We start from the raw sequence: 121,070 nt of genomic DNA, 5'->3' as shown, positions 1-121,070 counted from the left end.
CAATAAAGGTCTTTCAAGCAAATACGCGTTTACTTATCTCCCAAAACGCTTGAAAGACGTTTCAGCTATTCTTGGATTTTTACCACCTCCGTCCACGTGCTCAGATCAGAATTCCTAGGATTCACAGCCAGCGCTAGAAAGGCTACTGAAAAAAATGCTTAAGGAATTGCAATGCGAATATTTAAAATACAGCCCTGTGCATATTTAATAGAACATTCTAAGAATGCACTTAACGTTTCTTCAGGAAATGGGGAAAGAGAACACGTTTTTCAACTAAATATTATGTAAAAGGAGAATACATCATCTCCGCCCTCATCCCCATAGCGACGCATCTTCCAGCTATATCACAGACGGTGTCCCGAAAGGCCTAGTTTGCTCAGAACGCGTTGCGATGAAGGTGGGACTATTACGGTGGCCGAAATAGGCCCCACTCTTCCTGATTGGCGGCGGGAGAATAGTTATTATTTGCTAACAGCATCGAAGTGGCGGGTGATTTCAGCATGGCGGCCTCCATAGATGCTTGTGTTTCTGCTCCACGGGAGGGATGCTGGCCCGAAGGCTGGGGTGCCGAAAACGGCTTTATTCGCGCCGTCTTGGCGTTGCCTGCCAAACCGAAAACTACTGTGAGGTTCTTTGAGCGCGGCGACTACTATACGGTGCATGGCGAAGATGCAAAACTGGCGGCGATGGAAGTCTTCAAAACACGAGTGATCATTCGGATCCTGGGATCAGGTTGAACTAAGGCGCTTTCGCGACTTCTCCTTGGCGGGCTTATAATAACAGGGTTGGGTTGCTCAGTTGCAACTGAGCTCCCGGAGTTCGCTATTTATTTCACCTGAATGCTGCAGTAGACGCCATGCTTTGTGCTCCTCCCCGCGAACCGCTCAGTCTCTGATAATTTTTTAGAAAAGCCTTCTGAAAAAGTCGTTGTAGTCCGTGTAGGCTGACCTTCCCAATTACAATGCCCATCTGTCTTACCAGCAAGCCGGAGGTGGAATTTTTAGTTCCACACAGGTCTGGATTGGTATCAGACTGACGAAAATTAATCTCAAAAGATTAACAGAGTTGGAAAGTACTTTATAGGTCATTAGTCGAATCCCCCCGCCCAAATCCAGTTGCTGGAGAGGAAGAGTAACCAGGTGCCTTGTGTTCCAGAGTGAGTGGATCCACTCTGGAAGTGATCCAGTGACCCAGCACTGATTTTAAGCTTGCTGACTTCGGGGTGTTCCAGAAGAGTTTTTGCCTGCCTTGTTTATGACTGATGTTAATGACCCATAATATTTTAGAGTTTAAACCTTACTTTTCATACATAGTATAACCTCCCTATATTTTTCCATGATTGCTCCATCTTTTTCTTTTTTAGATTATCAATTAAAAACTGAAATATAAAGTAACTACACAGAGTAATATTTTGACTAGAGTAGGCCAGAAGTCCTTGGTACCTTCAATCACAGGGGCTTTAAATTCTAAAAGTTTCTAGTCAGATTTCATTATTTATAAAAAAATATATTGGTTGCCCATACATTGGATGCAATATAAACATAGAATAAAATAAGGCTGTATGAAAAGGAATAAAACCAAATTTCTGTATCAGTCTGTTGAACTATTTCAAATCAAATTTATTAGGTTATCTCACCTTTGTTTTGTAAAATTTAGCATGGCAAGTCAATGGCTTCCTCTTTTTCCCACAACAGCCATCCTAGACTTATAGAGAGTGTGTCTGGCTCAAAGTCATCCAGCTGGCTTCTGTGCCTAAAGGAGGATTTGAACACCTGGTCTCATGGTTTCTAATCCAGCACTTTAAGCCAAGGGCCTTCAAACTTGGCAAGTTTAAGACTTGTAGACTTCAACTCCCAGAATTCCTGAGCTAACATGACTGAAGGAGGAATTCTGGAAGTTGAAGTCCATAAGTCTTAAAGCTGCTTTAAGCAGTACATTGGTACTAAAAATACAGCTACAAATTTTAGCTGTAATAGCATCCAGATGTAATAGCCTTTTTACAATCAATGTACTGGTCTATGTCTGATTAAGTCTACCTTCTATATCAGAAGAAACTTTTGTTGACTTTTGCATATCAAACTTTTATCAAAGACAGTAAAGCAGAATGCATGTGTTCTTTCTAGATATTTGGCATTCCTTCAGATAAAAGTTTTTAGTGCTTTGGGAAGACTTCAAATAACACTAAAACTGCAAAATCATTATAGAAAAGCCTGCAAAACATGTTAAAAATAATAAAGTATAAGAACAGTTAACTTGTATTGACTGAATAGAAAATCAAAGCATTATGATTAGCGAGAAGAAACTTATTCAGGTTTATCCCTAATTAAATAGGTATCTGTTGCTAATGAGTATATGTATAGAATAAATGAATAGTTAAATTACAGAATAATACATGGCTTAGATCCTAGTTAATTTGAGAGACTGCTTGTCTTCCATGTCTCTCATAATGTCATACTGTCCAATGCATTCCAAAAGATGGCTTGCTCCAGGTCCTATGAATTAAGCAATACCATCTAATAGTGAAACCAAGGAAATAGACCTTTTCTGTTTTAGTTTCTGCCCTTTGGAATAGCATTCCTCCAAATGGCTTCCAACTGAGCTACAATCTGACATCCTGTAGTTTAAGTATGTTTAACAGAGATTGTGTTTTTACCGTACTTCCCAATCAAAAACGATAGCATTTAATAATGCTTATTTTAACCAAATTGTAACTTCTAATCGTAGTGTCTCAATGATATTCCGTCAATTTTTTTTCTTATTTTTTAGGAGCTCAGAAACTTGAGAGTGTTGCACTCAGCAAGATGAATTTTGAATATTTTTTGCGAAATCTTCTTTTGATTCGTCAGTACAGGGCTGAGGTATACAAGAACAAGGCAGGAAATAAATCCACCAAAGAGACTGAGTGGTATTTGGCCTACAAGGTATGTGATCATTGTGTTCAGAAATGTATATTGCTTTGATTATAGTTCTGTGAGTACTTTTCACTTTTTCATTGGCAATTAAATTCAAAACTTGGGCAGTTGCAGATGTTTCTGTTGGGGCAGCCCACTTAATGTTACAGTATATAGATCTGGTGAAATAAAATTTGTGGATTATATCTAGAGATTGCCAGGTTGTGAAAAATTGCACAAAGTTCAGTTCTTTAATTGCTAGAGGTACGTTTTTATATGTTAGCAATGTTATTTCAGAATATTATTCCAAATAAAACAAGCTTTATTCATGCATTCTATTTAACATCTGGCAAAGAAGTCAGGTTTCAAAATTTGGATTGCATAGCTCTTTTTGTTGTGTAGAAAATTATTTGTATTTGGCAGTCATGGGAGTCCCCTTAAGCAACTTTAACAGGTTGAGTCCAAATACAGGTTTATGAGAAGCCAAGCTTGGAATCTTGCTATACTTATCTCTTTAATAGCACACTAGTCTGCTGTTAATATTGCAGTGGAATAAAATAATGACAAAATCAAAATATTTTAAAGCAATACAGAGTAATCTCTATATATAAAAGCGAAATACCACTCACACATCATCACAAAATCTCCAGAACTGTAAAGTCTACAAACTTGAAATTTGACATGTATGCACTTGGCTTCTAGGTGCTCACTAAGAAAGGATTTTTCGAGATGACCATCAGAGCATTAGTATTTTGTATATTATTATTAACATGCTCTGATCCTAAGGCGTTCTATTCCCCCTCCCCACCTGAAAAGAAATCTGTTCCAAATACAAAACACACGCAGAGGAGAGGAATTTCAGTTTCAGTTTTAGTTTCATAGCAGCAAGCAGCTTTAGTACAGAATAGTTGAGCTAAGCCATGCCCAGGCTCCTTGCTGTCTCCTTGCTCACACAGCAAATACTGTTTCAGTTTCCAAACAGCCCTCAACTCTCTCACACACTGACAGGATGCTAGCCAGATGAATATTGATGGATGCTGGTAGGCAGAGGCAGAATTTTCTTTTCCTCCCCCAAAACTAAGTCCGACCACATAGTTTCGTAGCGAAGCATAGGTATCGAGCTAGTATCTGTATAAAACTGAGTGGAACCATATTTACTTTTTTGATTCCCTTCTTAAGTCACAAAGTTATATACAAACATTACAGCAAGATGTCATGTATGGAAATTGATGAGAAATAACAGGCTGAATAGATAGGTAAAAGAGATTATCTTTCAGGAATCATGAAGTAGGAACATTTAGGTAATTGTCTCATATCTCTGAATAGGATACAGTTTAGCTTATTTTCCCAAACTACTTTATTTGTGGGTCTAAAGACAGGGACATTCTGTGGGGTAAAGAGAAATGAGTGAGTGAAGAGGACATTTAAGCTGTGTGATCATGAACAAAATACACTAATTAAAGTTATTGACTTGAAATATATTTTGTCTAGTCTAGTCTAGTTTCTAGTATAGAAAAATCCAAATCTTTTGCAGGGTGGATTTGATTTAAACCAAGTCCATTTAAATCAAGTTCATTTAAATCAAGCACATTTAAATAAAGTCAATTTAAATCATGATTAAAATCATTAATAAAAAGGCTTGATTTGAATCAACTCATTTAAATCATAATTTTAAAGAGCAACTGTCATCTCTGTTCCGCAGTGGCTTCTCCTCTAACCCACTGTTGACTTACCAACAGTCTCATTCACTTTAATGGGACAGCTGGTGATGCGGCAGTAGTAATACAAGGTGAGGGATGTGGCAGGCAGCAGGTGAGTGGATGCCTGTTAACAGGTGCTGTCATGATGGATCTGAAATGATAGGTGCTCTTTAATATTATATTTATAAGCTGCTTAGAAGGTTTCACTTTCATTTTTATTGCTTGTCCTTCCTTCTCACACTTAGAGCCTGACGGTACAAATGCATTTCTCTTTAAACAATCATACAGTTTGTAGTGTACATAGATTTGCAAAACAATGGGATAAGGGAATATTCCTGAACTTTGTTTTATGATTTATCTCATGGTTACTGTGAAATTGTGTGAATGCGTCAATGCAGCACATGTTATCTCAGCTTGCAGAGCTTGGATTCATTGAATGTTTACCAAAAATGTAAATATTGCAGAATGTACAGCATCATGCTATATAACTAAGCTTCATTTCATGCTGAATAAACTAAATTATTAATGCATCTTAAATAGAAAACAATCTTTAGATAGATTTTTACTCCAAAAGCATTTTATTAAAATAAATTTGATAAAAATCAAAAGAATCCAATTTAAATTAAAAAAGCCAGTTTTTAATATTTTTTTAAAATGATTTTTATCCACCCTGATTGTTTGATAGTTTAATTGCTATATTTGTATGGAAATTAATATTCCTTTGTTATTCTTTCCTCAAATAGGGTTCTCCAGGTAACCTTGCTCAATTTGAGGATGCTCTTTTTAGTAACCATGATATGTGCTCTTCAGCTGGTGTTGTAGCCATCAAGCTGTCCTCAGTTGATGGACAGAAAGTTGTTGGAGTAGGATATGTGGATTCACTGTCAAGAAAACTAGAAGTATCTGAATTTGCAGATAATGATCAGTTTTCCAACCTTGAAGCACTGTTGATACAAATGGGGCCAAAGGAATGTTTGCTGCCAGTTGGGGAGACTGCTGGAGATATGGAGAAACTGAGGCAGGTAAGCCAAGGAAATTCTGAAACTACAGACATTGTTTACATGAACTTAAAACTGAAAAACCCTCTAGGATTAGGGTTAGGGTTAGGAAATGAACTTAAAATGGGCATAAAACAGAGCAGCTCATTCAGTTGTGGAGTCCTTGGTGCTCCCTTAATAAACATCAGTAATTATTTTGTGTAAGCTTGCATCTGCACACTCGAGAGGTTAACTAATGGGTATATTAAAGCTTCAATTGGTGACTAATCATTTATAATGTTAAGCTATGGCTTAGTTACCTGTGCTTTATGGAATAAAGTGCACTTTTCAGAGTTTACACAACGTGAAGTCAAAAAAGGAATCTGTAGTGTAGCACAGTATAATGGAGCCATTGGCTACTCTTCTGCTTATTGGGTGTGTTATTTACATGCCTAAGGCTGGGGGAAAAACACACAACAGAAGCTGTTAAGACTTAACCACTTTGAAGGCCTTCCAAACAGACAGGAGTATTTCAGCACCAGGAGTCAAAAATGCAAAATGAATCCTAGTCATAAAACTCAAAAAGACAACATAAGCACATTTTTAGATATCAAAGAAGAATTGAAGGCATCTGGTTCAATGAATATATAAAAGCTGAACAACGGAACTAAGGTAATAACAGTTAATTGAAAAGGCAAATATTTAAATTAATACTGACTCTTAAGGCTATCTCCAAATTGTACAACTGTTGATAATATATTAGTTTACAGAAGTGACCCTGGATCTGCCAATCATCTAAGTAGGCATATGTTTCTGGGCTTTTTTCCTCCAGAGCTATTTTGTGAAGATTCAATTAGGAAGATAAACATATTCTGTTCATTAAGATTAGATTTGTATTCACTGTAGTATCTTATCATGGTTTGGCATCTTTTTCCAGTGGGAATACTAAATATATAGACACCTCTTGAATCTGATCCTTTTACTAGTGCTCCTTTTCCTTGGAAGAAAAATCCTCCAGGAAAAAGTATTTGGCATGATAGCTTGAACAAATAGGCCTTATTTAGCAATTACCCTGTTTAGCAATTGTTCAAATTTATGACCTGTCCTTCCACTTAATGACTATCACAGCATCCGCACAATAATGTGATTGAAATTCAGGCCCTTTGCAACTGGTGGGCATTTACAAACATTGCAATGTCCCATGGCCACACGTTTGCCATGTATGCATATCACAGCCCTCTTCTAGTCAGCAGAATTTGAGAGTTGTTTGCTCTCCAAAGACTGGTCACAACACAGTGTGGTAAATTTATACACAATGCTTTATTACAGTACACACTTTCCCCAACAACAGGCTATTGCTCTCGGTGAACTCCATCCAGACTTTGCAGGGTGATGTTCCTACATAACTTTGTTTTTAATGCTTAGTCCTTTATACTCTTTTAAGACACCATTCAAACAAAAGTCTCAAAGTCCCTAAAGAAATATACAACCTTTGTCTTTTCCAAACATTCCTACACTACTTGTAGCATTTCAGGGAGGTTGCTCTTTTTTCAAGTTGCTGCTGAGTTCCAGACGAAGCTTCAAGCTCCAGGCAGGACTCTCACTTGGATATGCCACTCATTGTGATTTGTAGTCCTGGCAGTTGAGTCATAATTGCCTTGTCTGATTATAATAGCTACTTACCTTAGACATTATCTATGCTTTCCCGTAGAGGCTTTTGCTTATCACCTTTCCTGTCCCTTCTCTACTCTGTCATAGCATTTGCTTTTGTAAGCTCAAAAGAGTGGGTGAGGTGAAGCTGCCTCTGGATGTTAGCATGTTCTTGAAAATACTGAGTGTGGCTCAGTTAATCAGGCAGCAGGGCCACCAGCTTGAATGCCCGTAAGTACAGTTCTAGGGAAAGAATGAATGCCTGAGGGAAGGAGTCATGTTTGCATGACTACAGACACTTTTGAAAAGAGTCTTTAACTTCCCACCCTCACAGAATCAATGGAAAAACCAGCACTGCCTTGTTTAGTGACCACAGATGTTTTGCTTAATGACTGGCAGAAGTGACATAAATCCACTTCAGCCACATGATTTTTTTGATTAGTGATGGAATTACCTATTCCAATTGTGGTATAGGTAAGTCCTCAATTTAGGACCATAATTTGGTCCAAAATCTTTGGTCATTGAATGAAATGGTTGTTGAGACATCATATGACTGCTTAATTGAATAACTGCAATCCCAGCTCTCTCAGTTGCGGTCATTAAATGATCACATACGTCATTAAGGAGAGCATGCTCCATGGAAGAATATGGTGAAGTTGCAGGATTGAAAATAAAGAAAGAAAAAACTAAAATACTTGTTAAAAATCTTACAGACATATAGAAAAAAGAGTTAATGAAAAGAACTGAAGTCCAGGTAGCTAGGAAAATAAAGTATTTTGAATCCAATTAGCAGCAAGATGTGCAACTGTTAAAGAGGATAACTACTGTAAGCTGATGCAACAAATTAAATCAGATTTGGAGAAATGGAAAAACTTGCAACTGTCGTTGATAGGAAGAATAGTAACTATAAAAACAAATATTTTACCGAGAATAATATTTCAAGCAATTCCAATAAAACTGGAAAAATATTTTGAAGAATTATATAAAATAATATTAAGATACATCTGGCAAGGCAAAAAAACAAGAATAAGCTTGAAATTGTTGCAAGATTCCAAAAAGGGGGGGGGGGTTACTGGGGTGAAAAAATGGATTAATTTAAGGTATAAAAGGCTATTAACTTTAGAGGGACATGATCTCCAGTTGGGCTAGCGTGCCTTTCTTTGTTATAGGAAAAAAATATACAGTCATTTCCAAAGACACTATATTAGAACAAAAAGGGGGAACTTAAGAACTGAGTAATCCAGAGATTGATGTAAGATGGCCACAAGTGCAGATGCAATCTCGATATGAGAAAGATGCCAAAATGTAGGGTTTTTATAAAGAACCAAAAGAATTAGACCAGATATTAATAGGGACAGATGAAAAACTAATAAACTGTACAACTATTTATTAAGTATTAAAATGGAAAGTGAGCAAGTAAAAGAAACAATGATAGCATGGGCTAAGAACTTTGGATATATAATAGAATTGGATAAATGGCAAAAACTCTGGGATAGGAATGTTTAAATTAACTATGTCAACTGCATATAAAGAAAATTCGTATAAAATGTTTTATAGATAGAACTTTTCACCAACAAGATTGGCAAAGATGTTTAAGGACATGTCCACTAAGTGTTGGAAATGTAATCAGACACCTGGTTCGTATTATATGTGGTGGACATGCCCAAAGGCAAAAAAAATTGGACAAAAATACATGGTTGGAAAAAATGAGAAAGCAATTCATAGATCTGAAACCTGAAATATTTTTTCTGGGTATCTTACTGGAACAATATGATAGAGGGAAAATATGTTTGATCTTACACATATTAACTACAGCTAGAATTGTGTTTGCACAGCAGTGGAAAAGTGAAGAAATTCCGACAGATGTAAATGTAATTTAAAAAATACGAGAATGTGCAGAGGTGAATAGATTAACATTAACAATTAAGGAAAAGGATGAAACTGAATATTTTTTGACATGGGACTTATTTTATCAACGGTTGGCTAATAGAAACAGAAGTTGAAAACATGGAAATGTAAGAAAAGAAACAATGTTATAAGAGAGATATGTTGAAATGGATAAACAAACATTATTATCACTATAGAATTAATATCAATGTAATGACTATTGCTGTAAATATTTTGATTATTTTCTCAAATAACATGTACCCAGGAAAGGTTCAATTGAAATTGAAATTTTGATAGGTTATAATATAATATAAAAAAAATGGGAAAAAAGAAATTGCTCCCCTTGCTCCCCTATTTGTCTGCAGCAACTGACACCCATGCCCAATGCATGCAAGGCATGGGCTGCCCACAGAGGCCTGCAAACGGGTGTCATTTTCACCATTCTGCAAGCAGGTATCATCTTCAGAGTCACTAGGAAGGCTTCTGGACTAAAAAGGCTAGAAAACTGACAAATATGATTTCTAGAAGGAATCAAGGAAGGCTAGAAAAAGCCTCCTGGGACATTCTCGCTATCTTTCAGAAGGCTCCATCTTCAAATTGTGTCATTTGGAAAAGGAACCTTCCATGAGAATGGGGCCTGTTTGCAGAATGTGTGAGGAGGTCTCTAGGAGGCTGTACCTCACATAGGTTGGGTGACAGACAGATCCATTTGTCAGCAGCTGCAAAAAAAAAAAACCCACAAAGGGAAGTAGAGCAATTTACGCATACTGATGGGTCCTGTACTAGTTGAGGCCTCCCAGGTGTGGTGGGGAGAAGCCCAGAGCCACAGTACTTTGCCCGTACTGGTGGGCCAGGTGAGTAGTTGAGATGAGGAGGGAGATAGGTGGCTGGAGACAGCTGCAGTGCTGCTGTATTCAGCTGTAATGGTGGGCAGACTGCTAACTGCCTGATTTTTCATTCCATGTCTGCAGGAGCTTTACAATGTCCATACCTTTTGAGTACAAATTGTATATTCATTTGCTCAGTACCATTTGAATTTTGAACAGTTGCTGCATGAAAACTTACTAAGTGAGGACTACTTGTAGTTACGCAAGGACTCTTTGTATGTGGTGCATTGCCATGGCTTTTTATTGGTGTGAAAATGATGTAATGCTTTAATGCCACTCATGAAATTTATTGAGTGATCAAAGAGCTCTAGTCCTTACCAATGCTGTTTGCATCTCTCTTCGTACCTTAGAAGTTCTTCTTTCCCATTGTGGATCAGCTAGGTGTGAAAGTAATTCTTGGCACACTTTGAAAATGGGCTTCTAGTGTGATTTACTATTTTCTGCATTCTGCGCATCAGCCTTTCCAATCTGATGCTCTTCTGATAAATACAGTATAGTGTGTCAAACACAATTTATTAATGGAGACATCATCAATTCACTGAAATAATATCAATTATTCTTTCAGCATGTAGTGTAGCTTCACTGTTAAACTTGGATCTTCAGTTATATTGCTAATAATATTTCAACATACAATCTTATTCAGCTTGAACTAATGTATAGATGGACAAGTATGTAGCTTCTCATTAGGTCTCACCATACAACTTTGATCTGCACCAAATTTTGAGTGTATCATATTGAAATAGTAATTGATTATATGTGTGGGACTGAAATGTGAGCTGTTCCTTTTTTATTCCTTCAGTGTTAAAATGTGATTTGTAGTTCTTTGGTAGTCTCATTAGGTGACTGCATGATTATATATGATAGTGATTGATTGATTATGTGTCATGAAATTGGTGTTGACTCTTAGCCATAAACTCGATTTTGTCCAGAACACTTTGAATAAATGACAGTGAAAATTCTTAAAATAAAAGTAATAAAACTTCATTTAAGAAAATACTGAATTTTATAGTATAGATGGGGAAGGAGCTGGATCAATCTATGTCAACAAAATAGTCTGGTAGCACCTTCAGGACAAGCAATTTTATTGGTGCATATGTTTGTAAGCTGGAACTTACCTAGATTTGCTATTATAGGACTTTAAATGGGTTTAAAGAGACTTTAAAGAGTAAAAAGGAAAAAATGGAGAGTAGGAAAAACAACTCATTGTTTCTGTGATAGCAGAAACTGAAAAAAGAGAAGGTTGTTACATTATCAGTTGTAAATGAGACATTTACATTCTTTCAATCCATCACCAGTCACACAGATCTCAGCAATGGTGATAACAAGTGAAATTTTGTCAATACAATAGAATTAAAGTATATGAGAAAAGTCTAATCTATTACAGAAATCTTGAATAAGGGCAGTGACTACATTTGCTAACTACATTTGCTAATCAATAAGAATAGGCCTCCATCTTCCTCTTTGAGAGCTTTTTTCACTCTCTGTTTTTATAAACCCATTTTCTTCTCACCTTATTTTTCTCCCTTCCCTCCATTATAAGTCTAGTTTTAAGGTTTTATAATACCGAACCCATTCTTTGTATCTGATGAAGTGAGCTCCTTCTCACAAAAGCCTGTGCCTCAATAAAGTTGGCAAGTTTGTAAGGTGCTATCATATTCTCTGCTTATTTTGTTGAATACAATTAAAAGTGTTTTAAACCTATAATCTGAAATAAAATTATTCCTAATTTTATTTGTAAAGGTGGTTCAAAGGGGAGGAATCCTGATCACAGACAGGAAAAAGACTGAATTTTCAACAAAGGATGCTGTTCAAGATCTCAACCGTTTGCTGCAATCAGGAAAGAAAGACTGTGTGTCTAGTGCAGCGTTACCTGAAATGGATAAGCAGGTGAGTGAGTTGGTATGGACGTATGCCATAAATCAAAGAAGTGTGTGTCAGTTTTAAACAGATAACAGCTGGCTTCAGTAACACTGTAACTTTTTCATCCTTCAGAAATTCCCACAATCTCATCAATCATAAACCATACAATTAATCACACTTTTAGATTCATATTCATATTTTTGCCATGTGTAAATCATGTTTTCAAAACAAACGTTTTTCTAAGCATAACTCTACGAGTCATTCCTATTTGGGTCTCTCAGTGACTTAGTCTCTCTTTCTCCTCATTTGTCCAAATGAATTCCTAACTTGAGTACAAGTAGTCCTCATTTAGCAACAGCAGTTGGTTCTGGTGAAACAGACAACACTGTATGTTGTAGATGAGTCCAGAGAAAAAAACAGGAGTCATCTACAACATACATCATAATGATTGCAACAGCCACTATGAAGGACAAGCAGGCAGAAGACTGGCAAAACACATCCATGAACACCAACTAGCAGTCAGGAGACATGATGAAAACTTTAATTTCAAAACATACAGACAAGTTTAACTATGGTTTCAATTGGGATTTTGTGATCTTTCCAGACCAAGCCACGTCCAAAAATGCTAGGGAATTTCTAGAAGCTTGGCACACTGGAAAATTAGCCTTCAATAGACACATAGACATAAACACTATCTACCTACCCACTGTGCAAAAAAGATAAGTCAAAAAGGGAACAAAAAGACCAAAGCACCTCCCTCCCCTGTACTAGTAATCAGCACCCAGATGAGCATAGATTAATTCCAAGATTTACATCAGATCAACAATTGTTGATCGTAAACAATATCGTAATCAAGGAACTGCCAGTAAACCTTGCAATGGAAGAAGCTCCAAAACCACCCTCACCAACTCTGACAGGACAAGCCACTGGAGTATAACCTAAGAGCAAACCTGACTTCCTTTTATCACTGATGATGTTACCTAGTTTGGATGATGAAACGTCTGCAAGAAAACAAGCTAAGCACAAAGGACACCTGACTACATGTATTTCTTTTTCTCTTGGATTGCATTGATAATATATGCATGTTACATTTCAATGAATGGAATGAATAATGGAAACTCTTGTAAATTGAACAGTGTGCCGTTGGTTGAATTTCTATAAGGTTATGATTCATAAACAAGCAGTGCACTTCATAGATAAACGTGCATGCTTATTTTGGAATTGTAGTTTACAAGTGAAGGGAAGAATGCCTCTTTTGGGTGAATTAATAAATGCTCAAATATGCCTGTCTTTCTCTCTAGGCACAAACATTATGAAGTTTGCTCCTTAAACAGCATTCATAACCATCAATCCAAAGGAAAAGTTCTGAACTAATAAAATATTGTAGGCTTTTCCCAAAACCTTTCCAAAATTTTACAGCTTGCTATTTGAATGATTGTAGGAGCTCTTTTTGGCTGATGTTAATAGCTAACTGCACTAGGAGCCATTTTAACATAAGGGCTTGAGAAGGAACTGGCATAACCTGATGATGCTGAAGAAATCATTTTCTTGGAGAGGGAGTATATAAAGTTGAATTCTGTGTAGGCATGTCAGAGAAATACCTTCAGGCAAGTTCTTATTGTTTTAAAATGACACACCTCTAATATTTATTGCTATAAGATTTATTAGAAGTTTCTAAATAGAGGTAGTAATGGCAAAGCAGCCACACAGTTTCACATAGAATGATATTCATGTGGTTTTTAACATCAACCTTCCCCAATGAGATATGCTTCAGTTGTGCTGGTGCATGGCTCCCAACATTTTGAGCTAGTAGAAACTGTCCATACTGTCTGGCAATGAGGGCGATTATACCACAGCAAATTAGGGATTATGGAAAGCTGCCCTAGAAAAAATTCATCTATATTTTATAGGTAAAATAGAAAAGCAATTATTGTTGAATGCCATGGAAACTTCTTTCCTCTTTATAGAAAGTACTTCTCTCTTCATAGAATAATATTTGATAATGGTTGTATGATATTTATCTGATTCTCCTTCTGTTATTTCCCCTAACCTTTTCAAAAACCTCTAGTGAAACATTTGCAACTACTTATGTCTTTGAGCAATAATTTAATTTTGAAAAACTGCTGTTCAAGAACAAACTCTATATTGTCCACATTGCTTCCAATTTAGTCCCACCAATGCCCCTGTAACCAATTGTCAGGCTGAATACATATGTGATTACACTTCTTTTGAACTTTTATTCTCCAGGTTGCCATCTCTTCTCTATCTGCAGTGATTAAATACTTAGAGCTGTTAAATGATGAGTCTAACTTTGGACAGTTTGAACTTACTACTTTTGACCTTAATCAATATATGACCCTGGATCACGCTGCTGTCAGAGCCCTTAACCTTTTTCAGGTAAGATGTATAACTTGCCCTTATATCTGATTTCTATCACTACATTGAGAAATCTATGAGGTATCTATTGACACAGTCATTAAAAGAACATTAAAAGAGCATAGTAATTTGCTTAGAGTTCTTAGGTAGTTTTCCATTCAAGATTTATAAAAATTAGCTTGATTTTTATATGTAGCTTGTTCTCTGAGCCAAATGGCTTTATGCTCCTCTTTACTTTAGAAAGAACCACTTATAGCATTGATCTTCTTTCCAACATTAATGATATGGAGAGCAACGGCAACCCTGCTGTGTGTTTTTCTCATATTATTTACTACATGGGAGAAGTTGTCATCATTTGTTAAATTTTTCCCATTGTGCTGTTTGGAAGAAATATCCTTTCACTTCCTTGGAATCGAAATTTGGTTAACAAAGTCTTATTTCTGATTATAGATGAGGCTTACTTTAGCTTCAGCCATCCAGCGATTTCTAGATTATACAGAAAAACACAATAAGCTTATATTGAGAGCCTCTATCTGTATCAAGTCAGACACCTGAGTTGACATTGTACTCTGATAGTCAGAATTCTGAAAATTCTCCAAGGCTTAAGGGGATCAGCAAGGTGAGATGTGATGGGGGGAGATAGAAAGGCGGCTACTGCAGTGTCCCTGAAGTTGATTGTAAGGCTTGGTGAATTACCAAGTTCCTGAATTTTGTTTACATCACTATAGGGGTGCTGTGCCAACTGTAACTTTGAGACAAGTTATAGTTTTTTGAAGGTCTGTTGTAACTTCAAATGGTCACAAAGTGGCCGTTCATAAGTTGAGAACTATCTGAACTTACCTTTGTTAGGCAGAGGCTAATTATAGAAGTCAATCATGAAATTATCAAATATATTTTAGAGCAGGAGTGTCAAACTCTATTTCATTGAGGGCTGCATCAGAGTTGTGTTTGACCTCATAGGGACATGACCGGGATGGGCATGGGCAGGGCGGGCAATCATTGAGGCTCCATTCTTGGCTGTGACAGCGTCCTGTAGCCCTCTGCTAGCAAAAATTGAGCTCAGGGAATGTGCAATCTGCCTGGGCTCCGTTTTCAGCCACAACGGCCTCCCCAGGCTCCCTTTTCACTGGCAGAGGGCTGCAGGAGGCTATTATGGCCGAAAAGGGAGCCTGGGAGGGCCATGTGCAGTCCTCCCAAGCTCTGTTTTCGTTGGCAGAGGCACTATGGGCCAGTCCCTCACTGTTTCCAGAGTGGTCCCGCAGGCTAGATCTAAGCCCTCTGTGGGCCGGATGTGGCCCTTCAGTCTGACTCCCCTGTTTTAGAGTCATATTGACATTAGCATATGCACCCCTGGGAAGCCTTTGAATGTTTATTTGAAAGCTTTACGTGATTTTATTTATTTTAAAAATAGATTATTTTTTTACTTCCATTAAGGTGGCTTTTGATTTTTTTTTAAAAAAAAATAGATATATATATATATATATTTTCAAATAAGCATGGAAAGGAAAGTTTTACCCTTTGTCTTTTTTTCTCCTGGAATGCTATATTTAATCTCTGTTCTGTTTATCTATTCTTGTGATGTCTTTAATGGGTTGGCTACAATTTATGAAATTGTTGACAAATTTAATTTGTCTACGGTACTTAAAAGAAAAAATATTGAAATACAAAATATGTAACATTATCTTCTGTTGCCATTCTTCCTGTTATTTTCTAAAGGTTTTAAACAAGGTCAGCATTTTTTTTTCTGAGCTTAGAAAATCCACTTTAGAATAGTCTATTAGACATTTTGTTTGTAGTTTTGTCTTGAAATAAGTTCAAACACTTGAGGTTTTCAGACATACAAGATAGTAGAATGTTAAAACTAATTTCTTATTCTCTCCTTTTTTATGAAATGTCCAGAAATGCAGTTGTTTTTAATACTCCCTAATCTGAATAATAAACCACTTAAAACAGGAGAGAGCAAAATTCAGCTAAGGCAGAACTATGGAAAATGGATTGCTTTGCTTTAAGATCAGAATGTGAATTTTGTACATTTTGTAGAGACCAGTGGTCAGGGTTTTTTAAAGGAAGCTTCTTTTTATTAATTGATGAACAATTCCTAGAATGAACCATTGTCCCTTGATTTTTTACAAGCAGGTTCGTGAATTCCTTGAACTGAAGAAAACAATGATAGAAGTAGAAGAAGAAAAAGAAGAAAAGGGCAAAATGATGCCCAGTGTTATGATTAAAGATTAGAGTTAAAATAGCAGACTGCACAGAGATTGCAAAGAGAATTATTTGGTAGCCAGTACGTATTAAAGAATCAGATTTCACATGTACCATCTTGGAACAAAGAAGGAATGCTTTGATCACCATTTCTGAAAACATGAAGACTAGCAATCTCAGCTTCCTCTCTTCCTTTAATTTGAAGTAAAGACTTTTTGTTTTTTTTATGACACAAAAGTGCCTTCTTTCACAACATACATCTTTATCTCTTTTTCTCCTCAGGATTCTTCAGAATTTGCCCAAGGAACACATTCACTGGCTGGATTGTTAAATAAATGCAGAACACCTCAAGGACAAAGGCTAGTCAACCAGTGGATCAAACAACCATTGATGGATAAGAACAAAATTGAAGAAAGGTAGTAAATAAATAATGCATTCCTTCTCAGTGCTCAATTGCTTGTGCTGGCTAGAAATACTGGGAACTGTAGTATTAAAATATCAATGGGAACCACGTTGGGGAAAGTTGTTCTGGAAAGTGCATTGCCTTATTGCCACCATTTTGGAGTTATAAACTTTAGCCATTTAACATTTGTGCTTCAAATCACAATAATAAAATATACATTGTATACTACTAGGAGGAGATATATACTTAAATTCTGCAGTATTTGCATTCTGAATAATTTGGTGATCAGGCTGAGGTGTTAATTAGGGCTTTTGTCAAGGTCCAGGAACCAAGAAAGGCATGGGAGAGTTACTAAAAAGCAGTTTCCTTTATTGTTCCTCATCTGTAGACAGAACCCTTGCCAAATTAAAGCAACTGTTTGTATCATTATAGGTACACTCTGGGAATAGCTGTGGAGGATCCTTCTTAACTCTCTTCCTCTTGACCAAACTTTCTATGTTTCATTGCCTCTTTGCCCTTCTGGGAATTCATATTACATTCCACCACATCTTTTTATGGAGAAGTGGCTTTTACTTAGGTCCAGCAAAACAAAGTTTCTCCCATGAGCTGTTCAGAGCATCCAGTGATGGGAGGTGCTTCAGTCCCTTCTAGGAAGGCTGGGCTTAAACTTGAGGACACTCCTCCTCCACGAGACTCCTCCTTAGCGTCCCCAGTTTTAGCTCAGCCTTTCTTCAGACAGGTTGTGTTTTCCTGGTCGGAACAGAACACTGGCGATTTAGCTTATTTAGCTGATTTATTTCTCAGGTCAGGTAATACCATAGTTTCTGTCACCAACCCCCCAGGAACCTCCAAAAGTCATTTCGCTCGTTATTTTGTTTTGTTTTGTTTTGTTTTTACGTTCCAGCCTCCCAAGGCTAAAGCCTCATACATAGGGAAGCTTGTCTTTCCAATCTGCCCTGAGGCTAAAAGCCTCTCCTTTCAGATACATGCTGCCTTAAACTTCTAAACAAGGAGGCTTATCTCTCCGAAAAGTGCAGCCTTTTTTCCTTTTTATTACTGAGGCTTTCCCCGCAGAACACCTCAGGGCAGGGAATTAGCCCCTGCGCCTTCCCACTGAGCGGTTTTGCTTTCAGCAGGCCAGGTGGTGATAGCTGCTTTTGTTTTCATTCTGCCATGAGGCAGCCAGCATTTTAAAGGCTGCGTGGTTAAATTTGCTGAGTATCTGTTACTGTCTGTGAGGAAAGTTTCCAACAAGGTTTCTTTTCTTGAGGACCTGAGGAGTCCCTGCCTCCAGTCCACTGGATGATAGAGGAACTGCTGGATTCCGCAGGCAATGAGTGCAGCTAAACTGATCTAATTATCAGTTACAGACCTCTGTGCCCTCATATAGGTGCCAGGTCTGGAGTGGGATGTTCTGGTCTCCACATTTAATATTACAAGTACTTGATTCAAAAATTGATTTGATTGACTTAAATTCTACAAAATTTTAAGTTATTAAAATATAGATAAATAGATAACAAAGCAAAACAGAACAAGGAGACACATTTGCTAAAGGCATTGGGGAACTATTTATTCCAGGATCCCCTGCCCCTTAAAGGAAACGGCCTCTAGGTGTTCCAGCCACCTAATTTCATAGCCTCTTTCCATTGCTCTCAAAGGCATTACCATGGTCAGCAGCTACAACTCCAGATCTAGACTTGGGCCAACCGGTAGTCGACCTGTTTGCCTCCCCACTCAATGCACAGCTTCCCCGATTCATTTCTCGTTACCCATTGCAGGGGGCGGAAGACGTGAACGTACTCAGATTCACTGGCCCACCAGACTGCTATACGCCTTTCCTCCCCTCCCCATGATTCCCAAATTGATTCAGAAGTTGCTGGAAGAAAAAGCGGACCTGCTCTTAGTGGCTCCTTATTGGCCAAGGCAAGCATGGTTCGCGGACCTGAAGGACCGCTTGACGGTACCACCGTGGAGGATCCCATCATCGGTCATATCTCTGTCTCAAGGCCCAGTGCTACACCCGGACCCCCAATGGCTAAACTTAGCCATATGGAAGTTTAACGGCGACATCTGAGAGATGAACACCTTTCTACTCAAGTTATTCACACTATTCAGTCGGCTCGACGTCCTTCGACGAACTGAATCTATGAGGCCACCTGGTCTAGCTTCTGCCGTTGGTGTCAGAAGGTTCAGATCGACCCCACTTCCACATCAGTAGCGCAGTTATTAGAATTTTTACAGGAGGGCCTAAACAAAGGGTTATCACCCAATACTCTGCGGAGACAGGTGGTGGGATGATTTTATCTCCATATCTCATCACCCTCGCATTTGCAGTTTTCTGACAGTGCCAAGAACTTGAGGCCCAATACTCAACTTGGGACTTAAATAAGGTACTATTGGCCCTTACTACAGGTCCCTTCGAGCCACTAAGGACCACGACGCTTCGATTTCTAACCTACAAAGTAGTTTTCCTGATAGCAATTACATCTGCCCGAAGAATCTCCAAACTAGCTGCATTATCGGTGCTCAAAGATCTCTGCATTTTCCATTTGGATAGAGTAGTTCTCAGACCAGATCCCTCCTTCATTCCAAAAGTTAATTCGGCATTCCATAGAGCTCAAGAGCTGGTGCTCGCAAATTTTTGCTCATGTCCATCACACAGGCTCGAACAGCAGTGGCACTGCTTAGACGTAAGAAGAGCCTTACGCATATACATAGAGCGCACGGCGCCCTCCAGAAAGACAGAAGCCCTCTTCGTGGTTTCACCCTCTACCATAGGAAGATGGCTAAGAGCCACCATCGCTAAGTTGTATGACTCTCACTTGATTCCAGTGCCCCAAGGCATTACCACTCACTCCACTAGGAGTGCAGCCACCACAGCAGCATGGGCGACCCAAGCTACAATAGAGGAGATTTGCTGAGCTGCAACCTGGGCTTCTCCATCTCCATTTATTATAAATTTTAAAATTGACGTCTTTGCTTTTGCTGAGGCTTCATTTGGTAGGCGAGTTTTGCAGCAAGTTATTTCAGAGACAGTTAGGTCTCTGCAACCCAGATGGAGTCCCTCCCTTTGGACTGTGCCAAGCTTTGGTATGTCCCATCACTGGATGCTCTGAACAGCTCATGGGAGAAAGGGCGTTGGTACTTACTTGATACGCCCATTCTCTGTGAGCTGTGAAGAGCATCCAGCCCCTCCCTTTTATTCCGTCTGGTAGGGGGTCTGTTCTGATATGGAACTGCTTTTATTATTGCTTTGATAGCATTTTATTATGTTTTGTGCTCATTTGTTAATTTTGTATTGCATTTTTTAATGAAGTGTGTTGCTTTGAGGTGCCAGTCCAGGTCTGTGAAAGAGAATAATCTAATTAAGCAAGTCTGAAAGAATTGATGTTATGCAGTTTGCTTGCTCCTAGCTAATTTCATTAAGAATATAGCTCAGCCTATGATTCTTTGAGCAAGGATGTGGGAATCCTTATGGAAGTGCTGTTTTGTTTCATAGGAAATTTAATCTTACTTTCTGGTTTCAAAAACTCTTGAATTATATTGAAACTAAAATATTATTTAAAAGTGACAGTAGGTAAACAATGTTCTAGGTTCTATAAGGAAATGAAAGGGTCATGTCTTCTGTCTACACTATATATATATATATGTTTTCTGAGGTTCTCGCGGGTATTTGTATGTGGATCTTTGGTTATTCGGGTTTTCTCCCGCGTAAGATTCGAAGTATATAGGCAACGTTTCGATGAAGTCTCATTCATCATCTTCAGGCTTTTGTCTCCGGCTCTGTGCTTCTCAGAGTAATGGAGATTGCAGCTGCTTCCTCCTTTTAACTGCCAGTGGGGTGGGACTTGATTGGGTGGGGGCTTGGCTGTGTTCTGATTGGGTGGGGTGTGTTCTCATTGGTAGGGGTTTGGCTGTGTTCTGATTGGTTGGGGGTTAGCCGTGTTCTGATTGGTTGGAGGCGTGTTCTGTTCAGGTGGGGGCTTGGTTGTGCTCAGGTTAGTCTTAGTTGCTGGGGATTTGAGCTGGAGAGTTGTGATCTTGCTGTTTGGCTTCTAGTTCGTGGTCCTGCTGCATCTTCATAGTGGGTGTCGGTTTGCTTCATGTATGGCTCAGAGGGGTTTGAAGTGGGTAGTGATGCAGCTGCAGTGCAGCTTCTGGTCCATGGTCGGTTCTCATTTTCTGAATGGGTGGGAGTCTGTTTTCTACATGGAAGTGTGGTGGTGGCATCTTGTGTGGCTCTCATGGGTGTGGGTCCGGTGTCCTTTTTCATGTTAGGTACTCGTCTGTTCATGAGGGCGGGTTTCCAAATGGCTGGAAGGCGGGAGGTGTCATCTCGTTTGTTCATGCTGTGTGGGCGTTTTTCTATCTCTATGGCTTCTCTGATTATTCTGCTGTTGAAGTGTTCGGTTTTGGCGATAGTTCTGGTATTTTTAAAATCAATTTCATGTCCTGTGGCTTTGAGGTGTTGGACCAGGGAAGAGGTCGTTTCTTCTTTTTGATTGAGTTCTTATGTTCTTCAATGCGTGCACTTATTCTTCTGTTAGTTTGTCCAATGTATGTGGTAGGGCAGGCAGTGCAGGGGATTTCGTATACTCCTTGGTTTTCTAATTCGATTTTGTCTTTGGGGTTTCTTAGGATGGTGGATATTTTTCTGTTTGTGCAGAATGCTGTTTTGATGTTGTGTTTTTGGAGGATCTTGCTAATTTTGTCTGTAGTGCCTTTTATATATGGGAGGAGGGCTTTGCCGTTTTCTTGTTCTCTGTCTTGGATTTTGGTTGGGGTTTCTTTTTGGATTAGGTGGGTAATCTTCTTTCTTTGGAATCCATTGGCTGTAAGTACGTTGGTGAGAGTGTGTAGTTCGGTTTTTGGTGTTGTTCATCGGCTAAGCATTTTGTTCTGGAGATGAGTGTCTTGGCTACGGAATTGATCTGTGCTGGGTGGTGGTGTGAGAGTGCATGTAGATAGCGGTTAGTATGTGTTTTCTTCTGGTAGATGGTGTGTCCTAGGGAGCCATTGGATCTTTTGTATACCAAGACATCTAGGAAGGGAAGTTGATTGTTGGCTTCTGTTTCCATGGTGAATTGTATTTTGGGGTGTAGGCTGTTGAGGTATGTGAGGAAGTTGTTCAGTTTTTCTTTCCCGTGTGGCCAGATTATGAAGGTGTCATCTACGTATCTGAGCCAGAGTTTGGGTTTGTGGTCGTATTTTTCTAGAGCTTGTGTTTCAAAGTGTTCCATGTAGAGGTTTGCGATGACAGGTGAGAGGGGTGATCCCATGGGTGCTCCTTCTATTTGCTTGTATTTTTGTCCATTGTAGGTGAAGTAAGTATTGGATAGGCAGTGGTTGGTTAGATCTAAGATGTGCTTGGGGGGGTTGTATTTGTTTTGGATGGCTATCAAGGCTTCTTTTATTGGCACTTGGGTGAAGAGGGATATGACATCGAAGCTTACTAGTAGGTCGCTAGGTTGTAAGTTTTGTTTCTTTGTGATCTCAATGAACTGGAATGAGTTTCTTATGTGTGAGTTGATGGATTCTGCATAGGGTTGTAGTTGTTTGGCAAGAAATTTGGCCAGGTTTTGTAGAGGTGAGCCTATGGAGCTGACTATTGGTCTGAGTGGGGTTCCTTCTTTGTGTATTTTGGGGAGACCATAAAGCTTGGGGCATCTGGATGATTTTTCTCTGGGTATGATTCCTTGCTGGATTTCTTCACTGATGGGGGAGGCTTTTATTTTGGATTTGGTAGTTTTTTCTAGGTAGGTGGTGGGGTCTGTCTTTAGGGGTTTGTATGTGGGGTCTTGGAGTAGGTTGGTTAACTTGGTTTGGTAGTCAGATGTGTTCATTATCACTGTCGCGTTGCCCTTGTCTGCTGGTAGGATTATTATGCTGGTGTCTTCTTTCAGGTTAAGTAGTGCAGTTTGTTCTTCTTTGGATAAGTTGCTTTTGGGTGGTTTGGTAGTGCAGAGGATGTTGGTGATTTCGAGTCTGATTTTGTTAGCATCATCAGGGTTGGTTTTGGTCAGGCTGGTTTCAACTCCGCATATGATGGTTTCTGTGGGGATGTGTTTGGGAGCGACAGCAAAGTTGAATCCTTTTGAAAGGATCTTGGTTTCAGCTTCAGTGAGGATCTTGTCTGAGATGTTGTGCACTGTTTGTTTCATGTGTGGCTGTGGGGGGGGAGGAGTTGGTTTCTGGCATTGTTGTAGTTTCCTGAGTTTGTTGGTGTGTGTGTCTGTCTTGAGGATGGTCTGTGTTTCGGCTCTCCAGACAGCGAGTTGTTTGGATTTGTCCCAAAGTAGAGGGTGAATCTTGTTGCTGAGTCTGAGGTGGAGTGTGAGGAGATCTTTGTTGATTTGGTCTAGGAGAAACCTTTTTGTGTGAAGTTCATTTCTAATTAGGGCCAGTTCTGTTCTTTTAAGGATGCGTTTGGTGGCTGCTGTGTTGGTGTGGAATTTCAATTGGAAGCTTGTGGGAATTAAATTTTGATCTCGGCAGTTGCATAGGAATGCAAGGTCACATAAAATGGAGGCTCTTTGGACTTCAAGTTTTTCATAAGTCCTGGTCAGATGGTGGGTTTCCTCCCGTAGAGGTGCAATATTTGTTTTCTGAGGTTCTCGCGGTATTTGTATGTGGATCTTTGGTTGTTCGGGTTTTCTCCGCGTAAGATTCGAAGTATATAGGCAACGTTTCGATGAAGTCTCATTCATCATCTTCAGGCTTTTGTCTCCGGCTCTGTGCTTCTCAGAGTAATGGAGATTGCAGCTGCTTCCTCCTTTTAACTGCCAGTGGGGGTGGGACTTGATTGGGTGGGGGCTTGGCTGTGTTCTGATTGGGTGGGGTGTGTTCTCATTGGTAGGGGTTTGGCTGTGTTCTGATTGGTTGGGGGTTAGCCGTGTTCTGATTGGTTGGAGGCGTGTTCTGTTCAGGTGGGGGCTTGGTTGTGCTCAGGTTAGTCTTAGTTGCTGGGGATTTGAGCTGGAGAGTTGTGATCTTGCTATATATATATATATATATATATATATATATATATATATATATATATATATATTAATTAATTAATTTTTGGCTGCCCATCTTACCACAGGATAACTCTGGGCAGCTTACAACTTTCACATATACATATACATACATATATACACACATAAATGTTAAAACCAACCATTAAAATACAATTACAGGTGGGGAGGACGGGGGCAGGGTAGGGAAGGTGGGACCTGCTGTTCCTTAATCAGCCACTCCACTGAGCTACTCTTCCTCCATTGGTACCCAAGCTAACTGGCAGAGCCAGGTCTTGAGGCACGAAAGGATAGGATTGGGGTCAGAGGTGGGATTCAAATTTATTAACCACCAGTTCTGAGGGTGTGGCCTAATCTGTGGATGTGACTTGGTGGTCATGTGACTGGCTGGGCATGTTTTATATGTAAATATTATAAATATTTATGTAAATATTGAATTTTTTATTTAAAAAAGAGCAACTTTTACCTCAAATCAGGCAGGTAGATTGAGTTGCTCACAGATTCACTTAGAGATCTGTGTTTCTGCCATCTGCTACCTGAGTCTGCACTGAATAATAGAAGCTTCTGGCTCAGCTCTACATTTAGATTAGCTAGAAAGCAAGAAATCCAATGATTTCCTGCTTTCTAGCTAATCTAAATCTCCTGGCACAGCAGAACAGCTGATGATCGGGGAAAAAAAGGAAAAATAGCAATTTAACAGGCAAGTTTGATGGCACATGCCAGATAGGGAGTGAATGGGTGGGGCGGGGCCAGCCAGTGGCACAATTTGCCAGTTCTCTGACAGGTAGAATCCCACCCCTGGTGAGTGTGCGTTTTGCGCGTATGTAGACCATTTCCTAAAAACCTCAGCTGTGCCGCCCAAACAGATGACAAGCGCTGTGTGAAAGTGCGCAGCGTTTGAAAATCCTCTTTCCTGCTTTTTCAACCTCAGCTGTGCCACGCAAAGCAGTTGAGGTTGAAAAAGCAGGAAATAAAGGACAACCAATTGCCCGGGCGGGCGGGTAGGCCAAGCAGAGGAGCAGACACCAACCGGTTTGGTGTCTGCTGCTCTTCAGAGCTACTGCTTCCATAGAACCAGACCGAACCGCTAGCATCCCACCCCTGATTGGGGTCAACATCACATCGGGCCCAAGATGTTCCAGAGGGAAGATGCCAAAGCAGAGAAGGCCCTTCTCTGGGACCCCACCAGCTGGGATAAACAACTTTTTCTCTTGAACTGGAGGCGGGGGAAAAATCATCTCCAAAAGTTAATTGACTAGAGACTTTGAGGACTCTGGGTCTTTGCAGGCTTTAGCTGTTTATCTGATTGCAGTCTGCAGTTTAGTTAAGTTCTAACTGAACTTCCTTATGTCTTTTATCAGTACATCTTTGCCTTCATTTTCTTCTATTATACCCATCCTTTGCATATTTCTTGATTTCTGTAATCTCTGTTTGATATCTGAATATTCATCTATAGCTCCTTGTCTTTCCTTGGTGCTCTGGAACTCAAGATATAGCTGGACATATTTTCCTCTGTTTCTTTTTGTCTTTCCTTCTGTCATTTTCATTTTATTAGTAGATATGTCATTTTTGATTTTTGCATTTTAGGATATTTTTGCTTGATGATTGATATTGAGCCATATTTTTTTGCAAGAGTTCATCATCTGAGTCAGACTTAGCACCAAGTCTTATATTTGATTTGTGAATAGAGCTTCTCCATTTATGTTTAAAGAAAATATAGTCAAATTTTTCTATTGTCCATCTATTTGAGGTCCATGTGTAGAATTTATTTTTTATTGTTGAAAGAAAGTTGTTGTAAATTTTTGTTTTCTTAGCAGAATTATACTACTGCTTTAAAAATAAAAAACTGGATTTTTCTTGGAAATGAACGATTGTGGCTGTTATGAGAGAATAATTTGGAGTAATATGTTATATATATTTTAATAGATATAAGCAGGCATGATATTTAAGGAAAAATCCAGTACTGATTTTTAATATAGCAAGTTCGGCCTATTCTTTATGTTTAACTATGCTACACTACCTATGGAGATTTTCAATCATCTGGGTCATAGTTGACCCAAAGATACTTTTTCCCCTGAAAGGCAATTAAATACAGTACTTAATAGGGTAGGAAAGCCATTTGATTCCTTCCTCTCGTAAAGACATATTGCAAAACTGATGGAAGGAAGATGGAAAGTTGTAGTAGTATGCTGCTAAAAACTAACAGGTTCATAGTCTACAGATACTTTCCTTTAAAAATAACTATATGGCTTAAAGCCCTACATAGATAGCATGTGGACTTAAAAGAAGACCTTATGTGGGAAGTTTATGAATATCATTTAAATCCTAAAAAAAAAAATTGCATCAAGATTTGTTAAAAGTATATATTTGCTTGTGTTTAACGAGGTTGCTTTACTCCAGAATCTGATAAGAAAAAGTTTGTAATGTTTAGAATAGATTAGTCCAGGAACTTAATGCCATCTGTGCATTGACAACATTTTAGGAAGCTGTTATAACTTGATGCTGCTTCCTTTAAAAACTACAATCTTTCCCAACATCAGGGTTCTTCCCCCCCATGACTCTTCTCCTTTGGTGGCCAGAATTTCAGTTTCAGTAATTCTGTGTGATGTTCTATGGAAACTAAAGTTGGACTTTAAAGAAGCAGGATAACAAAAGTGTTGGTGCCCTTGTTATATATATTAAGAAAGGGCAGGATAAAAATCTAATAATAATCTAATAATGTTTAAATAGTAAGAATTTTTAAAATAAATAATTAATAATAATAATTTAAGTCCATGGCAGATAACATTAGGAAGGGGCTCAGATATTTCCTAATTAATAATTAGTAGGTATACTGTAATCAGATATGCAAGATTTTGTTATTATAGCAAATCTGAATAAAGTAACCTCTTGTGGAGTTGATTTCTTCATCTGTTTCTATGGTCTAGGGCTGACATTTGTGGGTCATACTTGTTAAGAAATTTGGTAGTTTTTAGATGCCAAGCTAAAGCCTGAGAATTCAAGAGGGCTTTAATTCTCACATTATATCTAGGAAAATAGATTGCTGTTGACTGAAATTTTAAGTAAACATTTTGTTAATTTGGCCTGCTTGATATGTTTTTGTTTTATTTAGTACTTTTCATCAGCTACTATGGAAAATATGAACTAAAGATGGTTGTTAAATATATAAATGAATAAATAAATATCACTTTAGTCTTTTTAGAGTGCACCGCTTCTGAATACTGGGAGCGCTCCTTTATCAAGTGGACTGTGCAGACTAGAAAACTAAGTGCTTATTCTAGTTAATTGAAAAAGCTTCCCCGATATATTTTGTAAAACTGCTCCTGCTTCTCATTTTTATCACAGTGAATGCTAAAAAACAGTTCATTAGGTGTTTGAATTCTGGTGCCCGTATCTCAAGTTTGATTATTGTAATTCATTAAAGTAAGATTATGGATAACAAGTAACGTTTTGATATTTCTTGCAGCAACAAGAATTTTTTATATAAAATATAAAATTTTATATAAAATTTATATAACATTTATATAAAAGTCTAACTAGTATTAAACTGCCAATGCCAGCCCACTAAAACCTGCTCCTTAAAATGAATGTAAAATTGAATGATTCTGCCTAAAGTATCTTTTAATAGATAAACAACAGGCCAGTTGTGTGATTTCTATCTTTGTGTTTTCCTAAACAGCAGAACAATGTAAAAGCTTAGAAACAGAATAGAGGTTAGAGACCCTCTTCAATGTTTTCTTCCCTGTCAAATTAGAGCAACATATAATCAGCTTTTCTATAGCATGTGGCATTCCTTTGCCTTTAAGTAGTAACTGCCCACTAAAGTCCTTCAGTATTGCTTACACCAGGAGTGTCAAACTTGCATCGTCATGTTGGTGTCATGTCGGAACTTTTCCCCCCTTTGCTAAACTGAGCGTGGGTGTGGCCAGCCCGTGACACATCCGGCCCATGGCCCGGAAGTTTGACAGCCCTGGCATCAGCATCTGGCAAATGTTGTCCTTGGCCTTGAATGGTATGTGAAAAGTCCCTCTCCAGAAGGAAAGTGGGGGCCTGGATGAAAATATTTCATTTCCTATTCATTTAGTGAGGTGGAGTATAATTATTGCAATTATCTACCCCAGTCATATTTTACTTGTTATTTTGATGGCTTTGTTGGTCAGGTGCAATTTATGAATTAGGGGTGACATGATAGCAGTATTCCAGTATTTGAGGGGCTGCCACAAAGGCAAGAGGGTCAAATTATTCTCGAAAGTACCAGAGGGCAGGACAAGAAACAATGGTTGGAAACCAATCAAAGAGAGAAGCAACCTGGAATTAAGGAGAAACTTTCTAACAGTGAGGACAATTGACCAGTGGAACAGTTTGCCTTCAGATATCATGGTTGCTTCATCACTGGAGGTTGTTAAGGAGAGACTAGATAGTCACTTATATGAAATGGTATAGGTTCTCCTGCTTGAGCAGGGGGGCTGACTAATAGATTTAACAGATAATCAGAGTTGGAAGGGACTTTGTAGGTCATCTAGTCCAACCCCCCTCCCAAGCGGGAGATCCTACACCATTTCTGACAAATGGCAGTCCAATCTCTTCTTGAAAGTCTCAAGTGATGGCACTCCCACAACTTCCGAGGGCAAGCTGTTCCATTGGTTGATTGTTCTCACTGTCTGAAAGTTTCCCCTTATTTCCAAGTTGAATCTCTCCTTGTTCAGTTTCCATCCATTATTCCTTGTCTGGCCTACAGGCACTTTAGAAAATAGCTTGACCTCTTCCTCTCTGTGGCAGCCCCTCAAATATTGGAACTGCTATCATGTCTCCCCTGGTCCTTCTCTTTACTAGACTAGCCAAGCCCAGTTCCTGCAATCGTCCGTTGTATGTTTTAGCCTCCAGTCCCCTAATCCCCTAACTAGAAGACTCCCAACGTTCCTTCCAGTTCTGTTATTCCATTCCATTCCATCTCACCAGTCTCTGGCAAATTCAGGGACAAGATATGGTATGACTACAACTTCAGGTGAAATGTTGAAGCCATTCTGTGTTTTCTGAAATGTAGTGTTAAGTAGAGACTAAGCACTTGCTCATAAACAAGGGGCAGTCAGATGATGAATTTAAAGTTGCCATGTAGATCAATTTTCTGTGTACAGCTCAGCCGAATATAAAATTGCAAAGTGCTATTTCTAAAGATTGCCATAACTTCTAGTATATTCTGGTACAGTTATAAAGTGCAGATACACAACCCTTTTCAGGCTGAAGCTGCACTAGGTATTTTAATGGCTTGCCCACAGCCATATATAAAAAAGCAGGGGAGAGGGACAGGACATAAAGGTAATAAAATATATGTTACTTAGAGTAAATATGATTATATTTAATATTTGCTTTTTTACACTCTATTTATTTACATGATATAGGGATGATCTGATTCTAAATGACTAGACACTTTTATAGTTTAAAAGCAAGAAACAATAAAAACAGGTGATATGTATGCAAAAGGGAAAAAGGCATACAAACAACTCAAAATCTGAAAGGAACTCAACAGCTTCTTTACCCCAAGACCTGGGGAAAAAACCCATTTTCTGAATATCATCAAGATGGGAGCCATATGGATTTTGGGGAATGCTGTTCCATGCCAAAGATGGGATGCTTCCAAAGTCCCACTGTGTAATTTTATTTGATTAAAGAGACTTGCAGTATACCCACTCTGCTGGATCTTATCGGAAGGGCAATTTTATAAGGGTGAAATATCATTCAATTTCATAAAAAGAACTTTGCTGCAATTACTACTCCAAAGGAATTTCATTAATTTTTAAATGAATTGCATATTCCTAATTAGATAACAATTATATTTCTTATTATGCAATTAGATATTACAACATAGTGACAGTCTTCGGAGGAGCTCAAAAAACTAGACTAAGAGCTTTAGTGATATAACAAATTATGTACCTTCTTAAAGGGAAATGTGAGAGCTGAAATTGGACTCCTGTAATCATCAGAATCGTCAGGTGTGTAAAGAACTAAATGATACTCAAAGGCCTTAATATTAAAAAAAATAGGCAACTGTTAGATCACAAGTGTCAAACTTGTCACATTACGTTGCCATCACGTAATGTATCGGGATATTTTTCCCTTCACAGAGCTGGGGTGGGTGTGGCTTGTGCATGATGCATCTGACCCATGGGCCGCCAGTTTGACAACCCTGTGTTGGATACGCCAGTTCATGGAAGTTTCTTTCTTACCCAAATTTGAAGATATCTACGGGGGTTGATACAATTTCCTTATTATAACAGTTGTAACTGTTATTTTGCACTGGAACTAACAGGAAAGGATAGCTAAAGCCCTTTTTATGAATTTGATGGCACTTTACCTTTTTGCAACTAATTAGATCTACCTATATGTTATGAGATAATTTATTTTTATAATTATAGTGCTAACTAGCCACTGCAGGCAAGTTGGCAAGACGGTTTTCTCACCTTAGTTGCAGATATGTTAGAGCGCTACAAAGTAGATTATATTTTAGGGCATGTAGACATATTTAGATTTCTGAGGTTGCTGAAAGGAATGATTGTTCAAAAACTATAGACTTATTGTATATCTAAGTTGAAAAAAACATGCTGCCAGTAGATGGCAGCAAAGAATCACAGTTGTCTGCATCTTTTTGCTCCTGTCTAATAGTTGTCTGTACATTGCAGCCCAAATATGTTAGATCTAACAAAATACTTCCTTATTAAAGCAGCAGAAGGAAAGTTATGAAATGGTAGCTAGTCAGTAAAACATAAATAAAACATTACTCATTAGTAATGTCCATGCTTTGTATTCAAAAGGCACTATGTGTCATCTTCAGGTAAAAGTCCCAGGTATAAACCCCGTGTTGCTGTTGCCATCCACAAAACATTGGCTGAGATCAGTGCAATGGTCTGATTTAATGCTCTGCAGCCTTCGTATGGCATTGAACTTTCAGTTCAAGTGAGTTCAGTCCTGTCTAGTTATATCAACAGATACCGCTATTGAGTAGTGCGGTGGCTTCATATTGAAGAAGTGAATCAGAGCTGGAGCACTGATTCCTTTATCTTTATATTTTTTTCCTATTGCTGCTCTTTTCCTCTCGCATCTCTATTTTTAGATACAATGTAGGTCAAAATAATAGAAACTTGATTAGTTGTGCATTTGTTTCGAACAGTGTATGTAATCAGTGTATTCTGAAAATGTTATTTGAGTTATGTTGAGTTGCCCAACTTATGAGTAATGTGAAACCCTAAATAGGATAATTTGGCAACAAAAATCCCTGCATTGTACTAAGAACATTGTTGATGTAAATGGAGTGTACCACTATCCTTTCTTAACAGAATGAATCCAGATTTTGAATTTGAATTTTAAATTGTCTTGGTGTTGGAAATGTCTTAAATTTTGGTTGCTTCAGAGAAAAAAACTAATTGCAGCTTTTCAGTTTTTAATAATTTTGGTGCTCAGATCTTTTAACTAGAAAGAACAGTTGTAAAAAATCAAAGCTATGTTCCTTAGCAGATTCAGGAAATTCTATAGGGCAGATTTTGATTGTTCTGATTAATTGAGCTATATATGTGCATTCTTAAAATCAGCTTTTTAATGAAGGCCTGCTGGTTAGGAAATGTTCTGTACTCCTCCTGTTACAAAAGTAATACAGATGAATGTTTCAGTTAATTGGAGGAATGTGTTAAAAATGAATACTAAACCAATCTATTTTCTTTGTTGTAATAGGAAAGTGAATATGATATTCCCCATGGCTATTGCTTCAGTGTTTAATAATTTGCAGTATTGGATTTGCATCTTTATTTGGACTTAAAAAGGGCATTCAGAAAACTATGGGACAACTTTCTGTTTTCCTCAGTCAGTGTTGATAACTGTTGCTATGTTTCTGCAAAAGGCGTTTACATACCATTACATACCAAAAGGCTTCAGCATACCATTGCTAAATGGACTTGTAATCAGAACTCTGATTCGTTCTATCCTTATGTATATGGAATTTCATTGCCAAAAAATATGGTGGCATCAGATATTGAGGAATTTGAACTATATTAGATTGATTTGGATAAATTATGGAGATGTTCAAATTGAATCATCATTACCATCATCAATTCAGTTTATAAATCCACCTAATAATTGTTATACAGTACAAAACTTATAAAACAAAAGAACCAAATACAGTAACAGGAACATGTTGGGGAAATGCAGAGAAAGGAAAAATTCCAGGAACCATTCAGGTAGAAAAACAATGCTTTTTTGAAGGACGGAAGACTGGAGCCCATTGGACTCTGGGTATGTGTGAATTTTTATCTAGATGGCATATATGGGTGATAAAAGAGAAGGCACCCAGCCTTTAGTTCCCAGATAGATAGCATTGATTCCCAAGAATGCCCCCCATGGTCAGAGTTATAGTATGGACAAAGGCAATTACTTCCAGGCTGCCTATCATCTTGGTTCTTACCTTTTAATCTTTTTATTCTAATTTTATTTTTTTAGCCCATTTAAACTTTTTATTATATTGTAAGCCACCTAGAGTTACTATATTAGTGAGATGGGCAGTATGGTAATTTAATAAATAAAGGTAAAGAAGAAATTAGGGAACAGTCCTGCAAATAATAGACCTCTGGGCATGAAGGGCTTTATATATAGCCTCTACCTTGAGTTGAGAAATTAAAGCCAGCTGGTAACCAGTGCAGCTTGGGAAATTCTGGTAGCACATAGGCATTTGGAGGTATTCCCATATTTTCTTACACAGATGCATTCTGAACCAGCTATAATATCTGAATTATCTTCAAGGGCATTCAGTAGTCCATTCAAGAGACCCCGAGAGTCTGTCAATCCAGGAAAGAGTGCAACTGTTGCATATGAGGGATCCATAAAATCTTTCCTGGCCACATCAACTACTTGCTTTCAACTTATTTTGTCTAAGGAAGTATAGCCCCATCAAGAACCAAGGGTGGAAACTACCCATTCACAACCAACCCATGACTCCAAGGCCACTTGGTCTTGTTATGGTTGATCTTGAGCCTGTTATTCACCATGCAGACCTCAACAGACTTCAGGAACTTGTACAATATTTTAACAACTTCAATTGGCAAGGGTTGAGATATAGAGCTAGATATTATTATCATACTGCTGTCATATGTTTTCTTCCAGAGGTCTCATACAGAAATAGAATAAGTTTCCCTAAGAAACCCTGTTGAGCAAGCGCCTAGAATTCAATTCTCTTCCCCACCAACATTGCCTGGAACCAGCTTGAGAAAAGAAGACAAAATAGCAGCCTCCATTCTCAAACCATAAAGATAGTCTGGAATGATTAATGGTCCTGAAAGCCATTGTGAACTCAAAAAAGATCAAAAGAGTTGCCACACGTGCAATCAATGCTGTCTCAAAGCAATTTGAAATCTAACTGAAAAGAATCCAGATAATTCATTTCTCCTAAAACTCTTTGGAATTGCATCCTAAGCACTAAAAAAGGAAGTTGGAGACCAGATTAAAATTATCAGGTCCAGCAATTGTTCCTTGAGGAAGGGATGCATCATCTACAAGGTTGCTGAGCTAACAGTTCTGAGAACTTCGCATACTTCCTTGAGACTTATAGTCTCAATGCATAGAGGAAGAGAACTAATCTGATAGATTTCTCTGTAGCTTCTAAGTTTTAATACGCTTCTCAAATATTCACATTCTTGGGTTTAAAATCAGTAATTGATTAAGACTTCCAGAAAAAGTACCAATGTATGAAAGCAGGCTTTTTCTAAAAGGAAGTATTTTTATTTACTTCACAAATTTATATAGCCACCCAACTCATGCATAGATGACTCTGAGAGGCTTTAAACATTTTAAAAAGTTTAAAAAATCCACCATATAATAAAAACATGAAAAACCTCCATCCCACCCACAAAGTATCAGCTAGAAGCTACATACAGAGTCAAGACAAGAACATGTTTCGTTCAGTTTTTCAGTTTCTAAAAAATCAATGTAATTTCTAAAGAGGAAGAATGGATATTTCAGTAGATCATCTTGCTAATAAAGATCAATAAAATCCTTAGGTTTTGGAGGGAGGGCTAATACCCCCTGAGCCTTCTTTTTGTGGCTCTTTTTAACATAGTTTCCTGACATTTTGAAATGGGTAAGTAAACAAAGTATTTAGTTTTAATATTTAATGTGAATCCCATTGTGAATCCCATAGCCTTGAAAAACAGCTGGGAAATACAGTACAGTACACTGTAAAGGACAGAGCGGGGAGATGTTGCTTGTGGTAGAAAAACATGAAGAAAATGGACAGTTACAATTGTGTGACCTTTAGCAGTTCTGGGTCATCACATAACTTACCATGTGATATTTGTGTATATGTTTCCATATAGTTATTCAAAGTGTTGAATATATTTTGGTTTATTGTTTATGATGTTCTATATAATAAATAATAACTGAGGCTGAGCAAGAGATTATTGAGATCAGATTTCCCTCCCAGTATTAGTCCTGTGGCAGTCAGTAATGGATATTTTGGCAACTAATTAAAAATTCTGGATTTGAGAGTTGGAATGATATAAGTTCAGATGTTTATGTTCTGTCTTTGAAAGGAGAAATTAGCTTGTAATAATGTAAGTTCAATGACAGAGGAGTTTTTACATCTAGCAAGGGTAATTTTTGAATGAGGTTACAACTAGGTCAACTGAGCATTGCATGGAGGAGAGGGGGATTGTTTTAATATGGTTATATGAAATCTGTTTGATTTTAAAGAAGTTTCCTAGAGGATATTCAGTATTCACACATGTACAGTATGCATGTCTGTATCTACATGGGTGCTTATGCAATCTATATAAATATGTATGTATGTGTGCATAACACATAAAGCAAGAGAGCAGTAAAGTAGTAAATAATCTGTGATAAGACTTTGGCAAAATAAATGTTGCTAACTATAAAACACTAAATGTTAATACATGTGTAATATACCATCTCCCTTTTTTTCTTTTTGTTTGATGTGAAATTTTCATAGAATATGGAAATATTCTTTTTAGAGTATTAGTGTAATATTTAAATAGTGCAATACAATATTTCAGAGAATGAGGTGTGCTCATAAAATCAAGAGTCTCAATTCACTTATATTATAAGAGGCAGATGCTAGATCCCATTACTAATGCCACCAATTGTTTTATGGAAGGATCAGGCAAGAAATAGGGATAAATATATCATTTTATATATTTATTATTTATATTATTTACTAAATTAATAAATGTGTCTGAGAATTAAGTAAATATGTGGAAAAACTCTGTAATACAGGTAATCCTCAAGTTACGATAGTTCACTTAGTGACCATTTGAAGTTATGCAATAACCTCCCAAGTATTTATGACACAACCCCAAAATTATGAATGTTGCAGCACTATGGCAATTGTTCACCCTTACGAACAACCACAGAGGCACTGCAACATTCACCCTGCCTATCCACCCCCTCCCCCAGCCAGGTATCTGCAATTGCTTCCCCCCTCCCAGTAGTGGGATTCAAATATTTTTACTACCAGTTCTGTGGGCGTGGCTTGGTGGGCGTGGCAGGGGAAGGATACTGTAAAATCTCCAGTCAGAGGTGGTATTCCTGGTTTTCCGAACTACTCAAAATTTCCACTACTGGTTCTCTAGAACTGGTCAGAACCTGCTGAATACCACCTCTGCCCCCTCCCATCTTACCGTGGCGGATTCGCATTGTGAAGTTCTGTCTCCTCTCTGCTGTAGTTTCTTTGAGAGCAGGACAATTTTGCTTCAAGCATCTCATTGGCCTGCAATGTTTTACACAGAGACTGGAAGCATCTGGATCACCATGATTTCGTGCACAACATTTTCAAGCCAACAGGACACTTTGAGGGAGTGAAATCACACTGCCTCAAAGTATCCCACTGACTTGCAGACGTTTTGCGCGGAGACTGGAAGCTTCTGGGGGCCGTGATCTTGTATAGCAGAGAGTCTGGAGAGGAGACAGCTTGCTGGATCTTTGCGTGGTAAGTGACCTGGTGTGGCAGGATGCGGGGAAGCAATTGTGGGGAGCATGAGGTATCTCAGTAGGTTGGGAGAGGTCTTGGGTGGTCTTAAACAGGTGGCCTATTGCATCACTAGACTCCTCATAGCCTTTCCCACCCCGCGATATCTCATATACACTTAATGACCTGTGCATTCAATTAGTGAATGCATGGGCGAAAGATGGGGGTTTTCATGTTCATTTTATGTGATTCACTCCAACAAATTCTCCAGTTATGAATATAATTTCAGGATCCATTACATTCGTAACTTGAGGACTATCTGTACTACATTTTGGCTTCAGTACAATTTTTCCAATGATAATTTACATCTGCATTGAATATTGTAACAAAGTTGTTAATTGTCTCTGCTTTTCATTGAATTTAAAAACCAAAAATCCTTACTGAGATACTCTTGTGATTCTATAAATAACAATAATTTTAATGCTTATTTTTAGGACTTCTAAGAGGAGATTCCTGAAATAAAGCCTGTCAAATGTTTTAGCACCTCGAATATGGTTTATAAATATCAATAATTTTCAAAACAAACTCCTTATATAGCATTTTCTTGTTTTCCTTAAGTTCTGATTACTTCTGTTTCCTTTTATATCTTGTTGGGTTTCTCTCTGAAGTAAAGAATCCATAGTTGCTAAGACCTGACTGTTGCCTAACAACTGTTGGGCAAATCTTAGAATAAGATGATTTTCTGAGGCAACCAAAATAACTTTTTTTCTTTTTTTAGCAATTAGTGTTGCATTTAATTGTGATTCATGAATGCCTCTTGGATCTTGTCCAGCATTCTTAGGAATATTGATGTATGATTTTATTTTCTTATCCCACTTTTCCCCTCCTTATTCATTGTGATGTTCCACTAGTTAATACAGCTTTGTGATTACATATCATGAGACTGCTGACATGGAAAGAAGAGGGGATCTTCTTTACACTTCTAAGTTTTCAGGAAGTGTAGAGAGGAAAGAGCATAGTAAGCAAGCCAAAAAAAGAGCAAGGATAATTTTTGAGATCAGATTTGTTTGGCCTCACAATTGTAGATCTTCATGTTTCAAAAGCCTAGACTGAATCTATGACAAAGACAGTTATAGCATTTGCTATGGTCCATTGGCTCTAAACAAACGTAATAATTTGTCCTCATACTGCAAACATTTATCAGTCGGCCAGCCTTAGAAACTGCTTACAAGCAAGCACATTTTATCAAGACAGCTGCACTGAACTAAAGCAATAAAAGCACAGAGGGCTGAGATGTGCCATCAAAGCATACATTAATTTGCTTTCCTTATTAAAAACAAAACAAATGTTGGACTGTAACAAAGTTAGGTATAGACATAATTCTTTTTATTGTAGGAGAAGCAATAAAAGGCAAACGTGTTCTACTTTTTTGCCAGAGCAGGAAGAAATAAAATTTTAATGTTTGCAGCAATGGAAGACAAATTTTCTAAAGGAAGCTGCAGAAAAGACTGTTCTGCTTTAGAGGAAATGTAATCCACTATTTGTAAGACTGGCTTGTCATCCAGCAGCAAAAAGTCTTTGCTTTGTGGTGGTCTTTTAAGATGTTTTTTTAAATGTAAGTTGCTTCATGAAGATAAAAATGAGAAGAGAATTACAAAGGATTTCTAGAATTCATCCTCTCATTCAAGTCATTGAGGTATTGGAGAAGATTGCATGTGATATGTGTTCTTTTCATATTTTCCTCAGTGTTAAAAACCTTTTTTTATTTGATGGTTTATCTTTGATTTCATAGTATATTCTCACATTATTATATGTCATTTTGAGTTGCTTTGCATTTTGAGTTGTTTACAAATCCTGTAAATAAATAAAGAAGAATAGCAAGCTTTACCTCCAGCATCTCTGCAGGCAGTTGGTCTGAAAACCAGAAACATTCTCAACCTCCTTGCAGTCGCCCCCCTCCCTGTCTCTCTCTTCGTCTCATTTCTCACTTTGGCTATGTTCCTTTCAAAGAGCCACTTACAAAATGGCAAAAAAGCAGCAATAAAAATAATGATTGCAGCAGGTATTAATGAAGAAGGATGGGATAGAAATACAAATCAAGGTAAAAGGACAATTAAAAAGTCAGCTTCAGATGAAATGTAGTTCTTCTCTAGACTTACAACTGCTCAGTTTATTCTGTCTTCCTCAATTTTTTCATTGCAAATTCAAACCTGGATTGAGGAATGCCCTGTTAAGGCATTACAAAGAAGGTTATAACTTACATGCAGTAGATAGGAGTGAACCCTTTCCCCATGAAGACATGTGATGTCTAATTTAAAAAAGCATCCATGCATTCATTCCCTGATTTGAACTTTCACGTTTGCATTTTGGTGTGCATGTATATATAGGAAGATTTCCTTGGCACAGATATCCTCGCTGAACACATGAATGCTTTTACAAAAGAGATGTAATCCACATGGCCTTGACTAGGGTGTTTTTAATTCCTTTTTAGAATGCCTGAATATAACTATTGGAGGCTGAAATTTATACATTTCTGTTGTTTAGACAGAGGGGGATGAGTTATTATGGCCTATATAAAGCTTTGTGAAGGTTATCCAGGATGGTTATTGAATGCTTCACTTTGTGTATTTTTATACAGATCTGTTGCCACTTATTGAATCCCCACTTCTGCCAAAATGCCTTTGTCCTCTCCTGCATTATAGGCTCCCAACAGATATTAGCACACACCCCGCCCCCCAAATTTGAGTTGCTTCTTAAATACAGGTAGTCCTTGTTTAATGACTATTTATTTACAGTTACAAATAAGCTGAATGAAGATACTTAAGACAGAAGCTTGAGCTGTGGTGGTGCAGTGGTGAGAATCCAGTACTGCAGGCTACTGCTGCTGACTGCCTCCTTTCGGCAGTTCGATTGTCATCGGCTCAAGGTTGACCTAGGTTTTTATCCTTCCTAAATGAGGATCCAGATTGTTGTTGGGGGCAATATGCTGACTCCATAAACCACTTAAAGAGGGCTATAAAGCACTTTGAAGTCTAAGCGCTATTGATATTGCTATTGAAGTTCCAGCCATCCTAGTACTCCTGGCCCTGTTATAGTGATCTGAGCACTTGGCAACTGTCTTCAATTATGATTGTTGTAATATGCAGTTACATGATCGCCATTTAGAACCTTCCCTGCCAGAATCCGACAAGCAAAGTCAATGGAAAAGCTGAGAGGGAAGGTCTCAAAGTCATTCCAGTAAGTTGTTTGCACCCTTCCTGCTCAGCAGCAACCCGCCCCCCCCCCCCTTTCCCATATGTCAGCTACCGACATATCCTCTCTGCCTGGCAGCAGCCACTAAGATACCCATGCCATGCCTCACAGGTCACCTGTGCATCTCCCTCATCACAACAGCCACTCCCAGCTGCAGTGCTTTTCTTGAGCCCTCTGCGCATCTTTCCCTGCTTAGCAACAGCTATCCCACTACGTTGATGCCACACCTTAACTTGCCTCCTGGTCTGCTGGGACTTGCTTAATGGCCCATGATCTTTGCTTAATGACAGCAGGGACTGCTGATAGGGTGATCAGCAGTCCCTGCTGATCACATGATTAACACTTTACAACTGTGTTATTTAACAATGAAAATTTAGCAATGAAAATTCCTGTCCCAATTACCATAGTTAACCAAAGACTACCTATAAAGTCATAAACTGGATTTTTCTCGTGATTAATACAGGTCCTATTAATCTTTATTCTCTGGATGCCTGAGTCTTTCTCCCAAACAAAACTTGCTTTAAGCCTCTACTGGTTATTGTTGACCCATATTGATGACCAAATGTTCTGTCTCTTTAATGACTTGAATGAATCAGGAATACACAGTAACATGTTCTGCTGTGGAGAGCTTGATGAGCATTAACACTCCCCCCCCCCTTTTGGGGGGGGCTAGAAATAGAATACTACTAGTGAGGATGAGAGTCATTGCTGTTGAACATATATTAATCAAATGTCATTTGTCCCATTATGTACTTCCATTTGGCAAATAGAAAACAATTATAGTGTATCTGTTCAAATCAAAATGAAAGCAGCAGCATCATTCCAATGTAGTAGTATTGTATCATTGCATTAAATTAGTTAGCTAAATATTGCTAATGCATTGCCCACAAAATCTTGCTTTAGAAGTTAATCCAGTGCTTTGCACGTGAAAAGCTTTGGCTTCAATCCCTGACATTTTGAGTAATAAACTTTGAAATTTATGGCCAGTAAAAATAAGCAACCCTGGCTAAAAGTCCTACTATCTGTGTAAAATAGTTTGATATGTTCATAAATTTACACTTCCCAGTCTAATATTCGTTTGAGATGTTCCTGGTTTTGGATTATTTTTATAGTCAAAAGAATACCGTATTTATCGGCGTATAACACGCACTTTTCCCCCCTGAAAATAGGGGGCAAATGATGTATGCGTGTTATACGCCGATATCCAAGGAGCGGAATCCTCTTTAAGGGATCCCGTTCCCAATAGTGCCTAGCGGCGGCGCAGCGTCGTGACGTGATGTCAGCGCTGCGCCCGCCGCATATTTTTTCCTGAAATTTCCCTCTTAAAGGGAATGCGTGTTATACGCCTGTGCGTGTTATACGCCGATAAATACGGTAATTCTAAGTAAGTCTATCAAAAGACAAAAAACTGTCTACAGCTGCAGATGGTTAACAGTGGCAAACAGTTTGCCTTGGAATTATCTTTGCTGTAAATGTTAACTGATTTTTATCAGTTTGCTATCAGCCCTTTTCTCCTCAGTCATATGAATTAAATTCACCTGAAAAGCAATCCCAAAATTATATATTACTAAAACTCTGATTATCATTACCTTTAAGTGGATAAAACAGTGCATCATAGGGAAACAAGGACAAAATAACAGAGTTGGAAGGGTCCTTGGAGGTCTTCTGCTCCAACCCCCCAATTCAAGCAAGAGATTCTATGCCAGGGGTCCCCAACCCCCTGTCTGTGGACTGGTATGGGCTGCAGCATGCCATAAACCGAATCGCACAAACAAGTGAAGCCCATCTGCTGGATGCAGAACTTGAAATTACACCCTCTCCGGGCCACAGAAAAACCTCTCCATGGAACCAGTCCCTGGTGCCCCAAAGGTTGGGAGCTGCTGCTCTATACCATTTTAGACAATTGGTTGTCCAATCTCTTCTTAGAAACTTCCAGTAATGCAGCAACCACAAGTTCTGAAGGCAAGCCATTCCACTGATTGTTCTAACTGTCAATACATTTCTCCTTAGTTCTAGGTTGCTTCTCTGCTTGATTAGTTTCCATTCATTGCTTCTTGCCCTGCCTTCAGGTGCTTTGGCATATAGGTTGACCCCCGTCTTATTCGTGGGAGGCCTTTAGATATTGAAATACTGCTATCATGTCATCCCTAATCCTTCTTTTTATTAAAATGGACATATTCAATTCCTGCAAAAGTTCTTCCTATGTTTCTGTATTTCCCCAGTAATCTCTGTTGCTCTTCTCTGCATTCTTTTTAGAGTCTCAACATCTTTTTTATATCATGCTGACCAAAACTGCATTCCAAGTGTGGTCTTACCAAGGGATTATAAAGTGGCATCAACACTGCATGGGATCTTGATTCTATACCTCTTTTAATTCAGACTAAAACTATGTAGGATATTTTGGCTAGTAGAGTTTTTGAATACCTCAAATGGGCTAATTTACAGTATGTGTCCAAAATCAGCAACCCATGACTCCCAAGGGAATGAAATTTGGGAAGGTTGTGGTGTTTCAGTGCTACTGACTGCTACTGCAATCACATGACTTCCTTCTTCAAAGTTCTGTGACAGTTTCCCAGCCAGTCTTGCAATCCCTCACTTCCTCTACCCACCTAGTAGCAGCCACTTATCTGCCTACTGGGAAGAGAAGTGAAAGGGTGGGAGGGAAATTTCCAGTGCTCCCTGACAAATTCTCACAATGAAACTCAATAGGGAAGTTGGTAGGAAGTTAGAAGTTGCTTCTGCTCCACTGCTTTTTTGTCCACTCGTTATGTTTCTCTGTTTAGGTAAGGAAATGTATCTGAAAAGCTGGCCCAAAGGGGCACGGTTTGTCTAATAACAACTAAAAATAACCATAAATAATATACATATCTGAAACTGTCAGCATATACAGAAGAACTGTATGGTTTCGAAGCAATTTATAAAACACAAGCACTTTCCTTGGGTACTTGTAACAACTCTTATGCAGTCCTTTCTAGGGTGGCACTTTTGGATCACCTGAACATGGAATCAACAAAAAAACATTTTATTATAGCAAGGGGGGTCAGGATGATTTATAGCTGTATGATCATTTGTTAGGATGGTGGACCTAAAGACCTATTCTTTAATGCTTAATGTATGTGGATGACTGATCATATTGTATTTTTGCAAATTTCTGTCACGGTAATCCTGCTTACGGGTCTAATGTGGTGGTAGTTCCACTGAGCAAGTGGGCTGTGATACCTTGAGGTAACTGTTGCTAGCCAAATAGACCATATTTGGCAACCAGAACAGAATTGCTTTGAAAAATGACACTAACTCCATCACTCTTTTTTCCCAAGCAGGCATTTTACAGTTAACATCATTTCTTGCAGAATTAGCGTTTTGTTTCATAGATGCTGAGATTTCTATTTTGCTGTGAATTATTTTTGCATTTTTAATTATTGATTTAACATTTTAATTCTAGTTTGGCTCATTTTAGTGCTTGTTTTTGGTTGCAAAATGAAGTAATTAAACAAAGACAAATATTCTTTGAGCCTCATAAAACATACTGAAAATGATACTTGATTGAAGATATATAATTTCATTATAACTGGAGAATTATTGAGAATTATGTAAGTTGATAACTTTTATAATTTCAGGTTACTGGGGATTGTGCAGCATTATGATTATGATTATTGTTAGTGGAGTATGGTTTTGGGAATTCTGTAGCTGAATCTTTGGCAGACAGAACATTTTGGATACAAATGTACTAATTCTGAAACCAAACAATTTATTTTTGGGGAATGATGGATAAACAGCTGGGAAAAAAAGTTATGGAATTTTGCTTTTATATATAACTGCAGCAAGTGGAAAGATTTGAAACTGTCAACAGTGGAGGAATGGTGAAGAATTTCCTGAGGTGGCTAAATTGGCTTCTTTGATTAGAGAAAAGCCAACATCTATATTTGTTGCTTACTGGAAACCCCTTATACACTTTTTTGCATGAAATAGAAAAAAATGAACTTTTGATTTGTAGTTTTGATGATGAGAAAACATTAGATAATAGAAAAAGAGCCTGTTTTATAACTATAGAACAAGATAATTTTCTAATCATACTTGTATTTGCTGCAAAGGAAATTGGAAGCCTCTTTCTTTTTATCTTTTTATACTTTTGTTTTTTGCTTCTTTTCCCTTTCTTATCTTTCTTTACTTTGTATTTATCTTTGTTAGTTTTTATCTTCTTTTTAAACTCTTAGCTCTAAACTCTTAATAAAATTTATACCAAAAAAGGTTTTTCTGATGGTGAAATGCTTTATGGTTATGGTCATTGACATCTTAGAACAGTTATCCCCAGCCTAGTGCTCTGATTAATTTTAAGTTCCCATTTTAAAAGTTAATTTAAAAATGTGTCATGATTTTCAAAATCAGTTCCACATGCTAAACTTTTTTTTCTGTCTATTTTAAACTTATCTTACACTTAGGCTAGATATGGTGGAGGCCTTCATGCAAGATGGAGAACTAAGACAAATTCTTCAAGAAGATCTCCTCCGCCGCTTCCCAGATTTCAATCGGATAGGAAAAAAATTCCAGAAGAAAGCTACTCTGCAGGACTGTTACAAAATGTATCAGGCAATTAATCAGATACCTAATGTGACACAGGCACTGGAAAAAAATAATGGTAATTTTTTTTCTTATTTTCTAAATATCTTTAGAAAATTTCTAAATTTTAGAAAAATTTAGAGATTTTACTTCTAAAATTTTTAGAAATGTTTAGAAATACAAATTTAGAGATTTAGAAAATAGATATTTTCTAAATATTGTGTGTGTAGTTCATAAGCTCAAGAGGCAATCTCCATTCAGCCACCAAGAGGATTTTTATAACCATCCAGGAGAACTGTTTTACTGCCAGTGTTCGTGATACACACGTGCATAAAAAGCTGAGCATTCTGGTTTGGAATGAATGCCTTATCATCTGACATTTGTATTTCTTTATTCATTTTTCATATAAGAAAAAGGCAATTAATGTGGGCAATAAGCAAAAAAATTCTAGCTGGGATATTTTTTACTCAGAGCACAATTCAAGATTGCTCACTTAACTTCTGAAGTAAGAAATGCTTAGATATAACCAAGTTTGTTTACAACAAAGCAAGATTAGCTATGCTTTTGTGTCAGTCATGACTCTTATTACATGAACTTATTTACATATACACATGAAGTTACCTGTATGTCCAGTGAACCTATAATTACATCTTTCTTGTGTTAAGTATGCCTTTTTCCAAATTAAGAAAGAGTTGTTTTTTTAAAGAGCCAGTCAAGTTTTCCATATGCAAAATAAAAACACACACAAAGAACCAGCAATATTTGTGTAATAATTCTTACTATGTAGTTTGGCATGCTGTTCCAAATTGTGGTAATACAAAGAGAGGAAGAAGGAGAAATTTAATTTGCTAAATAAAAAACAGAATTTTAGAATAATAACAAAGCAGGTTTGGGAGGCTAATCTTTAGAAATATTTGTAACTCAGGATTGATCAAGTGTGAACAAGGAAAGATGAATAGAAATAGGAGGGGGAAAAAGAGTAAGATATAAATTGGTATGTTGGCTTTAGAATAAGGTGAAGCCAAAATATAGCATTCTTTGGTTGATCATAACAACCATTAGTTATCTTTTATTCAAAATGTAGTCCTAATACTGTTTGTCTAGAAACCTCTATAGCACATTGTCCACAAAGAACTAGCAATATTTGTTATACTAAAATGGTTTTGAGCAATCTGGAAGGGGTTGATATAGATAGACTCCTGTTCATAGAGAAATAGAGCTGGGGTGGTTAGAATGCAGTACTGCAGGCTATTTCTTCTGATCACCGGCTGCCAGCAGTTTGCCAGTTCAGGTCTCAATGGCTCAAGGTTACCTCAGCCTTCCATCCTTCAGAGGTGGGTAAAATGAGGACTCAAATTGTTGGGGGCAATATGCTGACTCTGTAAACCACTTAGAGAGGGCTGTAAAGCACTGTGAAGTGGTATATAAGTCTAAATGCTATTGCTAGTAGCCAATGAAGCCCTGACTGATTAATTTATACATGGGGAGCAGATCTAATTTAGTTGTGAAAGTTAAAACATTTGTTTTTGACTAAGAGAGTATGAGACTAAAAATCTTGGCAGAACATCCGAAATTTCCAGCTTGGCCATCAAATAAACGAATAAGTCAGAAGCTGTCAGCATCTATTAGGAAGTGTCATAGTCACTTGCAAATTAACAAACACACCCGTCAGAAGCACTGGAACCTACTGTGTTGTAGAGTTAGACATATAAGAATGCTATCTAGTCACCTGATGACTTCTTACTGTACTCAGAGATCCAAGGGATCAGATGTATACCAACAAAGTGATTTTTGACTGAAGGTAACTGACATTCTGGGTCTGGAAAAATCTTTCCCAAATTTAACGCTATCTAGGTGCATTGATTTCAACTCATAGAATTCCCCAGACATCATGGCCATGACAACTCTTGGAGTTGAAGTCTACATGTAGACACAGTCCAAATATTTATAATAAGAAAGGGAAACTTTCATGATGAATATTCTATTATACAAGGCAACCTTAAGTAATTTTGGAATTGATTGTTGTGAGATATTGAAAAGAAAACAAATTATTCAAACTTGTTGATACGGTTCAAACAAAGGCTTAATGACATTCTATGTCTGTAGGATGTGGCAAAATACATTAACTTTGTCCAAGAATGAACCAGAATCTGATGGAAATTCCTGGCTATTAAGTTGAATGAAAACAAATTGGTTTTTTAAAAGGCCATGTACAAGAACTGTTGCTTTATTATATGAATTGTCCAAGTGCACTACAGTCTCTAATCTTTTGGACATTTCTCTTGCAGCTTGAACTGAATGACCAAGCTGTTCCCTTTCAATATAATAAATGTCTATTTGAATCTACATCAAATGGCAAATATAAAGACCTGACTGTTCATTAAGTGAACAAAAGGTGAACCTTCTAACTTCTGCAAAAATAACCCATCTGATTTAAATATGCCAGTACTGTAGCTGAGAAAATTAAATGGCATTTTAGTAAAGATCTTTAATTTGGCAGCATGAAAAATGTCAGATTTGTTATCTGTTAAAATCTTTATAACATGCATTTGGAATCATAAAATTCAGAAATGTATTGGCTTTTAAAAATAGGATCCTGAGCAGAAATTTATAGTGTGAAAGTAAATTGACGATGTCAGCCAATCAGTCATACTTTCTTCAAGGGGCTCTGTTATATTTATCTTTTTGCTCAAGTCAAAACGCTGTAGCCACTGAATATACTTTGTTTATTACTTATTTACAGAATAGTTTTAAAAGTCTCTCTGGATTTTATTCTCTTAATTTTCTTTGTTCCTCTGAAAATGTTATGGTAGTATTCATTGCTAGCCTGTTATTGCCCCCATCATTTATATGGTTGATTTTAGGGGGTTATATTAGTAATTGGCAAAGTGCATTTAATCCAGGCAAACAGTACAGGTAGTCCTTGACTTACAACAGTTCATTTAGTGACTGTTCAAAGTTACAACAGCACTGAAAAAAATGATTTATGTCTGTTTTTCACACTTAAAACCGTTGCAGCATCCTTATGGTCACGTGATCAAAAATCAGATGTCTGGCAACTGATTCATATTTATGATGGTTGAATGTCCCAGGATCATGCGATCATCTTTTGTGACCTTTTTGCAAGCAGAGTCATTGGGGAAGCCAGATTCGCTTAAACAATGGTGTCACTAATTTAACAATGGCAGTGATTCACTTCAGGTCATAAAATGGGGCAAAATTCACTTAACAAATGTTTCACTTAGCAACAAAAATGTTGGGCTCAATTGTGGTCGTAAGTCGAGGACTACCTGTATTTATTTTACAGCATTAGAGAAACTCCTAAGGTTGAATAGAAACAGAAATTGCTTTATAAAATTGATCAGCCCTACCAGATAGACCAGATCAGAGAATCAGAGAAGCATTTGCTTGAGCTGTGTTTCCCAGGATTTAAAGAATGTTTCAGCCCCTTTATCTAGATGATGGTTATTGCATATTTCTACAAAGGTTACCTCCCTTTCTTACACAGCTTATGTTGTTTGTATTGAGAGTCTGGCCACACATGGAAGGGTCAAGCTATTTTCTAAAGCACCCGAAGGGCAGACAAGGAATAATGGATGGAAACTGAACAAGGAGAGATTCAACCTGGAAATAAGGAGAAACCTTCTGACAGTGGGGACAATCAACCAATGGAACAGAAGTTGCCTTCAGAAGTTGTAGGAGTGCCATCACTTGAGACTTTCAAGAAGAGATTGGACTGCCATTTGTCAGAAATGGTGTAGGGTCTTCTGCTTGGGCAGGGGGTTGGACTAGATGACCTACAAGGTCTCTTCCAACTCTGATTATCTGTTTTCTGACCCCAAATTTTTGTCTGTACATTCCTATTAGGAAGCCTGATTTGGTGCAGGTAAAATAGACAGCTTCTTTAGGAGCTGACCTTGAAGACAGGAAAATGCCAGGGAGCATATGTATTCCAGGAGCGTCAAACTTTCACGTGACATATCACAACTTTCCCCCTCTTCGCTAAAATGGGGTGGGTCTGGCCAGCGCGTGACGCATCCATCCTGTGGGCCATGAGTTTGACATCTCTGATGTACTCGGTATCCAAATAAATGGTCCAAAGGAGCCTTTTGCATCTCTTTGGAGCAGAAGGATTCCTGCCTCCCCATCCTATAGCTATATAATGTTACACATACGTGTGCAGGATACCACTAGGAGCCAAATTGAACTCACTTGGGCTCACCGTTCCGTATTTTTCTGACATCGTAAGATTGATAGATTGGCTTCCTGAATCCAATCATTGGTCTTGCAGGGAGTACTATAAACCTAAGAAATATTGCTATACTAACTCTCTTTCTGTGGTCTCTGTTACTGCTGTGATAAATAATTGTAAAAGAGAGTTTCGTTCTAAGGGCAGAGAAAGAAAAATTCTTTCTGACTCAGCTTCTCACCTGAATAGTTTTATCCCTTCTCTGTTGGACTGTTATCTGTGACACAGAACAATGTTTTACAGTAAATCAGGATTTGCACCTGTTCCATTAATGGCATGCAAGTAATTTACAGTATTGTGCTACATTGTGGGAACAAATTATGAACAAATTAGGTTTTTTTCAGAATTGTGAAATAGACTCCTTAAGCAATACTAATTTAAAAAATAATTTGCACTTTTCTGTCCTTCCTATTCAAGATATAATGAAAGCAGTCCAAAATATATACATGGTACTTATATATATACATGACTTTCCATATTGAGTAGGGTTACATTCCAAATGCCTGGATTACAAAGTCTCTGAGTTTTCATGTTAGATTTGGATTGATATGATTCAGGATTCCTTATGAAAAGGGGAAAAATGCTAAGCTGATCAAGACTTTGGGAATCCACAAAAGTGTTAAAATTCTTGCTATTAACAACCATATAGTTAAATGTATAATTCTGTAAATTATTATTTTTCCCCTTTCAAATTATTGTTGATTCTTGAAGACTGCCTGGGTTTTCCCTGTAGTTCTTCTGGCAAGACTTAAAAGTAGTTTACCCTTGTCTTCTTCCCTGGGCTGAGAGAGAGAGGTTGGCTGAAAGTTACTCAACTGACTTCAAGCCTGAGGCAAGACTAAAATTCATGGCCTCCTAGTTCTAGCCTGGAGCTTTAACCACTGCGCCAAACTGGTTCTCAAAACTATTTAGTAAGTTGCTATAACAGCTGCTAAACTATTTAAACATATCTGATAAATTCAAGTAGGATTGTCAGTCAGTTTACTTATTGGCGATTCTTTTCTATGTGTTTTATCTTTTGACAGGAAACCGCAATATGCTACTAGATGCGGTATTCACAAAACCTCTTAAAGAGCTAAATTGTGATTTCTCCAATTTCCAAAAGATGATTGATGAAACTTTGGACATGAATACGGTAATCTATGAAAGTAGAATGATTTATGGTCCTATCATATATTTTCTATGCCAGTTTATAGCACAGAGCACATTTAGTCAGGAAGGAAATTTCAGAGACATGTTGCCATACCAGGAATGGGCAAGCTCAGATGCAGTTGGGACATGTTCAGAATACTCACTAATTATCCATATAGCAACTAGAAGCACTGTGTGTCCAACCCAAAGTCCCTTTGAGTGGACACATTTCCAGTGCTTCTAGTTGTTATATTGATAATTCAGGATGCTTTGGTTATTTGCATTAATCATAATATTGAATAAAAATAATACAATTTTCAATAGTATATTTTCCTATCCATGGGTACATGCATAACTAACTACATCCTAATTTTGCTGTTATCTTTCAAGTAAGCCAAGTTATGCTTACCCTCTCCATCGTTAGGGATAATGATGACTGCTCTTACATTCATTTTTTTCAACCAGTGCTACTTACATTTCCCTAAGCTCCTTCATACTCCAGTGATACTTAGTGATATAATTGTTTCCCATCATTTCCAGGAAGCTTTTATATAAGCACTAGTGATAGTACTTAGATTTATACACCTCTCCATAGTGTTTTACAGCATGCTCTGAGCAATAAGAGACATTTACAAATGTCAGCATATTGCTCTCAACAATCTTGAGTCCTCATTTTACTGACCTCAGAAGGATGGAAGGCTGAGTCAACCTTGAGCCGGTCAGGATCAAACTCCTGGCAGTGGGCAGAGTTTACCTGCAATGCTGCGTCCTAACCACTATGCCACAACGGTTTTCCTTTCTTTTAATATTCACTTTCTATTTATTCAGTTGGGAAGATAACCTATTTTCTAATACATTTTCATAATTGCTTTCTCTTTCTGAAGTAACCTTATTTCCACACTTATTTCTTACATTTCTTCAATGTCTATATTTCCCAAGATTCACTCTTAGCTGGCAAAAATAGCTTGTTTCATATTCAGAACCTCTTATCTTCCTAAGCATTCAAGTTAAATAAATTCAGTTCTTTTTTATCCATGTGTATGCATGAATAGATTTATGCATAAATCATTTTTGAACAGAGCTTTTTCTAAGGAAATACTCACAAAGGAATTGTTATTGCCATTCATTTTTGCGACTCTAAATGGCCCAATAGTATTTTCCATAGTCTCTTGTTTCTACTCATCTATTAATATCATATAGTAAAACCTTTTTTTCCTGGATTGCATGTTACAGTCTTGCATATTTTATGGTTTATCACCTGGTGGGCCCATAGAATAACGTCTGCTGCCCATCATGGTTTTGATCAATCACAGTTTTCACATAATGCTTTGTAATATAATAAAAGCACTAGGCTTAGTCATACCAATGCCACATGCAGCATTGCCTTTTAATAATAAGAACAGTACTCTCAGTACTGGCACATTTTGGTCAATATGCTACAAGAATATTTTTCCCAAACACGATCACACACTTCTCTGGAAGTTAGGATTTGTAATTTAGAAATTATGTTACAACTCAGTATCGTATCACTATCAGTAAAAAGATTCAGGCAGAATAGTGATAGACACTCAGAAAAATTGATCAAATTGGTAACTCGGAAATATGTACATCAAATGTATTGCAATTTTTATTGTTCAGATTAATAGTTGCATGTTATGGAAAGAGCTTATGTATTTGTGAGTGTGTATGTGTTAGCAATGAACATTTTTGCAGAACTCTTTGAATAAGCAATCATTTTTTTCTTGGAAGACCCACTCAAAAAAATGGTAAAGACAAAGTCAGAGGTGAGCAGAAAAATTGAATGTTCTTTGCCTCCATTCTCATCAAATACTTACATTAGCTTTCTCCAATTTCATGCCTCAAGTATTTTATTTCAACTCCTATCCATAATACAATAAAACAGTATCTTATTCCAGAAATATAAAGGCTGATATTCAATCAATTAGAGGATTAAAAATTCCAAATATGATCTAAAGGACACTTGTTGCCCTTTTAAAAAATGATTAAGATTTTACTGTGTAATGCCAGTAAAATTATAAATAAATTATTATAAATTAGTTCTCCCATGAGCTGTTCAGAGCATCCAGTGATGGGAAGGTGCTTCAGTCCCTTCTAGGAAGGCTGGGCTTAAACTTGAGGACACTCCTCCTCCTCCACGAGACTCCTCCTTAGCGTCCCCAGTTTTAGCTCAGCCTTTTTTCAGACAGGTTGTGTTATTGTTTTCGTGGTCGGAACAGAACACTGGCGATTTAGCTGATTTATTTCTCAGGTCAGGTAATACCATAGTTTCTGTCACCAACCCCCCAGGAACCTCCAAAAGTCATTTCGCTCGTTTTTTTGTTTTGTTTTTACGTTCCAGCCTCCCGAGGCTAAAGCCTCATAAACAGGGAGGCTTATCTGTCCAATCTGCCCTGAGGCTAAAAGCCTCTCCTTTCAGAGGCTTGCTGCCTTAAACTTCTAAACAAGGAGGCTTATCTCTCTGATCTCCCAGCCGGCTGAGTAAACGCTCTGTCCCTTTGAGGCTTGAAGCTTCCATTTAAAAGTGCAGCCTTTTTTCCTTTTTATTACGAGACTTTCCCCACAGAACATCTCAGGGCAGGAAATTAGCCCCTGCGCCTTCCCACTGAGCGGTTTTGCTTTCAGCAGGTCAGGCGGTGATAGCTGCTTTCATTTTCATTCTGCCATGAGGCAGCCAGCATTTTAAAGACCGCGTGGTTAAATTTGCTGAGTAATTGTTACTGTCAGTGAGGAATGTTACCGAACAAGGTTTCCCTTTTTGGGGACCTGGGAAGGAGGAGTCCCTGCCACTAGTCCACTGGATGATAGAGGACTTGAACTGCTGGATTCCACAGGCAATAAGTGCAGCTAAACTGATCTAATTATCAGTTACAGACCTCTGTGCCCTCATATAGGTGCCAGGTCTGGAGGGGGGTGTTCTGGTCTCCATATTTGATATTACAAGTACTTTATTCAAAAATTGACTTGATTGACTTAAATTCTACAAATTTTTAAGTTATTAAAATATAGATAAATAGATAACAAAGCAAAACAGAACAAGGAGACAACATTTGTTAAAGGCACCGGGGAACTATTTATTCCAGGATCCCCTGCCCCTTAAGGGAGCAGGCCCCTAGGTGTTCCAGCTACCTAATTTCATAGCCTCTTTCCATTGCTATCAAAGGCATTACCATGGCCAGCAGCTACAACTCCAGATCTAGACTAACTGCTAAAAATAGAGATAAGTCCACGGAGCCCCAAAAGACTTCTAAGGCAGCAGAGAAAGATGCATGCAGATGCCATCAGGCATTCAAAAGGCAGGTGGAAAAATGTACACGAGCAGCCCACCTCTTCACCACTCATCATACCCTCTACCTCACAGGCCCAGAACCCTCCAACCGCCCTTCTGGATTTATCCAGAAGGAGCAGCAAATTGATACAACCTCCCCAGGAGGCTCTTTCTAACATTCTCTCCCCAAGGAGGGCCCCAGAGGCAACATTTACACCAACTGCAGCTGGCCTCAGACAAGAGGAGGAACCTCCGGAGGAAATCCCTGCCAACATGAGGGCGTGGATGGAGCTAGCTATTCAGAAGGGCATAGCAGCAGGTGTCCAACAGGCTAGTCAGGCAGGACGAACACCCTCAGCTTCGGTTTGCAGATCTCTTTCTGAACGATCTCTGGGCATCACGGATCCACATCTTCATCAGGTACCCCCCCTCAGAACTATCGTTGCCCACTGTCAGAGACCCTCAGTACACAAAGGATATGGCAGATCAAGGGGATCCAATGGATCAAATGGAGGAGGGGTCGGTACACAACGTTGACCAGGTATTGTCAGAGGTGGATCCACTAGAAAGGGAGATGTCTGACGATGAAGGCCTCTCACCTGACCTCCCCGTATTTACAGGATTATTCCGCCCACAATTATTTAAATCCCTGCTGTTTAAGGCCAAGAACACCGCACGGCTGGATAATATGGGTACCCCTCCCTAACCCTATCCCACCAAATACTCCAGGGGAAGCAGAGGATCTCATATTCTCTCAACCAGTCACTGAGGCAGAGGTTATCCCTGTGCCACACGTTTTCCAATTTAATACAAAAACAATGGGCTGCATATAATTTGAATAAATCCTCATATCCCGCTCCCACAGGACATGATAAAAAATACTATAATTTGGCACCCGAGTTCTCTAAATTTCTAAACACTCTGGAAGTGGATGAGCCTATCATTGCACTTGCATCTTCCTCAGCCGTCCCAAGTGAAGCTGAAGAAGCTCTCAAGCCGGAGGAAAAGAGGGCGGAACTAGTCTTCTGCAGGGCACACATCTTGGATGCATGGGCCATCAGAGCAGCCACAGCTGCCTCCTTTTTCACCAGATCATCTCTCAGATGGCTCCGCCACCTGAGGGATACCATTCCAGGCTCAAACATTAGGGCACATCAAGATATGGCTAAATTAATCGCTGCTGCAGAGTTTTCAGCAGATGCTACCTTCAATGTAGTTAAATTTTCCTCTAGGGCAGGGGTGGGCAAACTACGGCCCGCGGGCCGCATCCGGCCCGTTGGTCTGTCCAATCCGGCCCACCCCTGAAAAAAAATCACTGGGCGTGGCATATTGCCCTGCGCCGTGTGGCCCCCAAAGCTGCAGAACAGTGTGGAGTGCTCTCGGGGTAGGAAAGAAAAGAACTTTGCAAAGGCCTCGGCTGGGAGTTTGAAATCACCTTTGAGTGCGACCTCTCCGAAGGTGAGTCCCCGCCGATCCCCCCTTTTTTTCCCAGGGCTTCCAGGCTTAAACTTTGCAAAGGCAAAGTTTGCAGGCGGGAGCGTCTTCCTGCCGAGGAGCGGGAAGGGTTCCGCTCGGCGGGCGGGTGGGCTGCTTGGAGCGGGCTGCTTGGAGCCACCTAAAGCTAGGCCACTGCTGGTGGAGCCTTGCCCTGCCTTGGTGCCCCGTTTCCCGGCTTGGCGGTCTTGCTCGGGCGGCACTTTAAAAGCCCTCCTCCTCGCGTATGTGCCCGATGAGCTGCTCACCACGACGGCGGCTCCCAACACCTGACCAACTTCCCAGCAACTCGCGCCTGGCCCAGTGCTTCACCCGGATCCCCAATGGCTAAACTTAGATGTATGGAAGTTGAAGGGCGACGTCTGAGAAATGAACGCCTTTCTACTCAAGTTATTCACACTATTCAGTTGACTCGACGTCCTTTGACGAACTGAATCTATGAGGCCACCTGGTCTAGCTTCTGCCGTTGGTGTCAGAAGGTTCAGATCAACCCCACTTCCCCATCAGTAGCGCAGTTATTAGAATTTTTACAGGAGGGCCTAAACAAAGGGTTATCACCCAATACTCTGTGGAGACAGGTGGCGGCCCTGGCTTTGGTCATATCTTGGGATGATCTTACCTCCATATCTCATCACCCTCGCATTTGCAGTTTTCTGTGCGGTGCCAAAAACTTGAGGCCCCCAGTAGTGCACCGATATCCAACTTGGGACTTAAATAAGGTACTATTGGCCCTTACTACAGGTCCCTTCGAGCCACTAAGGACCACGACGCTTCGATTTCTAACCTACAAAGTAGTTTTCCTGATAACAATTACATCTGCCTGAAGAATCTCCGAACTAGTTGCATTATCGGTGCTCAAAGATCTCTGTAATTTCCATTCGGATAGAGTAGTTCTCAGACCAGATCCCTCCTTCATTCCAAAAGTTAATTCGGCATTCCATAGAGCTCCAGTGCTGGTGCTCCCAAATTTTTGCTTGTGTCCATCACACAGGCTCGAACACCAATGGCACTGCTTAGACGTAAGAAGAGCCTTACGCATATACATAGAGCGCACGGCGCCCTCCAGAAAGACAGAAGCCCTCTTCGTGTCCTTTCAGCCTAACACCCTGGGGTGCAAGGTTTCACCCTCTACCATAGGTAGATGGCTAAGGGCCACCATCGCTAAGTCGTATGACTCTCACTCGATTCCAGTGTCCCAAGGCATTACCACTCACTCCACTAAGAGTGCAGCCACCACAGCAGCATGGGCTACCCAAGCTACAATAGAGGAGATTTGCCGAGCTGCAACCTGGGCTTCTCCATCTTCATTTATTAGAAATTATAAAATTGACATATTTGCTTCTGCTGAGGCTTCATTTGGTAGGTGAGTTTTGCAGCAAGTTATTTCAGAGACAGTTAGGTCTGCAACCCAGACGGAGTCCCTCCCTTAGGACTGTGCCAAGCTTTGGTATGTCCCATCACTGGATGCTGTGAACAGCTCATGGGAGAAAGGGCGTTGGTACTTACCTGATACGCCCGTTCTCTGTGAGCTGTGAAGAGCATCCAGCCCTTCCCTTTTATTCCATCTGGTAGGGGGTCTGTTCTGGCCAGGGTTATTACATAGGCTTAAGCATATAGGGAATCAATACCTTGGCTTTGCAAAACTGGGGACGCTAAGGAGGAGTCTCATGGAGGAGGAGGAGTGTCCTCAAGTTTAAGCCCAGCCTTCCTAGAAGGGACTGAAGCACCTTCCCATCACTGGATGCTCTTCACAGCTCACAGAGAACGGGCGTATCAGGTAAGTACCAACGCCCTAACTCAACTCTTGAATTACTTAGTACTCTCTGTTCTTGCTCTTGCAGTTAATGTTCCCTTTTGTCCTTCTACTCCTTCCAGCTAAACTGTGTTTTCTTTAAAATCAAACAACAAAATTGCAATTTGTAAAATGAAACTCCTACACACAATGATGTGAAATGGTTGAGCAGGGCATACATCTAAATAAATAAATAGAACATTCTGTGCCAAGCTTTGTTAGTATTTTTACATTCATGAGCCATTCACCTGTGGTTCTTGGGATAGTAAACTTTCTGGAGTGTCAAAAGCTTGACTCTTGTGACTGGAGATTTTATGGGCTTCAGTTTGAAATGAAAACCTTTATGAATCGTTTAATTCTCCTCTTTGCACAGTGCATGGTGAAGTTACAAGTGATCGTAGCAATCAAATTATTAACCTTTGCTGAATAAACTTTTTATGTAGTTTAGAATCCACCAACATATTACCTTGTGAAAGGTACATTATCTTTGTTATATAGAGTCTTCCCCTCTTTTTGATCCTTTCAAGACTTTTCCTTCTCCTGCCCTCTTTTAAATTCCTGGCAACTGCCTTGATTAGTTCTTATAGTTTTCTTGACAAGGTTATTCAGAAGTGGTTTGCTTTTGTCTCCTTTCTAGAGCCGAGAGGGAGCTACTGGCCCAAGATTATCCAGCTGACTTAAGGCAGGACTAGAACCCAGTTTCTAGCTTGATGCCTTAACCACTATACCAAACTGGCTCTCCTATAGAATCATTGTTTTGAATTATATTTTACAGGCAACTTCAAGTATTGGAAGATGACTATCAGCTCTCCCCTTATTTTGTCCTTCTTTAAACTCATTAATTTAACCATTGTTTATAGGATTTAACCTCCAAGCCTCTCACCATCTTATTTGCTCTTCTGTACACTCTTTCCAGTTTTTACTCTGCTACTGGTAATTTTAAATTCAAGAAAAAAATCAATATAGTGATGTAATTAAAGCCGTCAGTTAAAAACTGTGATAAACCATAGCCCTATTAGCCATTCAGTCAGCTTTGACTGGAATTCTCTGAAAATGGTGAACTGAGCAGCAGGGCAGTTTTTTCCTTCTGCTGACAAACAGCTGATTTTGCTGGCAAAGAGCCAGCTTTGGTGGTTTGATTTTAACAGGAGCAACTAGGAATGACCCAAGATGATCCTTGGATGATCGTAGATCTACTGGGGAAGAGGAATCTTGATGGTTGCAATTTTCAATAGTAGCTACCAGACAGTTGGATCTCTCATCTTTTCCTTTCAGCTGTTTGTTCTTTTGAAGCGCACCTCAGTTTTTAACTGCAGTTCTTGAAGTTTTCTTTTTGACTTTTATCTGTAACTGTTAATTGATGGATTGAATGCTGATTTATTCTAACTCTTTGCTGGATTTTAATTTGAATTCTTTGTGGTTTTTTACGGCTTCATTTCTAATATAAGAACAGTTGCAAATCACTGTCGTTTTTGCGATATGGAAGTCAGTGGAAATCTCTTCAGTTGTGAAAGTGATCAGGTTTAATTCACATTTATTTTCACTACAAAGATTTTTGTATGCTATTAATTCTTAAAAGCTCTGGTCTTATTTCCTTTAACTTCTGATGGGAATTTCTCTTTTTCTCTCTTCATTTTTCATTATGGAAAATATCTCAATTCTTTCTGCAATTATTCTGTTCTGGTACCTCTATTTCCCCTGTCCAAACTCTTTATGTTTGGTTGTGAAATCTCAATTACAGGACAGTTTTGTACTGTTATTAAAAATGCAAACAGTGCAGCAGCTGAATAATTATCCTTTGAGAAGCCTTTGAAAAAATTGCTTTTTTAGCTTTGACTGACAACAACTTCTAAAAGTCAGAAAACATTATATGTTATATAATGTGTAATAAGCCAGATTTCCATCTGGAGGACATATTTTTTGTGTTCACCTTCAAAGAAAGACTATGTTTCTGTCTTTCGTCTTTCAATAAATAAAATGGTTCAGTTTTCCATATAATAAGATACATATTGTCAATCAGTAGATCAGTACTAAGTGGAACATTTTGGTTTTTAGTGCTTTGGGTATAGTTATAGTTCATTTACAGACCCTGGATTTAGATATCTAGCAGCACACTGTTCAGGCTATCTTGTAAACTGCTAAATGCAGACAGCAGGCATTTAAACTTTTCACTTGACTTTTCACTTGACTTGAAAAGCCATCTTCTGTGCTTCTCTCAAGGCAATGCTGATGTTTAAAACAGATGATCTCTGTGGTCTCATTACTCTACATTGAATAAAATGGATTTTTTTATTGGCCAAGTGTATTGGCCAAGTATGAATTTGTCTCTGGTGCATAAGCTCTCGGTGCAACATGATAAATTGTCATAATCATAAAATACAATCATCATAAATCATAAGATACAACATTCAGTGATAGTCATAGGGTACTAAATCAACATAAATCATAATAGGGTACTAATAAAAGCAATCAACATAAATCATAAGATATAAACAACAAAGTTATAGAAGCTAAGGAAATAGGTAATAGGAAAGATGAAAATATGAGAAAGATAATAGGTAATACATAATAGGTAATACTAAGTGGTTTGACATCCCAGGGCATAAGACAATGTTGTGGAAATTAGTTGTTTAGCAGAGTGGAAGCATGGGGTGTGGGGTGGAGGGAAACTGTATTTGTGTCTGATTGTTTTGACATGCAGTGCCCTATAGTGTCATCCTATCAGAAGAAGTTGAAACAGTTTATGTCCAGGATGTGAGGGGTGTGTAGATACTTTCACAGCCCTCTATCTGGCTCCTGCAGTATATACAGGTCCTCCATGGAAGACAAACTGGTTATTTTTTCCTGCAGTCTCAACTATTCATTGAAGTCTCTGTCTGTTTTGTTTGGTTACTGTGCCAAGCCAGACAGTTATAGAGGTGCAAAGAACAAACTCAATAATTCCTTTGTACAACTGTATCAGCAGTTCTGATACATCTGTTCATCTGTAGTCTCTTCTTCTTGCTAATCTGAACCCTGTTGGGTAAATATAACATCACTCTGGCAAGATGATCAGACAGGCAATTGCACCCTTTCCTACATATTCTGAGTAGAAGATAGAGCACTGTACCAGGTTTGTTTTGTATTGATTCTATGTGACTAATAGAAAAACTTCGTGTTGAAGTTTTACAAGGATTGCCCAGTTGTATTGGAGCCTAAGAATCCTTGTAAGCTATGTATGTTAGCAATAGCCATTCTTTATTCTTCAACAGCTAGGATCTGAGATAGTGTCATACTTTTGCAGTTAATAGCAACAAAAAAATCTGTAACTTTGTTGTCTGTTTCTTTTATCTGTATTAGTAATAATCAGTGCATTTTATTCATTTATGTAATCCTATTTATATGTCCATCGATCTTTTTTTTTTGAAAATTTTATTGATTTTTAAAAACAAACATAAACAAACAAAACATAAAAACATAAAATATCTTTTTTGAAAGCAGCATAATCCCGGGTTACATCTCTTCGTACAGACACAAATTCAAGTTCATGCTCATTTTTATATTCCATTCCATATCTTATTACTATTCTACATTTTCTATATAGCTTCTCCCCTCTTTTAACTTTCTTAATTTTATTTATTTCATCTCAATTCAAATCATTGTACTTATATTCTTTGTCTGTCCTGTTTCAACTGTCTACTATCTTTTCTCATTGAACAAAATTTCTCCTGTAATCACTGATCGGAGTATGATGCCTTTATATCTTTCCCCTAAAATTATAACACTTAATATAATACATAACTTCCATTCGGATTCTGCTTGGTACATTCTAAAACTACACTGTATTTTAAAAAAAGAAAAAATTATAAATGTATAATATAATTAAAACAACAATCCATACCAGTTCAATTCTATCATTAATATTAATATTCATTTAAATCTTAACAGTTTACACATTACTTTTCAGATAAGTATCATACTTCTATGGGAACACTTATAAACTTTCCATAGTTAATTCCCCCCCACTTCACTTATATTTTATAAAACATTGAGTAATTAAAATGTTCCCGTTCCTTCCTAATTCAATTCTCTCATTTATTTTATTTCATTTATTTTGTTCACAAAAGTTTCACTAAATTACACTGACTATTTTATCCCACTTTTTAATCATACGTTGTTTCCAATTTTCTAACATTATTTCTATTACAAATATAACAATACAATCTTATGTACCTTCACAGAATCCCTTTTTCAGTTAAATTTTCACCCATTATCTCTGAATAAGTCCTGTTTCTTTACATCTTGCTCCAAACCTTTGTAACTTCTCTTCCTTTCCTTCTTCCCTTTCTTCTTCTCTTTCCCCTTTTTACCCCCCTGCCTCTCCACTTCCATTTTCCTCTTCTGTATTCCCCCTTTCTGTTGCTTTCCAACTTTATATCCACTTTTCAAATTATTTTTCCCTTTTTTGGCTGTTTTTTTAAGTCTTAAATTCTCCATTTTCTTTCCCCCCTTTCCCCTTTCTTCCCCAAAGAGTTACTTGTTCATTAAAGATGGCTTCTTCTTTGTCCCAATCTTCTAGTTGCGCAGTCATTTCTTGTTGTTTCTCGTAGATGCAGATCGCCATTTCTAAGAATTGAAAAACAGAGCCAAAGAAGCCCTTCCCTTCTTGTGTCTCTTCTTTATATTTTTTAAATTCCATTTTCAGTTCATCCATAAGTGGTGCCATTGTAGAATTTTTTTAAACAGCCACCCAATTGTTTTTAGTAATTCAAATATAATATCCAAAAATCCCAAAGTCACCAAGCAATCCAAATACACACAAGCTGTTTCTTTTTACACTTTCTTCTTTCTTCACTTTCTCTTCCTGGGGTTACTATTTAGTTCCAAAGTTCCAGTTAATATGTATCTTTTAGAAGTCTTATTGAGATTTTACTTTAGATTCTTTTGAAGTCCAGGCAGTCTCCTCCTTCCAAATCCTGCCCTTATTCTTTTCCTCTCCCTTCCTCCTTATAGAAAAACCTCCGGTTTGCAGGGCTTCGGCAGCAGGCAGGAATCCGCGATCGTGCGTGGTTTCTGCCTGGGCTCACCGCTGGAGCTCCCCGAGGCAATTGGCTTCGGGGCTAAGCCACCTCGTAGAAGTGGTGAAGAGGGGGGAGATCGCCAGCAGGGTCAAGGGGAGCTGCATCTCTCCTCCTCAGCTGGCCAAACTCCCTTTCCCGAAGGCGGTAGGAGTGGTGGTCAGAAATGGCCACCTCAAAGAAGCACTCAGCCGGAAAAGAAAGTGCAGGAGGAAGATAAGAAGTAAAAGTTTTGCCTGACCAGGATGAAAAGCAACAACTAAGGTACCCTGGAATTTAAATTTTATAAAAGATAACATCGCTCCCAAAGAAGAGTCGGAAGCAGTGAAAGAAAGTGAAAAGGGAAAGTTTTTTTTTCTTCACTCTCCTTCCTCACATTGACAACGAAGAGAGCTGAATAAGAAATCGGAAAAATCCGTTTTGGCACTAATAGGTAATTAAGCTGAAAATATAATTAAATGCCAAAGGGACAATAAAGATTTTTGGACACTAAAAAATCCATATGTCCATCCATGTTAAGAAAAGTGACTAAGCAGTATACAGTCCAGCCATAAAAACAAATTTTAAATCATTAAAGTACAGAACATGATTTCTTTTAAATTAAAGGGCTAGAGGATAGCATCAGACATTTCAAACTCTGGAACTATCTTGTGACAGTGAATTCTATAAATGAAAGTTGGACAATCCATAGTCACATTTTCTGCCTCTTCTTCTTCTAGACATTTCTTCTTTTCCTCCATAAGATTTTCTTAAGAGTTTAATTCTTAGTCATTTCTCTTTCCTCTTGTTTCCAAGTGGTAAACCATCACAATTATACTTTTTAAGATGAGTGTTGCTGTATTTTTCTCTGTGATGCATCACATCTCTTTCCCCATGAGAGAGGCATGGTGGATTTGAAGCCTGTCTGGCTGATCCACCCACTTCTGTTGTCAAGGAAAGAAATTTGCATTGCAGGTAGTTCTGAACTGAAAGGCCATTTGTTTCACAACTGTTTGAAGTTACCACAGTGCTGTAAAAAATGACTTACGACCAGTAGTTGCACTTAATGATCGTTGTAGGGTAACTGGGATGTATTTATGATGGTTGCAATGTCCCATGGTCAAGTGTTCAACTTTTGCAAACTTTTGACAAGCAAAGTAAATGGGGAAGCCAGATTTATTTAACAACTAACTTAACAACTGTGGCAAGAAAGATCATTAAAATGGGGCAAAACTCACTTAACTGTCTTGCATAGCAGTGGAATTTTGGGGTCAATTGTGGTAGTAAGTCAAGGCTGCCTGTAATGATATTGGGCCTCTTAAGCTTTGGCTAATTGACACAGTTGTTTTAAGCATTTCCTCATATAATAGATCTCTGGTTGTGCTTATATGGGGTTAGTGGACACTAAAAATTAAACTGCAGGAAGAAGATATATGATAAATTCTGCTTCTTGGTATAGGAATAAGAACGTGTTCTAAAGGGGCAAATCAGATAAGATTTCTCACACTCTCACTACAGGATAAAAAAATGATATTGTTAGGAGACCCATAAATCATGGCTTTTTACACCTTTTCCTCGGCCTCAGCAAGAAACCCATTCACTATTTATGTAACTAGTTTTATGTATTTCGTATGCTAAAACATAGTCTTTTCTCTTATCAGCTCCCTTGTCAATTTTTCAGATATAGAACTACAAATAGCCACTGCTAGGCCAGTTACCCTCAGAATGCCAGCCCCACTTATTCTCTTGAATATCCTCGCCCTCCTTTCTTTTTTACTTCTTCCCTTTGTCTTGTGTACAAATTATCGTCTTGTTATAGTTATAAACTGACAAGTCATTCAGTTGAAAAACAAACAGTGCATGTTTTCCTTCTGTAACGTATCACATTTCTATATCTGCTTTTTCTGATATTTCATGCTTAGAGCCAATGTATTTTTAACAAGAGAACCAGTTTAGTGTAGTGATTAAGGGTCTGGGCTGGAATATGGGAGCTCATGAGTTCTAGCACAGCTTTAAGCACAAAACCAGCTATGTGACCTTGAGCTACTTATTGTCTCAGCCCTAGGAAAAAGGTAGTGGCAAATCACTTCAGAAACTGGCCAAAAAACTTCAGAGACCTGTCCAGGTTGTGCCAAGAGTCAATACTGACTCAAAGGCAAAAAAATATAAATAAAATCTTGAGCTATTGGGTAGTAGAATATATACTAAAAGGAAAATACTATTTTGTGTTCAAATTCTACTCAGAGGGAGACTTCTGACTTTTGTTGAATGAAATAGTCCTTTTATATTTTAGTCCTTTGATAATTCTTTGATAGCTAGTTTTTTTCCATGTTCTTTCATATTAATGCAGACTGTCTTTATTGTTTAGCTCTTGCCTTAACTTTCAGTAATCAATTGGAAGAGCTGCACACAATTCTTATACTACTTCTGATTTTCTCCACACTAACAACCCTGACGATTTTCATTAATACGATATTAGTAGTAGTTATAGTAGTAGAGCGAATTTGGTCTAGATATTAAGTACAAGGCTGGAAAGCAAGAGACAGTGAGTTCAAGTTCTACTTTAGCCATGAAAGCCAGTTAGATGACCTTGAATAAGTCACTCTGTCTTAGCCCAAATCACCTCATAAGGTTGTTGTTGAGAGGAAAATAGGAGGAGAAAGATGTGTTGGATATGTTCTCCACCTTGAGTTATTTGTGAAAATAATAAAGGATAGATAGATAGATAGATAGATAGATAGATAGATAGATAGATAGATAGATAATCATCAATCAGTTCTGACCCTAAACAGTACTATCAGTTGTATCCTCAGCATATGATGTTCTTGAGCATTATGCCAGCCACTGCCCCCTGCCCTGGACTGTTTCTTCAGATCCTTGCAGTTGCAAGCTTGACATAAGAGAAGAAATGGCCACTTGTAGAGTGGCCTTTCTGTGTCATAGCAGGGCTGCCCATGGAAATCCTTATAGGGTCTCTTTAAAAACCAGATCTGCATTACCCAACCGGGTCAGATTGGGGTGATTTCAGCTGTTATTTGCTACTAGTGCTTTTTTTGCCAAGACAAAAAGATGGAAAATGGAATTCTCTTTCTGTTAATTGTCACACATACAAGCACGTTAAGCCCAGTATCTGACAGGTACACCACTTGGAAAGGCCCAGGTCTTCTGAGGCATATTAAAACTCCACTGATACAGCATTGTGATTGAAAGACTAAGACTTGATTTAGATTTACTCCATTTGTGTGCAGGGAGAAAATTCCTCCGGAGTTATAGAACTCCACTATAATTTTAACAGACTGCATTCTACATTTCTTTTGAACTATGCAGTTTCAGTTTGTTTTGATTTATGCATGGAAGAAATAATGGCTCTTTCCTGTGAAGCAGATTCCTAGATGATTGGTGTTTCCAGGCAGAGCTTTTATTTTGCAGAATCCTTACCTTGTTCAATGTAATGCAAAGAAGATCCAGATGTTGTCTTCCATTCCAAACCCTTGTTTTTTGTTTATCTTTTTAAAAGTATTTAGTCCTCTATTAAAAAAGGAAAATGGGATATGAATATAGTACCTTTGGAATGATAACAATAGAATCTCTTTAGAAGAAGGAAAGTTGGACAGATTTCCTTGAGTTGTAGTGGTGTTCTTTTCAATATAAAACAAGGTATACTGTAGCACAATAATGCCCTCACCTGCTGCTGTGTTGATTTTCTATGAATAAAGAATTCATGAAGGGAGATTCTAGCACATGTTTTCTAGTGATGCAGTTGAAGAAATCATGTTTTTTGCTGAAAGGTCTGGTGTAGCCCTTTGGCTGAAAAATTAAATGATTTTGTGATTATTTTTCCAAACTCTTGATTAATGAAATTCTTAGTCATTATACCTTAGTTGTTAACTGAGTTTGTAAAAAGAGTGCAAATTTTGTGAACTTTGTTTTCTAGGTGGAAAGTCATGAATACCTTGTCAAACCTTCTATTGATCCCAATCTTGCTGAATTGAGAGAAAGTATGAATAAGCTGGAAAAAAAAATGCAGGGTGTACTGAACGTTGCAGCCAAGGAACTAAGTATGTTGGAGGGTGAAAATTATTTTACCGAGAAGTACTTTTAAGTTTGTTGATTTTTTTTCTTTCTCCTTTCAAGTCACCATCAATATTGACTTACTTAAGACAGCTTCACAGGCTAAAATGCAGTGCTCCATGTCACCCTTCTGCAGCCTGGGGATTTCTGGGAGTTGTAACCCCAGAACATCTGGAGGCACCGGGTTAGATAAAGCTGCAGCATATTGCTCTTTTAATCCCTTCTTGGAAACTTATTAGGGTTTCTTCAATAAGAAAGTCAGATCAGCTTTCCCACTGCTACTAATATTTACTTTGAACTTCAGTCATTTTCTAGGTTCTGCTAGCACCCTGTTTTTATTCACTCTACACATTCAGGGTCTTCAGTGAATACATACCATTTTTATGCATATCTTCAGGAGTCCTTGATGTGGAAAAGACACTCTGAAGGAACAGTTCTGGAAAATTATTTCACTATTCAAGGATGCCCAGTCAATGGTGTTGTAGCTCTCCCCCCACCCCTTCCCAATTAGTTGCTTGTCATTTCATTTCTACTGAAAATGTTAAAAATGCAAAAGCTGTGGAGTCAGAGGCACCATACTTCGGAACTGCATTTCTCCTTAGGCTTTCTGTATATGTCAGTACATTGAGGAGGTCCACCTAATGCAACTTTGACCGCTAAATTGATATGCCATAATGGGAATGATTATATAAAGAATAAATAGGCTTAGAAAACGGCTATTGCTAACCCTACTATGTTTGTAATTTTGAAATGAAGGTAAGAGTATCCTGTTGACAGATTTATTATAATTTCCTTTGATAATGCTGTCCAAAGCAATTAAATACATGGTCTTATTTAAACACCTACATTTTATTTGTCTCAACAAGTGGCAGCATCTACTTGTCAGAGTTTGAAACTAAAGGAAATTGGCCCTAAGTTGTTACTTCTATGGGAAGTTGAAAAACATCCCAAAAGAAGCCAGTGAGAAATTACTTCTGTATACCCCCCCCCCTCAATTATCATTGTAGCCAGGCTCAGTTCTGGGTTAACTTTATTCTTACCTTAACTTTACCTTGCCTTTACTAAATTGGAATATAGATTGAGGTGGGCATTTATAACACCAAAACTCTCATGCTTCTTGATTGTAGACTGTGGTTTAAGGAGCGTTCCGAAACAAAATATTTAATAAGAGCCTGGTTCTTTTACCACTGTTTTAGGTAATGTGATGATGTTACAAATTAGATATACCTCTACTGTTGGGAGATCCATTAATGAAAATTTATTGGATGCTTTTTTCTGGCCAGCTTGGTGATAGGACTTTCTCCAAGTGCTATGATTGCTCAGTTGACTTTGCAGTAAGGGACCTGGTACAATGTTAAGCAGCAAAACCAAGGAAAAAAATTGATTGAGTGAAGATGATGGAGGTGTGATTTGTATGCTCTTATGGTGCATAATCAGTCATATATGCTATTTCTTCTTTCCTTCCTAAATGAAAAAAAAGGTTTGGAAGCTGGCAAGAGTATCAAATTAGAATGCAATGCACAGTTCGGACATTTTTTCAGAATTACGTACAGAGAAGAGAAGGTTTTGCGGAATAATGTGAAATATAAGATCTTGGAAACCCAGAAGAATGGGGTGAAATTCTATAACAGGTAATGTCAAAATCACAAGTCAGTTCTGTTCCTGCTTTTAGCCCTGAACAGTCTCTTTGAGTATGCTACTTGGAAAATGATTGGGAAAAACAGGGAAAACAGTGGAATATTACAAAGTCAAATGTTGCAAACATTTCTGACTTTTTTGTTTATGTCCAGTGCATTGAAAGATATTAATGAAGAGTATATGAAGAACAGAAAAGAATATGAAGAAATGCAAGATGCTGTAGTTAAAGAAATAATTAATGTTGCATCAGGTAAGACTACGTGCTTGCTTCTGAAATTGCCATGTATGTTAAGAGAATAAATAATTCAATAGAAAGGGCATTGAGCAGATCAGCCATGCATCCACATAGGAACCAGTAGAACTTCCAAAACATTTTGACTTGAAAGAACAAATAGGATATAATTATTATTTTGAAAAAAATTTAAAGTGCCATGGGAAGTATCAATTTCCTATGGGAAGTGCCGTGGGAAGTACATTTTTTTCTAAATTCTATCATGAGGATATATCGATAGGTTAATATCCATTCTCAATCAGAATTCCATCTGGTTCATCATTTGGTATAATAAATAATACCAGTTTTAAAGGCAAAAAATGGTGTTGAAGAAACAGAAAGCATATAGAAACTTCCCACAACTAATTTCTGCTAAAACAAATTGTCATTCTTACTTAGTCTTCATTCCCATCAAATTGTATCCACTCTCCTTTTAAACCGAAATGGATGGATGATAGATAGATAGATAGATAGACAGATAGATAGATAGATTTAAATTTGTTATGGGTGCTCACTCCACTAGACTGGTTGGCTTACCAAAATTTAATACATAATTAAAAGTGTTACAAACATAAAGCAATAGAAGACAGCCTGGTCTAAAAACAACCACAACAATAAAAAGTATATATATTTATTATAGTGTGATTTGTATAGCATAGCATAGCATAGCATAGCACAGCACAGCACAGCACAGCACAGCACATAGCATAGTAGATTATCTTGTTTCAAGAAAGGGAATGTAGGATCTCTGAATTTCTACCTCTTTTAAAGTCACATCTTTGGCAAAATGGGATTTTAGGTTTAACAGGAATTAACAGTTTGTGAGTTTTAAATACTAATTTTGCCATTTTAAAAACAAACTTGCATCATGCTTACACAGACGAATTTTGGCAAATACTCTTGGCTATCTGCACCGTTGCCCTGGTATAAACAATTGATAAACCAAAGTACCTTTTTTGATCACTTCTTGCAGGTAGAGCAGAAAAGCTTTTCCCTGGGTGGTAGGGAAGTGATGAATAGATAACATAAGCATGAGTAAGATTATGATCCAGGCAAATGGACTAGTTTGTAGCTTTCTGTTGCATAAGCTGTTCCAGTTTGCATGAGAGCTCATGACAAGTGGCTGCCTAAACATTTGGTACATAATGTTCCAAGCAATAAGCAATACTTTACATTCATTAGTCTACATATTAATTTCTGATTCTAGACATTGAATATATGTCAGAATAGACTTGTGGGGATTTAACAAAATAGATTCAATCCACAATCCACCTTCAATCCAAATGCTTTGAATAAAGCAAGATATTTTTATTCTTCATTTTTCCAATCCCTCTAAATGCGCTGGATAGTATAAACTTCTAGGGATTTTTCTTTCTCTAAAAAAGAGTTAAGGTTCATTTACACTGTCTTTAGCCTCTTTGCTTGCTGAATCTTGCATTCATTATAGAATGAAATAAAACATAATTAGATGCCATGAGGTCCATTTATCAATTTGTCTACTAAATTCTGGAAGCCTTCAAATAACTGTCTCTCTAATTTATTAATGTACAGATACTCCTTGATTTATGAATATTCATTCAGTGACTGTTCAAAATTATGATGGTGCTGAATGAATGGTGGTTGCAACTGTCCCAGCACCTCCATGGTAATGTGATTGCGATCTGTGTGCTTGGCAGCACATTCACACTTAGGACCTCTTGCTAAGCATCCTGCAATCACTTGATTACCATTTGCAACCTTCCCTGCTGGCTTTCCCAAAAAGTCACAAGTCACTCCCCTGCTCCTCTGTGCTGTTGCTGGCCACTTGTGCACCCCAGCATATACTCCCCAACCCACATGGCACCTCTCCCATACTTTTCCTAACCCACATGGCACCTGTCCTGCACTCCCCAATCCTCCCCCCTCTCCTGCAGCCTGACTTCCTCCCCCACCTGGTAGCGGTTACTTACCTGCCAGACAGCTTAGCAACTTCCTATCGGTTTCCCCACTGATTTTGGTTGTGGGAAGTTGGCAGGAAATTGCCTCTCCTAGTGACCGTGGGATTCAGTTAATGATGATAACTGGGACTGCAGGGATTGCCATTGCTTTCAGATGCAATTACACTTGATTAGTGCATTGCTGTGCCCTTTTGATTGCAAGTCCAGGACCATCTGCCATTAACAAGTGTAGCTGCTTATTTGCTGAATATAGATATTCAGAGCAGGTCCCGTTAAAAGGAAATAAAGAAATGATAGTTCCTTTAAAATCAAAGCACCTATTATAAAAATTATAGGTGGGATTTTTTTGGTCCTTTCTTGCCTACATTGCTGCATTCTGAATTAGATAGAACACACTCATTATTTAGCATATCGTACCAAATGCATTTTTTGCTTCAACGGTAATTATCCAAAGTGCGCTTAACATTAAAAAAATAGTTCTCAACATTTTTGAAAGCAAAGAAAGTAAAATGGAACAAAAATTGATTGTGTGTCATCAGCTCAGTCGATTCTTGGCAGATAGATAGATTCAGGTCCTCAACAACCAATTGCTTAGCAACTGTTTGAAGTTATGACAGATAACTCAAAAGGTATTTATGACCTAGTACAAAAGTTCCAACAACTCCCCCCCTCCCCAAGTCATATAACTGCATTTTGGCTGCTCAGCCACCAGCTTGCATTTATGGATGTTTGCAGCATCCATAATCACGCGACTATGATGTAAAACTTTTTCTCCCAAAACCTGGTGTTTACTTCTGATTTATGGCAGAAACAGGACATAACAAACAATAACTTCACTTAATGACCCTGGAGGTCACTTTAGAATCATGTTTTTTGCTTAATGACTACTGCAACAAAGTTAAAAACACTTTACAACTGTCATGATTTATGACCATAATGTACCAGGTCTTCACTTGTTGCTTAACAAGAATTGTCAGTTGAATCCCATTGGGAAGACCATTCCATTGTATTGATGTCTCCACACAGAGCCCAAGCTGCATGTTTTTATCTGAGAGGGAAGGTAGAAGAGACTCTTTCAAGATGCTCAGACTTGACATGTCACTGGAAGAAGTATGGTAGCCTTTCAGTTGTCTTGAGAACATGTTGTCTGCAACTTCCTCTTTGAGAAAATGAATTGAAATATTCTGTACTAGCTGCTGTTTATGAATATTCTCCAAAGACAACGCTAGGTAAACCAGTCTGAATTTTATATATAGAGGAAGTGATGACCGAATGAAGAACTTACCTAGAAAGAGATCTAAGCCCCCCAAAATACACATGGCATGGGAAACAGCTTCATTATTCCTTCACGTAGAAAGAAGATCCAGTTTTGTTTTAATTATAGTATGAGGAAGCTGGTAGCTTTTATAGGTCTATTTGCAAACCTGGTCTAGAACTTGTGTCATACATCTTATATTTCAGGAAATGGAAGTGTAGTGCCACCACTACCGTACTTTTCCCCCTTCTGCTGGCTTGTTAATCCTTTAATTTGCTATTCCTCAACAAACTCAATGTTACATTCAAACACACCCTTAGGCAATCCACTACCAGATATAACAACAAAACTTGCTGCTTCTGACATGCTGTTTTTCAGGCTCATTTAGGGCAGCATGAATTTGGCTAAAGTTTGTCAGACCCTTGAAACATCATACCGGTAGCTAGAAACTAAATATTGTAACTCAAGCACTGACTTTACTGAGGGATATGAGTCTAATGTAGAAATTATATCTCATCTTGATTCAAATCCAGCACTCCATTTTCCCCATAATTCCTTTTGTGTAATGGACTTTCTTTCTTCCAATTTTTATTCTGTTGTAAGTGTTGGGTTTGTCTGTTAGCATTCTTTATATTCTGCTCCGAGAATCTCTTACATTAATGGGCTTTTGATACTTATGATGGCATTGGTATATTAGACACTAAGTTGGAGGAGAAGAACTAATTGAGTCAGCTGGATTCAGCAGCCTAAATCCCATTGGTTGCTGGAACTTAACTTTGACTGAATTTGAATCTAATATCAAGGGATTTTAAAACTGAAACATATAACATCTCTCTAGCTATAAAAAAAAACCAATTTGATTCCTGATGATTTCATAAATGGAACAATGATGTGGAAGTAGCTTCCTGTTATATTCTGTTTTTCGCCTTTTTAGTTTAACCCACAGCCTTGATCTTTTTTGTTGATTTCCCATTCAACTTACTAAGTAGGACTAACTTTACTTGCTAAAGATCAGTCTATTTCCCACAATTACAAAATTACAATGAAATAAAAATCCAACTGTAAATGAAAAGAATATATTGGGTGAAATTCTATGTCAAATTGACCACAGTTGGTTAAAGAGAATGGTACTAAAATAACATTAGGAATTCCCTTTGGCTTTCTGCACAGTGAGAAAAATATCTGAACATGCTTTCTTTTCAATAGGGTACAGGGAACCCATTCAAATTCTCAATGATGTCATTGCCCAGCTAGATGCCATTGTCAGTTTTGCTCATGCATCAAATGCAGCACCAATACCATATGTGCGCCCAGTTATTCTAGAAAAAGGGCAAGGAAGAATTATCTTGAAAGCTTCCAGGCACCCTTGCATTGAAGTTCAAGATGATGTTGCCTTCATCCCAAATGATGTTACTTTTGAGAAGGACAAACAGATGTTCCACATCATTACTGGTAAGACTTCATTTTTATATCATGTTTGTGGTCTTTCCCGTCTGACCCTGTTTGAACTGCAATTTTTTATGTGGATGCTTTAAAAGGCTTGAAGCTTTGCCTTTAAACAGACAGAAAAAGGTGGCATAACAGTTGTTCCAAAAGAGTATTTTGTGTTTAGGTGTGCAGTCAATTTTAGATTCTAAAGGGAGGCATTTTCAAGTAAGCCTCATGCATCCAAATTTCACTTTTAAAGTGGGAATTGATGCACTGCTACTCTCCAAATAAGAGGGGATGATTTTTGTGATCTGCGAATAAAGCAATAAACTTGGAACAGCTGGGGTTGCCTGGGTGGGGGTTGGGCTTTCTGTGGAAAAAGTCTGGAGCAAACCCCCACCCTCGGTTTGTTTCCTGTTCTTTTTTGTTGTTGTTCCTCCTCATTTCCTCTTCCGGGAAGTCCCAAATAGAAGTAACCCTTCCCCCTTCCACCCCCAACTTGGTTGTAATCAGTGGTGTTTTTTTAATTCACTGTTTTCTATAGCAGTTCTTCAGATTGAATGACTCATACCTTGAAAATGATTGATCTGCAGCACTTTAATCTGTAAAATACCCTAGAGATTTTAGGTGAGGTCTGTGCAAGTGAGGGCACAGATGACCAGTTTGGCCTTTGAATGTTCTGTTCAATTCTCGTGTACCCCTGTGTATTTGAAACATCCATTCTCCTTTATTTTCCTGTAACAAAGCCAGACTTTTCCACTCTCCTGTAGAATGCTATCTCAACAAAATGCCTAAGTAATTTTATGGTGCTTTCATCTACCCCAAAGATTTAATTCCTTCCCTTATAAATAACCACACGGAAGTCTGAAGGATGCACTCTTGGTTATTTTACTCTTAGTTCTCTAGGCATTTCCCAGCCTCTCTTTTCCCATAGCATCTTTGGCGAAACAGTTTTTCTGTGATTTTATGGTTGCTAGGGAGAGCTTCACCCCCAAATTGGACATACCTACACTTTCCTATTATTTACAGACTAGGTAAATATATGATGATTTCTTTGCAACAGTGTGGAAATGATTTGCCGCTGCTGCCTTCTGAGACACTATTTTGGTTTTCCAGTCTAACCTACAGTAATTTCTTTTGTATTTGATTTCTTTTTAAAAAGAAACTGACCATTTCAAATTTTGACATTTCTTAAATGTAAGCTTATGTTTTTCTAGGTGGGAAGAGAGGATAACATTAGCCAAAGGCTAGTTTTGTTTCGTACTCATTAGTTTAATGGAGTTTGCACAAAATCCTGTATTTAAAAAGAACACCGACACCCCCCACCCTTTTGAATTCCATTTGTCACAGTTCTTCCAAGCAAGGCCATGGGCAAAAAACCTTTCACCTCTGGTTAGCCTTGGCAGAGCTATCTCCTTCCATTCATTAGTTGGTCATGAACCACAAGCAGCAAAGGCTTATAATAAGAGGAAGGGCGATCCCAAAGGCTTGGTTGCTTTCGTTGATTTGATTTGAAATGATTGCTTATTATACCCTATGACTATTATTAAGAGTTGTACCTTATGATTCTTGACTCTTGATGAATGTATCTTTTCTTTTATGTACACTGAGAGCATTTGCACCAAGATAAATTCCTTGCGTGTCCAATCACACTTGGCCAATAAAGAATTCTATTCTTTTGCTGGGAAAATAAGTCCTTTTGTTGCTCTTTGCATTTGGGTCATGAATGTGAGTCACCAGGAGAATCCTGCCATTGAAGCTTTGTTTATTCAGAAATGTTGCCTATTTTAAAATTCAGTTGTCTGCTAGACCCTTGTGCAAGAGCGAAAGACTCTTGGCCCTCAGGTGTTCCTGAGCTATAGCTCCCAGCATCCTTTATTGCTGCCCATACAGCTAGTGTTCTGATTGTGGGTGGAGGCATAGGCTTAACAGGAAATTATTACTGCAGATGATAGCAGATATTGACAACATTTGTCTGTAGAAACTGAAATAAGGGACATGCCTAAATTAGCAATAAATATTCTAGTTATATAGAATAAAAATTCTAGTTAAAGACTGTAAAAAACTGTAAATATGAAGTTGCTAAAGAAGGCTGTCCAGTTTACAGTTCTGAAATCCCGTGCAATTTTGTTTAACTTTTGGGGAATACTTGCTCTGCAGGGCCAAACATGGGAGGAAAATCTACTTATATACGGCAGACTGGGGTGATCGTTCTTATGGCCCAAGTAGGATGTTTTGTGCCATGTGACTCTGCAGAAGTGACTATTGTTGACTGCATTCTGGCTCGAGTTGGAGCTGGAGATAGTCAACTGAAAGGGGTATCCACCTTCATGGCAGAAATGCTGGAGACCTCCTCCATCCTTAGGTAAGTGCAGTGACAACTTTTGTTCAGCAGAAGTGTGAAAGGTAAAGACTGTTTCTCCAGGCTTACTGATCTGCCCCTTCTAAAGAACACACAGATGGTTGTAAGATCTATTCTGTCTTCACTTACCTGTTGCTAGAGCTACTTTTCATTCCCCCATTTTTTCTCCTAGCTACATTGCTTCATTGAAAAGTTCTGTTTCCTTCTGCTCTTGCTCCTAAAGAAATCAATAGCTTTTTTCTATTTTTCTATACCCACCCTCAGGGCTTTATTCTTTTCTATCTCAAATTAATTGCTTGCACAACTGATCGCTTGCACAAGAACTGCCCTTGTGCAAAAGGGCATTATATTGGGCCATGGAGTTTCAAGAGGAATCACAAAATCTTGAAAACCTCTATTTCAAACAGCCCAGTAAGCACAGAATACTGATATTTGGGTTGGGGTGAGGTATGGAGATTGTAGGAATTGAAAACAAGGGCTGCAGCATTCTGCAAACTAGATTTGCTTACAGATTTCCCTTGTCCTGAAAATGTCCTTTGAAGGTCTGCTTGTACAAACCCATCTGTAGGTTTAGATTAAGTGTATAGAGAAACTCTGCTTTCTATATAGAGATGAGAAGACATTCATCAGGTCACATTTTAGAACAAACTTAAAATGTGTATTTCCAAACTGGCATGACTTCAATGTAAATGACTACAATGTAAATTTCTTGTGCACACACGCACATACACACAGAGAGAGAGAGAGAGAGAGAGAGAATTTTGTTGTTGTTGTTGCGAAGTCATGTCCTACCCATTGCAACCCCATGTAAGCAAATGCAAATAAAAGTGCAAATATTAGTGGATATAACACACACAAATGTGTTACTGTTTCGAACTGTTCTACTTTAAAAGTAGAGTCTAATATCTTTGTTTTTTTCTTTTAGGACTGCAACCGAGCATTCTTTGATAATAATTGACGAGTTAGGGAGAGGAACATCAACATATGATGGATTTGGATTGGCCTGGGCAATTTCTGAATACATTGCCAGCAAAATGAAAGCTTTTGCTATGTTTGCTACTCATTTTCATGAATTGACTGCACTGGCTGATGAAATACCCACTGTAAATAACTTGCATGTTACGGCATTAACTACAAAGGAAACACTGACAATGTTGTACCGTGTGAAAAAAGGTGAGATGCATTACTCAACTGGGACAGAGAAAATCTGTTTTATTTTATTGTAGAATGAGTGACTGTTTCTTTGCAAAGTTGAAAAATTGTCTCAGATATTTCTCTTTATAGATTGTAAAATATATTTTCCTCTATTTCTACTTTCTTTGATTTTGTGAAAATATAGCTCTTGGGATCTGATCTAATAATATCTTTATAAGAAATGTCAGCTGAGTTGTTGAACTGGACTGATTTTAGCAGATTCAAATAATGAATAGTTGATGAGATCCAAGTAAACAGTTGTTAGAAATAGAGACTCGGGTATTAAAGGATAGTGATGCAGAAATGGCTTCATTGATTACAACTTTTAAAATATATACTTAAAATTGTGAACATATATTAGGAGAGTTAAAAACCTCGCATAGAAAATTAAAATGATCAATCTTCAATTTGTCCCATTTTAATATTCAAATTTTTTGTAAGGAAGGACTTAAATTTGTAACAGCTGATACAGTGCATATCAGCTTGAATATTTATATTGGAATCACCAATCAAGTAAATAATAATTTGAAAATTTGCATTTGTACAGGATTATAACAAAATAACAGAATTGGAAGAGACCTTGGAGGTCTTCTAATCCAACCTCCTGCTCAAAATATAATTTATCTTGGCTGTGTATGTACAGTATATGCATTTGTTATTTATAATTGTGACAACATTTTGAAATCATTCGATGATATTTCAATTAAAAATATATAATAAAATATGGGAAATTTATTAAAATGGTTAAAAATCAAATTGGAAATTATGTTGCACTTTATACATTGTACAAAAATAGAAACATTGTCAAATTTAATTTCTATCAATTTGGGATGCATTTTATTAAGTATAAGAAATCTGGGGGATGTAATCTTATCCAACTCATCAAAGGGTTGATTACAGGTAGTCCTCGACTTACAATCACAATTGAACCCAACAATTTCTGTTGCTAAGTGATAGTTGTTAAATGAGTTTTGCCCCATTTTATAGTCTTCCTTGCCACATTGTTAAGTGAATCACTGCATTTGTTAAGTTAATAACACAGTTGTTAAGTGAATCTGGTTTCCCCATTGACTTTGCTTGCCTGATGGTCACAAAAGTTGATCACATGACCTCTGGGACACTGCAACCATCATAAATATGAATCGGTTGCCAAACATCTAAATGATGATCACGTGACCAGGGGCTGCTGCAGTAGTCCTAAGTGTAAAGAATGTTGTAACTAAAATCCGCATGTGGTTGGAAAAAATGACAAAGAGACATATAGATTTGAAACCGGAGCTTTTCTTACTGGGAATCTTACCAGATGTTTATAGTAAAGATTTGAAATACTTGATTGTAAATGTATTGACTGCGGCTAGGATTGTTTTTGCAAAAAATTGGAAAAATGAGAAAATTCCATTGCAGGAGGAAGTTATTAAGAAAATATTGGAATGTGCTGAGATGAGTAAATTGACATTTGAAATTAGAGAGCAAGAAGATAAACAATTTTATACAATTTGGGACCTTTTCTATCAATGGCTGGATGATGAAATACAAAAATAGAATATTTAGAATGTTAGGTAATAAGGAATATTACTGATTTTTCTTCTCCCTTTTCTTTTGCTACTTGACATTACATTTATAAAATGTTTTTTTTCTTTTTTCTTAAGATAGAATAGGTATGATTATATGATTTGTTATAGAATAAATTACTTAAATCATAGTTATCTCATAAGGCATGATTGAATAAAAGTATAGTCAATTTTTTTTTCAATAATGATATGTGGATATATAAGTTTGAATTGATAATAAGAGTTATTATGTAATGTATTTGTAATTGTGACTATGAAATGAATGCACAAAACTGATGAACCAACCGACACACTGTTTGTATATAAGTATCGAAGAGAGCAGATGTTTTTATGTCTTTGTTTGTTTGTTAAAAAACCAATAAAATTGTTTTTTTTTTAAAAAAAGAATGTTGTAACTATAAATAGTCAGTAAACAAATGGTTGTTAAGTAGAGGATTACCTGTATTGTTGCTATTGACCTGAATACTTGTCAATATTTTGTTTTGGGTACATATTCTGTTCTTGTGTGGTCTGAAGTTATTAAGTTAACATTAAAATTAAAATGATTTCCTCATAATGCTTCTTCAGGGACCTGTGACCAGAGCTTTGGTATCCATGTAGCAGAATTAGCTGCCTTTCCCAAACATGTGATTGAGTGTGCCAAGGCCAAAGCTCTGGAACTGGAGGACTTCCAGAACATTGCAATATCTCAAGAGGAGGATGAAGAACCAGCTGCCAAAAGATGCTACAGGGAAAAGCAGGTTTGTTGGGTTTTACTGTTTATTTATTAAAATGTCTATATTCTGCTTTGCATAATTCTTTGGAAAATATTTGCTAAGTTCATATATATTAATCATAATGTCATTTTGGCTTATTGTGATGAGTTAACACAACCATTGAGACTTGACAACCGATGCATGCTTTTAAAATGAGCAGCCATACAAATCTTTTGAATAAAAAATATAGATCATATTTACAATCAATACTCTTGAGTTTTATAAAAAAAAATGCACTCCTGAGTTGAAAATAAACATAGATTATCATTGTGAATTAAAAATAGTTGGACCTAGAGAAGATGAAGAATACAAGAGGAACATTTTGAAACAGAGAACATTGCTAAATGGAGATCTGGCTTCTGGCTTTAGGTTTAAGATATTTTTGTGAGAGAAATTTTAGGGAATCAGCAGCAAGTCATTTCAAGCAGTCTTGTCAACTTGTATGCTATTTCTGGTGCTCATTCCTTATTGAAGAAAATATTAGTTTGCTTGTTTGTTTTGGCATAAGAGTGGCTTTGCAAGATCAAACTAAGGTGCATTTTAATCCAGCATTTTCTGTCTTACCATGGCCAGTCAGATGCTTCTGAGGTGTTTGTAAGCAGGAAAAGGCATCATCTCCTGTTGTACCCCTACAGTAGTAATTGGAGATAACAATCTTAAAAGTAGTTTTTGATAGACTTGTTCCATACAACTTTAAGTTCTTCCTTTAAAGCTAATGGCCATTACCTCAACTTGTGATAGAAAAATGATTGAGCCCCCTGATTATTTTGGTTGCTCTCTTTTGCACTTTTTTCATAGCCTTTTTTAGATGTGACACTGGAAATTCAGTTAAGATGGAAAAGCTCATGTCAGAACATGTTAACAATTAGATATGATCCAGCTATTGTTTCATTAAAGCTAACAAGTTATACTGAGTCATTGGTCTCCTGCTGTTAAGAACAAAGAACATTGGAGATTAGTTAACCAAGCTTTTGTATAAGGTTATAAAGATTGAAGTTGAGGTGATGGATACATTTGAGGATTGTCAAAGAATCACTTTGTAACTGATAAGAAAAACATATAGGCCATTCATAGGAATCAAGATATCTCCGTCTTTGGAAAGAGAGCACTTGTAATGCAGGGATGTATCAGTTAGTTACTATGGCATTGATCATATGCCTTCTTCAGCTATTACAGATATGAATAATATTTGAGCAATCTGGGCAAGTATGAGAGTGTATCTTTTCTCACTTTTTTGTCAGCTCAATTTGGATTTGGGTAAAAACAGTTCAATTTGTTTATATATTTTTATTTATGTTTATTTGCTTACTTTAGGCTTAACAGTTTTATCTCATTATTCTGCTTTGTTATTCTAGTCTGGCCAATGATGAAATAAAGGACGTATGTTTTTAAAGGTTAATGGTTTAATATTAAGTAATTGACAAATACATTTTTTTTTCTTTTTCAGGAGGGGGAACAAATAATTCAAGATTTCCTTTCTCAAGTGAAAGCAATGCCATTGACAGAAATGTCTGAAGAAGAAATCCGGATCAAACTAAAGGAGTTAAAGGACAACGTTTTGAGGAAAAATAATTCTTTTATAAATGGAATCATTTCCCACATCAATGGTACCTCATGATACATAACTAACTAAAACCACTTGAACTTGTGGTTTTTTTCTGATCATAATCTCTGAATCAACACCACAACTACTTTGTTTCCTCTCAGTCTCAAGCAATAGTAAAGAAGAAGCCTCGGGAATCATCATGTTCCACTTTCTCATCCACATACATAAAGCAAGTCAGAACAGTAGAGTTGGGAAATCTATAACAATGGTAAATAAACCTAGTTGGACTGCCCTGTAGTGGGCTGGAAAGCTCCAGAACTCACATAGGCATCTTCTGTGTTCTGTCAGTTGTACATTTTCTATGCCAGATCCAAAGTGCCTTTGACTGCTTTGGATCTAGATGCTACAGATTTCTTTACATTACTAAATATTATAACCATAAAGATATGCTTTTGCTGCTGTTTGTGTATATATATATATATGTGTTGTATCTTGTTGGGTTGTATTTTGCTGCAATCACTGAAGAATTCTTGTTTCAATCTTACTTTTGAAATATATATATATATATATATATATATATATATATATATATATATATATATTTGTGGTATCCTCTGAAATACTTTCAGGCTGACAGCCTTGGAATAAATCACACTTCTCTGTGTCATTAAGAGGTATGTTAATGTCACAGAAACAAAAAGAGACATGACATTTTGCTATTATTTGTTAGAGGCCAATAGCTTATGCCAATATATTTAACCCTGAAGTTTAGAACAAAAAAAGCATTTACTAAGAGTTGTGTTTAATTTGCATGCTGGTGAAGGTTGTAGTTATAAGACTTCCATGGGATTTTAAACTTAAAATTGTTATCCTTAATGCAGTGTAAAGTTTTATTATATATTTTATTCATGTTTTATTCAAAACATTTCAAACAACCTGAAGAAAATAAAAATCGTTTGTCTTCCCATTAGTTAGTCTTCTCATGAGTTTGTCTTCCACTGTTGCTTAGTGGCATATTATATGCATATTTCTTCAGTGGATCTTTGTGGAATCTTTCTTACATGCCTGTGTTACTGTATTACACATATTACTCATTTCTTTTTTGAACAAATCACAAAAATATAAAAATATTTGCTTTAATATTTTATAGGTAATATTTATGCCACTGATCAGACAGAGAATTAAGAAAATATTTTAATTTCTAGGGGAGATGGACGGCTTTTAAGTTTAATTTTAAAATTAAAGTTTTCCCCTGTCCAGTCCTGACTGACTTAAAAAGATGATGCTCACCTCTGATTCTTGTCCTAGGGACCCTGTGTTGTCTGAGAGACACTTCTGTCATCATGTGGCCATTAGCATGAAAGTACAGAACACAGTAACCTTATTCACCAAAATGGCACCTCTTTATCTACTCACATTTGCATGCTTTTCAACTACTAGGTTGGCAGCGCTAGGGCAAGAACGGGAGTTCACCCTGTCAAGCAGCACTCGGGTTCGAACCCCACCAACTGACAAGCCCAGCATCTTCACTACTGTGCTGCTCCAAGTTTGATTGATAGATAGATAGATAGATAGATAATCCAAATGAAAAGAAGGAATATTTTGTTCTAATGAAAACTCTGCTTTTACTGATATACTAATTTATGTATTAACCATTTATTAATCTGTTTAAATTATGATTGACAAAATGGATATATTTAGTTTTAATCTGCTATTTGGAATAATATTCACTCCAGATAAATATTGAGATCCTTCAGGGGCTATATAGTACTGCTCAATTTTCTAAGAAATCCTTTAAAGCAGGGTTGTCAAACTCGAGGCCCTTGGGCCGGATGCATCACGTGCTGGCCATGCCCACGCCCAATTTAACAAAGGGGGGGAAATCATGTGATGCCGCTGTGACGTCTAGTTTGATACCCCTGCTCTAAAGCTAAGTGAACTAATTCACTAAAACTTGAGCACTTTTCTTCAAAAAAAATTTTCTTTCTCTGAAGTACATGGCAGCTGAAAAAGAAGCTGTAATAAGAATGTAGTAACAGTGACAGTTTTGGGATGTAAATTGTGCTACCGTTGAGAGAGTTAAAGTGCACTTAACTGTTAAATTTTTTTGTGCAAATGATTTTTTTTCCTGCTTAGTTCTAACAGGACTGAGTGGTTGTAGTACAGGCAGTAAGTGTGGTAGCTTTTCACTTAAGGGAAGAACAGCCTTTAGATTTAATGAATGGGCCTGGAAAATATGGATCATGTTGTCTTTATTTGGAGGTCCCCTTTCAAATGTTTTCTATTTCCAATCAGCACATAGCATTTTGGGATATATTGTAGAGCAGAGTATAACATGCAAGAATGTTTATTGTCAAGGCAGAAATTATTGTCTAAAGCACTTCCTGGCCTCAACATTGTTCATTAATAGAATTGGCAAAACAGTAGCTGGGTTCATGCATTGCATTAAGCTATAACGTGGTTAGATTGTTTATGGCTTAGTATTATTGTGCAGATGAGGTTGTTTCAGTTTGTTCAGCAATTACAATTAGCACATGATTTATGTTCACTCCATTAGCTGAAAAGCGATTAAGTATAAGGATATTGGTGTACATATTAACATACACATTGGTGGCCATAGTGATCTGTCTTGTATGTTCTGTGACTGCTGTTGTGTATTTTGGCAGGGATCTTTATATTTTTGAACTGGCATGATGCCTATCAGGCACTGTAGGAGATGTGAAAAAGGTCATGTGGGGACCCAAGCTTGGTTAAGAATATACAAATTACTAATTTTTTGCTACCTCCTCCTGATGAAGCCCCATGGACAGACAAGAAGACAAACAAATGGATCCCCAGACAAAGCAGTCCTGAGTTCTCACTTGAGATGTACATGACCAGCCTCAAATTATCCTACTTCAATCACAATGTGAAGAACTAATTCTCTGGAGAAGGCTCTAATGATGGGAAAGATGGAAGAAAACAGAAGCAGCAAGGCAGATGGACGTAGTTACAGTGGTGATTATTGTACCATTGGGCCTGGAAAGCTGAGTAAGGGACCATCATAAAGAAAATCTATGTGATTGTTAAGAGTCCTTAAAGCTCTTCGAACAAAATTATCATAGTGAATGTTAAATAGAAGCCCAGTAAAATTTACTCCAGTAAATCATATAAAATAAAGCATACTGTGAAATACGACCATTTGATTTTGCTTTGATTTGGTTGAGAATCATGGGTGTTATGGTATCAATTTGTTAAAGGCACCATGTTGGAGGAATGCTACACTGGCATCTCTAGGGATGTTGCTGCTTTTTCTGAGTGGATTGTTCAGCAAATTGTGTTCTTCCTTTATACTGAATGCCATGGGTCCTCTTCAGATTGTGAATTAGTCTAAAGATGCATAGATACCATCATATTGCTCCAAATTAAGTCAGTGCAATTAATATCCTGGAGTTGTATATCTGCTACTGGAAACTCCTCATTTACGCTGTACAGTACTCTTGCTATGGTTGATGATTGAGAAATTATAACACAATTAGGCTTTGTTTCTGAAAAATAATAGGACATCCTTTCCTATTATATTTATTCTCTGTTCCCTCACTTCACCCAGCATTTTTTTTAAACCTCATTTTAATGTCCAATTTCTAAATATATTCTCCTATCCATGTGTTTCAATTTGGTAATTATTTTCATTGGAAGACTTTCATTCCTACTGTGAGAGTCAGTAGGAATGCATTCTGGCAAGTCATCACACTGATGAAAATAAAATGACATTTACATTTCTCATTGTTTTGGGGTGCACAGTGTCACTAGAAAGAACATAGAAAGCCTATGTTCCAGCCCACTGGCATAACCATTTTGAAGATTAGAATTTAACAATGTCAACAACAATATTTTTTCCCACATTTTCTGCTTCTTTCTTACACAGTAAACATTTCCAGGAGTGTAGGTGTATTGTGGGTGATATAAAGCAACTCATGTATGCAGGGGATAAAAACCCCGCTTGAAGGTTTTTTTTGTGTAATCATAGAATCTTTTTATATAAATACATGTTGCTTTTTAAATCTTAAATGGTGATAGTCCAAAAAAGAATCCCATTATAGCATATAGTTTTACTACATATTAAAATGATGTTGTTAATTGCGAAGTTGTGTCTGACCCATCGTGACCCCATGGACAATGTACCTCCTAGCCTTTCTGTCCTCTACCATCCCCCGGAGTCCATTTAAACTCACGCCAACTGCTTCAGTGACTCCATTCAGACACCTCGTTCTCTGTCGTCCCCTTCTTTTACCCTCAGTCATTCCCAGCATTAGGCTCTTCTCCAATGAGTCCTTTCTTCTCATTAGGTGGCCAAAAGTATTTGAGTTTCATTTTCAGGATCTGGCCTTCTAAAGAGAAGGCAGGGTTGATCTCTTCTAGAACTAACCGGTTTGATCGCCTTGCAGTCCAAAGGACTTGCAGAAGTCTTCTCCAGCACCACTAGCTTTGTTGTTGCTCAGACTTTCTAAGGCCCATTTGACTTCATATTTCAGGATGTCTGGCTTGAGGTCAGTGACCACCCCATCGTGGTTATCAGGGACGTTAATTTTGTTCTTGTAGAGTTCTGTGTAATTTTGCCACCTCTTCTTAATCTCTTCTGCCTCTGTTAGGTCCCTGCCATTTTGGTCCTTTATCATGCCCATCTTTGCATGAAACATTCCCTTCATATCTGTTGTGGCCCGCCAGTGGCTGGCTGAGCTGGTAGCAGCATTGGACAGTAGTGAGGAGGTTGGGGAGGAACCCGGGCCAGTCCTGGAGGCTGAGGAAGGCTTGGATGAGGGCTCTGCATTAGAGGCAGAGGTGGGGCCAGGGCAGACTGGCAGTCATCAGCTGCCTTCGGGCTCGGACAGCAATGGAACTGGTTCCCAGCCTGCGCATATGCAGAGCTGCCAAAAGGAAGGGACAATTAAGAACTCGGGGTCAGCAGAGTAAAGACACAGGTGGATGATGAATGGCCCCTCCCATCAGGATTAAAAGAGAAGCAAAAGGGGAAGGGGCTTTTGCAGGAAACAACTCACTTGTTCGTTCGTCTGTTCGTTCTAGCCTCGTGAAGATTTGTCTGCATAACACAGCCCTTCCCTGTCAGCACTGAGTGTAGAATTTTACTGGGTAGCGTTCCAGGATTGATAAAGGTCTGGGCTAATTAGTATACCTTCGCAAAACTGTTTGCCAAGCCGTTGGCTGACTGAGTGAAATAAATTCACATTAATGTAATTTTTATTACTTTTCCCGGGACCTAGAATTGACTTGGTGCTTTTTGGGGAGGCCTAGGACAGAACAATATCTCCAATTTTCTTGAAGAGATCTCTGGTCCTCCCTGTTCTATTGTTTTCTTCTATTTCTTTGCATTTAAGAAGGCATTCTTATCTCCTCTAGCTGTTCTCTGGAATTCTGCATTCAACTGGGTGTATCTTTCTCTTTCTCCCTTGCCTTTCACTTCCCTTCTTTCCTCAGCTATTTGTAAAGCTTCCTCAGACAGACATTTTGCTTTCTTGCATTTCTTTTTCTTTGGGATGGTTTTAGTTGCTTCCACTTGTACAATGTTGTGAACCATAGTTCTTCAGACACTTTGTCTATCACAGTGGCCCCCAACCTTTTTTGTGCCACGACCCGGTACCAGCATCACAAAATGATCTGCGGCCCAGTACCAGTATCATACTCGAGTGGCCTAGTGCTTTCCCCTGCTTTCTTCAATTTAAGCCTAAATTTTGCATTGAGAAGCTCATTATCTGAGCCACAGTCAGCTCCTGGTCTTGTTTTTACTGACTGTATAGAGCTTCTCCATCTTTGGCTGCAGAGCACATAGCACATATTAAAATAACCATTACTAAAGCATTCATGACAGCCCTTCACATGTTACTCTATTTCTTTACTGAATAATAGCTATTTTGAAGATGAAATGGAAAGTATTCTAGATCAGCACTGTGGCATTCTGACCCCAACTTAAACTAATGTTCTCTTCAGTAGGTAAATAGGAAAAAAAAAGATGCAGGGGCTAATTTAGCATTCTATATAGTTTGGTACCTAATGGGTCATTCAAAATGTATTTGTAAGGTTTCTGGCTACTGAGTGGAAGACGGGTATGCTTCAGGCAGCTGTTCCAGTTCCCTCAGGTATAATGAACAGAAAGGCACTTTTATTGAAGTGACCTTTGATATTTGCTAGGTCTCCATAGCAGTAGTTGTGTATTATCCTTGGCTTTAATAGGTTGATGCACCGGAAGAAACAGAAACCCAATTTCTTTTGTGTTTGTTTCAGAGTTACTACCACTTTGATGAGAAAGCTGTGACTCAAACAAGCCTATAGTCAGCCATTCTAACATTGCAACAAGCAGCTCTATTTGGTTATTTTTTCAAAGTCGATCTTTCTAATGAGAACTATTTGACAAGGCTGTTCTATTCTTGCCCCTATTCTTGATGAGTTTCCAGTATTGGGTGCCAACAAGCTGCTTTAATGATGCCAAAGAAATCTTGCAGGAAATATAAGTTACATAATTAAAAATTCTGTTGCCTCAAATGGTTTTGGTTTTGCGTGCCATGCATGAAAGAAATGAATTAGCAAAATCTGTACTGAGAGTGAATTCAAAGCAAATCTTGTGCAGACTGTTCTCAGAACTATAACCTTAAAAGCAAAGAAAGCAACAAACAACCTCTTGGTTGGTTTGAAAATCTAAGGATGAAAACATTACCTTCCCGCTTCTAAGAGCTTTTTCTTCTTTTCATTTGGTGATTTATATTCTTTCTGGGTTTGAACAGATACATTTGAATCAATGTTACCAAGTTTATACTTCCTTGTTCTATTATTCTGATCACTATTATGCTAGATACCAATCCTGATTTTTATTTGCTTAATTTTAAAAATGGCAAAGTTGATAATTACAATAACAAATTAGATGTGGAGGCTACCATGCATAAATACTTGTTGGCAGCAGCCATGCATAGAGAAGCAAAACAAAAATAATCTTATCACTAATAAGACAGCTTGCCCAAATTGAACAAACTTGTCTCCCACATACAGAACATACCCAACCTGGTGACAGAACATCTAATGACATTGGGGAATTAACAATGTTAATGGTTGTTTTTTTCCTCTAAAGAAGAACACCTATTAAGTAATGCCATGTTTCTCATAACAGTAATCAGCAGCCCTTTAGCCTAGGAAAAATAAGTTATGTTCTAAACTCCTGAACTTTTGCTCCTTTCCAAAAAGAAGGTCCATTTTGCTCATATACATAGTCCTCAACTTGCAATGGTTCACTTACTGACCGTTCAAAGCTACAACATCACAGAAAAAAGTAACTTATGACCAGTGACGGGATTCAAATTTTTTTACTACCAGTTCTGTGGATGTGGCTTGGTGGCTGTGGCATGGCTTGGTGGGCGTGGCTTGGTAGGTGTGGCAGGGGAAGGATCCTGTAAAATCCCCATTCCCTCCTCACCCCACTAACCTGCTTCCCAGCTCCGTCCTACTGTGCACGACTACAAAAGACCCAGCTGATCAGCTGGGACTCGGGAGGCAGAGAATAGATGGGGCAGTGCCAGTCAGAGGTGGTATTTGCCGGTTCTCCAAACTACTCAAAATCTCCGCTACCGGTTCTCCAGAACTGGTCAGAACCTGCTGAATACCACCCCTGCTTATGACCATTTTTCACACTTACAACCATTGCAGCATCCCCATGGCCAGGTGATCAAAATTCAGACAGTTGCCAACTGACTCATATTGATGATGGCTGCAGTCATGGGATCCCCTTTTGTGTCCTTCTGATAAGCAAAGTCAATGGGGAAGCCAGATTCACTTAACAACCAAACTACTAATTTAACAACTGCAGTGATTCACTTAACAACTGTGGCAAGAAAGGGTGTAAAATGGGACAAAACTCACTTAGCAAATGTCTTGTTTAGCAACATACATTTTGGGCTCAATTGTGATCATAAGTCGAGGACTACCTATATTGAACAAATGAGACACTTATCCTTGGTGCTGTTCTAAAGCAGTGTTTTCCAGCTCAGATCAGTGGCCTCACATTTAAATCCGTGGCCTTCAACCCAAATCAGTCTGTGCATTTCAGTATGCTGACTGGGAAATTCCTTGAGTTGAAGTCCACACATCTTAAAGTTGCCAAGTTTGAAAAATGCTGTTTTAAAAGGACATTCCAAATAGCTACTCAACAAGAGCCTCTACTGATGTACTATCCAATCAGATTGTTGTTTCTGTTATCTGTAGTATTGTTTGGTATTAGCATAAATACTGTTCTGAAGTTCTGTGACCTACAGAAAAAAATCAGGTGGACTTTCAGTTCTCAGCTTAGTTTACCATCCGGGTCTGAGTAAAACCCTAGCAATTTTGTGGCCTGGCACACAAAGCTTTTTCAACTCACTGCTTCTTAGTTGCCTTATCTGGACATCTTCCAGCACATACTAAACCTTGGCATTTTAGCAGTCTTTGATCTAATTCTGGATTGGCATTCCAGCTTTTCTCATTTGCTCAAACAAGCCTCAAAAGAAGAAGCTACAGGGAGTTTTCCAGCCCCAATTTTCTACATTGTTATATGAGAATAAGGCAGTGCCAGTCAAACTGGGATAACTAACATGTTGGGCTAAACATGTCCCAGCGGCAGCTGCTTCATTGCATAAAGACATAATGCTCTCACAATTTGCTTGCTGCCCTTTGGCTGTTATAGATGTTGCTCTGAGAGCCCCCAATTGCAATGTAGATGAGAGGAGAGTTGGTTTGCTGCTAATTTCACAACGTCCTCCTCCTCAGCCTTTTCTTGGTGGTACCAGCACCATTTAATCTCCAGCCAGCAGCCCATCCTTGTATACATATCATTAAGGGGATTTTCAGAGTGACTTTCCTAGGATGTTACACTTCTCAATGCCATGTTAAGGACTTTAGAGCCTCCAGTCAGTGGATGGATGCTAAGGTTGCCAGAGAAGGAATACACAATGTGAACACATATCCTAGCAATAGGATAGTCATGGTAGGGATGCCCTAATTCAGACTGGGGCATTTTATGGCCAATGGGCCACATTCAGCCCTTTGACTGTCCCTATTTGGCCTGCGGTGGCAGCAACATGGGTGATGGTGGCGGGTGGGAGGAGTGGGCAGGTAGTGGTGGCCCTCCACAACAATACCAGTTTCTCCTGTGGCTCCTTGGGAAAATTAATTGCTCACCCTGCACTAGATCATCCTTCTACTGAAACACTGGGCCCATTTATCTCAGTCTTCATGGGCCACTGGTAAGGCTTGTTTCCAGCTACTCGCCTAATTGCTTGCTGTGCTGGACCTTCAAAAAGAAGAGAGAAAAAAATATTCCCTTCTTCCATCTGAGAGCCACCTGTTGCTGTTACAGAAACACCAGCAAGGATAGATTAACCAGATCAAATTGGAGATAACCCTTCTTTTATATAGCTCAGTGTTTTATTTTCTCTTTTTATTTGATCCTAAACTTGATGGAGATACATCTCCTGTGGTTGTAATTTGCTGTGGGAGACTATCATCTGAAAACTGAAATAAGAACATAGCAATTAAAGAAATTGTTAACATGTCAAGCCACAATAATTGCCAGAAAATTGGGGTGAAAACATGGTAATTAAAGAAATAATTAACAAGTTTATTTTAATGTTCAGCACCTGCTTAGCTTATCCACCTATAACTCAAGCTTTTTAGAACCAATCCTATCACTTGAAGAAGCAGAAAATGAGTGATTCCGGAATGAATAGGCATGGTTTTGTTGTTTCCTTATATTTCCAGAAATGGAAAAACTTAAGAGAATGATGCCTACTTTTTTGTGACAAATTTGGGAGTGGCACTAATAAAACTCTGTTCCCAATGGGACCCAATTTGGATGTCTGAAATTTCGCTACCATTCTGTGGAGGAATACTATCCTCCATCTCTGTTGTGTTTTTTATTGTTTTTCTATTTATCTTTCCTTATTAGAAAAAAAGTCAACAATTTTGTAAACCTTGTATTGGCATAATAAATACACTTTATTTACAAGTAGAAATACAGATAGTCCTCAATTTACAATGGTTTGTTTAATGACCATTCAAAGTTACAACAGCATTGAAAAAAGTGACTTATGACCATTTTTCACACTTATGACCATTCCAGCATCCCCATGGCCATGTGATCAAAATTCAGACACTTGGCAATTGGTTCATATTTATGACAGTGTGATCAACTTTTGCCACCTTCTGACAAGCAAAATTAATGGGGAAGCCAGGTTCACTTAACAACTGGGTTACTAAGTTAACAACTGCAATGATTCATTTAACAACTATGACAAGAAAAGTCATAAAATGGGGCAAAACTCACTTAAGAAATGTCTCACTTAGCAACATAAATTTTGGGCTCAATTGTGGTAGAGGACTACCTGTATTTTAAAGATTTTTCCCATTGGATGAATGTTCAGTTTAAATGAATCTAAATTTTCCAACTTTCTACATGGAATTTATTTTCCATAGCACTTCCATAGTCATCCTCAATAGCTCCTGGAATAATGCTGCAAGTATGTTATGCCCCAATATTTAGAAATTGTGGGAGGCATGGTTTGGAGACAGGGAAGTAGGCATTTCAAAGAAAATGGATTATCTTACCCAGCCCATGTCTTGAAGATCTGATCTGGGGTAACAGCGCCAACTGTGATGTCTTCACAATTATTGTCCAGTTTCAAAATGGGAAAGGTATCCAGGTTAGCATTAAAGTGACAACATTTTGAGCTGGTGGGTGAGCCTTTGGTTTCAGAAGAAGGAAACTTGGAGTCTGCCAGGTATAATTGGACTCTGGCTGTCACCAGTTCCTGAGCTTCAATTACTCACGCTTGTCCACAGTGAACAGTTTTGGAGGAATGACGTTGTTAGCTCTTCAGTTTTTAAAAATGAGAAAAATGATTTAAAAATTATATGAGCCTGAATATAAACATTTATAGGAAGCAGTGAATGGTATGGATTACACTGCCGGCTGCCAACAGCTTGGTTGCACCAAGCCAGGACGGAGACGCATCGAACGAGATACATGGCTCTGGACACCGGAAGTACAAGATGCTGTACACCTGAAGAAACGGCTCTACAAGGCCTTTCTTCAGGACAAGACCAGCGAGAAGCTCTGCGAATACAAGGCGGCCAAAAAGGCAGCCAAGAAAGCAGTAGCGACAGCCAGAAGCTCCCACTACGATGACATCTACGAGAAGCTGAACACGCGAGAAGGCGAGAACGAGATCTACCGCCTAGCCAAAAGCAGACACAGGAAGACCCTGGACATTGACCAGTTTCATGGGATCAACGACGAAAGGGGAAATTTGATCGTCAACCCCAGAGACGCTGCGGAGAGGTGGCGGCAATACTTCGAGAAGATCTCCACCGAGGAGTTCCCACACCCACGAACCCCGCGAGGTGACCCAGTTGAAGGCCCAGTCTCAGGCATTTATGCCAGCGAGGTCGCCGACGCCATCAAGGCCATGAAAAACGGTAAGGCAACAGGACCAGACGACATCCTTGCCGACTTCTGGAAAAAGGCACTACCGGGCTCGGCATTGTGGCTGTGCGAGCTGTTCAACAACATCGTCTCCACGGGAAAAGTGCCACACGACTGGTACCGCAGCACCACTGTTCCGATCTGGAAGGGAAAGGGCAGCCCAGCAGACTGCTCCAACTACAGACCGGTCAGGTTACTGTCACACACTATGAAGATCTTTGAACGCGTCCTTGATAAGCGCATTCGGGACATCGTCGACATCAGCGTCAACCAGGCTGGATTCATCAAGAACTGCGGCACCACCGACGCCATCTTCGTGTGCGGATGCTGATGGAGGCTCACAGAGAGAAGAAAATCCCGCTCCACACCGCCTTCCTAGACTTGGAAAAGGCCTTCGACCGAGTCCCGCACGATCTCATCTGCTACGCACTGCGAGATCACGGCGTGCCTGAGCTGCTCGTACAATGGGTCCAACTCCTATACAGATGTCACAAAAGCCGTGTAAAAGCGGCAGCTGGGATATCAGAGGAGTTTAATATTACCGTCGGCGTACACCAGGGCTCTGCTCTCTCACCACTGCTGTTCATTCTGGTGATGGACACAATTACACACGACCTGTACACGCCCGCCCCATGGACGCTGCTCACGCCGATGATGTGTTCCTGGCCAACCTGTGCAAGGCTGAACTCGAGCACCGAGTCCAACAGTGGCACGACCGCCCGAGCAGTTCGGGCCCGGCTGAACCTAAAGAAGTCCGAATACCTGACCACTGACAATGAAATGACAGGCTCCATCCACGTGAACGGGCAGGAGCTACCGCGCGCCTCCACCTTCAAGTACCTGGGAACTACTCTTGGGGAAGAAGGCCTACTACAAACTGAGGTGGCAGCCAGGATCAATGCAGCGTGGGGCAAATGGAAGTCCGTCACGGGCGTCCTCTGTGACAAGAAGATGCCGATGCACCTGAAGGCGAAAATCTATAACTCTGTGGTGCGCCCCGTGGCCATATACGGCGCAGAGTGCTGGCCGACGACCAAAGAAGTCGAAAGCAGACTCCAGATAATGGAGATGCGAATGCTCCGATGGTCGGTAGGCCTCACCCTACTCGACCGCGTCAGGAACGAAGAAGTGCGTAGACGGTTCAACGTCGTGCCCATCCCCACGGTCATGAGGCAGTCCCGGTTACGATGGTTCGGCCACGTGAGCCGCGCCAAGGAAGAATCCATCATCAAATCTGTAATGAAGGTGACTGTCGGAGGAGCGAGACCGCGTGGTAGACCTAAACAACGCTGGATGGACACGATCAAGGCCGATCTAGAGATCGCGAAGGCAGACCCGACACACGTGGCAGACAGAGAGGCGTGGAAGCAGTACTCAAGGACATTAGCGGACCTCGCCCGAGCGCGAGACAAACGCTGAAGAAAAAGAAGAAGAAGAAGTGAATGGTATGGATTGTCTAGTACCCTAGACCAGAGGTCTCCAAACTTGGCAACTTTGAGACTTGTGGATTTCAACTCCCAGAATTCTTCCAAGGGAAAGCCAGAATTAGACCCTATAGCAGGGATCCTCAAACTTGACAACTTTAAAACTTGTGGACTTCAACTCCCAGAATCCTGGGAGTTGAAATCCACAAGTCTTGAAGTTGCCAAGTTTGGGGACTCCTGCCCTAGACAAACAATTGATTGCCAATTTCTTTCCTTCTTATGGGCAGGTCCTGCTGGCCATATCACTAGATACTGTAGATACAAAATAAAACTGAGCTTATATATAAAGTCAAAGCATTAAAATGTGCAGAAGTACAGGTACAACAAGCAGCTTTAAAATAATATCCTTACTATGGTGCTTTTTGGTAATGTCTTAGACCCATCTTTATCACTAATACTGTAATAACGCAAGGTCTATAATTATTCTCTCATAAACAGAACACTGCTGGCTTGAAAGCCAGCAGACTTTGTTTTTTCCTTTCCTGAGTTCCCTACACTTCCCTTTGTTTCATTATTTTCCCACTCACTGGAATATTTCAACCCAGATTTCAATCCAGCAAATCTTGATAACATGACAAGAGCTAAAACCATTGCATTATTAGATCACTTATAATAAAAAGGTAGCTTTATAGAAGCATTGATTCTGTTGAAAAAGCATCTCTTCCTTGCAAGGCAGCCAAGGAACTGCTTGAGTTAATAAATGAGCTTTCCAAAATTGAGAGCAGCTTGGAGTCAGCATAACATAAAAAGGGAACTTTAGAACTTGTCCTGAAGTTCTTGGATGGTGAATCAGGGATTAATAGAAGTCAACACTATCTGTTTCGGTTCTCCATAGAAGATAGCCTATTCTGGCTATTGGGTGGTGGAGTTAAACCCCATGTGCCCTCATGGTCATGTTTAAGATTTCTTTTTCACTAAATTCTTATACAAAAATATTTCAGTCTATTTCATAAACTTTTAGCTTAAAACCTTAAGCAGAAATCTCTGCTTTAGAGGGAGATTTTAGAGAGACAAGAATAAGGCAAAAAAGAATCAAACCTCCGTAGCATAAAATAACATAGAATCAAGCCAGCTGTCCATTGACTGCAGATTTATTTATTTTTTTGCCCATTGAAAGACTGTAGAAACTGTTTAGGAAGGCACAATTCTTTGATTGTTATTTCTTTTCTCTTATTCTACCCCAAATAATCAGATGTCAGTAGCACTTGTTCCTACTCGAGGATTAAAAGGATATCACCTCCATGGATTTTTTTTCCCTTTTAAGGTCATCTCAACAAGTATCCAGCATTGCATCCTACAACAGTCCCTTGTATTAAATGTGTAATAGATGGTAAATGTAGTTATTTCTTTTGCCTGTCTTCCAGTTTCCTGCCAATCAGTTTAATTGGTTGAGCTGCAGTTCTATATCATGATCAGCAAGGAAGATAGATCAATGCCAAGAACTTTGAAGAATGGAAACATTTTTTCTTTTTCTTTAATGAATGCCTGCCATTCAGCTGCCTCTCTACCTAAAATTCTTTCCAAGTCTATTGAAAAATTATTGCCCCTTCAAGTAAGTAACATAAATATTTATCTTATTATGGGTTAAAATAAAACATAATGCCTAGGGAGTTTTTAAAGTTATGATTTAACTTTGTAAGCAAAGAGCTTATTGCTTTGATCATAATTAAACTATATATTGGTCCATCTCACCCTTTTCTCCTGTAGGGAATACATCACTATCCTGCCAAGAGGGTTTTTTAAATGCATCTTACTAGAGGTAAAAATATGCTTTTGATGCTTTTAGAGGTGAATCTCAGGACACCAAAAAGAAAAAGAGTCCCTCATCTGTCATGCTTTGCATTAAAGATCCCATTAACTATGAAAAGCTGTACTTGCTTCTGAACATAACTGTTCTCTTGGGCCTCAATTAATATTGAATTTTTCTTAGAGAAGTCAAACTGTGGTCAAAAGGGTGGTTGAATCTGTATATATATCTGCTCATACAACCCATATTTCCTTTTAATTTGGATTTTCAAGTTCTAATAAGGAAAGGAAAACTAGGGTTTTTGCATTATGAAGTCTTACCATGTGGGTTGAGTTATAAAAATGAGTCAAAGCTGCATCAATCCAGGTGGGGGGATAAAAAACTGCATTTGCACAAAATTTCTTCGGCTTGAGCCAAAATCTACAATCTTTTTTTCAGCATTTTCCTTGGTTTTAGTGAAATGAAAAAAGCAACTTAAAGCCCAAGAAGAATCTTTTTTATTCCATGCCATGGTCCCCGTATTTCCTTTTCCTTTGCACTTTTAAAATAAAAAATAAATAGGAATCATGTAAATCAACGTTACCTACTACAACCATGGTTTTGAAAGAAATTTCTGAGCCCCACTGAAGTTATAGACCCAAGTTTGGAAATAACTGTAATGGGTAGCTGTGTCCTACTGCTGTGTTTGCAAGTATATCCTCTACATTAGGAAGATGGGATAGTAGAGAGCAAACTGGCTAAAGAGGATGGGAGGCTGTAGAGATGTGCACCTTTTCAGATCCAAATGGAAAAGGTATTTTGCTGGACCTTTTAGCATCTCCTTAAAGAGGTTGTGACTTTTCCTCCATTCATAGGGTAGACACACGGTCCCACGAAAATGTACATTTGAGTTCAGCAGGCCTTAAGGGAGGAAAAATGGTCTTACATCCTGTCAAATGCTCCTTAATTCAAATACTTATTTTCCTAGGACTGTGCAGCTTCTAACTGACTTATTATAAGTCTAATTGACTTATAATAGTTCGTTTAGTGACCGTTCAAAGTTACTAGGGCACTGACAAATGTGACTTATGACCGTTTTTCATAGTTACGACCATCGCAACATCGCCATTCAAATCACCTGATCAAAATTCATATGCTTGGTTCGTATTTATGACCTTTTCTGTGTCCCAAGGCCATGCAATCCTCTTTTGCGGCCGTCTGACAACTAATCAGCTGCAGGGATTCACTTAACAATTGTGGCAAGAAAAGTCATAAAATGGGGCAAAACACACTTAACAAATGTCTCACTTAACAGCAGAGATTTGGGGCTCAATTATGGTCAAAAGTCAAGGACTACCTGTATTCAAATGCTAAAAGATGGAGCAAATGTACCTGCCATCTTCTCCAAAATACTATTTTGGCTTTGGATCTGAGGAACAGCATGTAATCAGCACTGAGCCGTCATACCAAGCTTGTTTTTGGATAAGTGTGTGAGTGGCTATGGGCAACATTTTATGAGTAGGAAATTCTTCTCCTGCTCCCTGTGACAGCCAATTTCCTCTCAACAGTCCAGATATGCCTGCCAGCCCCAAACTATAACCTTAACATTCTGATATTGCCTGTGGATTGTTATATTTTTATGCGCTATGTATAGCTGGACTTGCATGTTGAGGTACTGGTGAATTAAGCTCACCAATAAAGAGGCCCAGCAATCTAGTAACAATACCTTCTGAGCATAATAATACATAGAAAAAGAACAGCTGTAATTTTGACAAATGCTGCTGGCCGGCAGATGCAGCTGTAGCAACAGACACGGGCTTATGTGCCACATTGTTCATAATTGCAATGACTTAGCAGTTTGGATATGCAGGAAAGTTTGACAAGATGGACTAGCTCAGAATTGGAGGGTTGGTGGAATATAAATTTGAAAGCTTCATAATCCTTTGATTGTAGCTCAATGTCTGAAAAGTTAGAGGAGCCTCTGCTTGGATTCTAGTATGGAATTGGAGCATCATAGGCAAGGAAGTGTACAAATGATCAATAGCTATTACTGTTCCCACACTCTTCTGTCACTTTCCCCCCTTGCCTTAATAAATGATACTGTAAAAGAAGGAATGGCCAAAGCTGGGTATAGAGTGAAAAGGGGAATCAGCCTAGAGTGTCTACATTGCCACAAACAGACTAAGCCTAACCCTTCTTGAATTCTGTTGATCCTTATCCAGCATCAAAATAGTGCTAACTGTTAGTTGAGTAGATTCCTCTGCATAGGCATGAATAAGCTCAGATAGGATTAGTGGTGACTACTTTCAGTAGGTTTTATTTTTATCTTTGATCATATTTTTATCTTAAACTGGACTCTGTTCAAGGAAATTATATTGCTGGAAGAGTAAAAATATTTTTCTTCTTAAATAAAGCTAGTGAGCTGACTTTCAACAAGTCTTGTTGGGTGGCAGAAAAACCTGTCCTGGGATTGGTCACCTGGTCTTCCAACAGTCTTGAAAGTTGCTCCTCCTTCACAGGACTGATTTCATAGCAAGGGAGATTTTTCGGTTGCACTTGAAAAGACGACTCCAGTCAGATTTAACTTTTGTTTTCCTCTTTCATTTCTGATACCTTAAATTACTGCAAGGATTTTGAGTCACAATCAAGAGGGTTGCCTTTCAAGAAACCAAGAACAAAGAGCAGATTAGGAAGTAGATTGTCAGCCTTATTGTCACCCTTATTGAAACTGGGTATAATAAAGTTTTGCAATTCTGATTGTTCTGTGCAATGATATCAGAAAAGACCCATTAAGATGGGATAAATTGCAACTATCTTTATTGGATAGAAGCTCTGTAATTAAGATGACTTAATGTTATTTCTATTTCAAACATTACCAATACTTAGAACTGAGACTCCATTTAAACAGTGGCAAATGGAAACTTTCCAAGTTCATATGGCAGGAGAAAAAAAAGCCAAGAATTAGATATAATTTACTGCATGCTGCTAATGAAAGAGAAGGTTTGGGTTCACTAGATTCAAAATTATACTTTGATGCTTGTGGTTTGGTCTGAGTTAAAGAGGGTGTGACTCTCCAAAACAAGAAGTTACATGATCTGGAGGGCCATGATTTAAGATTTAGATGGCATGCCTACTTATGGTATGATAAGGTTAATATAAATGTGGATTTCAACATCCATTTTGTTAGATGCGCCATCCTAACAGTTTAGAACAAATATAAAGCAAGGGTCTTTGCAAAGATGCCTCTTTGAGTATCATCCCAGGAAGCTTTCTTTAGAAAAGAAATGTGGCAGGGTGGTCAAACAATATTTTTAAATTATGGTGGACTTATGGTCAAATAATAATTTTTAATTATGGTGAACCTATCCTCAAATCCAAAGAGGAGCTGGAATTAGAAGGATGAGTCTGTCACTGGTTTAGATATGTACAATTGGAAAAAAAGATTTAAATTAGATTGAAAAAGTTATGGATTTGACTTTGTAAAAATTGAATTGGAAACTATTATGAGGTAATGATAAACAAATTATTGCTAAGTGTTACTGAAATTGAATTTAGACAATGAGTATGTGAGGCATTGTCTGATCCAATGGACAAAGAATTTTGGATATAATATAATGCTTGAACAATGAGAAAACATGTGGATGAAGATTTAAGATTTATATTAAATTATCATTTAAAGGAAAAAATATATAAAATGATGTAATGTTGGTATCTAATACCAGATAAAGTGTCAAAAATGTATAAAGGTATCTCAGATGTATGCTGGAAATGTAAATGTAAAGAAGGAACTTTTTCCCATCTTTGGTGCACTGTGATAAAGCAAATAAATATTGGAGTAGGAGTCATATCTTAACAGAGAAGATTCTTAAAGTGAATATAAAGATAAAATCAGAGACTTTTCTTTTAGGCCTAATGGACAAAGAACTTGAATTTTTTTGGGGGAACTTTGATGATATATATACTGACAGCAGCAAGAATAGTCTATTCACACAAATGGAAAGATACTTTAATTCTCACAATGGATGACAAAGTGATTGAGTTAGCAGAAATGGCTAAGTTGACTGTTTTAATAGAAACAGTTAATTTAAAAGAATACAATTCATTTTGTTCCTACTTAGAAGCCGCTTCTGGACTTTGTGCTTCAAGTGGACAAAAGTGAGACTTGATGCTGATTTGGCTGATTAGATAGGTTTGTTGTTATAAAAATGACTTGTACATATTAATATGCAAAATTAAAAAGTTGTGGTTATATATTATTTCCCTATTTTATTGTGCTAAACAGTTGGAAGTCAACGCTTTTCTTTTTCTTTTCCCTTTTACCCTACACTTTTTCCTCTTCCCTTTTTCCTCCCCTATTTTCCGATTATTTTAATTTTTTCCCCTGTTTTACCTTTTAATAAATTAATAAAATTATAAGTGCAAGTCTGATTGTGCTGAACCTCCTCCTCCACATAGTTCAGTGAATTAGGGAGGTTTCTGTCTGAGTCACTTCCAAACATTATTTAGACATTCTAGACTTAAAAAAATGCTTTAGAACTTTTTGCCCAGTTAAAAGTTGTGCTATTGGCAAAACAAATACTAAGCATAAATAAGGAGCAATTTTGCTCAAAATAAATGGTACAATTAGCATTATGTAAATTTACATAGTTTTAACATATTTTATTCACTTTCATATTTCTGAGGCATGTACCTGATGTAATCCTTATCACACGTGACACAATCCTTATGTCTTATGTTTAATGCATTATGCTGAAGTATTTAATAATTGCTGGCTGTTTTTCTTTTATATAAATCTGGAGCCATTTTCTTGGTCTTTCCGCCTTAGGCATGAAAGCCAGCTTAGTGTGTAACTCTCAGATACAATCACACACATACTATGATGTCAGCCAGAGGCTTGTCCATGTCCTGTTTTGTAAGATGATACAGTATTGGTCTTGATATTTCATTGTATAATACCCCTTTGGGCATCATGCATGCACATAGGCAACTTTTTAAAAGATTCCCTCAGTTTTTCCTCATAAAACTTATTTTCCAGTGTCCTAATCATCCTCATTGCTCCATCCTTGTTTTAGTGCCTCTGAATTTTTTTTAACATAGTGCCCAGAACTGGATATGTGGAGTCCGATAATTGCTAGAGCTATTGTGGAAGATTTTTGTAACTGATGTCAACACAAGAAGAAGACTATTAAATGATTAGGTAAAGTTGGGATAAACCAATTTTTTTTCTCTGGAAATGGAAGTATGGGCTCCATCAGAAAATCCTAATTATCTTAGTCCTCATACCGGATGTTCCTTGAGATACAAATTGGGTCTGAACTATTTCGGATTTTCAGGAATAGAAACAGCAGTTTGATGATATCCAAAATGACAGGTTGTATAAAATTAATAGATCCTGATGGCGATTTATCCCAATCCCATTATAATCTAATAGTACAGGAACTATTCTTACTATAACCTCTGCATATCAAGAACTACTAGGAAATTGGCTTCACTGAGAATCTTCCTGACTTTTTAACACTTAGTTGAAACTGAAAATGGTGTCTTTCACCTTTCTTATATTTAGTGGCTTTCCCCTCTTCCAATAAGTTAGAATTAGTTTTATAATTTTGTGTTGTTGGCGTTTGCAAAGTTGACATAGTAGTCAACTGATCTTTTTTTAAAAAAGAATTCAGGCTCCCTGCTTGTTTTTCTATGTTATCATATGTGCTTAAACTTGTTACTGTTTTTTTTATTTTTCTACTCTCCTGTTACCAATTTCCAGTTATTTGTACAGTTTCTGAGAGACTCTGAAGATCCTGATGCTCAGTTAAATAAAGAAGCAACAGCTGCCCAGAGTTGATCTAGCTGGTTGTTATATCACAGTAACACAAGATGTATCCCATGAAACACCAGATCTCACTTGGATCTTTTGTGAATATGCGAATATGACTTACATCACGGGTGTTAAACTCGTGGCGTCACATTGCTGTCATGTGACCTATCTCAATGTTTCCCCCCTTCACGGAGCTGGGGTGGGCATGGCCTGTATGTGGCGCATGTGGCCACCAGTTTGATTTACTCTGAAATCAGCAAATAGTTTTCCAGGAAGGAAAGGTTGGTTCCAGGTAAGATTCACAGAACTGACTCTCAGTGGAATAAAGATTGCCATTCTCAGTTATCGAAAAAGGAGGAGATGGACTAACATTTAAATGGATCGAGATGTCAGATACATTCTTCTTTAGATCATGGTGATTTTACTAATAAAAGCTATTTTTTATTTGTTTTCAAGTAAAAGCCTGAATGGCAAGTATGTGCAGGGAATGGAATGACTTTTTTTTTTTTAATCAAACGCCTGTAGTTTCTTGGGTGATTCTGCTGTGGGAGCATGTTTTTTTTAAAGATTTTCAGATGGCAAGAGCAGAACATATAATTGAGACTTCTCCCTTTTCTTCTTACTACATCTTAATGTATGTTTGTTTTTTTGCCACTCAAAGGGAGTATGTAGGGAATCCAAACAGTAAAATAACACTTGAGATTACATTTAACAGATGGATTTTACTGCAGTGAGTGAAAATTATTGATCTATTTCATCGTATCAGCTTTTAAGGCCTCTGGCTGCAATAAAAGTAAAAATGATGATATATCAGGGGGAAAAGCCAAGTATGTGTAGGGTGTGTGTGAATAATGTTTAATTAAAACAAACAAAGTGCCTAAATGTGAGGTTTAAGGCCTGCTTCGCAATTATCCCTGGTTGGCAATAACTTCTACTGACCCCACTTTACAAACCCTCTTTTTCTATCTTTTTGTTCTGCTGTCCTCAGAAAATATTTTTTCTCTTAAAAACTCTTCGCAGCAGTGAAACAAGATAAAATATGAGGAAGACACAAGATAGGAGTGGTAGCTGATTTACTGAAAGAAAAGAACAGAGAGACTTTTATTAAATAGCCAACAAAATTACCTATAAGCAGGTTCACTTTTACAAAATTTCCAGATCTTATCAATACTTGTATAGTTAGCATTAAAAATATTCCTAGCCCTATCTCCCTGACGGGGTGAGGTATGAACTGGTTTGGACTCTCAGCCTCCCTTAAATCAAATATACTTTCCAAATCCTTCTTCCCCAGTTCCCTTTTCTTGCTGGATGATAACTCCAGAAGAGATGCTCTTTGTTGCTCTCCTGACTAGCAGTTCATCATCATATGGAGACGATGTTATCTGAGAACACGATGGTTGATGAGATCTTACTCAGCGCACTGGAATAAGCCAAAGTTAAAAGTAGGTGGGATCAGTTTCTTGCTTTTTTTCATTTAATTGGTGGCTAGTTGGAAGGAACAGATCTGACATTGCTCAAACAGGGATTTCTGAAATGAGATTTGTGGTACAGGTTGGAAAATCCAGCAAGATAGTTTCTGCCTACTGAGTGTAAATTGACTTTTTTGCTTGTGTATTTTGGCCAGGGCTGGGCAATGAGGCCTAACCTGATTAGCCACTTGGCACTTTTCAACTGTTCAGATCCTGAAATCAATAAATAAATCAAGCTTGTACTCCATTGCTCCTTTCTCTTTCTCAGCAAAGGTCAATCAGCCAAGGTAGAATAGATGAGCTCCACTTCTCCTGGCAGTATCATTTTCCATGCAGGCTAATTCAATTGGTTACATGTCTTGGGAACATGGACATGACTAAATTAGTAGACCAGCAAAATACTGTGGACATAATATATTTAGATTTCAGCAAGCTATTTGACAAAGTAGACCACAACCTACTTCTTAGTAAGCTAGAAAAAAGTGGAATAGATCGCACCACCACTAGATGGAGTCGCAACTGGCTGGCAAACTGTACTCAACGAGTAGTCCTTAATGGGTCTAAGTCTACATAGAGGGAAGTAAGCAGTGGGGTGCCACAAGGTTCCATCTTAGGCCCACCCAGTACTCTTCAATATTTTCATTAACAACTTAGATGAGGGAATAGAAGGGGAACTTACCAAATTTGCAGATGATACTAAGCTGGCAGGAATAGCTAACACCCAAGAAGATAGGCTCAAGATCCATTTGGATCTTGACAGACTAGAACACTGGGCCGTATCTAACAAAATGAAATTCAATGTAGAGAAAAGTAAAGTCCTACACGTAGGCAAGAAAAACCAAAAGTACACATATAGACTGGGTGAAACCAGTCTCAATAGCAGTAACTGTGAGAGGGATCTTGGAGTCTTAGTGGACAACCAGCTAAATATGAGCCAGCAGTGTGCAGCAGCTGCAAAAAAAGCTAATGCAATCCTAAATTGCATTAACAGAGGGATACAGTCAAGATCAAGGGAAGTACTAATACCATTCTATAAAGCCTTAGTAAGACCACACCTAGAGTACTGCATCCAGTTTTGGTCACCACATTATAAAAAAGATGTTAAGACTCTAGAAATAGTACAGAGAAGAGCAACCAGGATGATTAGGAGTGGAGGCTAAAACATACAACGAACGGTTGCAGGAACTGGGCTTGGCTAGTCTAGTAAAGAGAAGGACCAGGGGAGGCATGATAGCAGTCTTCCAATATTTGAGGGACTGCCACAGGGAGGAAGGGGTCAAGCCATTTTCTAAAGTGCCTGTAGGTCAGACAAGGAATAATGGATGGAAATTGAACAAGGAGAGATTTAACCTTGAAATAAGGAGAAACTTTCTGACAGTGAGAACAATTAACCAATGGAACAGCTTGCCCTCGGAAGTTGTGGGAGCGCCATCACTTGAGATTTTCAAGAAGAGATTGGACTGCCATTTGTCAGAAATGGTATAGGGTCTCCTCCCATTTGGGTGGGGGGTTGGACTAGATGACCTACAAGGTCCCTTCCAACTCTGATTATCTGTTAAATCTCCCACTCACAGCACTGGAAATAGCCATGATAAACTTGGATAACCTGTCTGATTTCGTCTCATAACCATAAAAGTGTGGAATTATTTGAAATATTCTTCAAGGATATAGGGAGCACCAGTTATGATCTTGGAGAAAATATCCAGAAACATTTTAAGGAGAAAAACAGGTGCAGAAGAAGGGTGTGAGTTGAGCCCAGATGGTGGGTAGGAAAGTATTAGTAAAAAACCTCAGACTGGCTCTTCCTTGATTTTCTGGGTTATAAGAGGGAGGAAAAGAAAAACACAGGCGAAATGTGCAAGATTCTGTTACTATAGCCCAGAGGTCTCCAAATTTGGCAACTTTAAGACTTGTGGACTTCAACTCCCAGAATTCTGGGAGTTGAAGTCCACAAGTCTTAAAGTTGCCAAGTTTGGGGACCCCTGCTATAACCTGTCTCAGTAGAGTCAGTAATCCCTTGGAAGCAGTTTCCTGATCTGGTCTCATAGGGTTGAAAATAAATCTCTCTTCTATCTCAGTACACTATGCAGTTAAGTATCTTTAGCAACACAAATTACTCTTATTTTGAGCTGGTCTGTATATTTCATATATCTCCTGGATCAATAACACTGCTACGTAGTACCACTTCTTTCTGAAAAAGACATTTGATAAATGGTACAACTCCTTTAGACCTGTCCTTTTACCAGCACAAATAAAAGGCTTTGTCTATGCCAATGTGTCTCTCTAGATTGCATGCACTGTTGAGCTTCCAAGGCTATTAGTTTTGGCACCGGCAGAGCTAGATTTTTCTTGTTGTTTTGTAGTATTTATTTCATTATGGCAAAATATTGATCTAGGAAAATTTATATTACTCTGTCTGCATTTCTGAAGATCCATTAAGTTTGATATGTGCAATAAATGAAAGAAAAGTTCTTTGAAAACAAAACAAAACAGTTACCTTAAAATATAAAGGTGGTAAACAGTATAATAGCAATTAAAGAAACACAGCAAAAAATAAATGTACAGTTTTATGAAACAAATTTACTCTCTTAAAATATTTTATTCTATTTGTATTATTATTCCCATTTTAAATGAAACTTTACAAGAAAAAGAATATGGAAATGTTGGCAATCAATTATGCCATTTAGGAGGAATCAGTAACATCAAACATAAGAGATTCAGAATTTTCCCAATATGTGATTTTTATACTTATTATAATTTTGGGATTCAAATAAACAGGAAAAAGGGAATTGTGAGTACAAGTATTTTCATGTGGTGCTTAGTTTGAATGAATGTTTTGGTTGCAGCAGTGATTTCTTCCTCATCCCACTTACAAATTCAATATTTGTAATTTATTACAATAACTTAATCATGAGGATTCCATGTATACTACTGTAGCAATGTTTCTTCCGTATGTAATATCAGTGAGTCCTATTTGCTGGCATGAAGGATATTAAACATATTTTTGTAAATTAGCTCTATTTATTACCCAAGAGAAGAATATACCATTACTTGAATAGACTGCTGTCTCTTGTCTCCAGATTTCCAAGTTTTCCTTAAGTTTACAATAGTTGGTTCTATACTATATTAAATATGACTGAAAAGCTTGTCAGACAATGGAATTCATATCCAATTATGGCTGTTATCTGCCTCTATCTTGAATGCTGAATAGATGATAGAGTGGCTTTTTGGTGAAGTCACCTCACTCATGGAACATCTCTCTGAGAGCATGCTTGTTTCCTCCTTTGCTATTCTTTGGCCAAAGGCTTTTATCGGGCTAATTGTTGAACTCTTTTTTTTAGTACTGCTGAAATGATTGATGTACCTTTTTACTAGATGTGGAATTTATTTCCATCTTATTTTTTAATCCTTTACAAACTAAGTTGGATAATGCCAATGTTGTTTAAAGTTGAGGTAAAAGAATTCATTAAAGCTTGCTATTGCTGTCAATATTGGATTTAGGCATAAAGCAGCCTTATATTATGAACAATCTCTAAACATATAAGAGATAATCGAGAAGACTGCTTTCTCTTAAATAATCTTTCACATAACATCCACTATCTACATTCTGAAACTTAGAGCTCCTGTTTGTGGTCTCAAATCAATCCTTACAGTTTCCTTATATTCCCCTAGTTACTAGATTGCTAAATGCTCGCTTGACCCTAAAAATATGTTCAGCTCCAGTCTTCTCCACTGCATCTATAACTTGTATGTAATAAATAGTGTAGTTTCAACCAAGATTATTTTCAACTGAAACCTCAAGTTACTGACTCCATTTTCACTGCATATTCCAGCCTCATAAGAATCAAATGATGCTGGAAAAAGCTGCAAGAAAAACTGCAGCTTATTCATTAAACATAATAAATTTTGTAGCTCATCACTAGATGACATCAATAGTGATTATGTTCCTTTAAAATCATGAGTGAATTAACATTAATATTTTATAATGAAAGAAGAATGAGATGGCACAATAAAAAGCCAGCCACTGCAGTGCAGCTTTGTTTTTCAAATTTACTTGACAGATATTATTGATCCATCAAGGTACAAACCTATGCCAATCTGCCAATCATTCAGTGATCTGTCCTCCTTGGAGAGTTTAAGATATTTGGATTCCAACTCCCCAGAATTCTTGAGCCATCATGTTGGCTGGGGAATTCTAGGTGTTGAAATCCAAACATCTTAAAGATGCTCAAGTTGAAAAACACTACTCTAGATGACCCTATATACTTGCTGATTAGAATAGTTCCTCAGAACATGAAAATATTAATATTAATAAAAGGCTAATGAGATAGGAAGAATCTAATTTTTACTTTAGGCAAATTTAGGCAGCTCTTTTGGATGTTATGGATGATGGATACTAATGTTATGGAGCAATTATCAGCTTAATTTTTAAGCTAAATTTTTCAGAATTCTTTGGAGGAAGCAATAACAATGAAATGTGCATGTAATGTAGAGGAAAAGATATTTCAGATCTAAGCTTCAGTCTTTATGATGCAAACATAGAAATGTTGCTATAAACCTTTCTGTACAGTCTTTGAAGACCAAAAGATAGTGCCCATGAAACAATTAATTCAACTTTTTGGACACTTTCAAATACAGCCCACCCTTAAGCTTGGGATGCAAAAGGCACCTGGAGGACGTGCAAGAAGATATCAAGTTTTCCAAAAGTTTTATCTCTTTTTCAATTGGAGGTTTTCAAACAGAGGTAGAACACTAATTTATCAGGGATGGTGTAGAGAATCCTTCAGTGCACAGTGGGTTAGATTTGATTATGTCTTTTCCAAGTCTATGATTCTTGAATTCATGGTCTAATTCTGATACTGATTCACTTTTTGCACTGGAATGCAATACAACATATTTCTGAAGGTTTCTTTTACTATATTTAGCTAAAGAACATTTCTCCTCTGTTCTCACATCTGCAGGAGCTTTCTCCAATACAATCCGTGTAGATGACTCAACTACAATTCCCATCAGCCACAGAGAAAATAATCACATTTGTCGCAGATGATATTTGGCATGAACCAACTTGAGAAAGATTTATATAAATACAATGGGCCAAGTTTTCTTTTCAAATTATCTATCTATCTATCTATCTATCTATTTATTTATTTATTATTTGTTTGTTTGTTTGTTTATTATTTATTTATTTAGTCAAGTGATTATAAGATAACAGGTATGAGTATAAACATAGTTATGAATACATGAAATTGATACATATAAGAAAAATAAAAAGAAACAATATGCACGCCCCCTACAGACCTCTTAGGAAAGGGGTGAGGTCAATAGTAGACAGTCTAAGGTTAAAGTTTTTGGGGTTTGTGGAAGAAACTACAGAGTCAGGTAGAGTATTTCAGACATTGACCACTCTGTTGCTGAAGATGCATTTCCTGCAATCAAGTTTGGTACAGTTTACCTTGAGTTTGTATCTATTGTGTGTTCTTGTATTGCTATGGTTGAAGCTGAAGTATTCATTGACAGGTAGGACATTGCAATGTATAATTTTATATACTATACTTAGATCAGACCGAAGGCGGCATAGTTTTTTAGGTCTAGAATTTCGAGTCTGGTGGCATAAGGTATTCTGCAATGAGTAGAGGAATGGAGAACTCTTCTTGTGAAATATTTCTGGACTTTCTCAACTATATTAATATCAGATACGTAATGCGGGTTCCAGACTGATGAGCTGTATTCAAGTATTGGTCTAGCAAATGTTTTGTATGCTCTAGTTAGTCATGTGATATTAGACATACACAGTAGATCAGATACATGAGGGTTTGTTTTAGAGGTTGTTGACACTGTTTAATGCAAGGAGGGTACAGCATGGAACTGCCTTGTGACTCAGAAAAAACTGCAATCGTCAACAAAAAGCCTCAAGGGGAAATCACATACTTTCCTTCATATAACTTTTATTAACCTTTTAAACAAGAAGATGAAAACTGACACAAACTAATATAAAAAAGAAAAAGAAAATAAATCAAAGAAATAGCAAAAAGTGCCAGAAAAGGAAAAAGTTGAAGAAAAACATAAAAAGAAAGAAGAAAAAAATATAAAGAAGTAGCTTCCAATGTTTTTTATAGTAACGCTAAGTAAATGTATATTTTAATGTCCCCCTCTCTCTAGAGTCCCATCATATTCTTCTTCTTTTTATAATATACCTTGTCTAATTATCAAAACCCTAATTTTTTTCATTTTTACACAAAAAGTCCATAAGAGGCTTCCAGTCACCAATCATGTCTTTTCAAAAGTCACATAGCTTCCTCTGAATGGAAGGTTCACACGGTCCTCTCTGAGCGTTGAGGAAACAGCCCAAAATCCAAGGCCATATTTTATTTATCAGTAGTAAAATATCCATTTTTATGGGAAAAACTCTCTGTCTATGTAGCACAGCTGGAATGTATTGCCAAGAGAGCTGGGAGTAGGGATGGTTGCTACAAACTGGTTCTGCACGCAAAGCTACATTGCAGTGCAGTGTAAGATTTACATAGGAAGAACTTAACTGTTCAGAGAAAGGAAATTAAATGCAGACGTGCAATTAAAGGCAGAAGTGCAGTTCATCCACTTTTCCATGTGGATGAACTGCAAACAGTCACACAGATGGGAGAAAGTTGGGGAAAAAGCTTGTGGGAGAGGGGAAATGAATTTGCCTTTAGTGGCCCAGTAACTGTATCTGAGTAGAAGAAAGCACAGGATTACCTTGCACTGAGTTTCATGAACACATCTCATTTGTGACAGAAACTTGGAAGAAAGATTTTATGCAAAGTGTCATGGTTACTGCTTGAAGTTAGCAAAGAGCTGCAGTTTCTACCCATCTCTTCTTTTTCCAGTCTCTCCCATTACTGCCTGTCTTTCCCCTTCTGCCCTACCCGCTGGCTCTTGAATTGCATCTCCTAGCACCTCCTAAATTTGTGTCTGCCACAGCATCTTGTCTCTAAAGGATGCCTCAATTAGTTTAAGCTTGCCATCTTAAAAGATGACACACAAGAGACCGCAGTGGTTCTGCTCTAACAAAGGAGGCACATTTCTGTGATTCTGTTTTCCTGGAAAAGGAGAATGCAATGCTAGACATTAAATGGGAGTTTATGCCTGGAGATAATACACTTTCTTCTACAATTTTCTAACTAAACTGTTCAAGAACTGATATTCATTAAGAAGTCTGGAAATAAAATCTGGTTAGCAAAAATATAAGGAAGATATGAGAAAGAGGGATTATGACCTCAGTGGCCATTAATGACTAGTGATAGACAGTGATTGCTGAAAGAAATCTGTTTAATTTGCTATAAGTATTACTTCCAGACTGAGACTGAGCAGAATTCTTAATTTTGAACATTTTACCACAAAGAATATTATTTGCTTGTTTACTTTAAAAATGTAATGTCACAAGAAATGACTCAAGGCATCAAACAGCAAAAAAGAAAATTAAAACAATAAACATGCCAAACACAATCATATTAGCAAACACACACAAACATGATTCAATCAACAAGGGAGCCACCGCAAGATCTCATGGGTCCCCTGAGACTCCTAGGTCTGAAGACAATCCAGATCTTGAGGGACTTTTGGAAAATAAGGAAGGATGGAGCTGACCTCATTTTGGGGTGGGAGGAGAATGTTCCACAATGCAGGCACCATGTCAGAGAAAACCCAAGTCTTTGAGCACATCAAGTGTAGTTCCCTGAGAGACAGAACCTTCAGCATGCCCCTCATGCAGGACCTGATGGTACAAGTATTGTAATTGAGGAGGGATGGTCTCTCAAACAACCTGATTCTATGCCATGAAGTTTTGACAAGTCAAAACCAGCTCCTTGAATTAGATCTGGAAATCAATGAGCAGACTCACGGAGGAGACATGCAATGTGCTGAAGCACCCGTTTTGCACTAGTGGAAGATTCTCTTGAAGGGCAACTCCAGATAGAATGCAATTACAATTGGAAGATGACTAGGGCATGAAGTAACTGTCAGCAGAACCCACTGATCCAGGAATGGGCATAATTAGTACATAGCATGAAGCTGTGCGAAGGCCCAGTTTTATGAAGCCAGTGAGAGAGAAACAAGTCCAAAGTTTGCAGTTGGTTACAGAAAAAAAAATCTGTGAATGCTCCAAGTAGATGCTGTCAAACCGGGCTTTAGATATGTTTTCTGCTCCACCATGTTTAAATATATACAGTTTGTGTCATTAAGGAGCTAAACTCTTATGTGCTCTTATTATAGTAGATAAATAGACAGACAAGCAGTGTGCAATATTTGGGTTGCTGAGTAAAATATTGCAAAAAAAAGAAAAGAAAACAAACAGAAGGATATTATTTCAGACCCGAAACATGCCAGAACAGCAACAACATTTCATTAGAGTATCTTAAAATAAAACAACTCCCCTCATTATTAACATAAAGTGACATTATAAATTAATATTTTAGAAGGGAATTTCCTTGAAATAAGAAAGAGATGGGAAATTGAATATTTGTGTATGCCTGTGTTTTCATTCTTAAGTGTTATAGAGCATCTTTCCAGGACAAGGAACTTAATAACTTCATATAAACAAAGAGGAACACAGAATAAATCCTTAGTTCTCAATCTAAACCTTACTGTTCCTTTGTGATAAATAGGACATGAAGTGTTAGAAAATCAGTGCCATTGGATTTGGACCTACAAAGTTTAGCAGTTATGTCACATTGCTTTCTCATGTGGATGAGCAATGAGGAGGAACATCTAGATCCTTTTCACATGTAATACTGCCAAACTAGATGTCCTTCATCTATACTTGCATCCTACATTTCTCCATTTAAATGCAGAACTTAACATTTATCGCTGTTAAATCCCTAAAATATTAGCTACCATACCAGCGTTGTGCACCTACAAATATTATATCTGTCTCCTCAAATCCCCCAGTGAAGTAATTGATAAAAATGTTGAACAGCTCATGGCCCAGAGTCCAGGCCTGACTTTTTTCAGTTGGTCTTCCCCTGCATGTCACAAATTTAAGGACAACATGACAATTTCATCATACGTTATCAATCATCTTCAGTTCTTCAGCTACCATAATTCTTCCCTGTAGGTGAGGATTAGATACATTATGGAGGAGCCCCTTTTGTTTTTGTTTTTCAACTTTAGATTAATTCAGTTTCAGCAAGAGAAGGCAAGAATTTGTTGGCTATCTGACTGCTTACTGTCTCTATACACAAAAGTATTTAAAATGTCTTGTTTTTGCTGTTATATGTCTCTGTGAAAGATTTTTTATCTGACCCCAAAAGGCTACTTCATCCATATCTTCTGTTTGCCCAGGATCCATAATAAACCCCCATGAAGGTTCTGTATCACTATTATTTCTTTCTCTCTTTCTCTCAAATATTATTTAACTTTATTTTTATACAAGAATTTCTATGTTTTGATTCCTGAATTTCTGTACATGCATTTTTACATATAAGGTAACACAAACCTCCTGCACATTTTCTAATTATACATTTGATTGTGCTGATTATTAATCCATTGAGCTTCAGTGATGCTGATTATATGAGTCTTCCGAAGTTATGATCTCTGATTATCCTTGTTTATTTCCCATATGCTCATTAATTAATTATTGATTAATTAATTTTTATCCAAGTTGTAATCAGCTTTCTCTTCACTCCAATCCAAATACTATTAGACCCATAGAATAATTAAATCCAGGATCCAGGAATTAGAAAGGGCCAGTTACCCCATCAATTTCAATCTGTTTGTCTATGAAAAACATAATCCATGCTAAAGTGATCCCAATAGATGGCTTTTGAAGGGGAGTTCATAATCCCCCTTGGTAATTGGTTCTATTGTTGTCACTGCTTATTTTATTGCAGAGTTTTCCCTGTTAACTATAATTTTCCTTCCCGATTTTAAGAACACTGTATGCCCCACTCTGTGATGATAGGCAACAATTTGTACCTTTCCTCTGCATAACAATAATTTCAAATATTCAAAAAATGCTATCTTTGAAATCCCAGGCTACCTGTATGTACTGTTTCTTGATAGCCTATAATTTTTTTTAATGCAGTCACATTGGTTTCTTCTGCAGCCTTCATTTTTTCTCATTACAATGATTTCCATTTTTAAAAACCGTTTACCTTCTATCCATCTTAGGCAGCTTTTCCTATTTGCTCTTGCCATTTGTTCTTATCATTGCTCTGAGTTTATTAAAACACATTTGCTTGTAATCCAAAAGCATGCATTTTATTAGATTCAGCCTTAGTACTCCTTCAAATAAAAAACTTCAACATTGCACAATTGTTTTCTCCCCATGTTTATGCTACTTCCACTTCATTAACTAAATTTTCCCTTATAGTTAGAATCAAATTAGGAATATTTGATTCCCATTTGTCTTCCTCTAGTCTCAGAAGAACGACAAAAACCTTTGGAGAAAATGTGTTTTGGCAGAATTTATTTTGCAGCAGATGTTGAGATATTTAAAATCCCATCATACCACTATTATATAGATAGGTGATTCTCTGTTACTTTTGGTATTTATTTTGAAAAATAAGTAAATAAATGCAAAATAAAACACAGGAGGTAGAACACACAACACAGAGCTGACAGAACACTCAAACAATTATAATAGAATCCTGAGTAGTTCAAAGTTTCTAAATATCAAACATATTTAAAAGCAGCCCATTAATTGATTGAAATTCTAGGAAGGTTAAAAATATCCTTGCCTGTGCCCCGAGGTCAGGACTTGCTGGATTCAAATTCAAAAATGGTTACAAGAGATCACTGGATACCAAACCGAGCTCAGACCAGAAACCTTCCTTTTGGGAATTATCAAAGAAAGATTACCGAAAGAAGTGAAATACTTATTGTTACATATTACAACAGCCACCAGAATAGCCTTTGCGCAGGTATGGAAAACACCAAATACCCCTAATGAAGAACTAATACCCTGTTTCTCCAACAATACGGCCTCCCCCAATAGGAAGTCCCAGCATGTTTTATAGGCATGAAATGAAATTGCCCCTCTCCCCAAATTAAGGCCTATATTAAAACATGCGAAATGGGGGGGAATGGTGGTGGGGCTTGCTGTTAGGAAGTACTTTTGTGGCATACCCGGATATGGTTCTGCCCGCGTTGACCCCGATACGAAGTGCCCCACCAACGCCAAGGTCAACATCCAAGTCATTGCCGCCCACCCGCCTGAAGATGCAAGAGGGGGGAATTAAGTCACCCCCAAAAAGATGGCCTAGCCATTTTTGGAGGGCTCAAAAAAAAAAAAAAGACCCGGCCTTATTATATGAGAAACACGGTAATACACAAAGTAACAGAAAGTGCTGAGATGAATATGCTAACAATGAAATTGAAAGAAAAAGACGACTCTGAATTCTTTTCAATTTGGAATAAATTTGGTATAAATGGCTAACAAACAGAACTAAGAAGTGAGATAAAAATTTTAATTGAAACAACCCTTAAGAAAGTAAAACAAAATTTTGTAAATTATATAAAGATATAAGAATAGTAATTATAGTTAAAGCTATTATTTAGTAATAGACAAATATAATATAATATATTATGATATTTAAACCAAAAACCTGTATAGCTGCCAAGAATGTTGTTGATACCATGATGTTTTATGATGTAACAAAGGAAACTTAATAAAAATATATATATCAAAAAATTATTTCCTGACATGGGGAGTCTATAAAGGCATATCTCACTGGGACGTGATGTCAGAGTCAAGGGTAGGATGGAGGGTTGAAAATACCAACAAGGTAAGGTCACAGCAGTGAATCCAACCCAATATAATTAATTAATTACCTTTATTGTCAGAGTACAACATGTGTACAATGAGATTGGCTGAGCCTCCCTTCATGTACTCCCCCCACAACTCACAGTGAGGACAGAAGTCCCTAACCCAGTCTCAATCTTATTACCTCATGTGACCTTGTTGCAATGTGCCAGCCCGCAAGTCTGTCACACTATGTTGACATGAAGTTATTTTCCGTTCAGAAGTCTGACAGCCCACGGGTAGAAATTGTTCTTCAGCCTGTTGTTGAGGCTGGCTATGCTTCTATATCTCCTACCTGATGGAGGGAGAGTGGAAAACTACTGACTGGGGTGTGAGTCGTCCCTGAAAATTTTCCTCACTCTTCTAAGGCAGCGAGCCCTAGCTCATATTGACCTCTGGCTACACTGAGAATGATCATTAAAGTTTGTTTCTTCAAAGCAACTTTTTTAATAAGAACTTGTGCAATCAAACTTAATCATCTCACCCAGATAAACATTACTTTTAATCTGTCAGGCATTTTCTTCTAACTTCAGCTTATGATAAATACACGTGAGCAGACGCAAATGGGTAACTCTTTCTTGCAACTTTCCCAAGTGAGTTACAGCTCTCCCTTCCAGAATATGTTCAACATTGCGGATAAGAACACCACAGGAAACACAGAATCATATCTATATTCCCAATAGAAGTATAACTACAAATAAAATTCTTCCCAAATTGGGTCAATAATTTGATTTGAGAGTATCATATTGTTTCAAAGGATAACTCCAGTGTCTCCCTCTCTGTCCTCCAGCCAAATCTAAAGGAAACACTAAAAGAGAGTGTGCACAATTTGTCTTTGCACACACTGAAGAAGGAAGAAGTGAGACAGGGTCAGAATCCTGAAATGCTACTACGCTACATGTGCGACATTGCTAAATTGGATAGGATAGGTTAAAAAAACTATTATATAAATATTGATGATGCCAGAGTTTGTGTTAGTGTGATATGTGAACAAAGCCAAATGGAAGTGTTGGAGTAAGTGGAGCACCTGGTTCATAATCCCCTTTTGAGGCTCATATTAATGGTTTGCTCTGATGGTTAACCACTCTCTATTTTCACATCCTTGTCCTTTGGCTCTTTATGATTCTCCTGTGATCATCAGTTCATCTCAGATAAGACTGTCCCGGCAGTATCCAAAGGTGCTATTGATATCAGGGTTGCATCAACTGAATTGTTGAAGTGCCTTATTTTTCTTTAAAAAATAAAATCTCCATTTACAAAAAATAAAATCTCTCGTGTGACTTCAGCCATGTGACTCCTGAGATCCCAAATCCAAGTAAAACTTCCCACATGCTCCTGTAAATAATTAATATTTATTTAGGCAAGAAAACACCAGAAAAAATGGAAGCAGGAGTTAAATGGAAAATTAACTTTCTGTCAGGAATGTTGGCCAATTACTGTGGGTAATTTCCAATTTAGTTTGCACCAGCATACTCCCAGTAAATCCTGATATCCAGATTAGAGCAAGCACCCACACTGCACAGTTATGCCAGTAAATAAAACACAACCCCTTCATATTTAATTATTAAATATCAGCAAGCATCAAAACAAGCATGTTGGCTGATGAATCCTTGGAGTTAAAATCCACACATCTTGAAATAGACAAAGTTGAGGAAAAAATGGTCCGCACTAACCATAGCTACAGGCGCAGAATTTCCAGAAGTCCCAACTGCAATAACTGTGTAGGTAATTACCATAAATAGCCCCCAAGTGAATGGTTATTCCAGATTTAAACCTTTTATGTACATAACAGCATATGGCAGTAGAAGACAGGTGGAAAATAGGAGACTAGGCAATCCCTCCTCTATTCTGCATCACAATAAAAATTATTTGGTGATGCGGATGATGTATACAACAAAAAGAAGCAAAAGCAGAATTGCAGAAACACTTAACATAAAGTGTTATTGCAAATAAGTTAAATTGCTGTTGTTTCAGCTGAAAGACTCTGGACAATTTATGCAAAGCATGATTTCAGAATTCAGCAGTTTTCAGATTGCCATCTGAAGCCTGAAATTCTGCATTTGGGAGCTCTAGCACTATCAAACCTCCTCCTCATCCGAAATTTTAGCAGGTCTACTGGACAGCTTAATTAGAAGCAATGATTCTCTAACCACTGAACCGTTACCAAATTGAATATAGAAGAAGAAATCCAGCTTTTACATTTGTGATCGGGCCACAGGCAAAGCACATTTTGAAATCTTTCACTTTTGCTTTGATGCTGCACTTTAGGAGAAAGTGGTTTTCCTATTTTTTAGAAAATAAAATGTTTTTGAGCCCAAGAAAAATCTCATCCACTAAAAATCTTGCTTTCACCAAAGGACACAAAAACTCGAGAATCTGCTGAAGCTCATGCATGATTGTTATATGAAAAGTACATGACTGTTAGCGCAGTTTTAATGAAACAATAGGTCAGTTGGGTTGTGGGCATTTTGAGCAAGGCTTTACCCAAAAGTTTTTGAGGAAATTTTTAAAGATGCTATGCAGAAGTTAAGAAATTAATTGATCAAGAATCCTCAGTAAGATTGCAGAAATTGGTAAGGACCTTCTGCACAACCAAAACAACTGAGGGAGGAGAAACAAATAATAAAAAAGTAGGATAGACAAACTTGGTCCACAGTATGACAATCTGCACTGTTGCCCTGGACAGGCTATAGATCTACTTGCTGTATGATTAACCAAATGAGTTTTTGGACCAATTGTATGCTCTGACAACTGCCATATTATAGGGAGAATCTTTATAAATAGATAATGATAATAGATAATGATGTATGAACACAATTGTGATTTCAGAATTTGCCTGCAGAAGCTTCTAGAGCCTGCGATAACTGAACAAATGACTGCATTTTGGAGCCACTGAGGAATATATATTAAAATACTCCATAGTCAGATAAATAGTCTTCTGGGCCAAGAGACATCTGCTGTAAATAGCCATGTGTAAGAATGCTTCACAGAGCATTAAAAATAGCAACCTTAAATATTTCTCCAACGAAGATAAGGCTCAAGGAAGGAGCTGTTTCCGATGGAGGCCATATAAAATTAGGGAAGTTGAGTCAATTTAGAGGGATCACTGAACTAGTAGACATCTGTCTACCAATAAGTCAAGTACCCAGGAGAAATGGCATCAGTGATTGTATATTTATAGATCTAAAAGCTGCTGAACAAAGGTATGAAAAGACAGAGAAACTTTCTCTTTCCCTTCTGTCACGACAATTGGTTTCTGGAATATTCACACATCTTAGAGCAATAGTCATTGTTTATATTCAGTTAGATCCAGATTGTGATAAATTTTATCATACAGACACAGATGAAACACTCTTCGGAACTCAGCACTATAAAAATTTGTTTTTCTGAGTAAGATCCAACAGAGGTGCCGCATGTCAGCTGCAATTGTGTACAAACATCTAACCCTAAGAATGATTTTCTTTATAGCAGGAGTGTCAAACTCATGGCCCATGGGCCAGATGTGTCACATGTTGGCCCTGCCCCCACCCTGTTTAGCGAAGGGGAAAATAATTCTGAAACATCATGTGATGACACCATGATGATGCGAGTTTGACACCCCTGCTTTATAAGAATAGGCCATTATTAAATATCCATTACATTAGCTTTCAGAGCTCTGGGAGATAATCCCATAGCCTGCTTGATGTCTCAAGTAGACTACCTGATTCAGCCAACTGGACATTTCTTGGTCTTAAATCCAGCCTTCCTGATGCATTACAAAATCACTTCCAGATGCTGTTCACAGGAAGTTCAAAAAATGTATTTGGTCTCATGAGAGGTTTAGGCTATTACCAGTATTACCAGACCAGTGCCTCACATGTGAAAAGAGTTCCAGTAAAGCTCTTGCTCATAATTTATTTCTAGAAAGGTTGCCTGAACTGAGTTTTACAGTGATTTTGTTCACACTTATACTTTATTGGTCATTTTCTTGATGGAGATTTCAGCTTAAATCCCTGACGTTTATGCTCTGGACTGTATATTCTTCCATTTCACTAATATCCACAGAGTATTACTGAATGAAATGACTCAAATATTTAGAGGGCAAACACTGTCTGCTTTAAGCACTCTCTGTGCCAGTCTAAGTTCCCATTTGATTGTGGAGCACAGGGGTCAGCCATCCTTCCTGAGCCTAATCAGGAGGGGTGCATTATTTCCTTATCTTATCAGTTTCTGTGATAGCCAGCACTTTCATCAATACTAGAAAAAAAATCTCCCACAAATGTATGGGAGCATATGATTAGTTGTATGGATACAAAAATTGGATATGATATACTGTATATATTCATATATACCTACCATACATACCCCAGACAATGGCAACATTTCACAAAAGAGCTGGACCAAGGTGAAAAATAAATTACGTAATTAATCATTATTGATTAAAATTGATTTTGGCAAAATAAAGTCTTCCCTTATTCATAATCTATTTATCTTCCAACTGTATGTACACATACTATTGACTCATACATAAACTATTCTCTGCACACACACACACACACACAAAGAGAGAGAGAGAGAGCGATGGAGAGGGAGAGAGCTGTTATAAATTTGGGCTCAGGAAACATAAAGCACTAGATTTTTATATTAAGTCCCAGGAGTTCACTGATGTTCCTGGGAAGGATGCTCTTGATTGTTATGTTTAGCTGAACTGTTTAGCTCAGCTTATTCCATTGCAAATTGTAAACTGCATTGCAAATTGAAGAACTGAGGTAGTGAACTATTTTTTCCCCTTTAGTTTGCAAAGAGGAAGTGGGACATGGAAACCTCTGCACTGTGCTCAGAAACCGATAAATACTTATTCTGTAATAAGTTCTTTCTTTCATTCTCAGGTATGGTTGGGACTTAGGATGCAGTCATCATGCTACCATCCTCCTCCTCTCATTCCACTTCATATGTGGAAGATGAATTAGACACTTTACTGTTCAAGTTAATAATTTGTTTTGCTAGGATTTTTTCTTCCAGTTGCATATATCAGCAAAAATTAGAAAAAAACCCCACATTCCTTCACACATACATCCCTTTAAAAGCCCATATCTTTTAAAACATTATCCTTGGAATTGATTCAACTCTAGATACCAGGGAAATGCATAGAAAAGTGACTATACAATGTGAGTTGTTTTGTTCAGATTTTGTTGTAAAATGCACATAATTGTAGTTGTGACCTTCTCACTAGTCATCCTTTAAGGAGAGAAGAACAAGTAGGGCTTCTTGCTGTGTAGCAGAGTGGGATGCAATTTCAGGCAACATGCCTGCACCGACACAATGAAACAAATGGGTCAATTTTTGATTTTCTTTCTGTGATATTCCCATTACTTTCCATTGTGAAAACCCCACACAAGTCTTCTGGGTGAATCATAACACCACCACCCCCCACACACAAATCTTCCCTTCTGCTGTTCTCTGTGCATGCATTTTACAGGAAACTATGAAATCCATCATGGTATTAACATAATAAATCAATGGTTGCTTTTCTTTCTTCACTCTCTTGGAGTGAAGTTTTAGGAGCTTTAGATAACAGAAACAGGAGAGAAAAACTAAGCAGTGCATGACCTGAACTATGAATGAAAAAAAAAGAGTAAAATCTAAGAATTAGGGATTCTTTGCTTTGCTTTGGGAACAGCTTATATAACCACTTTCTACATCTTGAATGTTTTATGTTAATCAAAGCAAAACAAATAGGAATGTCTTCGTGGCCTGAATGCAGTGCTATAGAAATTTACAGCCCCTTCATATTCATTCTTAGAATTGTTGCCCATATTACAATGTCAGTTTATTTAGAGGGTTGAGTCAAGGTTATTTTAACTTAGCACCGATTTATCTAAAACGAGAGCAAAGTTGGACATTTTGGCAGTGTGGGTCTTGCACCAGATTTCTTCTTCTGTTTGCTTCATAATTCCTTCCTGGGTGAAAGCATTTTTTTTCTCAGCCTCTATTGCATTCCACTTGGGTTAGGGAAAACATTCAGACAACTTTTTCAGTAGACCTACTTCTAATATTTTCAAGAGTGTTGTCAGAATCCTGTGATTATTCAATGACAAAAGAGAATTACAGAACTATATACTTTTTGCTGACACCTAATGAGGACCCAACTTCATATGCTAACTTCATTTTTTTCTGATCAGTTTTGCAATCTGTACAAAATTTCTTTAGCTTAATGTTTCTTTTTCTTTTTATATAAGCAGCATGAATTTAATTCTTACAAGATTCCACTTGATGGAAACCTCTTACAAATCCAGGAAGGGTTTGCATACTTCCTTTTTTAATTACTTTTGAAAATTGCTTGTTTTTCAAGTTTAAAGACATTTGGATCAACAGGTTTTACAGCAGCAGGTTAGTTTCCTTCAATCCTTAGTGAAAGAAGTTCTATATGTGGAGTCCTTGGTCTTTCAGAGCTTGATTGTTTGCTTGTTGATGTTTCATTATCCAACTAGGTGATATCATCTGAGAATGGAGTTTGCTCCCTGCTTATATACAGTAGTTTCGCCTGCTGGTATTGATGATGATGTGGTTTTCTTCTTAGTAGTTCCTTGATTAGGCTTGGCTTTCATTCCTAAGTTATGACTAGGTCACAAGTTTCTAGTCTGGTTGAGAATTACATGATACGATGGGTCTTTGAAGGCTGAACACAGGGAGAACGAGAAGGAACTAAACTAATTTGACTTACTAATATAAAATACAGAAGAATACTATAACATTGGACATATTGAAGGATTATTTATGGACCCAGAAATTAATTTTAAAACACTCTAACATTAGAGATAAAGTGTTTCATGGACAAGGAACAGGTTTTACTGCACAAGACTGAGACTGATCTAAAAACTGACTTAAAATGAAAGGCTACAAGGAAGAAATAAAAAAAGATGCTATGCTGGATATACAAATGAAACCTGCTGATGTCTTAATTATTAAAAGAGATATGCAAATAAAAAATCAACAGAGTGATCTAGAGAAGTTTTCCATATTGGATTTACAAATGAGATTTGTTAACATTTTGAAGAATTTTATGAGATGGGACAAGAAAAAAATAAAAAGAAATCAAGTTTTAGGTCATCATTTGAAGGGTTTGAAAAATCAAGGTTATTAAAAGTAAAAGGAAGCAATATAAAGTAGGCTTATTTAGTTTAAATTTAAAATAGATAGTTACATTTGCAACTCTTAAAGGACTTTAACTTAGGACTGAATGATGAGGGTTTACAGATTTGTTTATAGGAAAAAAATGGAATATGGGACAGAGATCATTTGCTGCATTTTAAGAGAAGGTGATAAATTACTAAAATGATTTATATTATTGTGATGCAGTCATTTATTTATGTATTTTGTTTCTTTTCTTTACTATATACTTATTTTTTCATTCTTTTCTGCACTTTCTAGCTTTGCTTTATTCTTTAATTTAGTTTTTATTTCTGTTTTATAAAATTACTATATTAAAAAAAATAAACCAGGAAACAAGAGTGCCTACCACAGGAAAACAAGTCATCCACAAATTCTGCAAAGATTCAGGCCCAGAAATGAGGACATCATCTTTCCCTGTGATTGCAGATTTAGCAGAATCAGAAATAAAATCACTCAGCTACTGAATGCAAACAATGGCATGTGGTCACGTTGCTATTCTGGAATTGTGCAAGGACTTCATTAAAACTACCCCACGCCTCCATAAAATCAGTGGCTGGGTTCATGCAACATAATAAATCCTAAAGTTGGTTTACAAAACACAATTGCTATACACACATAAAATGCTCTGCCTGAACAAATAAATCATAGCATGTTCATTTGAGGTGCTATAATGGGGTGTATAGAGATGTTAGTACTGTGGCTGCTGTGGTTTTACAATATACTGAATGACAACCAATCCAGCCACATCTAATTTAGTGAAACTATATCTTATAGTAAAAGTAAAGCTTATAATACTGGTTGAAAATGTGTTCTCAGAAAAAAAAAGGTAAGCCAAGGTGGAAGAAATGCCAGAGGAAAACTGTTATTAGTTTGGTTTATGGTAAAATACTGGTAGATGTTCTATACTTAGTCACACTCACCCTAATCACTCTTTTGTTGGAGTTCTTGTAACATATTTTCAACAAATTGGGACCACTATTTGGGAGAACACCTTAGCTGGAATAAGACAGTATGGATTTATTTCTCTCTGCATTTATGGAGTATGGATTCAAGTACCCAAAGGGACACTGAGGGTTTCAAAGTGGATGAACAGAAACTCTGCTGAAGTTTTCTCATCTTTGGGAATCTTTCCAGATTTGATCCATATTAGTATGGAATGATGGGAAACTGAGGTCCAATACATCTGGAAGTTGCCAGATTGGAGAACGATGGCCTTATATGCTACATTCTTGGGCTCATTAATATGGAAGCTTTCTGCTGTTACCAATCAAAAGGCTTTATTCAGCCATTTAATCTTTTCTTTCTCAATAGATTTTTTTAGGAAAGCTGGAATGTGCCTCAATAACAGTCTGTAAAAGTCCTCAACTGGCACTTATTCCCCAAAACAAGAAGAAGTAGGTGTTATCAAGCTAAGAGGCCATTTGGTACAATACTTAATATTTGCTATGGTGGGGATTTGAAGTATAAAAAATATCTACAATAGCTTGGAGACAATAGCAGATTGTGTTGGCATCATAG

The 121,070-nt window shown here is 37.8% G+C and overlaps 1 protein-coding gene across 1 annotated transcript; it reads left to right on the top strand.

Annotated features, from left to right (window-relative positions):
• The first annotated feature begins 429 nt into the window (after positions 1-429).
• On the top strand, positions 430-79,606 carry MSH2 (mutS homolog 2). Its single transcript, XM_026695995.2, has 16 exons — positions 430-732; positions 2,767-2,921; positions 5,335-5,613; positions 11,733-11,879; positions 14,100-14,249; positions 16,716-16,849; positions 43,503-43,699; positions 48,895-49,004; positions 64,543-64,666; positions 66,160-66,310; positions 66,470-66,567; positions 70,987-71,232; positions 73,369-73,573; positions 74,496-74,743; positions 76,903-77,075; positions 78,538-79,606. The coding sequence occupies exons 1-16, from the start codon at positions 501-503 to the stop codon at positions 78,706-78,708; spliced, it is 2,820 nt and encodes a 939-aa protein (XP_026551780.1). The 5' UTR covers positions 430-500; the 3' UTR covers positions 78,709-79,606.
• The last annotated feature ends 41,464 nt before the right edge of the window (positions 79,607-121,070 follow it).

The sequence above is a fragment of the Pseudonaja textilis genome, chromosome 1 (assembly GCF_049901715.1).
Source record: "Pseudonaja textilis isolate UNSWEBS1 chromosome 1, rPseTex1.2, whole genome shotgun sequence".
Classification (NCBI taxonomy): domain Eukaryota; kingdom Metazoa; phylum Chordata; class Lepidosauria; order Squamata; family Elapidae; genus Pseudonaja; species Pseudonaja textilis.
Note: the sequence above shows the minus strand (reverse complement) of the source record. Positions and strands in the feature narration are given on the sequence as shown.

Excerpts from the sequence above, each read along its gene's own strand:
- MSH2 (XM_026695995.2), top strand. The coding sequence starts at position 501 with ATGGCGGCCTCCATAGATGCTTGTGTTTCTGCTCCACGGGAGGGATGC. Across the intron at positions 2,922-5,334 it reads AGTGGTATTTGGCCTACAAG|GGTTCTCCAGGTAACCTTGC; the intron begins GTATGTGATCAT and ends TTCCTCAAATAG. Across the intron at positions 64,667-66,159 it reads CGTTGCAGCCAAGGAACTAA|GTTTGGAAGCTGGCAAGAGT; the intron begins GTATGTTGGAGG and ends ATGAAAAAAAAG.